Genomic DNA, 144,179 nt, shown 5'->3' on the forward strand with positions numbered 1-144,179 from the left:
CAGATCCGTTAACGAATAACAGAGGAGTAGCGATTTTAACTAGTGTACACAACAAGAAGAAGAAGAAGAAGAAGAACAAAGTGAGTGGCGTTTTGAGTCCGGTAGCCTGGCCTAATAAAAGCGTAAATATTCAATGAATCGTATTCCTTGAAAGCCGGTATAGGTGAGTGACTGCAGTCTGATTGTTGCACTTGCAATATATTAGAATGTCAGATAGATTAGGCCTACCTTTATCGTACAAAAAGTCCGCTGAAAATCTCACATACGCACATACAGTAGCACAACAGTACCTCTTGACCTATGACCCCCGCAGGTCATGCATGTGCACTTCCAGAGTGTGAAAAGGCTTATTATAATGGACCCCAACCCTGGTTGGGGCTGTAAATTAAATGAACCCACAGTCATAAATCCATCTGTCAAGGTGACAGAGAGGGAACCAAAGCTATGGTTATGGTGTTTTAACAAATGGGTCATCCTGTCAAACACATTTGAATATTCAAATGTTCAGTGAATGATGTGCTGAAGGTCGTACAGTAGGTACCGCAGAGTGCTGGGAGTCAACGCCCACACAGGGGTTACCCATTGGCAATTCACCAGTCAAGGACGATGAGCAGTAGCCGACTGATGGAAAAAACTGTGAAGTGTGCTCTGCCTAATGTGCGAAAAAGCATGTAAATGAGGGCTGTGGTGCACACGTGTGTGGAGCGTTAGCATAACGACCCACTGCGGTGCACAGATTAGTTACGCAGTCTTTCCGCCGGCGGGCGCAGGAAGAAACCACGAGTGCGCCATTGTGCTTCTTTTGTGTTGTCGGACACGTGTTGTGACACCGCAGTGTGTTGAGAGGTGAACAATACAAATAAAAATAAACCTGTGGCTGGACAGGGAGGGAAAAATAAACAAATTATTCAAAATAAAACTTTTTTAAAAAGAGGCAAAGGAAAAGGAGGTATGGAGGAGGCCTGTGGGCGGGGCCCCCTTCAGGCCCTCCCCAGTGTCCACCAGGTTCTGGCCTGAACCCCTTAGTTTGCCTGGGTCCAAGTTTAAACTTTTATTTCCCCCTCTTTCTCTTTGGTTTTTCTTTTCTTTTTTCCCCTCTTCACTCAATTTTATTATGTCAATTTTGTGTGTGTATGTATACATATATATATATATATATATATATATAACACTTTATTTAAGGATTTATAAATGTGCTCTATAACGGTTCCTCATAGTAAATGAGGAATAGTTGCAACTTTAGAATAATGTCCCAATAGCATACTGTATATACAGTTTTAGCTGATACTCAACCAGTATTTATTAAGTAGTTTACTCATAGATTATTAATTACCTATTGCTAATTTATAAGGTATAGTTATAAATCATTAACATACAGTTAACATGTAATTTATAAATTGTTAACTAATAGCTTGTAAGTTATCTATATAAGGCAGTTATACATCCTTAAAGAGATCCTCCTCTGTTTTTACAAATATGGCCTAAAACCTTTTAAATGTCCTCATTAGAAGATCTATGCCTAACAAAACACCATTATCATTTTATTAACTTTTAAAAATGGGACTACTTTAGCGTTTTACGACCTGTGCGCCACGTGATTGATGACGTGGTTAGCCCCAGTTAGCCCATTATGTTCTATCGGAGTGAAGCATACAGGATCATTTAGAAGCTTTTTCAGTCAAAACGACAACATGTGCTGCTTTGGGTTGCTCTAAAAATCAGTTAAAGTTAAAAAAAAAAATTCAATGCAAACTTCTTGTTTACTGAGATGATAAATTAAAACCTTGAATCGAAAAAAAAAATCTGTGGCCACAGGGGGCGACAGTTCCCACTCTGCTGTTTCGTAGACGTCATTAAGGAGAGAAGAAGAGCTCTGTGTACATGGAACTAAAGGTTCAACGCAGCAGTGATCCACTGCTGTATATCCTGGTTGCCCATGCATTTAACAGCATGCCTTTCAAAAGAAAAGACAAGTCCAACATGAGAGAGTGTATTTATTTATTTTTGACCAGCTGTCCACGACCCACCAGTTGAGAATCACTGGTCTAGGGTGATCTGTCAGCAGTTTTATTTCCCTCATTCTTCTTTTTTCTGTAATTGCCTCTGTATTTGTGTTGTATGTGGCAAAAAACAAAAACAAACAATAAAGAAACAAAAAAAACACACGTGTTGGTTCCTGTAAGTTTATTTTTCACTTTAGTTTGAAAAACCAAACAAACAAGAATTCAGAAACGAGCCATTTCTTCCTCTGAGTGTCGCCTCATTTCTGTCAATATTCATGAGAATATCCAAATGAGGACGCAAGTCATTCAGAGTCATGTGACCCAAGCCGAGGGGTTGATAAGGGCATGCTGGGTACGGAGGGGGTCGGCCCCCACGACACAGACGAGGTGGTGGTGGTGGTGGTGGGGGGGGATTTATTCCCACCTGCCTCCATCTGTTTTGCATAACAGACACTGACCGACAGGGCTTCTGTTTTGCTTTGCAAAGTTAAAACTCTGCAAAGCTGCACATACGCACTCGCCACGAAGCCAGACGTGTTCAAACGTTTACATGGATGAGCTAAATATAATTTAAATAGAAACCTAAAAAGGCAAAACGACAACAGACAAAACAGAATAATACAACAAAACCACTCAACAGGTAATCAGGTTTTGTGGGTTAAAAACACACTTCTGTATCAACGGATTTGATTCTTGATGCAAGACACGAAAAATTATATAAAAAATGTCCCACAGAGAATGTGTGGGTCACAAAGCATATAGTATGTGCTCCTGGGCACCACTTCCCATTAGAAATGAATGAGAAGGTAGAATTCAACCCACATCCACATCCTGTGTGAAACATATCTACTGCTTCACCCTCCAATTCATATCTTTTAAATATTTGACAATATACTGAATAAAGGTTACAAAAAGACCCCATTTACGAATGCTTCATGACTGGCTCGGTACTTCAATATTACAGCACGCACAATTATTTTTTTTTAGGTAAAAGTCACCAATGACTAGCTAATATGCAGTCAAACAGTCAATGTTTTCCCATCAATGTTATCTTCAAATCCACAGGTGAATATTTTTGCTTTTCCTTTTAAAAAATAAAACGGCAGATAATAAACCACCTGTGAAAGGTTCACAGCAAAGAATATCTTAACAAGACCAAAAAAAAAAAACCCTCAAAGAGTCACTAAAACACTTTATATCCTTCATGTTTAGTTCTCAGCTATGAAAACGGATCATTAACAAGGCCACTAGTTCATTAGCACTTCCTAAAGTCTCCTCCCCCTCACTACTGGGATTCAATAATAATCCCACAAACTCATTTAAATCCAAAAGGTTTCGCTTCTTCCTAGAAAAAAAAAAAAATCAAAGCAAACTGCCTCAAACTGTGCAAAACAAATACAACCTGTGCAATAACAAGGCCTACTGCTATGACTCTTTCATTCGTGACACCTTCAAAATAAAACATCAATGAAACATCATAAAAAACAATAATTGATTATTTCTCCTTTACAAAAATACATCAAAGTGAGTAACAAAGCATGGACGTGCGAGAGGAGACCAAAACAAAAGAAAAAGTCAGACAGCGACGTCTGCTTTAATTTCCTAATGCGCCCCCCCCCTCCCTCCCTCCTCCCCCAGTAGGAGATCCACAGCCTGTATGGGTGACACTGGGCGAGCTCTGGGATTCGGGGTGTGTTGTCTCACAGCGGCTCAGGCAGCCATCTGCCACCAACTCTAGCCAGCCTGATCTCTTCCTCATCCTCATCCTCAGCCCAGCCCGGCCCAGCAGGCCCGCTGTCTCATCTCTGAAAAAGGCTTCCTGCTGTGGGTGGGTGGCGGTGGGGGGTGTAGACAAAGGCAGGGGGAGCTGCGCAGTGAGGACCCTTTGACCTAACCCCCACCAACCCGCAGACGGCCCAGACAGACAGCATCGTGCCGACTATCTGTGCCTCCTCCTCCTCTTTTATCAGCCATACGGACCCCAGGGGCTGGCTGAGAGACGGAGGAGGGGGGGCCGGGGGGGGATGTAGGCTCGGCAAATGAACGCGATGAAGAGGCTGACACAGACCACCCTGACCCCCCCATCACCCTCCCCACACACTCCTTCTCCATTCATCTTTGGGTACAGATCAATTCCCCACGGACAGGCTGCCCCCCCCCCCCCCCATCCCCCACACCACTGCCCTTCCCCCCCTCCTTCTTCAGCCTCAACCACTGCCTGGCCAAGAACACCCCTACTGGCCAACGTCACTCCCTCCTCTCATATACTGGAACTGGAATACCAGTGAGTGGTTTTAGCCAGGGTTGGGGTCAATTACATTTTTCAGTCAGAAATATGTTTTCAATTATTCAAATTCAATTACAATTCAAATACAATCACAGTGACCAGCATTTTTTCCCAATTACAATTATTTTTTTATCGTCAGGAAGTAAAATACGCTAAAAACAAATATCTATTATCTATTTTCCTATCTATTGATTACCTTGTTAGGCTTCCTAATCAATGAAAATATAGGATTTTATATTTTTGGTGTGGGCATCGGAACGTTTTTGTGTCAGTATAGCCCTCAATTTATTTATTTTTTAAATGGTAAAATGTGGGAAAGCTTGTTATGATATAACATATTTTAATAATGGTTAACTAAATACTGTATGTGTAGAACTGTACATGGAACCGTAACATGGTTCCCCAGTTTTGCGTTAAATTATAACTGACAAGTTGCGCTTTGAGATGACTTTGTTGTAACTTGCTCTATATAAATAAAGTTGAATTGAATTGTTATAGAATTTTCATGGAATTACATTTACAAAGTCAATTATCTGAAGTCAATTACAATTTCATTACAAATACGACAGCAACATATTTTTCAAATTACATTACAATTAGAATTACGCCATAATTGTAATTAATCAACAATTACGCGACTACATTTATAATTGATCCCAACCCTGGTTTTAGCTGACAGAGCGCTGGAATCATATGTTAGGAAACATCTCTTCTGATCATGGAGCGGGTTGCAGGGGGGTTGTCTTCTCTCTTCTGTGCAGGTTACAGGGGGGTGGGGGGAGTTGTGGTGTCACCTAGGCCGTGTGGGTGAGCTTCTGGATGGTTCTGTCGTAGTACTGGGCGGTGAGAGCCTCCAGGGGGCTCCAACGATGAGCGTGCAGCTCGATGACCTCCATTAGCAGAGAGCGAGACAGCTGAGATTCAGCAGGGCACAGCATCTTGTCCCTCACGGCCGCCAACAGCTCCGTCATCATTTCAGGGAGCTGCTCCTCCAGGAGGCGCCCCGCGCTCTGCAGCTGGGGGATGAAAGGGGGCGGGGGGGTGGGGGAGAGGTAGGAGGTCAGGGAAAGTGTGTGCGTGTCCCTTACTGAGAAGACGCACTGTCTGGCACCTTGTTGGAGTGGATAAAGAGTCAGACAGGAAAGGTTCACACAGCCTGCGGCAAAAAAAGGGTGTGTGTGTGTGTGTGTGTGTGTGTGTGTGTGTGCGCGTGTGTGCGTGTGTGTGTGTGAGAGCATTTACAAGCAGCAAATTTCCATATCTTTAGAAGAGAAAACAGCATTAAAATAATTCAAGCAAGTTAATTTTGCGTTCTTTTTTAATATGTTAAGGTTTCATTTATTCAGGCAACTTTTGAATGCATGAAACCCTAACATATATATATATTTATAATTTAAAAAAAAAAAAAAATTTAAATTATAAATTATTATAAACTATAGCAAAGAAAGTGTCAAAAATGGCAAATCACTGTCTCTGGCCAAAAAACACAAAAAATGCATCCGTCTACGGCAGAGGTTCTCGAACCTTTTTGGCTCAAATACCCCCTTTTTTTTAAATTTCTGAATCCCAGTACCCCCTTGGTCTAACAACCACATTTTGCTCAGAATACTATGAAAAAACAACTATAGAGCATAATGATGGAATGAATGAGTGTTAACACACATTTTAAAGAATCTAATTTTGTAAACGAGTAGAATTAAACTATTTTTTGTCTCATAAATAGATTTATCTCTATAGTTTTTATCATTTACGGTCATCTCCCGCCTATTGGGACCAAAACTGTCGACTATTTTTGGTTCATATTCGAATTAACATTAAAATCATTATCATTTTGAACTTAAAATAAACCACATTAAATCCCATATTCTTTATGCTTTCATTTGTTAATCTTTCAGTCTCTCTCTCTCTCAAGTACCCCCTGTGGTGCCATCGCATACCCCCATTTAAGAAAGACTAGTCTACGGGACTCCACATCCCACAATACAAAGCATGTAAATGTCAACAAATTGAGTGTTTACGGTGGAGATGAAAAAAACTTTCAAGCGGCAACTTTTTTAGAGTAAATTCATTTGGATTCGTTGATCTATAAGGCTTACACTATGATTTTATTTAATAAAAAATGATATGGGGTAGTAGCTCTCAATCTTTTGAGTTCACTTTTCCATTACTGGATAATTTCTACTTGGACGTAGTTGTAAATAGGGGACCATCGGAGGCCCTGTGATGGATCGCCCCGCCAGGGTTTACCCTTCCTTGTACACAAAGTAAACTGGGATATATACTTGATATCTATGACCATGAGCAGGTAAAAAGAAAGCTTCCTATTGGCTATTGTTATGAATGTAGTAGGCACAGCCAATCAGGAATAAGTGCTTTGTTGGCTATGGACTTCCTCTAGAAACACTTTCATTAGACTGGCCTTGAAATGATAGAAGATAAAGAAAGATTAACATGTTCTTTATTCTAAATATGAAGGATTTTGAATTTTTACAACACTTCAGTAGAAAAACCTTTGCTAAATGAATGCATTAATGTTGTCGGCCCATACCTCCATTGAGCAACAGAGAACGGCGTCTTCCTTCACGTTCGTGGACTCCAGCAGCTACAGAGGACAAGAGCAGATAAGAATATAAATACAGTAGGCAAGTAAAAATCTGCAGAGCTTAACAGTCGTAGTTACCGCGAAAAAAACGACATCCAAAAGCAGAAATGTGAGCCGAGAAATTAAACTGAACCTAAAGGATAAGCACTGGTTGTTTGTTTGGACTTAGACTGCATGGCAGAGATTAGGAAAAGGCTTTATTTGTGTTTATTAGTTAACAAGAAACGGGAGACCCAAAAGAAAAAAAAGCGTCTAATCCTGATTGTAAATATTTTCAAAGACAACAGAGCGAGCTTTACGCCTGGAAGGCCTGCAAACATCCCAACATCAAGGCTTGCTTTAGGCACCGTGCGTTTAAAGAGCACGCACACAGAAACACACAGGCCTGCTGTAAACACCCATCGTAGCCAAAGACAAACAGTGGAACTGGTAAACATGCTGGCCGGCTTTTCTTCACACTGGCTTCCATGCACAGATGGGCTCACAATTGGCCCTCGTAACAAACTGGGAAGAGATGGCGGGAGGCGGGACAATAGGAAGTCTACTGTGGAGTATCTCATGTGAAATTGTGACTAGAAGTACTAGTAGTTTGGTTTGAGAGGTCCAGCAACATTCTCACAGGAAAAATTAGATATTAAATGTGTGTTATTTAATAATGTAATGAAGATAGATTCACACGGACATAGGAGGGAAAGATCTTGCGATATTAAAGCGACACAAGATGTTCTCGTCAGGGGATCCACGTCATATCGCGGGCTCTCTAGCATCTATTGTTGTTGTTCTTCTGATGGACTAGCACTACTTCTTAATGCACAATTTAGATTATTACAAAAAAAATCAGATTTTTTTGTGTAATCATTCATATTACATATTAAATGCTTCAACTGTTTTCGAGTATGAACGGAATGCGACACACATGACCCCGCAGGCACGTACGGCGTTCACAGAAATAAATATAAAAGCTTCCAGTGTGGGACTGTGTGTCGTGCTGATAAATGTTGTTTCCAATAGAAGTCAACACTTTATAACTTCATAACTGTTGTTTTTCAATGCGGCTTCTCCCGGGACTCAGAATTATGATGTTTTCGAATGGTGATGACGTAAGAGTCGGAAAGAAAGCACCTCGGCCGTCCAGACAGCAGTCACATTTCGAAAAATCGAATACATATTGGATTTAGGACCACATATGCAATTGACCTGGGTCGGATTTGAAAAAATCAGAATCATGCAGTTCAGACTACTCAATTTTAACAGATCGGATTCAAGTCGGATGTGGGCAAAAACATGGGATTTGGGTCACATTTGCCTGCAGTGTAAACGTAGCCTAATTACAGCAGTGGCATGTTGCCCACAGGTCAGAAAAAGAAGAGTGTGTGAACCATGAACAGTCTTAAGAGTAAACTGTATGGATTTTTCTATTTTTTGAAAGGATATCATGATGATGATGATGACCACATAATACCGGTAGCTGTGTGGTCAGAGTTAAAGACTGACATGAATTGTCAGTCTAGCAGCGGTATTTCAAAAAGGAAAAGTCCTATTTTGTTTCTTATAATTGGTTTAAAACTTAAAAATCTCATACCAGTATCAGAATCCTTTAATGTCATTACACAAAAAAAAAAAAAAGTACAAAGAAATTGCAATCAGTGCAATCAGAAACTAGAAATTAACAAACTGTGCAAAATAAAAATTAGTTTGTAGGACCTCAATATCTGTATATACTAGGGGTGGGACGATACAGTGAGTTTACGATACAATAGATGATGCATGACTCACGGTAGCAATACGTTACGATATTTTTTTTATTTTTTGGAAAGGAAAGAAGACAAAAAGTTGCAGTTTTCACTGTGCTTCAACTTACTCTGGGTAATACCTTTTGAACTCAATAAAAAAATCTGGTGAGTAGTAGATCCTGTGTTTTGCTTTTTTTAATCTGAGCCTGCCCCACAAAAACAGCTAACCCCCCCCCCCCCCCCAAAAAAACACTATACCACTCATACCCTCAACAATATATCTTCTGACATTTTAATTTTGCAATATCTTCTAACACAATATATCGTTCCCACCTTTCAATGTCAAATGAAAATGAATTTAATAAACATGACAAATATCAATAATCAATCGATAAAATAAAATAATAGGAATTATTTTGCCTTTTTCTCCTTTTCAAAATATTGTATTGATCTCATCGCCTATCAAATTGCATCGGTGCATCAGTGCATCAACCCACCCTAAAGCAGACTGAATGATCTCATGTGGTAGTTCCAACTTGCCACACTGTGCAATATAAACTCTACCTACACTAAAAAGATCAGGTTTCACATTTATTAAATATTCAATCAGTTAGGATTCCTGCAAAGGAGATGAGCTTTAGGTGACGAATCATCAGCTGTAAGTGGCAACACGGCATTACAGCCACTCCTCAGTGAAACACGCCAGGCTGCACTCATTAAATGTTCACCATCTTATTACACATTTGATGGTCCTTGTAATAAGGGCTGCGGCTGAAAGTGGTAAACCTCCTCTAGCCCAGACGTCTCCTTTGTTACTTTGATGGGATGTCAGGCCTCCCACAAGACTGCAGTGGAACCATGTTAATGCTGAGGAAACACCTACTGGTAGTCTACTGAGTATTTACTAATGTTAGCGAAATGAACAATAAGAATTTACTGTTTTTGAGTACCGGTAAGTGTCAGTCAGTTGTCTGTGAGCCTGTTACAATGTGCACTCTGAGACTGCTTGGTTAAAGCTACAGTGATAAAATGTCAGCACAGATAGTGAATGTCTCGCAGTGGGAACCCCAATTTAGGCCAAATTCAAACTGTCTTCATTCTATTTAAAAAAAAAAAATTAAAAAAATGATTAGATGAGGATATTGCCAAATCAACCTACAGCAGTGAAAATTTTAATTATGATCATTGCTATGGTGATAAGGAGACAATCACAATTCAAAGGTCAAATGAAGTACAACGGTGACTAGGGGTGTAACAAAATAGTCAACTCACGTTACAATACAAAATACGAGTAACAAATCTATGTTGATAAAAAACCACATTTTTTTCTTCACACAAAGAATGAAAATAAATCTACCAATTATTATCATTTCTCATACATAAAAGTTTCTAAAGCTTTTTTCTTAGGCCTTTATACTTTGGACTTTCCATTCATTAGCTGCCTCTTTCAGTACTGCACCAATGGTTTGGCCAGTGTGTGATTCAAATACTTGTATTTGGAGCACATAGCTTTTTATTTCCCAATCATCGGTCTCAACGGTGTGGACTTTAACCGTTATGTAGCTTTGAGTAGCACCAGAGAATGAACATTTAATTGTTGTCACTCCATGATCTGTCTCAATCTCTGCTTAGAAGAAGCTTCAATGCTCAGATGTGTTTAAATGGACACGTTGGCTCGAATCCAGACATGTGCGCACTGACCGCAGTGTTTTTTTCGGTGCATCACGACATATTATCAACTTATTATTTACATTGTCCTTCATCCTGTAAACATTGCAGCATCTGATTTGCTACAGGAAGCAGGAGGGTCAAATGTCATCGTGCCAAACTTTCAACACCTTTGAATTTTATATCGCCATTTTGTATTTAATTTTATGTTTTTATTTCACATTCCTAGCAGTGACTGGTGCATCTGCATCGGCATTACATGGAGTTTCTCTGCATCCCTGACAAACTATAAGGAGGTGCTTGGCCTGATGCACCCTAGGTATAAATATTAATGTGGTCCAGCACTATCTGCCTGAAAAATCAATGTCCCAAAGTGCTTTTTGATGCCAGGTGTTAATGACGTCCTCTCTCTCACTCCAAATAATGGATAGGTGCATAAATAAGCAAAGTGTTGTTGCTAAGTTGGCCTCATCAACTTGATGTTAATGTACGTTTACATCTGACAAGAGGGAAGCACAAAACAAATGGCAAAACAATGTAGTCGGGATGATACTGACACTAATACACAACCTCCAGCTGACTAACGGAGCTCGACTGCTGTACTAAACGCACAAAATATCATTCCAAAGGTGGTCCAACTGAGAGATATTGTATATAAAAGAAACGCAGTCGTAATAGTTTGAAAAGAAACAAGAATACACCTGCATCTCATTCAGTCTGGGTCGGCCCATTGCCTTTACAACGTAAGCCTAATGTATTCCACCTATTAGTGGGACTCAGCTGTTCCAAAGACATCGGGAATCCAGTATGCATTGACGGTTGTGATGACAGTGTGGCTGTTTGATGTGGGAACTCCAGAGCCGTTGATTCCTGCGGAGAAGAGCTATGTGACAACCTGGATTAGCACATAATGAGTTCTCCGGGGAGCCGCTGGAGAAGTTCCGCTCGGTGTGCTCGAAACGGTTCAATCTATTCTCATCTATCATCATCTCACCTATCTGCTGCGATAGCTTTTCTTCTCTGACTCGTCTCCGGTCTTATCGGCTCTCCTCTGTTACTGCAGGTCCATAACCTACAATCCATCACGTCCACACGTTACATCTGTCTTAAAGTAGAGGAAGTGCACCAGCAGAAAAAAAGGGCGGAACATGGGAGCTCTGATAGAAGATGAAATCAGCCACAGGTCTGATGCACTTGTCTCACTTGTCTCTGTTGTTGTTGAGTTTGTAACAGTCTTGTTGTGAAGTTTCAGTTTATTTGGTTGTTTCAGTTTATCAAAATATTAAAACATAAATCACAGTTTAAAAATATATATATGACAAAATGCTTATAAGCCCAACATAATTAACATTCAAGTGAGTTACATACAAAACATACAAGAGAAATGTAAGCATTTAATAATTACATTTGAGTTGCCTTTTTTTCCAATAATGCAAAATATATAAATACAGATAAACACATGTACCTTCTTTTATATACAACAATTACCAAATGCCAAAAAACACAAACATAAATCTACTGCTTGGATTGTGTTAATATAAATATTTTACTATGTTGTATTTTACAGCATTATGTTATGTGTATAATTGTAATTTTATTCCCTTTAGAATGACACATAACTGTCCAGGGACTACAGATGAAAAATAGCCCTTAGGATAATTATGGCATATTTTCAGAAATGTATATTAATATCCACTGTCCCTAAAATAAATAAATAAAATAAAATAAAAGGAACAAGTGTGCTAGTAAGGGAGACATCTTTGGAACTAAAGTTTTAACACTTAATGACAATTGATTTGCAACATTAAAAGCGACGCTAAACTAGGACAAAGTGTGAGGGTCCCATGGCTCCAAATGCTACACAGCAACAAGCCCATTACAGACCCTGAAGTGGGTGAGAAGTAGCCTGGGCACGCCCACTTTTAAAATACTGCTCATCATCTATGCCTGTTTATAAAGTGAAATGCAGGATTACAAAAATAAGCCAAGGATATATTAAGGGTGTAAGAAAAAATCAATTTCTCCACATATTTATCTAACGAATCCAAAAAGTTAAATAACTACATGTTTTTGATATTGGTTCTTGTATTACAGTTTCCTACCATTTACTTGTTCACACAAGTTTTGAAATTTTTTATTTTTTTTTTTAAAGGTATTTCATACCATTTTGTACTTGTAAAGTTGACATTTTTAATTATTTATGTGTATTGTATTGTTTAGAATCGGATGTATCGTATTGTGACATGCAAATTGTGAATTATATCGTATCGTCAGATTTATGGTAATGCACACCCTTAATATATATCATATATGCCACAATATGACATTATTCTCAAATAATTCCAAATAACTCTACACAATCTCTCAAATAATGCAATTTAATATATTATGAATTAAAATGCATGCCCAGGAGTGTTAAATACACAAAAAAAGCATGATCAAAAATCACAAATCTAAAAGATCAACTGATTTACATCAAAAATCTGTAAGAAAGCTGCTGGTTTGAAAGCAGATTTATCTTCAGGTTGGTCTCTTCCTGTAGTTACATTGGAGAATTACATAATACCAAATTGGTTTGAGTGTAATAGGCTCTAAAATATACGAGACAACAAAACCTGGCTTCGCTTTTAAAGACGTATAACAAGCCAATGTATAAATAGCCTCTGATATCACTTGCATTTGTGCATGCTTTCTGTCTTGACATGTGGGGAGTTTGCAAGCTTAAAAACATGCATGTGTAGTGGATCCTAGTTTCTAAATTCACAGGACGCGTAAAGGATTAATGCATATTTTTCCTTTAGATGTGCAAAACAATTTCTTATATTTAATTTTCTTATGTGCATTAAGTACTAACTTATCTAAGGAGTTATTAAATCTGGCGTCGTGTTTGCTAATAAAACAAGAGTAAAAAAAACAAACCTGTATTAGGCTGTCATGCATGAGATCACTGCTCATTAACTTGCTGTGTATACATACAGCTGTCATTCACAAATAGACTCGCACGGCTCACGTAATCCCGCTCTGCAGGGCACATGTACAGGAGACAGCTGCCGCACAATACACTGCTACACATACATGTATAGGCACATACTGTAAAGCTCAACACTACAAATACACATACACGGCGTCACACATGACGGTCGTATAGTTTTTAGCTGGAATCTGACGAGCACATGTTACAACAGGATTGTTCAAACAGATGACAGATCAAAGTTAGGAACAATAGCTCTGGGATGCAACGACCGAGGCTGGCAGTAACAGCTCAGACGCATTCCTGCAAATGTTTGGACTTCATTCACAGGTGTGCTCTGACATTCGGGTGTTACAGAGCTGCGCTCGGCAACCTTGATGCAGCAGGAGTGTGTACTGTTCCTGTGTGTGCGTATTTTTGTCTGGTTTCTCCACTCCCTGAAACATGCTGCCGAGCCCTGTAACAAGCTGAGATAATGACGGGGGCATATCCTCAGACAGGGTGTGGATGGCATTAGCTGAGGGTGATTGTTCTGACTGTTAACAAGACGCCGGGTGTGTGTTCAGTGCCAGACTGGCAGAGACAGATACATGGGTAGTAAAACTAGTCAACGCTTGCCTTCACATTTACCATTACATGGGCCACGTTTACATGGGAGATTTAATTCCTCTTTGATTCAGTATAAAAGTTAAATTCTCTATAAACTGACATTGTAAACACTTAATTCCGAATGCAAATTTAATTCCGAATTAAACATAAATCCGAATTAGGTAGCTGGTTTATCCCTATTTAAATTCAGAATTAAATATTTCCTCTATCTTGTAAACGTTTAATTCCACTTTAGGTTAATTCCGGTTGTTCTGCGCATGCTCGGCCATCGCTATGACGCACGGTGACGGCATAATCCAAGATGGCTGCCAAGATTCGAGCCGAGACTATTTATTTCATAAGAGCCTTGGAAGACATGGATAGAATGAAGAGTCAATGGACGGAAGCATAAACATGCAGACATTCACATGGATACACAAACTTATTACACACACACACACGGACATCGGCTTCATCGGACAGGTGATACTAAAAACCCGTACTGCATGCACAGGCTGTAATATCACCAAGTTTATTATTGTATTGTTGTTAGAGCAACTATCTTTACCAGGGTTTATTCCTGGTTATTGTTCTTCAGAGTTTTACTGGGTTTTATTTACTGGCGTTTAGTTCCCATCTCCTTCTGCTCTGCAGACCAAAGTGAAACCGTATGTTATTGTCGAGCTGCTGCTTCAAAACTACAATCAAAACAAAAGTGAAAACAGTTCACATGTGGTTTTCTATGTGATAGCCAAAATTAAAGGTTAGTTGTGTGTTTTTTCCGATAGACGTGAATACGTTCCGTTCTCCCCCCGTCCAATCTGAGCCTTCCCAAACCCCAAAACGAAAGCAGAATTGAATAAAGCCGAATAAACCTTTTTCCATGTAAACCTCTATTTTTTAATTTTTCTCTCACTTCTCTTTGTCTTCCTTTCCTCCACCTGCCACACCACGAGTTCTTGTGCAGGAACCCTCGACCTGACCGCAGTCTAATGCTCTTCCGCTAACCACCCTTTATCCGCCTACTTCCCCGTCTGTCGTTAACCACTTCTGTATAGTTAGCACGTCTGCTGTGGGTACCCTGTATGGTTTCCATGGCAACTGAGACAGACTGTGCAAGACAGCGAGACATGATGAGAACTGAACCCTGGGTCACACACATTTCCTGGAATAGGTGGCTTTTTTTTTTTTTTTTTTTTTTTTGTCAGCAATCAAACCTTGTGACAACAAAGTCTGAAACAGGAAACTCTTAAACATTTGAGATAGGCAAATGACGGGTTGCTTTGTTGCCTTTTGATTTAGAAATAAATAAACAGTGTGTACCTCTCTAAGGCAAGTGTAGATGGGACACACCAGCACCCTGAATGGTTCACCAGAGCTGCTCCTCATGGTACCAAACACCTCACACAGGAACGAGACGAAGCCCAACCAGCTTTCTACGTCTGCCTGCTGGAGCTCCTCACGACGGGAGAAATCTCTCTGTGGAGGATGAGAGAAAAGCATACAGATTCCTCATTAGTAGGACAAACACAATATCACAGGAATAGGCATGTGGGTGTATCAACTGTATTTTTTTCTCTCTAGTTTTTCATATGCTCTCAATGAGAAATTTTTTTTCGACTGAACACAAAAATCCTCCACGTTAAACATTGTATGCTTTGTTACGGAAGTGGATTAAGGCCAATTTTGATGAAGAAATTAATTTTGGGCAAATCCAGAATAATGTTGACATTTTAAGAATTAAGTTGAAAAATAATGTCAAGATTAAAGTCGAAAAGTTGAAATTTTGAAAATGAACACAAAATACAATATCTTGATAAAAGTCAAAGGTTTCCTAATGAAGTCAAATCTACAGAAGTTGACAAGGGCCAATCCACCACAAGACAACAAACAAACCCACTTTTTTTCTGCTTAATTCATATGTATTTGGGTATTAAGTAGTACTGATTGATCCGAGTCCAACTTTTAAAGGACGGGTAGGTAATTTTCTGTGCAGGGCTGTGAGTGGGTGTGTCTTATTAGCAGTCAGGAGTAACACCCACAATCAAGGCAGTTTTTGAATTTCCCCCCCAGTGGCAGGTCAGCAGAAAGCAGGGGTTAAGTTACACTTTGGAGGACTTTGAGGAGATATTGCCAGAAACTTAATCTGTTCAGATGAAAAAATGGATGGAGACTGTTGTGGTATATAGTGAATTAGCCTTAGTCCACTTGAGTTTGTTTGATTTTATTAGCAAACCCTCAACTTTTATCACAATACTTTTTATACTTGTGTTGTTCTTGTCCTGTCCTTGTAATTGATATATTCTACATTGTGGTGTTTTTGTGTTTGTATATGTTTCAGGCAGAGAGAACAGTCATTTTGATTCCATACATGTCTTGTACATATGGTGGAATTGACAATAAAGCTGACTGACTTTCTGACTTTGATATTGTATTTGGAGTTTTTTTTTCAAAATTTCAACTTTAATCTCATCTCTCTTTTTTTTTTTTCTTTTTTCTACACATTACGTTTCAACTTTATTCTCATCATTTCTACTTTAATCTTGACATTTTGAATTTATTCTTGATTTGCCCAAAATTATTTTCTTCATCAAAATTGTCCCTAATCCGCTTCCGTACTTTGCCATTCCATTTTATGAGCCATTTCTTTACAGTCACATATTTCCAACCCCCTGTGCCACAACATAGTTGTACTGTGTACTATGACTGATGCTCATGTGTACATGCTGTCTAGAAGGTTACAATTTCACCGGATTGGTCCGAATGTATAATTTATTTGCAGTAATGATGCTGCCATCACTAAGCGACAGTGCCTCAGCGTGTGTGGAAGAGTAGAGCGGAGTAATTAAGTACTCCTCAATGTCAGTGAGAGGCAGTAGGTATAACAAGAGGTTAACAACCTCGATAATGTGTAAATAGAAAGGCAGGTTATAACAGGGTCGGCACACCCAGGAGAAATGGAAGTGTTTTTTTTCCAACTCCAGTTGCGAAGAGGTTCTTCTCAACAACAACACAAACAATGGGTTGGACTCGAGTCTTTAACAGGGAAACATAGAGTGAGCACCGTGATGCAAACAGAATGTAGAAAAAGCACCACATAAAGGGAGAAATCTGACATTACATTTAAATACAACGTACAACGTTACAGCATCAGCGTTTAGTGTCTGCATCAAGCAGTAAAACGATGTAGCCTTTTAAACCACAACAGGTGAAAACACATTAAAGATGCTCACAACTACTTCAATTACAAAGACACAGCGGCGGAATAGAAAACGCTCCTTCAGCCGATGAAACTGCAGATACACGAGTTCAATTATTTGCCCGCCGCTACCTTTGTAGTGTTCACTGAGAAATTGTAAAGACACGTTTAATACCGATGGAAAACAAATCGTATAAAAGAAAATGTTGAACTGGAGGACGAACTGTACCCATAACTAAACAGAGATATTTATATTTGCCATGTGTGTCACAGCCTTAATAAATAAAAACACTTGAAAAGCTATTATGGGGAGATTTTCTCCTTAATAAATATTATTGCAATAAACTACATTTAAATTACACCATAAGGTAGTTAAAATGAACAATTTGAGCACATTTTTGCCTATTTTTTACCCTTTTTTCCGCAAGCACACCGGACTTGCCATATTTTAACCCATTTTCATAAATTTTTCTTGCAATATTTTTGGTCCGTTTATTGCATTTTTGCTACATTATTCTCAATTCTCCATCATCACCATTATTCTTTTTTGCACATTTTTATTTTTTTCCCCATTTTCAAATCATTTTTGGTCATTCCATGACTTTTCTGACTTAATGTCACATATGTTGACCATTATTGTCACTTTTAACCTCTTTTCATCATATTTCATTGCCAATTTAATCCCATTCACGATTTGTCATGCCCATTATTTGCCAGTTTAAACTACCGGTAATTTTTCACGCTTTTTAAACTACATCACCCTAACCCTCCTCCCCCCATTTCTGCCAATTTTAAGCTAATGTTGACACTTTGAACCCTTTTTAGTCACTCTTATTTGCAACTTTTAACCAATTTCTGTGATTTTTAAAATCCCATTTCACCACATTTTCCACCATTTTTGGACACTTTCAACCCATTTTTATTTCCGATTAAAACAAGGATTTACATCTTTAAGATGACGATAAACTATGGCCCAAATAATAATAAACTTCCTGGGTAACAGTGGATATTATTCAGATAAACATAAATGTGGTTATCACAGATTCATGGAACAATGGACCATCATTTTGCTGACTTTATGGATGGACACCAAAAATCTCTCCCCTTTATTTCCCTTATAGATGGCCCTGTCTCCACATGACTGTTCTTCAATGTTCATGTCTGTGTTCAACCACCTTCAGGAACAGTGGGGGTCCCCGGGCTTTGGCACATTCATTTTGTTGGTCGCGGGCTGAAAGGGTTTTGAACCACTGCCTTAAGGTACATAAAGCAAAATAAAAGCTTTAACATCAGACGTATTACTAAAGCAGTGAAGTGTGCTATTGTTGTCAATGTGTCTGGGTTAATGTAGGTTAATTCCCAATGTGCAACTGTAGAAACGTTATTCAGCAAGTTAAATCCAAAGATTTATACTAGCTTCTCATATATTTCCAGGGTCCCGTCTGTTGGGATGGAAGTGATCATGAAACATGAAGGTTTATGTTCTCTAAAAGCTGTAAAACCTTCTTGAACACTGGCGCACACACAGAATATGTACCGGTACTTATAATAATTTAAGTCCAAACTACCACACTATGGATGCTGCGCCTCAGGATAGATGAAATGGATTTAAAGCCCACATGATGAAACTGAAATGGTTTTCATATACTAATTCACATTGAATACACACTATAAAGATTTTTTAGCAGTGTTAAACAAAATGGGCTTCATCCTCAGGGGGGTGAACAACTCTGTTTAAGCAGCCACACACTAATTGCCCCCATGTTGAGTTCCAGGAGTCTGGACCACCGTTAACCAAAGCCACTTATGACATTTAATATGTTTTAAAGCCCAAAAAAAGCCAAATGTCAAAGACAGGGGATGTGGGGAAATAAAAGAAGACAGGAGACCACACAGCTGTGATTAAAATGGGACTGTAGACGAGAAAAATGACAAAGATCAAAGCAGGGTTTACTGGATTAAAATCTTAACATCTTAAAAACGAGGTGTTTAAATGGAAAAACACAAGAGAGGAGAAAAAGAAGTGTGGGAGTCTGATTGAAAACAGCGTTGGTAGGAAAGAGGAGCAGGAGAAAAGGATGCAGATGATGATTAAGCAGCAGGTGGGTTAACATTACACCACTGAATGTCATATGGTGTCTGAGATGTGGGCTCACTTCCTTTACAGTCTGCTGCTCAGGTGGGTTAGTCTGGCACTCAGGATGGTGCAAAGGGGAAATACAGGAGTGACTGGGAATATATAAGCAGCAGTGCAGGAAGCACTGGTCCGTGCAATAGGAACACAGAGGAGAAGATGAGGAGGAGGAGGAGGAGGCAGTGAAATATGTGATGGCTCACAGAATGTTTTCATCGCAGGTGCGAGACTGGATCTGTTAAGTAAAGGAAAGGATGGAGATGAGAGAACTGGTCTCTCTCTCTCTCTGTCCCCAGGGTGTTTGGATTAGCCACCCTGCTCACTGACATTTATATCTTCTCACACTCACCGAGGGCCCCCGACGGCCACTCCTCATAAAAACAAGCCTGAAAGAAAAATAGTTAAAACCACATAACATCCAGCATGAATAAACATTGGTTAGCTGAGAGATGTCTCGTAAATAATCACAAGCAAAATGGTTTTGTAAGATTTATCAAGAATACATGAATACCTCCGCCAATGGGGTCAGATTTTTACTGGTGTTGTATAGTCTGTGTGCAGGATTGTGTCAAAATTACTCAACCGATTACCCAAAGATAGACCTTAAGTCATAGAAGGTTCCGTTAGATTTTTGGAGGGGATCCAGATCAATATACCAATTTTGGATCCAAAAATCCCCATTTCTTATTTTTGGTAAAATTTCAAAAAATCATATCTCTGTTTGTAATTTACTGATCTTTATGAAATTTGACTAAATTTTGTCTGGATCGGATCCGGATTGCAAATTTCATTGCTATTTTTTTTTTTTTTTTTTTTTTTTTTTTAATTAAAAAGGTGATTCCCATACATTTGGCTACTGTATTGTTATTAATGGGGATGCACATTTATTCCAAGCCTGGTACCATGAATGATCATTTTTCCAGATAACTGCCAATATCTGGCAAAGAGGAGATTTAGCATTTGGTGGAGGTTTGAGCTCTCTGGTTGCTCTTGTTTCATATGCATCTGTGTAGAAATCCACACAGGTAAACTGACAGAGCACAATTCAATTTTGAAAAAGATTTTTAGAAACAAAAAATGAAAAGGTTTTCATGTCACGCATCTATAATTCAGGATCTCTCTCGATGCCTAAACCTTATGTTCATCTTTCAACAGTCAACACTCTCATTGTAACGTGGGTTTATATGTCTTATTAAAAGAAAGATAGAATATCAATAAATGTATGTTTTAACCATTAACAACAGTCTTTGAAGCCTAAAGGAAAATGACAGCATGGTAGTATCACTACTGTATCATGGAAGTTATATGTGTTTCTGAGGGCTGTCCACATGCTCACTTCATTTTCCATGTTAGTAATGGGGGTCCTGTGCTGTATGAGCAGTATAGCAGCGGTGCTGAACGCTTCCTAATTTTTGTTTAACAAGGGGTTAAATGATGAAGGACCTTTTTCTAGTAACGGAGTGGAAAGGTGAACATGGAAGTTGGTCACAGCCATCACAAACTGAGGTACAAATAAATGGTTTCGTGTCGTAATACCTAAAGTAGTTCATTACCTTTTTAAAGATTGACATCAAAGAGTTGTTCTTGGGTTTCCGTAGCTACGGTTGATGATAACACAGTGGAGAGGAAAAGGAATTGCTGACAATCATCAATTGAACCGGAACTAGAAAGCTAGGATTTTTCTGCTTTATTAAGGAATACACTTGATTTTTCAGTGGGTACATTTTTTTCTGAAAACAATATGTTAAAAAGTATCGGGCCTGGACAGTTTTTCCCTAATGTGGCCCTAATGACAATTTCACCTAAATGCAGAAAATAAGCAGTAGAATCCTACTAATTGAAATCAAAGAATGCACTTGATAAGGCAGTTTCTTAAAGGGCCCATTTTACGCTAAATCAACTTTTCTGTGCGTTAAACATGATAAAATGCTATATGGGCTTCATACACATGCCCAAAGTGTTTCTTTCATTGATTCCCTCAATCGTTAGTTAGAGGGTGATTTGCTCCTTTCTTACTGCAGGGTGAGCCCAAACACCTCGCTCTAATTTGATGACGCGTTCCTACTTTGATGACGAATTTGATGCGGCACTGAGCTGGAGAAGCTCTCTGCAGTGATTGACATGTAAACAGACACGCCCACGAAGGTGAGTATTTCAGTGTCCTTCCCACAGTGTACAGTGTACACAATGTATGTATTTTCTACAGTCTATGTATGTACCGGTGAACGCCCCGCCCCCACGCTCTGTCTGTGTTTATAGAGCAGCATGAGATCAGCTACGGAATGGGTTGTCCTCTGGCCCTACGTCACAATGCGGAGAGGAGGAAGTCAGTGACCCGTCTATAGACACGCCCACTAGCATAAGCAAGCTGTAAATCAGCCTGTTTGTGTAGAGTTGCTCAGAAAGTGACTTTTCAGAGGCTAAAACTCAAGTTTGGAAAAATAAACCTCAAATACTATGTTTTTAGAGTTCTTAGAACAAATGGAAACGGGTGAAAAATAGCATGACATGGAACCTTTAATGATATGAATGAAAACAGAGCTACAGCTATGCTGAGTTCCAGCGCTCACCTGCAGCAGGTTGAGCAGCAACGATCTGAACTTGGTCCCGTCCACCATGAACAGCGCCATCTTCTCGCAGAGCTTGGCGGCCGTCGCTGCAAAGCTCCGGTCTGAGACGGCCTTGGAGTAGATGGCGTTAACCACCTGAGTCAGCATCTCCTCGGAGCGCGCTGAGCACTGAGCCTCCTCCATGAAGGAGGCCAGCTGCTGCTCCACACCACTGCTGTTGCTCCTCATACTGTTAAGGAGTTCCACCAGGCGGTCCATGCTCGGCGACCTGAGGCCCGACTCCTCAGAGCGGCCTTCTTCCTGTAGTGGCAGATCAGATAGGATTACATTTTTTAATATAGATGAAAAACAAATTATACTACAGAGAAACATGTCAGCTAACTCAAATACTGTCATTGTTTAAAAAATGCCAAAGGTGCCAGTAGGGGTGGGCAGGGTTGGGGTTATGATCGCGTAATTGATAATTAATTACAAAATATGGTGTAATTACAATTGTAATTCAGTTAAATAATTAACATAATTGTGATTTCCATTCAAATTCTATTAAAATCTTCAATTGTAATTTAACGCATAACTGGTGAGCCATGTTACAGTTCTATATGTAGTTCTACACATACACTACCGGTCAAAAGTTTTAGAAGACCCCATGATTTCTTTTTCAACTCAAATTGCTTATTTGTTCTATGCTTTCATTTCAGAGTGCAATGACACAATAAACTGAGTCATTTTGGTCACGGTGTTCTAAAACTTTGACCGGTAGTGTATGTAGTTAACAATTATTAAAGTACAGTCTGTTTCATATCAAGCTCTCCCACATTTTACCATTTAAATCGAGAGGTATACTGACACAAAAAAGGCTCAGATACCCACACCAAAAATATGAAAAACCTATATTTTCATTGGTTAGGAAGCCTAACAAGGTAACCGATAAATAGCAAAGAAATTGGATTATAGATATGTGTTTATAGTGTATTTTGAAGCTGATTTAGGACGCGTTATCAGAAAAATGCTAACGGAAAGGAAGGTTAACTTTTATTAGGTTATTTATTTCAGGCTCAGTAACTGTAATTGAACTTTAGTAATTAAGAACCTAAATGTAATTTACTTTTGGAGTAAGAAAAATAATTGTAACTGGAAAAAATGCTGGTCACTGTAATCGTAATTGAATTGTAAATGAACATGGGTAATTGAAAACGTAATTGTAACTGAAAAATGTAATTGACCCCAACCCTGGAGCTGGGTGATGTCGATGAAAACTTGTATCTCGATATTTTTTCTCAAAATAGCGATGCAACTTCTAAAACAAGTATTTTATCCAAAATGTGCAATAGAATATAAATTTATTGTAATTTTCTATATTGCCAAAACGGAAAACTCAATATATCTTGAATCTCGATATATTGCCCAGGCCAAGGTGCCAGACATATTCAACTATTGCTCTTCAATGGATCAATTGTTTTTTGTTTTTTTTTTTAAACTCCTGAATTGAAATCTGCATTAGTGACACTCGCTTTTGTTTACATGAACGATGTACACACACTAATCAATAGCACATGACACAACAGAAGAGCAAATCAATGTTGCATGACATGAAACCAATGACTTGGACGGAAGGGGAAAAAAACATTTGAACAAATGCTGATGCATGATTCTCTTCAAAGTAGAAAGTTGAGTTTTCAAAAATCTAAAGAAATCAAAGATGCTAAAAACGTTGACTGAAAGCTGCTTCCTCGACTGGTTGCATTGATTTACTGGCACCATGAGGATATGTTTATTATTTCCTGCTTTGCAGCCAGTTGGGGATCTCTGTGCTGTCAGATCAATCTCCTCCTGGTGGTAATGAGTTAGCTATAGAAAGAAAGAAAAAAAGGCTGAGAGCAGCAACGCAGCAGGACGACTCTGTTCAGTTCAGTGCACGGTGCAAAACATCACAAACTGTTAGGCTAATGGCGCTTTAGCTTTATCGGCTCCTTGATGAGAGCGTACACTTCCCTGCCAGCCAGTCTGGGTGTGTGTCAACTCGGATGCTAAATAAATAAGTAGACAAATGAGTCAGGCAGAGCAGTGAGAGCAGAGCATGTGTCTGCAGGGATGACTGTGTGTGTGTTTGTGTACACAATGGCAGTAATTGCAGAACCAATGGAACGGCCGTTCTGTGGGAACAAATGCACATCTGTCCGAGCTGTCCTAATGCTAAGTGACAAGCGCTAAGCAGCTTTTTGGTACCTTGTTCTTTAGCCTCCTCCTCAGCCTCTCTTTTGACGACTGCAGCAGGCTGATTTTGGGCTGCTGCGACTGGCCCTCGTTTGCTTTTCCACTTAACGATGGGGAGGGAGAATCCTTAATAACAGTCTGTGATTCCCTGGGACTCTTACTGCAGTCCTGAGGCTCGTGACCAACTCGTACATTCTCAGCATCTTTGTCTTTGGTGCTTCTCAGGGGTGGTCCTTGATCACCTGCACTGTTTGTCTGTCCATGTCCCTGACCTTTCTGATTGGGATGCCAGCGGCGATTCTGGCTATAGCCGTGGTGTGTGCTTCCACCTTGTCTCTGCACATGTCCTCCTTGGTGCTGGCGGGGCTGCCGGCTGGCACTGTTGCTCCTAGCATCTCCCACTTCTGTTAAATTCTGCTGCTGTTGGCTTGGAGACTGTGGTTGGTTTTGATCCCTGTGCTGCTGCTGCTGCTGCTGCTGCTGCTGCTGCTGAGGCTGGTTCTTTCCTCCTCCTCCTCCTCCTCCTCCTCCTCCCTGAGGCCGCTGCTGTCTCCTGGAATAAAAGCAGGTTTGGGTTAGCTTCCCTGTAAAGAGCCTACAGCTGATCGCCACCCTTAACGTCCATTTCATCATTAATTTCTTCCGTTTGATAATGATCCCAGCAACTAGAGAAAAATATACATGAGAAAAAAAAAACAAGCCTGCTCACATGTGGATGCACAGCCTGTCAGATACTTTCCAGACCGTGTGCAGCACTTGCTCTGCACCTGACAAGCTGCTGACATATGGCTGAATGGATTAGTCAGCCCCGGTACCAAGAAGGCAACCCTAATATCAGCTCCAGGCGGCAAACTAACACAGCTAGCTGCAGCTAACTCACATCTTCCTAAATACACAGGACTGTATACAGATGCATGTGGTAGGAGAATTGGCAAAGTATGCATCAATAGAGAGAATTACAAACAAAAGAGTATTTCAAAATCTGTTGGAGAAAAAAGACATTTGACACAAAAATGCACAACACTGAGTAAATTCAATCCTATTCAATTAACCCTAAAAGACTATCAGTGGGTGATTTTCACCCGAGCAAACACTAGAGCTGGGTATTATGGCCAATTTCCTGAATTGATTCTATTCCGATTAATAAAGTTTTGAATCGATTAATCACAATTAGATTTTGATTTAGTATTGATTGACTTTTCAAACTTTACTTGAATATTAATAAGATGGTTCCAAACTTATGACTTAAGTTGGGGTGTCTTCTACAGTGGAGCTTCATTTGCATGTGCCATATTTGCACTGAATGCACTCTCGCATTGCACAGGCGCAGTAATCAACGTTGCTAATGCAAGACTATAGCGCGAGACTAATGGGGTTAGAGTACCAAAAAAAATGAATTTTAGCACCTATGAATCAATCAATTTTTACTCAGTTCTAGCAAACATTACATTATTTTCATGAAGTTGTGTTTGTCAGTGTCTTGGGTTTTGGGAGTAGCTTCAGAATCTTCTCTGATGTTTTAGAAGGAGTGGATGTTCCCCTACTCCAAAGTCAGCTTTTTCCAACAGGCTCACATTTGGGTGATTTTTAACCAGCAATAGTGCAAATGTCCCATTATTACTTCACTGGGTGAACTGGTACTGACTGCATCTTTAAAATAAAGTAAGTAAAAGAGGTCCTGGAATTTCCATGCTATCTTTATTTAGTCCAGTGGTGATTTCCAATGAAATTCACATGATGATAAAAATATTTTAGTCTGATGATCATTATTACCCAATCAAAAAATTTCAATTTTTGTTCCACTTCCCTGCAGCTGTTTATGTGTCTAGGAGACTATGCCTTCACTAGGGAAGCCTCAAATGCCCCAGAAATGGGTGGGGCAAAGACCAAGTATCCAGTTTCATTAGAAGACAACTATAATTTGTCATATTTTGACTATAATTTATTTCTATTGAGTAAAAAACACCTGGTGATAGTGATGGTGTTACTAATTTTAGCAACAGTGTTCTATGGTTATAACAGCTTGGTTGAAAGCACCCATACACACGGATGTGCACAGAGATGTTAAAATGAAAGTGATCCAATATGTCAATTCAGAAATAAATGCATAAGCGACAGCAATGAACCTGGCATCTTTTCACTGTTGCGTCAACGACAGGCAGCTTTATCTCCATATAAAGCCAAGAATCTCAAAACTCGTTTCAAAACTTTCTACATCTTAACAAAAATAAAAACTGAAATATTGTGTTTTAATCATAGACAGAGCTGGAAAAGCTCTTGCTAACTTTGACGGTTTGGCTTTTCATTTTATATCAACAACACATAAACTGACTGTTGTGAAAGTTAGCTCCTTTCAACTACGCCGCTACGGCCAAGGTCAAAACCTTCCCGAACTGTGCAAACTTGGTAAATACAATTACACTTTTATCAACTTTTCTCAGCTTGCGGCTCCATGATTATAATGCACTGAATGCTAGACGATCCCCAGCAGCTTCCAACCTGTACAAAACGCAGCTGCTTGCATTTTAACCAACAACTTTACATACAAACATAAGTCTGTTTTTAGTCTCTTTGCATTGGTTTAAAGTCAATTTTAGAGGTTTGGCATTTAAAGCTATTAAAGGCCTTGGTGCTCTTTATTGTGCTGAAATAAAAATATAAAAAATCCATAAACACAACAGACTTTTAAGTAGAGCTGCAACTAACAATTATTTTCATAATAATAGGTCAATAAATTAATATATATATATATTTTTAAACATGCAGTTTATCTATAAAGCACATTTAAACCCCGCTTAAGCTGATTAAACTGAAACAAGCGGCCACACACAAACACTTGTGTGCGCGCACACACAATAACACTCGTGGGGCGGATTCACTAAGAACTGAAATAAACAGTGGTAAACCAGGTGCTTCCCTAAATACTTTGGTGACGCAGTTTCCTCACCTGCTGCGAGGAATTCACCAAGACTGCAGCAATGATTAGTGCACGTGCAGAAGTGGTGGAGACTGCACTATTTAAATGAGCGTTTTGCTCATTTAGTGTGGAGACGTGAGTGTGCAGAAGCACAATGACATTTGAGGAAGTTAAATTGGAGGCAGACAAATATTTAATGATGTAAAAAACTAAATAAACACAAAAAAATCTTTTTAAACAACTTTAAAACCTAATGATATTTTTTTCCCCTAATTTAATGTGGCTGCCTTGTCAGGTCCTGTAACTTTGCTCTGATCAGTCCATAAAAAATAGGCAGATTTGGACAGAAACCGTCCTATTGATCTGTTGATGCCTTTGATCTGAGTTAATACAGCAACACAGTCTGTCAATCAGTCTGCAACATCTGAAGATGATCTACTGACCATCATCCAGCAGGTCTGAGCTCCTGAGTAGCGCTGTGTCACCACACTCTCATATGTGAACAATGTGCCATCACTGCGAAAATTACGTATCTGATCAACTGATTCTGGCGACACGAGAGTTTGACGGTCAAAACATCACTGGAGCGGTGCGTCCATAGCGACATCCATGCAGCTCCGCGCACAGCATCCTCTCCCCACCGTAGCCACACCAGACTCCACACACGCACCGCTGTGGGTGTGCAGCTTTTTCTCTCACTCACACACACACCGTATGTTTTATTTGAATTATTTTCTTATACTAGAATGATTAACTGGAGCCTTTTTTTTTTTTTACCATCTCCGCTGTGTTTTGTGTCAACGTTTACTACAGCGGATCTCTGCGCGTGCGTTTGCACCTGCTAGTCAGTTGTACTAATTTCCGGTGCTAAAACAATGACCGCAAACAATTCCAGGTTCGATTAATTGCATTGCACCCACTGCATTCATTTATTTGCATGTTCTCCTCCCATTTTTTTGTGACCCTTATGAGTTCCGCCTATTTCACACATTCATCAGAGGGAAACGCGCTAAATGAATTGAATTCAATGGTGCATTCTGACACCCTGAAGACGTGCAGTATTGATTCCCTGGAGTTTGTTCTCCTTAATAGCATGTGGAGTGATGTTTGCACACGTTTTAATACCCCTAAACCTTTAGTGAATCTGCCCGTGTGCGCACACAAACACTCTGTGCAAGCACACACAAACAGTTGTGGTGCGCGCACACACAAACACTCTGCAGGCACACACACAAACCCTCGTGCTGCACACAAACACTCGTGGTGCACACACACACATACACTTGTGGTGCGCGCTCACACAAACACACTGCACGCACACGCAAGCACTCATGACGCGCGCACACACAAAGCTCTGCAGGTGAAGCAAAGGGCTCTGCGTCACAGTCAGTAACATAAATCGCACACCGCAACAATAATAATAATAAATAAATCAAATTCATTGCGCTTTTTTATCAATTTGTTGTTGCAGCCTTACCTTTAATGTCATCAAACCAACTTTTATAGAAAGCCAAACTTAAACCGAAACCTCTCAAAACAAATCTTGAAACATGTCTATTCAGGTAGGCTTTCATTATCAAATAAAAATGTTATTATTTAATGGTTTATTGTTTTTTATTCTTTGTTTTGTTGATTTTAAAGCATTTCGGACACCTTTCTGTTGTAGCAAAGAGCTATACAACAAGTCAAATGATTAAAATCGATAAATACAGTTTTTTTACATGGTCACATAAACTGCAGGAGAATATATTTGAGTACAGAGGCATGATAAAGCTTTAACCTGTCTGCATACAGTATATGACTCACTGATGATGCCGTTAGTGTCTTCAGGTGTTTTATTAGCACAGACAGCTCTAAGACAGCTTCTTATTTGAATAGAGCAGGCACATTTATTGAATATAAAATCCTTTATGAAAGCAGAACTAGTGACACCACCAGGGTAAGGGGGAGCTGTGTGAAACAGACATTCCTAAAAGATGTTAGGATGTTTTTACATTATTATACCATAGTGGGTACTCTCCCATTCACTTTTTCCTTTTAGAAAATCCTTTGAAAGCTGGATTTTACAACCAAAATGTGGAAAATGAAAAAGACCTTGACACTTTTGAGATTGAGGAACAAAAATGTGAACCATTCTGCTGGTTTAAAAAGAGACATGGGACAGGTCTACTTTCATTCCTCTTTGTTCACTCAACCCCAAATAGATGTATTTTTTAATGTAAGTAGCCTTGGAAATGTTCTGGGTTCCCTCTGGTTAGATTTCATCACCCAGTTCACAATCCAGAACACAACATTGAGGATTTTATTTAGTGCATTAACAGGTTATTGATGTAAAACAGTGCTTTTACAACATAACGACTGCGTGGGGTAACACACACAGAAAATCTGACAAGAATTCTAGTTGTATAAAAGATTTACCTCCTCTCCTTTGAAGAGGCGGTCCAGAAATCTGGGATGCTGCGTTCGATTAGTGTGTTTCTACACCGTCAGCTGTATTTCAATGCGACTGTGCATGTGTGTGTGCGTGTGTGTAAAAACAGTAAATTTGCGTGGGTTCAAATGTATTTAAAACCTGTATTGTATGGGATCGAGCAGTTTATGCATCTCTCAGGGAGGTTAGGAGACAGTTTATCTTCTGCCTGTTCCCCACTCAAAATCTCTCTCCTAACAATTTATAAACACGTTGTCTTTGCTGCGTCTCCAGCGTCGGCTTCCTCACATAACGAATCCAAAATGTTCACTCCTATGCGCTGAAAGTCGAAGGCTGTTAGGATTATCTTCCAGAAGAATCTTTTCACTTTTAATTTTGCTGTCACAGTCATCTGGGGCGACTGTATGCATTTTGAATTAGGTCACAGTGTCAAATTTGAAAACATTGAGTCCATAGACGCTGAAGTGGCTCCACTAAAGAGGTAGCACCATGTGAATTATACATAGAATCTCCCAATAACTGTTAACATAAATATTTTAATAACCATATGTATGACACTATCCATCCTAAATGCTGCCCTATAAGATACTGTATTTAAAATACATTATTAATACTTAATAATACAACATTTCCTAGGTATATATTTTCACTGTGTAGATATATTCAATGCTTTTATTGATGTCGTTCACATAACGTTTCATGAGTCAGCTTTTGAACAGCCAAAATCGCCATCCGATTTAATTTTTTTAGTGCTGACTCGAAATGTTCCGTGCTGCTGCTTTACATTTACTAGGCAAGGCAAATGTATTTGAATAGTGCATTTCATACACAAGGCAATTCAATGTGCTTTACATGATTAAAAAGTGCAACAGAAAACATTTAACAGTTTAAAAATCAATAAGAATATTAAAATCAACAATAACGTTATTAAAAACCTCCCTCTCAATCATACGCAGTAGAGAAAAAGAGTGCCTTTAACTTGGATTTCAAAAATGTCCACATTGGATGCTGACTTCATCTCCGCTGGCAGTTTGTTCCACTTCTTTACAGCAAAACAACTAAAAGCAGCGTCACCATGTTTGCTGGACCACTTTTCTGTTTAAGCTGCATTGTTCTGAATCAGCTGTTTGATGCTCTTTTGGGGGATTCCTGTCAGAAAACCATTACAAATGGCAAAAAAAAAAAAAAAATGGTAAAATGCAGAGAGACTCAATAAGTAGTAGGGGCTAGTTGTTGCTTCTTTTAATTCATTTCAGTGAAAACAGAGATTGTCCTGAAAATCTTCTACAACTCATTGGCCCTCATTTATTAACCTTGCATGAAAACGGGTGCAAATCTGTGTGCACACTGCGTCGTACGACAGGACCAACTTGGGACTTATGAAACATTCGTATTTGACCATTCCCAGCGTACCAATGATCGGGTGTTGATAAATGTGGCGGCTGAATAAAAATAAATAAATGCAGCGGCTCAAATATTTCTTGTTCGGAGGCCCCGCCCACTGATGTCAAACACACATTTGCAGAGGAATAAATGTTTTCGCGATGAAAATCAGCATTCTCACAGCTGAGGTGAAGAAAAACAAAGATGTGCTTTTTTGATAGTGTAAAAACTAATTGTCTTTCTGAGGATAAATAATTGTAATTGGGAAAAAATGCTGGTCACCGTAATCGTAACTGAACTTTAATTGAACATGAGTAATTGATAAAATTATAAAATTTGTACATTTCCTGAAAAAAGTTGTCTGAATAAATGAAACCTCAACATATCATTTAAAAAAAAAAAAGAGACAAAATTAACTTGCAGGATTTTTTTTCTATATCTACACATTAATACATTTCAAAACCATATTCAGACCCCATGTGGTCTGATTTCTGTTCTCACTAACCTTGCTAAAACTTGACGCTTCGCCCCTGGACCAGTAGGCAGAAGTATGGTTAACTGTCTCAGACAAACTGATTAAATGCTCTACAAGCAGGAAAGGAAGATGTGCACCAGTGCAGATAAAGGAAGGATGGAGAAATGAAGGATAGATGAGAAGTGACACAAAGTTTGTAGAAAACCAGTGTGGAAATAAAGTAAAAGGGGGAAAAAACAGACAGAGGAAAATGATGAAAACCAATAAATAATAAATGTGCGCAGAGCTGACATGAGTTCAGAGAAATATGATGATTGGAAAAAAAAGTCAAGATAAGAGTGGCAGATATGATGATGGGAGGAGGCAGGATGCTGATGATCAATCGGGGGTTGGGGTTGGTGGTGCTATAAATTTGTGTGTGGATGTAGAACTCGTGGAACCAGTGGTTGACCCAGACTGGGGAATCGATTGGCCCAGGGGAGGAGAAGCCTGTAGGCCAGACGGTCAATAACAGAGCTGAAGCCCCATGCAGGACACCACGCACTGGTCTAATGGACTGTGGGAAGATTTCACTGCCTGACTGAATGTCTGCAAAACCCAGTCTTGAAGCTCCACACTTGGAACCGCAGTGAATGTGCAGGCAGACGTGCATGCATAACCAGTATTGATTCAACTCAATAACTGAGTCATTGAGGCCAGGAGTCAAACTTTGTTACACACTGTTAAATTAATACAAGAAAGAGCAAAAATATTTCCTCTTTTTTTTATTCATTTATTTTACTTTTATTAGGTTATTTATTTCAGGCTCAGTAATTGTGATTAATATTTTTTTATTATCATTTTTTGCCACATACAATACAAAGGCAGAGACAATAACAGAAAAAATGCCATAGACCATAGAGAGTATTTACAAATCATATACATTATAATACACTAAGTGTGTGTGTATGTATGGGTAAGTGTGTGTGTGTGTGCGTGGGTGCGCTTTTATTTGTACTACTTTATGTGTCTTTTATCAGATTCAACCTAAACCGCCGCATTGGTACAAACTTTATTTATCAATTTATTATTAAATTAAATTAAACCTGGGAAATTGCACAGGCTATTTTACTTTGCACCTGCAAATATACCTTTATATAATGCCACAAAGTAAGGAATATGTACAACTCTTTGTACATCCAACCTTCAAACTACATACTCATTTGGCTATAATTGATAACTCTGCTTTAGGTCCCACTATATGAATACACACTTCCGACAGGCACTGTACTAGTTATAATAATTATAATAATGAGAAATATATGTACAAAATCGATTAGCTGCCATACCAGCCTGTCATTGCCCGATCTCGTTAGATCTTGGAAGCTAAGCAGGTCTGGGCCCGGTTAGTAGTTGGATGGAAGACCACTGACAATTCCAGGTGCCACAGTGGGGGACAGTCACTGACCCCACATTTAAAAATATTTAAATAACCCCAATATACTAACAAACTAATAAATAGACTAGGAATCAGCATTCCCAGCAGTTAAATAATATCTTGATTTGTCTGTTAAAATGTGAAAAAGTTGCAAAATATTTTTTATATTAAAGCAGAGGCACCAGCAGCGCTTTCACCTTTCCTATGCAGCACACATCATGCAATAAAAAAGTCCCACACACTACCTACTGCCACCCACTGTCATGAACGAGTATCCATTTCTTATGCCTTTAAATGATAAAGCAACAACTACAATATACAGCAAATAACGGCAATAACAGATCTTTTGGAAAGATCAACTAATTACTCACAACACAGCGGCTGAAAAGCATCGTTGAGGACGACATTTCCCACCCATCTCAGAGGCGTCATTAAAATAGCTAAAATAACACAGTGAAGGTGCATTTCATTATGGCATTGGAAAAAAATGTGATACACCATTTAGTCAGGGGTTTCAATGAGTCATTTAGGGCTAATGTATCAACATATGAATGAATAAGTGAGAGTTAGATTACAGAGAAATGGCAAAGCTTTGTAAATCTGCTCCAAAACATACGGTACTTGCTTTTATTTAAAGGCAGGAGAGTTTTGATTGGAAAAAAAAGAGAAAAAGAGCAAAGTGAGAATAAGAAGATTGTGCAAACACAGGCTTTCTATTGTACAGTGAAACTGAAGTTGTGGTCAACATGTGCACGTCTTACTGCCATGGAACATTAAGCAATTCAGGGCAAAAAGTTTTTCTTGAACAGGAACAGAGACAGAGGTTGCTCTGACTTTGCCCCTTTCTTTGTTTAGAAGCAGAGAGTGGTAAGCAGCACATTCCAGTAAATCACAACTAATTTCAGCCCTGCTTGACATGGCATTCTAAACTAGAAACACATGCACGACTTCCCCATTATTGTCCTTCCCGCCATAGCCAGCCAACAGATATCTTAGCATCTCATTGAGTTTTTGTCTGGTGCAGCCCAGTGCCACCAACACCGGGTCAGACGATAAACGCTTAAAGTCAGAAATCGCCCTCTGCCCTCAGTGAATTTACTTCATTTAGTACGAGGGGTGTGTATTGTCTGGCATCTGGCGATACGATTCGTATCTCAATACATAAGTCACAATACAATACCATACGATATATCCCAATATTAAAGTATAAGGTGATTATTGCGATTTTTTTTTTTAATACATGACTTAAGAAACAACTGATCTGTAAATGTGTACACCTTCATGAGAACATTATGTATGAAATATATTTTATTTGCGTATTTTACACTCAAAACATTGGCTTTAACATGCCCTGTGCCAACAACTTGAAATTAAAAAAATAACATACAATCTGGCTGTGGCTTTTAAACCAACTTTGACTTTAGTGCAACTTAACTGAGGTATGTGCCTAGAACAGTAAATGCAGAAAGTTAGTACTTTCTTTTTAGATTTTATTGAAAAAACACAAGCTGGTCAACATGCCCAGGTTTCAGCACTTCTTTGTGCAGTTACAATGTCTCCTGCAGTGGAAAAAACTTTCCTGGTTAAATGAAGGTTAAAAAAAAAAAAAAAAAAAAAAATTCAATATGGATGAATTTTGAATCGATCCGAGAATCGCGCGACGCAATATATCGCCCAATCAATTTTTTTCAATACCCCTATTTAGTGGTATTAAAATACTACTAATGCACCACAAATAAGACTATCAGTTTAGCTAAATTATCTACAACACAGGTGTAAAACTCAAGACCGGAGGGCCAAATCCGGCCCTTTGGAGCATGTAATTCGGCCCCCAGGCGAAAGTAAAAAAAACAGAAAAACAGGAATCGTTGTGTAAATGAAACTCAACAATATTCACAGGGGCTCACAGTTTTCCCAGGTGCTTGTATCACATGATTGCAGTCATTTTTAATGTAGAACTGTTGAAAAAACTCAAAATTCTTACATTTTCCTAAAATGATTACATAATATTTACCTTAATTAAATAGAAAATGGTCACAAAATCTAGGAAATTTAAAATGAAGATCCTGTTGTGACTGATATCCATCACTTATTTCTTGAATATTGTCACTTTCTTACATATTTTGTATTTTAGGTATACGTAGAAGTCTAAACTAGGGCACAATAATGTTGAAATTACTCGTTTTCCCACATAAAATATGTGGCCTGCTTAACACTGTTATGTAATTGACCCATGAACGAAAATGAGTTTGACACTCCTGATCTACAACAAACAACTGCAGTTAATAAATTAAAGTTTTACAAGTCAAGTCCTGTTTTAATTTTGAGTAGTGCTGTCGGGGCTTATCCTGACTTATTATCATTATTATTATTATTATAAAGTTCGACCGTAATCTGCAAAGTTTACTTTATTTTACAATAATAACTAAAAAATGGTGGACATCTACACTTTTAACAAACACGTCAGCAGTGCCCTCTGAGACATTCTATAATCTATTGACAAAACTCTTGAGAAAACAGGGATTGTCTCTTGATAACTGTTCCATTTCATGCACCAAATATGGTGAAAGTTAAAAAAAAAAACCACTCTTGGTCTAATCTCATATTTTTGTTCTTCTCTTCCTGCCTGGCCTGAAGCTGCACCAATCACAAATAAATACAACAGCTCCGGACAGAAGCAATTATTCTCTGTGCTCAAAACAGGGATGAAAGTGCTTTTGTCCATTTGGTTTAGATACAATTTCCTCTCTTTTAACCACAAATACAACCCAAATATTTTCTCGTTGCACGTCTCCTAGCAACGGAAGAACAGTTTTTCCAGTGACATCAGGGCAAGGAGCAGGAAAAAACGAAAGGCAGATACTTTATGTGAAATTAGATTTCACGGTGTACACAGATAGAGTTGATGTATACTTTGAAACTGAAGCTAGTTTTTTTTTTTTCTTTTTTCCCCAAGCTTGGATTTGTGGGACGATGAGGTAATGGTGACTGAATGAAAAAGGAACTTTAAAGGGAAAAAGGCCTGCGTGTAAAGACATGCGACAGTATAACTTCACTTTATGTTGTTTAACTTTTAAAAAGCCTTCAGAGTCTACTTGCTTCTTCTTTCCTTTTTCCTTTCCCCGTCTGCAGTGGAGTGCGAGGCCAACATTCCTGTCTTAACATTTCTTTGGATTGTTACGACTTTGGGCTGAGCTCTGCACTGACATCAACACAGAAAAACATTCCCTCTCTCTGAGGTACGTGTCCGTGTGTGCGTGTATCTGTGTGTTGGCGCGAGACGTGTCATTACCGTCGATCGCTTCTCTTGCGTCGAAAGAGCTTTTTGGTCTGTGCAATCTCAGCCTCATTAGGAAGTGGTGGAAAAACCTGTTGGAGACAAATCAAAGAAGAAGAAACGGCTGCTGTCAGTCACTTCTTTCATTTGTAGAAAAAGATAAACAGTAGGTAATAAGGGTGCGCATTGCCTTGAATCAGACGATACATTACGATTCACAATTTGCATGGCACAATACAATATCAGGGTTGCTACAGCTTCAGTCAAATTAAATTCATTACTTTTTATTGCCATTTCAAATTCAATTTAAGACCAACTTCACAGCAAACACAATTGGGGGAAAAAATGTCAAATTAATTACATAGAGTTAGGGTACATTTTTTCCAGTGTCAATCGTGGACGTGCAAGTGGAGGCCCCCAAAGTAAACACACAAATAATAATCAAAATCACTCTAAAAACACACAAAATGACAAAAAATAGCCAGAAATCTGTAAAACAACAAAAATAAAAAAAGAAATATAAAAAACAAAAAAAAAAACATGTAGAAAAAGCTTCATTGGACAGGCAATTTTTGTTAATTTACATTTCCCGCCGTTGTTTAAAGCTGCTGTTTTGTAGTGGTTACGCAATGTTATGGTAAATTATACATTAAAAAAGAAAAAAAAAGAAATGTTACCATTTATTCTGAAATGTGAGACTAATTACAAGAATAAAATCATACTTATGTGTTAAAATCTAAAACTTTTGAAACATTGATTTAAGACATTTTAATGGCAATTATGGCCTTATTTTTAGATTCATGAATTTATTGCCTTTTAAGACTTTTTAAGGATCCGCAGAAACCTTGTATATATTCTGATCCAAATACTAAACAATACGATATACATTGCAATACTAATAAATACAAATTTCACCTTTACAAGTGCAAAATGGTATGAAATACAATTTACTTTAAAAAATAAAAAAACTTAAATGGTAACTAACTGTAATTCAAGTAGCAATCTCAAAATCAAATAATATGTTTATCAAACTGTCAAAATACATTTTTTAAAAATTTTAACTTTTGCTTCGACAACAGATTCTGATTCTGTTAAGTTCTTCAAGTCTTTTTAAAAAAGTAAAGAAATATATCTATAAAAGTTCCAAGTATGTGTGCAATTAACTTCCAAGCTAAAATGCATTGAGGAGTGAGGTAGTTTAACAAGGTTGTAAGTGGTTCACTGACACCTAGTGACCGTGCTATGTATATGTTAGCGCAATTAAAAGGTTTTTCGTTAAAAAACATGATGTAAAAAAATTGATTTGAACATTTTTTTGGATCGACAGACACGATTGTGAAATATCACGATATATCGCCAAATCAATTTTGTCTTTCATCCCTTGTAATAGGTATGCATCTTAACTCATTGAGTGCCACTGCCATTGCCATTTTTGGCTGGGGTTGCTAGGAGACAGTGTGACGAAGGTCTCCGGTGAATATCTAACGTGTGCAATGATGTAGTGACCAACTGGTGACATGTAGGTGGCAGCAGCGCTCCTTTGGATGAGAGATCACCCGTGATGGGCAGAGCTCGGAGGGAGAGGAAAGGAGTTTACGAGACAGAAAATGGCGCTAGGAGAGTTGATGCTGAAGTTCCCAGCAGCTAACAGCAGCACACACTCGACAAGAGCATGTGTGGAACCTAAGTGGACGATTGAGAGTGTCGCGATGGTGAAATAAAATGATCAAAAAAATGCTGCAAGTGCTGACACTCGGCATGTCCGGGATGAGGAGGAAGTTGCGTGTGGGGAGCCTGACGGGGGGAGAGACTTGGAGGAACGCCAAAATACAGTAAGAAATCTATTCAACTCTGACATAGATAGCAAAATAATTTATTTTTTATTTTATTTATTTATTCAGTTTATTTCCGACATGGTTACATTCACTTTTTTTTTTTTTCTTTTTTTCTTTTTTGTACATGCCGAAAAAGGAGACGAGAGAAGCAGTTTGCTTATCCGGGTCCCGTCCCCTGTTTTACCATCGCAAATTTACATGGGTTTACATGTCTCTCTGGTCAAAACATTCTTGATTTCTTCTGAACGTCCTTTTTTGGACAAAAAATAATAATCATTTTGCCATCAAATAGCCCGGCTTCAGTGTTGTTTTTGTAGTTTTATAGAAGGAAAAAAATGTTGAGGTGCCACTAAAGCAAAAAAAAAATTGGGTTTTTTCAGAAAAAGTCGTTTTTCTCAGCTTTTTGTCACAAACTAGCGATTTGTGTGAAACTTGCCTCTATTCAACTGAGGATTACAGAAGAACAAACAAGCTAGAAACAAAATTTCTGGAGAAATTAGAGACTTTAACTTTTCAGAATCTGGTGTCAGAATTCAGATTGTCATAGTAGAAAATATTCTGTGGGTAGAAATTTTGAAAATGGCTGGAACTGAATGAGTTAATGAACTCTGAAACGTGCCACTTTTTTCTTGTACTTTGACTCGTACGTGCATTTTAATTTTGCCTGCAATTATCAGAAGAACAACCAAAAGAAGGCTGGAAACTGTAGATAATGACAGGTGTAGACCGGATAGACATTACCGGAGGTGTGGGTAAAACTATTACCTTACTTAACCTCTGTTCTCAACATAATAAACACAGTCATTCACTCAAAAGCAATAAGTCAATTGAGGCGCCAAAGGATTACAGTCACACTGCATCATCACTAAAAGGTGTTGAGTCCTATGATGGTATTTAAATCTAAAAAAAATAAAGTACCGCACTTAATTGTGGGAATTTCCAGTTGAAGTGAAGTGCATGAGTTAGTCAACAAGTTCATCTACATAGTTATGACAACAATAAGCTAACAAAAATAGAGCAATGTTGTTCTAATTGCATCAGCTGTTTAACTTTAAAATTTATTCAGCTTGTCTCAAGTGCCATGTTAACTGTGTAGTTAAAAATAGGTTAAAATTTGGTTCAGGTGAAATACAAATAAGTTAAGAAAAAAATGGTTAAAAGTAGTTGTTTAAATAGCAGTTTAAAAATAAACTACATTGCTTAAAAACAATGTAGTTTAAAACTGTTTTAAAATACCTGGGTATAGTAAATCATTGATTCTCAACTGGTGGGTCAGGACCCGAAAGTGGGTCACAGACATGTATTGGGTGGGTCACGGAAAGCTGGTCAAAATACCACAAGAACTTTTCTTGTGAAATGCATGCTGCACAGAAAAATATATAGATTTATGTTTTTAAAAATATTATGTGTTTACAACAGCTATTTAAAAAAAAATTAATTTGGTGGGTTGAATTTTAAAAAAAAAAAAGTCGCAATTTAATGACTGTGGCAAAATGTGGGTCCCAGGGTGAGACCAGTTGAGAACCTCTGTATTAAATAAGTTTTACCAATTTAATTTTGTCAAATATTTGATTTGTTTCTCTGATAAAACTTGACAAATAAATACTATACACACATGTTAAATACTGATAAAATGTAGTTGTTAAAATGCAAGTCAAATATCAATAATTAAATATATTACAGTAAGATTGCAAGTGGAAAACCTTGTCTTGTCTCACTTTGTTGTTGTTCTTGTTGTTGTGTACACTAGTTAAAATCGCTACTCCTTTGTTATTCGTGAACGGATCAGGCTGAAATCTGGTAGGTATAATCTATGGATGTGTACGCATTGGCGCTCGGAGCCCGATTTTCGAGTTGGGGTCAAAGTGGCCCCAAAAGAAAAAAAAAACTAAAGTCGATTTCGCATTTGTTTGCGAGTCAAATATTACGAAGGTTGGTGGTACCGAATCATTAGCACATACAATATATGAACGAGGCCCATTACCCCGTATGTTTTTCAAATGACTACTCCTATATTAGTTCTTGTTAGATCGGAATGCACCCACAATTTCCGGTAATTTCAAAATTTATGGGGAACATAGTAGTGTGATATATCGTTTCAAATGTAATTCAACGTAGATTACGATTATGCCTCGCACAATTCGATTAGGAGCCAGACGAAGCCCTTTTTTTTTGGCAATTTCGATTAAAGTTGTTTTCTCATTTATTTGTGAGTCAAATACTGCAACAGTTGGTGGTACTGAATCATTGACACATATCAATATGTGAATGGGGCCCATTACTCCATATGTGCCACGGGGGCCCCATTTTTCAAAAGATGACTACTCCGTTATTGCTCGTTGAATCGGGCAGTAATTTGACATGGATATTCTAAAAGCGGATGTCAAGACCCTCTCGGAGACCTTTTTTTACTTGGTAGATCCGAGTCATTTGATTGAATTCTCGGGAATGTGGTACATGCTATTCGGCGGGCCCGGCCGTAGTTCATCCAAACTTGTTTTTGCGGTTTCTACGTGGAGTATAGAGCTCAAAAAGTAGCCACAGTGCAAGGTTTTTTTTTTCTCCCCAGGTTATGAGATACCTAATAAAAATGCAAAGAGTAGAAATTGAGAAACTCACAAAATAGAAAGTGACCTCTGCTCCACATTGAACAACAACTACCTTATAAAAGCAGCAATAGAGCAGTAGTTAATGCTCCTAAATGTGCTGCTTACATTAAGTGTTCAGCCAAGCTGCACTGTTAAGTGTGTGGGAGGGTAACACAAACACACACACACACACACAATAACAGTAGGGTTTTGGCAGCTCTTATTCAGCCATTATACCTTTATCTAGGTTTGTTTGGCCATCACTCCAAAAACAAAATACTTTCAATTTACAAAGTCATACAAAAGAGGAAATTGAACATTTCTCAGTTTTGTTGAAACGTTGATTTCCCTTTTTTATGTTGAGTTTAATGACACTAAATGTTGCCAAGCAACATGAGCAACTAGACATTAGGTGCAGAAACCATATTTATCTTATTAAACAGAGCAACATTTGAATTATGTATTAGTGTAAGCCAACATTTTTCATAAATATCTGACTAGATTTGACAACTTGCTGACAGGTGGAATCTGGTCCGGATCCGAGGAGTGTACAATTTGTTGGATGTTGCTCCTACTTATGCAGCTCACTTCCAGTGAAAATGAAAGAAGACCATGTGTAATCCATTAAACATCAGCCCTGTCAATCATACAGCACACTGCCCATTCACTCAGCATCACTATGCACTGTTACCATAGTTACCAGTGGGACTGACACCATTGTATTTGTATATAAACAGAGTTGTTAGAGGGATGAGTGCATGAAAGTGCATGACTGCGCCCAGCTGCAATGGCAGCGTAATGTGGCCGACGTAATACATGCATGAGGTGTGAATGGAACCTTCACATTACCTGTCAAGGTCGATTAACATTAATATGATCAGGATGCCTGTGCGACGGTTCAAGGCTGAGGGCTGTAGGCTGACGCAAACTTAGAAACTCTCCAGAATCCCAACCCAAACTTTCCATTGAGTAACACGGTGACCACCTCCAAGAGCATAAGGTCACTTTCTTTTTTCATTGACTGTTTCTCTTTGTCAGTAGTAGTAGTAGTAGTAGTAGTAGGAGTACTGGTATTAGTAGTTCCCATTCAACAGTTGCACTTAAATTACTTTTCTTTTACACACTCTTACACACAAAAAAGAGGTAAAATAATGTAGCTCTTTAACTTTTTGACACTTCTATGTCTGAGTTCGAAATGGCATACTCCATACTTAGGGCCCTATAAAATCCATTTCATTTTTTTCCAAATTCCATTTTATTTTTTCCCAAATTCCGTGTTTTCCACTTTAATTTTTTTAATTCCATTTATTTTAGAAATATTTATCATTTTTTAAAGAAAATGTTAGGTTTTAACTCCTGTGAGGAAACAAATTAAATACTAATAAATAAATAAAAAACTCATAATTAAACAAAAATGTATGTCAAAAATAAAGTAAGCTATAATTAAAAAGTAGATATAAGTTGCAGTGACATGGATTATTCTGACTGCTCCTATTCAATTATTTATATGTCATAAAAAGATGTATGAGAACAGCAATAATGTCACCCAATTTTTTCTCAGGGATCAATGGTTTCCTGAATCTGAGCAGGTTTAATGATTAAGTTTTGATCAACTTAGTTTAAATTAACCTAATTTAAATGATCCTACTTCTATAGCTCTGATGAAATGTTGTTAGAATGTAACATTCTAATAACGTTGCTCCAACGGACTTTTATTTTGTAAACTGGAAGTTCCCACTGAAACGGTTGTACATGAGGTAGCTTGCTGACTGTGAATGTGAACATACGAGGCACGGACAAAAGGCTGGAATAAAAAGAACAGAAGGACAACATGGACTGAGTTTTTCTTAGTTAGCCAGGCACAACAGTTCAAACACTGAGCAGGGGAAGATGAATAAAGTTGATCACATTCTCACGGAGCGCCGCTGCGCTACACGTAAAACGAACACCTAATAAGAGGACCCGGGAAACATTTTTCCATAAAAAACGTTCCTTGCCCCAAAGTGACGGTGTTTCATGCCGATTCTGTCCATTTCCGCGTTTAGCCGTTTTCATTGGTCGATTGTGTTATTTCGTCCACGATTCTGTTAACGCAGATTTTATAGGGCCCTACATAATATGCACTACAAGCGCAATGAGTATATACTGTCTACTACAGTATATAGAAAGTATAGTTAGGAGAATTAGGATGATGATCGTTCCCACTAAAGTATACTTCCAAGTTGCCCGAGATGCATTTTGAACCTACAATGACAAAAACCTGAAGCACACTGAGGCTAAAAATATATGTTGATTCTCCACCTTTGAAAGTTCTGAAAGGATTTTAAGTGAGAAAGTGACCAAGTAGAATATCAACATGTCATTTGATCCGTAAAACTCAAGGAAACACATTTCATGTCGACATTTTTGGAGATTTTCGGAGACTCGCCATTGTGCTACTGACAAAAGCTTTGGGTAACTTCAAAACAAGAGCCCTATTTACATAAGCCTTAAAAACTAATGAAAGACTATAAGATATGCTTTTGTTTTGAAAAGGGGTTATTTGACTTTTAGCTTTGCAATGCATCATAAGGTGGTTGAATTTGACTAGTGTGCCCACCGTGCATACTTCAAAAATGTCCCAATGTAGTATACATCCAGGTATTTCTCGCATACTCAATTTTTCCATACTATCTAACTTGAACGCACTACATACTAATTTGGACATCAGACTTTGTATGAGTAGTATGTTAGTATGACATTTCGAACACAGCCCAAATCTTGATATTAAAGTCAAAGTATTTTATTTTGTTGTAAAAATATAAGAGTGACTGTGCCCTCTATGAGGTGAAACCTGGCTATTGTAATTGAATTTTGCTATTGGCTGAGAATTGAGGTTTGTGACCTTTTGGTGGCCTCTTACTTGTCACAAACAGGCAATGTTGGTCCCCGCCCCTTCAATATGAACTAGCATCAGTCGACTCTCACCTAATATCTGGCGAGTAAGAAAATTGTAAATAGGGAGGTATAGTGAGTAATGAGTAGGTAGTTAACATAGCATAGATTGTTCTTTGGAGATTTGATAGTATAGACTGGGCATGTCTTAAATCCTCCAGGAGCCCCGCCCATAATCAAGGCATTATTGAAATTTCCAGCATCATCACAATTTAGCAAAAACTGCAAAGTTTAGTTACTCTTTAAATACAATTACTTCATGGTTGCTAGCTTTTACATGTCAAACACTATTCCTATGAAAAGTATTGTTGTTGCTTCTATTATTAAAAAAAATCAGTTTCAAGATATTGATGTTCTCTCACAGAGACTGGTAGGAAAAGATGGATTTGGATCCAAATGTGAAAAATAGAAGAAAAACTCTGGCATTTTCTGCTTTTCCCAGCCAAGTGTAGGGAATAAATTGCAATTATCACTGTCCAGTTACCAGTTTTCTCTTGTGGATTTGAACTTGTGTCAGCTAGTATGGCCTTAAAGGTGAAATACAAGGAGGAAAAAAAGAAAAAAGCTGCATATTTAGCTACTCTCCTTTTGCTTTAGGATATCATTAGCGGTAATTTTGCCCATAAAAAGGTAACCAGATGACATTGAGGGCACACACAGAAACACTCACGGGCACATATCAGCTAAAGTGTATTTTCACAGCTTGTTCTTAGGTTAAAAATGTTGACTTTTTTTCTTCTGGATAAAATAAATTAAAATCAAAGACAACGGCGTAGTTGTGCGTATGCATCTTCAATTGATCTGGAATTACAAGGAGGAAATATCAGATACAAGGTTGGTTGACAAAGGAGTGTCTGTTTTTTTTGCGTGAATGTGCTTTCCGCAGGTAGCAGCCACTGCAGGTTTGATCAAAGAGCGGCATGTGCAGTTTTGGTCCTGAGCCAGAGGACCTCTCGCCTCGCGGCAGGCAGTGTGAGCCATGTGGACGTGACAAAGATGGGGGGGGGAAGAGATGGTCTGAGAGCCAGCAGAAAGACAAGGAAATGTCTGTAGATATAATCATACTTGTGCTGTCATAATCAGACAAATGATTACCGTACTAGTGTAGAAAGAACTAGGTCAATAAAGTACGAGGGAATAAGTATTTTTCAGAGAGAAAAACCTTCAAAAAATTACCGTACTTACAGTATATAATACATATACATACATTCTTATGTATGTATAGCAGTGGTTGGTGTTTCCTGAAGATAACGCACGGTAGATTTAAGAACTAAATTAGGAGAACAGGAAATAAATGTTGTATACAGGAAAATTGCTCACAGTCTGTAAATGACCCATCTGTCCTTCCTGCCGACATTGAGAAGGTAAACTCAACATCATTCTTTTTCCGATTCCCATCTTTACCAGCCGCTTAAGTTTGATTAATTGTCAGCTAAAGCAGAGATTAATGACATGATCATCATAAGGACTAAGTGCGATGGCAGGGAAAAGATGACGAATGAAGGACAGATGTCTTTAAGGAGAAAGGAAAACAGTTGGGATGAGGTGATTTATCTTAATTTTAAGGGATGACGTGAAATTACAAAACAAGAATACTAAGGATTGGCAACATGGAGAGAAATCTGCATATTGTGTTTGAACTGAAGATGAGTAGAAATGGTTTTCATCTAAGATGTTATATAGTGACAATACACCAAACCGAGATCTAAATACAGCATTAGCGCCTTAAAATGTAGGGATGGGAATCAAAAACCAGTTCTTTCTGAGAACCGGTTCCCAGTAATCCAATTCCTAGGAATCGTTTGTTTGCTTGCCTGTCAATTCCGATTTATCGGTTCCTCTCACGTCGCAAATACTTAACAATAAACTCCTCCAGGTCCTGTATATTGTGTTTATGCTAGCACCAAGTGAAGCTCCTTCCACCATATAGTTGTTTGCCGTCCACTGCGGAGAAACCACCTCCTTCACCAGCAGCAGTGCTGTCCTCCGTGCTGTGTTTGTAGCATCTCTGTTGCTACACTACTCACATCTGGGTTTTGTGCACTCACGCAAAAGTTGCTTCTTGCACTGACTTTTCTTCCGCAAACAACCAATTTCAGCAAGAACACACAACTCGTCGCCAGTTTATGTCCTCATAACAAGTAATCAGACACAGGAGAAGGACTGGGACTGATCGTTGTCTTTAGTTTTCTCTTTCACACATTCACACACGGCTGAAGACGTCACATGTACCAACGGGGACGGTGTCTCTGAAGGTCCATTTATAGAAATGTAAACAGGCTAAACTAAAGTTTTTTTTTTGTTTTTTTTTTTTACAGAATAATTGTTTGTTTTGTGTGTGAATTCGTTTTCGATTAAGTTGTTCAAATTCAAAAGGAGCACAGCAAATATTCTCAAATGTTTGTAGCCAAAATGTGTCAACAAATCCATTTGTATTATTTCATTCCCTCACCCAATGAGAATCAATAAGACAATTGGTAAGGAATCAAATCGATAAGCAGCATCAATAATGGAATCGGAATTGCTAAATTCTTATTAATTCCCATCCCTATTTAAATGGCAACCATTTTAACTGGTGACCAACTTCCATTGTGATGCGAGTTTCTGCAGCAATGGCAGAGGATGTAAAAGAGGACGAGGACCATAGTGATAGATGCCTTTGGTGAAGCCATGTTGCTTTTTACTTTTGTAAAGCTGTTAAAAGTAGCATGCGAGTAGTGTGTGGAGCTCTTTATGTTCAAACCTATTATATATTTGACTTTATTTTGGAAATTTACGTGACTCCTAAAAAATGTTAATTGCCGAAAAACCAAAACAGATTTAGATTTTTCCAAACCCTTAAAAGTAGGACTTGTGGGTTAATTAGTAATTAGATACCATTGTTGTTCCATTCATAACCATGACATTGCTTGTTGGTGTGAATGTGGTACAAGTAGGAAGGAAGGAAAGAAAGGAAATGAGCACTGTGAACAGGGATGGAAATGTGAAGAATAGGAATGGGGAAAAACGATTTTAGAGCTTTCTCGGCAGTGGCATAGAATGTGAAGTGCCTCTTCTAGGGTGTAACAATTTTGATATGATGCTCGTTCAGTCAGGTCCATTGTTTCTCCGAGATTATTTATGTTACGAGGGCCGTCAGCCAAGAGCAATAAATTTAAAACTACCCCCGAGGTGGCATAACAGGACAGGTTATAGAGAGAGAGCCAAGGAATGACAACAAATGAGACTGTAAAGTAAACCTTGACAGTGGAGATATGCGCGCTGAAAAGAATTCCATTCCAATGATTTTGGTCAAAATACCATGGCCATGCAATGATTTTTTTTCTTTGACGTTTCTGGAAATTAAATAATGCCATTACTCCAAGCCTTTAAGAGCCCTTCACTTCAATAATAATATTGTTATAAAATAAACAGTACATTGTTTAAAATTTTATTTCATTTTTTAATTCCTACCTCTTCTACTATTCTATTACTGTGAAATGTTATGTAATATATACAGAGTTCCTACAGCTTTAGTCAAATTATATTCAAGACTTTTCAAGACTTTTTATTGCCATTTGAAATTAAATTTAAGAACAACTTCACAGTAAACATAATTGGGGGGGAAAAATCAAATTACAGAGGGTTAGGGTAATTTTTTCTAGTGTCTAGTGCAGACGGCCCCCAAAGTAAACACACAAAAATTCACAAAATGACAATAATACAGAAAAAAAATTGACTAAAATAATCAAAATCACTCCAAAAATACAAGATGACTATAAAAATTGCCAGAAATGTATAAAACAACAAAAATACAAAAAATAAAAATAAATTTAGAAAAGCCATTAAGAAAAATCTTTGCTGGACAGGCAATTTTTGTTAAATGTACATTGTCCCATGTTGTATGTCCATTAAAAAAATAAAAATATTACCATTTGTTTTAAAATGCGAGACTAATTACAATCATAAAAATCACACTTATGTGTTAAAATTTAAGACTAAAATTAAAATTTGAAAACTTTGATTTAAGAAACTTTAATGACAATTAAGGCCTTTTTTTAGATTCATGAATTTAATGCCTTTTAAGACCTTTTAAGGATGTGCAGGGACCCTGTATATATTCAGTTGAACCTCCAGGAGAGAGGGAAATATTTTGGTTGCATTTATGCATCTTTTATTATGGCCAAATGTAATAGGCTAGCAATAGTTAAACTAGCAACACATTAAGCAAAAAGACATATTGTAATGTATTTATAATGTGTGGACATATAATGGTTTCATTAATGCTGGGTGCAGCCAAGAGCCTCACTGTTTGGTTTTGTAATTATCAGTTCATTTGCAGATTGGTTTCTGATGAATGATGCAAAAAACTAAATTAACCATTAAAATACATCATTGGTATTCACATCTACGATATTATGGCCAATGTCGAGATGATAACTTTTATTCACAGGATAGAAATTCAAGTACATGCTTAATGTTTTGGGCTTTTCAAGCTGCAGCTGATGACTTTCAACAGCAGGAAAATCAAAAATAAAATACATCTGTAGCAGTCACAGTCGCATATAGCTGGTGATCTGTGATAAGAGGCAAAGATGTAAGGTCCTGACACCCATATCTCATTTAATAAGTGATCACAGAGCCAGGCCACAGACTGATAGACAGGTACATCAAAGAATGCAGCAATTTCGCTGCAGGAGTGAGATGGAGCCATTGTGCGATCAAAGCGTATGGGGCAGAAAAGGCGAGAGAGGGGGGAAAAAAAACCAGTAGGATCCTATAGAAATGTAACCACAGCTGCAGCAGCAGGTTTCCAGTAAACACACTGTTTTAGCATCTCTCTGAATGATTAAAAAAAGGCTTCAATGATTCATCCTGCTGTTACTTTGTACTGACAGTCACCTCCTGCCTCGTCTCTGCTTGATTGAATACAATTTTATGTGTGCATGTCAACTGAAATGCAGATTTTCTGGAACATCCTCAAACCTGTGCAGTAATTATTAATAAACAATCTTTCAGAGTAAAACTTCAACCAAGAAAAAAAAAATGCTTTTAAGTAAACAGCAGCTGGTGAAGCTTTCTGTACTTTTTATTGCCTTCTTACAAAATGCAAATGACCAATGAAATATTCCTGCAATTTCTAAGCTGCCACTGTGAGTGAACTTATACTTCAATCCCACTGTGCAAAGCAAAAACTGCTGCACTTGCAAAAAATATATAGTCAAATGCTTATATTTGGTGTTTTTGCTTCTTAGGATGCAGAGGTAGCATCCTCAATGTTCCAAACATCAGAAAAGCCTGAATTATCACATTAATGTAAAAGCTAAAGAAGGCTCACCTTTTATACAAGGAATGGTCACCTTTTTTAAACACGTTGTGAAGAAGCTTCAGCTTTGATACCAAAACCCTTGCCTACATATTAGGTCAGTGGAAATGAATGGTTTTCATTGAGAAACAATAATAAATCTGCATCTATTTAGGGATCAATATCAAATACATGCTTCTTTTATTACAGAAAACAGATGAAAACCTTTCTTTTTTGGCACAATGGATTCACTTCTCCATGCATCCTGCAAACATAAACACATCCTATCTAAATGGAAATAAGCCAAACACAAGCGGAAGTGATTGAAAACTCGTGCATAAATTAAAACCCAACATCTGTGAAAATCTTCGATTTAATGACGACATAGAAGAGAAACACAGGAATCAAATTTATAGAAAATAATAAGATTATAAGACACTGAAATGTCTGAGATATAACACACGTGTTCACACATGTATGTGCATCAGGGTGAAGCTACGCAGGTAAAAGAATGTCGGTAGAGGGCAGAGACCTAAACAGAACTTTGGTTTTGCATGATGATAAAAAAATATAAAAAATAAAATGAAAAGCTCATTTTCTCAGAGAATACCAGTTTTGACAGATTTCTTTGAAGATTTAGGTCAACAATTAATATTTGACATTTCTGGAGTTTACAAAGGCTTTCAAATATCACTTTGCATTCTGCATGTACTGGTTTTTTCTCTCTCTCAAAAAAATAATCAATATGAAGAAATGCCAGAGCACCAGAATCATCATTCAGCTCTATTTTAACCAATCAGCAGCTGATTTATTCCCAGTATTTTCAAGAAATTCAAAAGAATGTTGCTTTAAATATTGGTGAAAATACATTAGACTTTACCGTGATTTTTTTTCCCCACAAAAAAACCCCATTTGTCTTCAAAATGAGCCTATTTGCATTTTCTGCCTCATGTTATGTTAAGTAACAGTTGAACTATTTCTGAACATCTCTGTGGAATTTCCAGAGGTTTTCATGTGCTAGAGAGTAGAGTTCACTACACCAGTGTTTCTCAAATGGGGGTATGTGTCATGTAATGTTTATTTTCTTAGTTAAAAATGTCAAGACTAAATATTACCAGCAACTCACAAAATGACAACAAAGACACACTAAATGAGAGAAAAATAGATAAGATCACTACAAAATACACAAAAATAACAGAGAAAAGAAACAACTACACAATATCAAAAATACACACCAAAATAAAATAATTTGAATAAGACGACAGTCATCAACATCCCCCGCCAAAAAAAATAAAACAAAACAAGGGACGGACAGACGGAGCTCAACCCTATATCCCGCTTCCACACTTTGACAACAAAATGACAACAAAAACACACAAAATAAGAGAGAAATATACTGACTAATAAAAAAAAACAGACAAACAACAACAAAATACACAAAATGATGATAGAAATGATCTTGATAAGAACATGAACTGAAAATACTTGAGTCAGTCTTGGTCCCACATCAGGAGGGAGATGAGTATTCAGGAGGCACTAAATACTGTTTCATTCCACTTATTTACAAAATGAAATTCTTTAAAATGTGTGTCATCACTGATTCATTCCATCATTATGCTCTAGAGTTATTTTTTCACCGAGTCAAATGTAGTAGTAGGACATAACTTGCATTCAAAAGTTAAAGAAGGGGGTACTTGAGCCTTAAAAGTTTGACAACCACTGCACGGCACGTCTCTTTGACTGCATCTCAGATGTGATGCTTTGAGCTGGTGCGTTAGTGGCTAATACAGTGCAGGAACCAATCACCCGCAGGACTGACGACAATAGCAGGAAGTGACAGAAGGGAAGGAGGGGTGGGGGTGGGGGTATTGGTCACCGTGACCTCCTTGAAAATGTTCAGCTACCTACCCGTGTTTAAAGGATGGAAAGGAAGAGTGAAGAACAACAAGAGGAGAACAGCAAGTGGTAAAAGGAAATGACAAATAGGAATTAGGAAGCAAAAAGATAGTCAAAAATGGGTGTTTAATAAAGAGGAATAACGCATTGCATGTGACTCAGACTGCGGTAAGTGTGATGCAGGTCTCGCACCAACTGACAGCTGACAGGCAGACCACTTTGTAGTCCCACCCACACCCCCAGCATCCCCTCACAGCTGCTGGCCTGCTCCGTGGCACGTACACTTCCAGACAGCAGAATCCTGCTTTGTTCACAGGCTGCTGACCGGATGACTCCTCAATGACTCGCCGCTTTCTCCTTCACCGGCCCTGTGCTCGCCCTCTGCGCCCTGCTGCTTTTTCCTTTATGTCCTGTCACTCACAGACACATTCTTTCACTTTCAATTAGTTTAAGTCATTATATTCTATACAGTATGTTGGATGCCTTCTGGTATCACAGTGCACTGTGCTGGTTTGAAACTTAAAAAGAATGATGACCTTCATTTAGACCAGTAGTTTCTCTTATTTCTGAATCCTTTATAAACAACTATAGAGCATAATAATGAAATGAATGAGTGATAACTATTTTTTTTCTAGAATTACTTTTTGATCATGTTGAGAGGGAAATATATGATTGAGAAAGATATTTTTTTTAGTTATTGTTGATTTAGTTATTTTACTGCTGATTTTAATGTTTGTATTGATGTTTAAGCTGTTGAATGTTTTCTGTTAAACCTTTTGATCATGTAAAGCACATTGAATTGCTTTGTTTGTGAAATGCGCTATACAAATAAATTTGCCTTGCCAAATTTGTCATGTTTGAGCTCAGCATTTTAGTTCAACTAGATATATATTTCAAGAAGTGAAAGTTGTTTAAGTTTGTGTGTTGTTTTCATGGAAAAAAAAAAAAAAAAAAAAAAAAAGAATAATAATAAATCTATTTGAATCTTTCATGAATTTCAGGGAACCTCACATTCGGTCCCGACCCCAAGGTTGAAAAACCCTGATTTAGTGGCTCCTGAACAGATTTATTTCTATTGTTTTTATCATTTCCAATTATCTCATACCTGAAGTGGGACCAAGACTGACACTTTGTTAATTTTCCTCTCTTTCTCTCTCTCTCAAGTACCCCCTGTAGTGTCACTACCACCATTAGATAAACACTGATTTAGACTTTAACTAAAGCTGTGGATTTCTTCTCATAGCAAAAAATGCCATCATGTTACTTTACTGAGCCACAAGACACAGTTTCAGCTAATTCTTTACTAGCGCCATAGTTTCTAATCACACAGTCGCGCATAGTATTAATTTAAATTTTTATATTAGATATGTTAATTATGTATTTGGTTCCACTTAAAACAGAGGTTCCCAACCTTTTTCGGGTTGTGACCCCATTTTGATATAACGAATGTCCGGAGACCCCAGACACATTTTTCTTTCTAGAATTAGTTTTTGATCGTGTTTATTAAAGTGTGATTCAAATACAGAATAGACAGGATTAGTGCACAAAGCGGCAAGTGTATATATATATGTATGTGTGTGTATATATATTTTTATTTATTTATTTTTAAACCAATTACTAGACATTTCAGGCAACCCCAAGGTTGAAAACAATTGAATACAATTAGAACAAGTTTAATATAATGACATTTGTCCAGAAAAAGTTGGTCTTTGTTCTGTATTTTAATATATTACTGATATAATGGGTTAATAAAATGGTGACAGCATTGACATTAACCCAACAAGATATAATAAATGTGAATTTTACTTTCTGAAATGATAAAATGAGAAGAAAAAAAAATTCTGTGTGCATGTGTGTGGATGCAGTCAGCATTTGTATCTGTATACAAAGTAAAACAGGATGTGTGCAAGAAGCTGCCTTTTTGTCTAAAGGCAGCTCACCACAATAAAGTGAAAACAAAATTGTTTTTTGTGCATTTTTTTTCAGAATTTCTTAGTCCTGGGTTTGTTTTTGTCTTGTATTTTAGGATCTGTGGGATATACAGTATAAATCCACAGATGAAATGTTTGACCTCCAAATGCTTCTGTGCTTCCAAACCTAATGTTGTATTAGAGAACGCTTACATTCCAGGGAGGTTGATGGAGGTACAGCCCAAACTGAACACAAAAGACAAAAGCACTCTCTCCCTCTCTCTCTTTTTCTACACACGCACACGCCTACACACACACAGAGGAGATTTTCCACCTCCCGGGGCTATTTGTGAGTTTATCCCGGTTCTTAGAAAAGAGGAAAACATTGCTGGGTGAAAGTACAAACTAGTGATGGGGATTTGGGAAGTCATTTTTTGTATTACGGGCACAGGATTGCAAATGCATTTATGCAATTTAAAATGCGAACAGAAAAGCCATTCTTGAAAATATGGGATTTTCTTGCCCTCAAAATTGTGACGAGCGAACTTTATTTTACTGAGTCGGGACGTGAAATAGGAACAATTCAAGTACAAAACAGCAAATGAATGCAGAGGTAAAAGTAACAAATCACAAGTACTTATGTTACTGTAATTCAGTTACTTTTATGGGTACTTGGACTTTTTTTGAGTATATTTCTAAATCACTAATATTACTTAAGTACATTTTAAAACAAGTAAAGTGATCCGTTACATTTCTACACCCAACCGTTAATGACGAAAATATTATTTCTTGTTTTAAAATGGATATTAAAACTAAAAATGATGGAATGACCGGACAACATCAGATGCATCACATCAAAGCCGACCAATCAGATTTAACGTAATGCACTACGCCAAAGCAGACTCAAAACTCTCTTTGAAAAAGAATTGTACATTATGACAAACCTTTATTTTATACACATGCCTTTGTGGGAAATAAATTAAGTTCCACTTGTGAAAGGTTTCATCTCTTCCTTTTGAAGTTTATACATGAGATGTTTAAGTAACTACGGTAGTAACTTTTACTTTGAGCATTATTTAATTGAGCTACTTTTTACTTGTACTTGAGTATTTTATGAATGACTTACTTGTACATTTTCAATCAAGTAACAGTACTTCTACTTGAGTAGGATATATCAGTACTTTTTACACATCTGAATGAATGTCTAGGGGTAAAATGAGGCCTTCAATCCTGCTTGCTGACCTCAAAGCATAAGTAACCCACACACATGAAGCCGACCCCGTCTTTTGGCTTTGAGTGAATGAGAGGAAACGACGACCTTGGCTCGGGAACTAAATGCGAAGGAGGAAGCCATTTTGGTGGCTCAATGAGAGCGAATGAATGAATGATGCCAAGAGGGGAAGGAAGGAGAAAAACACTGGAGCTCCAACGCTATGAACGATGGAGGAGCGTTTGGCTCAGACCAGGAGGAAGGAAGACAGAGGAGTGACACAGGTCGACCCAATATGAACTCTGTCTCCCAAATGAATCACACGTCACAATGCTTAATACTGTGTAGCCAGTGTTGGTAACTACAGCTGCAAAAGTCATCAAGTTCATTCATATTGGATCCTTTCAAGTTTGAAGGCCTAAAACAGTGATTCCCAACCTTTTATGGCGACCCCAGAGACATTTTGTTTTACTTTTTGGAATTCATTTTTTGTGATATAGTGTTACGTGAAGCACTATAGTGACGAGATGTGCCAGCTCAGATATTTCTATCCTGTATTTTTTTTAAACTTGATTTATATTTTAGGAAGTGAAAGTATAGAATACAGTTATTTGTTGTTTACTGTGTGTGGTGTGTATCTGAAAAATAACCATAATTCCAAAAAAAAATTTTAAATATAATTTTAGAGTTTTTTTTCAGATATTTGAGATTGTGTGTGGTGTTTTAATTTGAAAAAATAACCATCATTTTAAATATCTAATTATTTAATGAACTATTCCATTTTTAAACTGTATTTTATTTATTTTTTTACTAGATTTATATTTGAGGAAGTGAAAATATAGAATACAGTTATTTGAGATAGTGTGTGGTGTTTTAATTTGAAAAATTAATTTCAAAAGTTCAATTTTTTCAGTATTTAAAAAAAAAAAATCAATTACTAGATATTTCAGGCGTCCACATATAAATTCTGAGCGACTCCATCCCAAGTTTGAAAAACTCTGCCCTAAAATAAAAGCAATATTTGCTTTGCACATGAGGATATCCCAACTGGCTCAAGGGAAGCAAAATTAAGTTAAATAAAAAGCTCACATCCATTATAATCTGATTTTAAAGTCACATCTTATGACCTCGACACTTAACGGAAAGCTGCACAGCCTCTGAAGCAACAGCTAACCTTTCTAGCAGAAATAAAAAAACTGTCAGGCTCACATTAAACCACAAGGTGGCAGTATAACCCTTTCTGTGATGCAGAGCCATAGATATAACTATTTTAAAAGGGAAGTAGCACTTCCATGCTTTGACCAGAAGATGGCGCCACAATCTTATGTACTATTTAAGGCTGTTTCACTTTTGATATGATTACACACCATGTTTGTTCCTTTGACCAACTTTGACCAGTATCATGTTTTACTGAGACTAAATTGTCTGAGTGCATGTTGTTTACATTTGCACCACCAGATGTGTCCCTCCCACATCAAAAATATTCTCATAACTTAATCTAATTTCTATGCAGCATACTTATTAGTCTGTGCAGCAAAACGCACGGACAGAGGAGTGAAACTAAAAACTAAAAAAAAGAAAAGTCTGACTTACAGAGCACAGGTGGGGAAGGAATCTTTCTATGTCATTCATGTCTATGCCGTCATCTTCCTCCAGCTTGTTTTTGTTAAACCTAAAAGATGGAAAACATATGCAGATGAGTAAATATAGAAGTGGTTGTATAAAAAACTCCTCACTTCAATATGAATAAAATCATTCCGAACCCCTCTCTGTCGATGTGTGGAAGGTGCTTTGGTGTTCCTTTGTAGTTTTTCCTGTGGAAATGACTAAAGTCCAACTTCTCTGGTTGCACATCCCAACCAGCTCCACTGAAGCAAAAAAAGAAAAACAACAATAACAGTTACAAACTATCAATGCATTCTCTACAGTGACATCATAGATATAATAAACTCACTGAACTGAAAGCTAATCCCATACATGACATAAAAAAGACACAACTGGGCTAAATAAAAAAAATATAAAAAAATGAAGTTGAGTCAAATTATTTAATCCCTAAAAGTCTAGTTGATTTCAGACCTAATAGACGGTATAACATTAAGTGTGAGGTCAGAGGAACCTACCCACGTGAGTCCATTGTGTTGGCCGCCCATATGTCGGTTCCTAGGATGTCTAATGATCCTTCCCTGTTCCCATTCTAGAAAACATGTAAAAAATGGAGGTTTAGATCAAATCCAGCAATTACTCTTTTTTCTATCTATGTAAATAAACAGTGACACACTTTGTGATTTATTATTGTGTAATCATTTTAAAATGCCGGCATTGTAAGTTTTGGGAATATTTCATAATGAAAAAAAATAAAAAATAGTGTTTGAGACTATACATTTGCCACAATCTATATTTCACATAATGCAACTGCTAAATATTTGCTATTAGGCACATTAAATAGAAAATCCAAACTCACTCTGCATGCAGAGTTATGTCATGATAGACCTGGGGCCTCAAACTAAAATGTGAGCTGAAATGTCTACAGCAATTGATGAGTGAAGCGATATGTCATGCAGGAATTGTCCAACGCACACGTATGTTACATCAGTACCTTAGCATGACTCATGAAATGGTTGTTTCGACCTCTGCTGCCCGAGCGAGAGCCAGATCCTGGTCTGGACCCTGAGCTGGGCCTGGAACCAGTGCTGCCATTACTGCTGTGCTCCCACTCATCCTGTGAAGCCAAATGAGAAGGAGATTGAACGAAGAAGATACATTTACCTGCTAAATGAGTTGTCAAATTAAGAGAAAGTTCATTTATACAGCACAATTACAATGCAAAGGGTTGACTAGTTTCGGCAAATTGTCAACACATTATGTAACTTGCTAACATGAATAACATTGGCTTAAATGAATGCAAAGTTTAATGAAACTAAGGTTGTGCATTGCCTGGCATCTAGCAATACAATTCATATCCCGATACATAGGGCACAATACGATACGATACATCCCGACATTTAAGTATAACTGGGGGTTTCCACTGGATACGTCTCCGCTGCGCCACGGCACCGATCCGGTATTGCCCAGCTGTTCGCCGTCCGGTAATCTCCACCAGTTGCGTTTTGAGTGCACTACGATACACTATGGTTGGACGACTGTGACGTCACGAGACAGAGGAGTTCTCACAATATTTATATAATTGCGCGATAATGCAGTTAAATGTATGTGTTATAAAAGCAACAATAAACAGATAAACAGGTCAGAGTTCCTAACGAAGGAGAACAAGAAGGTTGGACTCTCTAGATTTGTCATAGCCACATTTTTTATCAACAGCCAACAGAGAAGAGATAAAACTGCACCAGTAAAACATGAACTAAATCAAAGTTGATGCAGTTTCCAGTGCAGTTACAGTATGAGAGGAAACAATATAGTGAATGTGAGTTTGCTTTTACACATTATGAAGTTTTGGTCATGTAGTTACTTGAAATATAATCTGAAGTGTTTTATTTTGAAAAATAACCCGATATTTTATTGCGGAGTACGTCCTTACTTTCCTGTTGAGCTTCATTTGCTCTGTGCTGATTGATGCGTTGTGCTCCGGTGTCCGCCAGAAATAGAAGCCTTGCGTATATCTGGCGGAGGGCACCGGACTACCGCAGCTGGGAAGGAGCAGACACGCACCACAGCGGACCCGGTGGAAATTAACACATAAACTAAACTGGAAACCTATCAGCTCCGGTGACGCGGCGGAGACATAACGCAGCTGAGCCGCATCCAGTGGAAATTGGGGGTTAGGCGATTATTGCGATTTTATTTATATATAACTTAAGAAACAAATAATCTGTAAATATGTACACCTTCATGAGAACATTATGTATAAAATATATATTTTATTGGCATATTTTACAGTCAAAATATTGGCTTTAACATGCCATGTGCCAACAACTTAAAATAAAAAAATAACATACAATCTGGCTGTGGCTTTTAAACCAGCTTTGACTTTAGTGCAACTTAACTGAGGTATAAGCCTAGAACAACAAGTAAATGCAGAAAGTTAGTACTTTCTTTTTAGATTTTATTGAAAAAACACAAGCTGGTCAACATGCTCAGGTTTCAGCACTTCTTTGTGCAGTTACAATGTCTCCTGCAGTTGAAAAAACTCGTGCCTGGGATACAGAGTAATCGCTGGGCTACAGAGGAGGATAAGCTCCCTCATGTTCCCTCCACCAAGTGAGAGGATCACCATTCAGGGGCAAAGGGGACTCCATCCTAAACATCTTCACCTCATTTTCAGCATTGTTTCTTCAGCAGGCTGGGCCGTGTGCTGCCAACTAGTGAGCGGTTAAAGAAGTGGGCTTGTAACCAGACAGTTGCAGGTTCAAATCCACCATCACTGTGGGACCCTATGCAATTCCCTTAGACATAATTGCTTCCAGGACTCTCTTAAAAAAGAGATTAATCTCAATGAGACTTTCCTGGTTAAATGAAGGTAAAAAAAAAATCGATATGGATTAATTTTGAATCGATACGAGAATCGTGCGATTTATTGCCGAATCGTTTTTTTTGCTTTCCAACCCTAAATGAATTATGAAACCATCAAGTATTACAGGTCTTGAAAATTTGTATAACAGTTCAATCAAGGAGGAATAAGAATTAACTACTTAACCTTTTATCATTGCATTCAAAGAAAGACAAGTGCCTAAATTATTTTAATCAACTGTTCTTTTATATGATCATCTATTATGTACAGTAACCAATAAAGGAAGCTGCATTAAATAGCAGTAAAATTGTATTTCTTTGAAAAAGACAAACATTGGCTGATAGCAATAACTAATGCAAATTGATGAATCTCTGGCAAATAGTGTAATCAGGATCTAATATTAGTCATATTAATAACGCATCAAATTTATAGAGTTCTGTATTTGGGAACTCAAAGCCACTTTACATAAGACAAACACAAAGAAAGAAAGAACGATTAATAATGATTGCTAACTTTGCTAAATCTTTAACTCACAACATGATACAATAGAAAAGACAAAAGAAGTCTACCTGTTTTTTGTATTTTATTTTAATTTTTAATTTAGTTCATGTTTGAGTCGTTTGAACTGGAAAAACTTTGCAGGCTGAGAAAGCACAACTTCAACAAACTGCTATCAAAAATAGACAAAAATAAAATAGACAGGGAAAAAAAAAATCTCTTCAGAAACAATAAAGAACCTTGACAAATGGACAAACTTGCCAATTTCATTAGCAGGACGAATAAACATAATTAGAATGAATGTCATTCCACAGGTTTTATTTCTATTTCAGTGCTGCATACCCATCCTAATTAACAAAACATTTTTTAAAAGAACAGAACCTATAATCTCCAACTTCTTCTTTTGGAATAGAAAAAAAAAATTAGAGAATTAAGAAAGCCTTCCTACAAAGACCAAAACCACAAGGTATGGGTTTGCCTTGTTTTCGGCTTTACTACTGGTCTTGTAATATCCGTGCTATATCACTGTGGAAAGATACAGGGGCCACTGTTTGGGTAAGGATAGAAAATCAGAGCCGTCTTCCCTGCTCGTTAAAGGCAATATTATACTCGGCTGTGCCAATAACAATGAAAACTGGTAATTCAGTGGTTTCTCATTCCGTAAAAAATTTGGGCACAAATCAGAAAACACTTTGAATGCAAAGAAGCTTCCAGACTCATCCCTATTACTAATAATTACACATTCATCCCTTCTTTGTCAGGATCATTATTTCATCAAAGGCACCTTAAAAGAATACGTTCTGTAAAAGATTTGTTTGTGAATAAAACATGCCCCTCATTTAACCAACTAAAAAAATATATATAATTTACACAAACTACTTGCAGATTCAAAAGTTTAAGACCACATTCCCATTCTTTCCCAACCAGCCTCCTATCATCAGAACCTTTGAGGAAAGGCTCCATATCAAGGCTTTATATTAAACTGTCAGAGTTGGATAATATCACCACTCTCCACCACTTCAAAAGAGCCTGGGAAGAGGACTTAGGAATGGAAATTACTGAGGAGCAATGGACAAATCCCCAAGCCTACGTTCATTCCTCTTCAGTGTGCGTAAGGCACGGATTGATCCTGATCCACTGATCGCATTGTTTGGGGTGAAGCCTGCATCAAGAGAACTCACAAAATACCAACACAATGTGGTATTGTATGTGACACTACTAGCACGGAGATTGAGTCTGCAACACTGGAAGAGTAAAGCTCCTCCTACAAACCAGGCATTACTGAAAGAAGTGATGAAACTTTTACAAGTGGAGAAAATAAAAATTCTATTGAGAGGAAAGGTAAACATTTTCTATTTAATCTGGTAACCTTTTATAGACTACTTTAATAACAATAAGCCCATAATAGAAAAACATTAAACAGTTTGTTATTCACTCCCCCCCTTTTTTATTTTTATTTTCTTCTATTATTCATTCATGCCTTTTATGTGTGTATGCATATGTATGTATATGAATGTATGTACAGTATGTGTATGTTCATATGTATACATATATTTATGTTTTATTTTATTTTTTACTAGTTTTTGTATGAATGCAACGCCAACATTTGAATGCATAATCTAACAATCAAGCTGTACTTTTGTACCAGTATGTTTCTGAAAATTGAAATAAAAACAGTTGGAAAAAAAATATACTGTGTATATACATATATATCTTTTCAGGCCCCATTTTCACTTAGACGATAAGAAGAATTTAACACCATCCTGTAATAAAGACAGATATTGCACATTATTTCCATCGTGAACAAACACTTACATGTTTAGATGAGCCTCTTCCTTGTGAGGACGTCCAGCTTCCGTCTATCTTGTCACTAAAGCCATCGGTCCACTGAAGGAAACACACAACAAGAAGATGGTATCATATCATTCTGAAGAGGTAATCAGAGCAAACCTAAACAAATAAACAAAAAATAAACATCATAGCAACATTTAGAAAAGGTACATTATGTGTGTTCATTTATAGCAATCATATAAAATATGATTAATTTAGTCTGCATGGTGCCCTAACTATTCATTCATTCATTCATTCATTCATTCCTACTCTGTATACACGAGTTATCATGTACAGCAGGGGTATCAACTCATTTTAGTTCAGGGGCCAAATACGGAGCAGTTTATCTTAAATGAGCTGCATATTTTAGGCAGGAAATTTAGTAATTAAATAATTATTGTGCTCTAGTTTGCACTTCCAAATATAAATAAATTATAGAATATGTAGAGCACTGATAATTTCAAAGTGACAGATATCAGTCCCTGCAGGATCTTTACTTTTAATGTATTTGATTTTGTGACCCATTTTTATGTAATTTGAGGAAATTTTGTAGGATAATTTGAAGAAAATTGCAGGATTTTGGTAAAATGTAGAGGTTTTTTTTTTTTAACAATTTGACAATAAAAATGACTGCCATCATGTGATACAGTATAAGCATGGGGAAAATGTGAGCCCTGCTAATATTGTGGAGTTTCATTGAATTTGTGTATTAATTGGAGATATCTAGTTGAGATATCGACAACTGAATTAGTTGGTCATTCACTGATAATGATTCATGGTTTCTCTGACTTTTTCACTTTCTGCTGTGGGCCGAATTGGATGCTCTAAAGGGCCGGATTTCGCCCCCAAGCTTTGAATTTGACACATGTGATATACAGGGTATCTCCAACTCTACGTGTTTTTAGACAGTGGGATGAGGTAGGAAGTTGACTAAATACATTCAGTACAGAGAGGACATGTGGATTCCACACAGAAAGATAGCAGGTAACCATCCCAGGAGTGAAACCCAGGGCCTTCTTCCTGTAAGGCCGAGATGCTAGCCACTGCACCAACACTATTATTTCAGAAAAGCCTAATCAGACAATCTACACAGTGAGTCACTGACCTGCGGCACTTTCCCATTGTTTTCCATGTCCAGGTCACCTTCTGCCTTGTCTCCCAGAATCCCCTGCACCTGGTATTCCAGCACATAGCTGTCAATGAAGCGCTCGAGCTCCTCTATCTCCTGAGAGCGGGTGCTCCCGGCCTCAGACGATGCAGACGCTACGGAAGAGTTCTCCATGGCAACTAGTGCTGTGATGTGCAGGGAGAGAAGACGGGAAGGGAGGTAGGAGCGTGACCTGCGGAGGGAGGAGAATTCAGATACTGAGAGAAGTGGAAATAACAGCGTTACACAGATCATTCATTGAAAAAGCGATTCAAAAGGTCTTTGTTTACATTAACTTTCAGATGAATTTACTAACATGGCTGTTTGCAAATCAATGTCTAAGTACTAACTATTGTTCCAGGCAAAAAAAAAAATCACAAAAGTAGACCAGGAAGTTTTAATGTCACCACCTCTTCATGTTTGTTTTCCTGTCCCTACCTTGTACATTCTCTCTCTCTCTGTCCTCTCAGTGCTAGGGAGAGATCACCTGATCCCCGGTCAGCAGGGAAGCAGCTTCCTCCCTGTGGGTCTATGGTTACTAAGCTCCTTTACATCATGGCTTGATCACTAGCCATGCAAAGAGGATTTATGGCTGGAGCACACAGAATAGTATCTGCTGAGCCCTGGGGACGCACCAGGGAGTCCTGTGCATTTGCAGCCAACAAGGTCTAAAGCCTTTGTTTTGGTTTAAGCTACAGGTCTATCTAAAGCCATGGTCATGGAGAGGGGTGTGTCCCAAAGAAACTCTGTCCCTCTTCATACACGAGGCAGACCTTACGAAGAGCTGTAAAACTGGGATTTACAAGGAAAAACATTCTACAGCATATTTCCACTGTTGTTCTTTTGCTTTACATTTCCAGCATCTGCTCAGTACACTATGTAGGAAATTCATATGTGTGCGTACTTCGTATAGTTGCGATAATTCAAGTGGACAAGCTCCATCTTGTAGTGTCTTGTACTGATCGTCGAGATCACTACGTGTGCCCATTACAAGACAAAACATTGTCTGTAACGGTAGGGCCCTAAAAAAATCTTTATTTTTTCCCAAATTCCATGTTTTCCACTTAAATTTTTTAAATTCCGTTTTTTTCAAAATATTGATCATTTTTTGAAAGAAAATATAAGCTTTTAACTCCTGTGAGGAAACAAAATAAATACCAATAAATTAAAAAAACACATAATTAAACAAATGTATGACAAAAATAAAGTAAGATATAATTAAAAAGTAGATATAAGTTGCAGTGACATGGATTATTCTGACTGCTCCTTTTTAATTATTTATATGTCATAAAAAGATGTATGAGAACAGCAATAATGTCACCCAATTTTTTCTCAGGGATCAATGGTTTCCTGAATCTGAGCAGGTTAAATGATTAAGTTTTGATCAACTTAGTTTAAATTAACCTAATTTAAATTATCCTATCTTCTGTAGCTCTGATGAAATGTAGTTAGAATGTAACATTCTAATAATATTGCTCCAACTGACTTTTATTTTGTAAACTGGAAGTTCCCACTGAAATGATTGTACCTGAAATAGCTTGCTGACTGTGAATGTGTACCTACGAGGCACAAACAAAAGAACTAAAGGACAACACGGACTGAGTTATTCTTAGTTAGCCAGGCACAACAGTTCGAACACCGAGCAGGGGAAGAGGATTAAAGCTGATCACGTTCTCACAGAGCACCGCTGGGCTACATGAAAAACGGACGGAGCTTTACAGGCACAGCAAAGTTAAACGGGCAATGGTGGCTCTGTATTTAGGAGTAAGTGATGATTTACGTTGTTTTCAGACAGTATTTGTGGTGGTTTAGGTGGAGGTTAATGCAACCAGGACAGGAGGGGGGAGGGCGATGCACCGATTAAGCGGTCACCATAAAAAACTTTCCTTGCCCCACGATGATGGCGTTTCATGCCGATTCTGTCCATTTCTATGTTTAACAGTTTTCATTGGTCAATTCTGTGATTCCGTCCGCGATTCCGCAATTTTATAGGGCCCTATAATGGCAGCATCAGAGCACGTGGGAGGCCGCACAACGTTTAATATTAATATTAGCCTAACCATTAGGAACAAGTGTATCGTAGTGTATCATGTTTTTCCTGCAGTCTGTGCCTTCTCCTTGTCCGCCGCTCTCTTTTCTTTTCAGGTGTCTTGATGTCAGAGCTGGAGGTTCCTGCTCCTGAGGTTCGTGGCTCAACTAGTCTGGGACACTCGGATGGACTATCGTATCGTATTCTGTTCGCCCTTCTGTTCACTAACCCCAACCAGTCAAAGCGGATGGCTGCCACCTGTGAACATGGTTCCACTGGAGATTTCTGGAGAAATCTGGAGAGAGTTTTTTTCTTCCCACTGTCGCTAAATGCTTGTTCATGTGGATCTCGTTGGGTTCTTTCTTTCTTACTATGGACTAAACACAAAACACATCTACACAAACAGTGGCAATCACATCTTTAGTTGCCTTAGTTTAGCCTGTATCGAATTCACAAATCAACCCCATCATATGTATTTACTGTGGACACATACAGAAGCACCGGAAAAGTAGACATGGGAAGGCATCCATATTACTAATGAAGCTACTACTTCTGGATTATGGATATACAAATACACGTCATCAATGCCGAACAAACATTATTTTCATCCACACAGTCAAGTGTCACACATGAAAACCAACTAATGTCTTTCACAAGAATTTTTTTATTCTACAAATAAAATAGCTAAAGTTGGGTGCAGAAAATTAGCATAACCCCTCAATAAATTATCATTATTACACATGAAGCTGTGCGAACAATATAATCATACTAAAGTTACATCCTATCATGCAACCTTATTTACATTATTCTTGAGACCATGAATTTAAAAGTATAGCAGCACATTGACAACAACCAAATTGTAATTTGTGTATTTTTAAAAATAAGTCAGTAAAAAAACAGTAAAGACGTCACCTTTTATCCTGAAGTGACCGTCTATTACGGTATTATTGATTCAATTACTTTGTAATCAAATAATCAATTATTTATTGGAGGAAAAAGGACTCCGTTGTTTAGCTGGGTATCTATGCTAGTTGCCAGTAACAATAGTTATCGGCACTCTGATGTCTGTACAGGGTAAGGATATAAGAGGTCAGTGGGTTCTATATTGTCACATGATTAAATCAATAGGTCAGAAATCACAAGGTAATGGGTGTTTAGTTTCAATGAGCTGACGTAATCTAATACCAATAGCACATAGTTTCCTTCTTGAGGCACAGCCGCAATGAGCAAAATCAATGAGGCTGGTGTCAGCTGAGCTTGAACCCATGATCTCCATTCTGTGAGACTATCACACCTCTGAAAACGGTACTAAGGAATCCACACAAAACTGAGCTCGAGAATAAAAGATTCCCTTTGATAACCCTAGACTTAAAGGGAACATATGCTAAATAGACTTTTTTAGCCCTTGAATGCATTTTGTTGTATATTTAGAGTGTTTAGAAGTACAGAAAAGTTCAAATTAGTCTGTTCAGGTGCTCCGTTGATATCTTTATATTCTGTTTTGGTCATATTTTTCAATCTGTTTCGATTTTTCGATTCTCTATTACGTTTTTTGAACAATAACGTCACAGTATTTGCAGCGGAACTGCCAAATTAGGACATCGACTCCAGGCCCAACACTTCGAGCAATCCGTCATTTTTATTTCTCGCTTTTATTTTGTAGTCCAAGCTCAATGCCGAAGTTACGAGAGGAGAAATCAAAATGTTGGGTTGTTGGATGTAGTAACCCACACGCTTCAGTACACCGTCTCCCAGCATCAGAACCTTTTCGAAGTGCCTGGTTGAGTTTTATTTTTCACGGAAATGTACCCACATCTGTGGGTAAGGTCATTTTTGTGTGCGCGAAGCACTTCAAGGATGACTGCTTCGCCAGTATAAAGAAGGATTTGCCGAAGGACTTTGTCTGATTGAGGGTTCAATTCCTTCTATCTTTGGAGACGACGAACAGAGCACTTCAATAAGCTGTAAATAACGCTAAAAAGTGTGATGATAAGACGTCCCTGTCATTGTTTTGTTAGCATTAGCAGTTGCACCGTCTTCATATGTTAGCGCTGTGTGCTCGTTTTAGAAACTTGATGATATGGCCTACGTGGTTTAATTTAAGTCTAAAGTTTTCATTAGTCAATTCATTTTGCCGTTTTTGTCTCCGAAAAGACTGGATTAAAATGCATTTTGTGACGTTAGCGTGGCGCTAGCATTAGCTCGGTGCTTGTGTTAGCTCACTTGTTAGGGTTCTGCAGGTTCATCATCTTCATTTTCATCTCGCTCCGCCGGGTCCGACTCTGGCTCGAACATGTAAGGCTGGATGGACAAGTCTTCCTTGTTGACATTTTGTAAATAACGTGTGAATAAACATTTTTTGCGCCGCTATACAATCGTATCTCTTCTATCAAACTACAAAAATGGCCAAACAGGGTGGAGTTGAACCGAGTGTCACCGCTGCAACCTGGAGAGGGGGTGGGGTATTAAGTGTCTCATTTGCATTTAAAGAGACCGCACCAAAACGAGTTACTCTCAGAAGCACATCAGAAAAGGGGTAGAAAAGGGGCCTGTGGAGCTATAATAATGAGGAATTCAGACCCAAGCATTGCAGTTCCGCTTTATATAGACCACAACTGTATGATTTATATGTAAAAAGGAAGGATTTAAAAGCATGATATGTCTCCTTTAAGGAAAAACTAAAGAGAAACCATGCTGCATCGTAATAAAAGGCCAAAAATTAGATACTGTATGCTATGAATTTTAAATAAGTGATGACTGTTGTCTCTATAATTATCTCATCAGTGATGTAAAAGCTGCGGTATGTAGAACCTGTGCGATACAAACAATAATAATAATAATAATAAATCAGTTTTATATAGCGCTTTATCATAGACACTCAAAGTCGCTTTACAGAATTAAGGCATTATTCTTTCACTCTACACTTAGTGGTGGTAAGCTACAATTGTAGCCACAGCTGCCCTGGGGCAGACTGAAGGAAGCGAGGCTGCCATAGTGTGCCATCGGCCCCTCCGACCACCACCAACACTCACTCACACACTACATTCATACTAGGCAATGTAGGTGAAGTGCCTTGCCCAAGGACACAATGACAGATACCACTGGGGTGACTGTCTCCCATCCAACTACTAACCAGGCCCAGACGTGCTTAGCTTCCGAGATCTAACGGGATCGGGCAATGACAGGCTGGTATGGCCACAAACAACAACCACGCTCCCCTCTCCCTGTTTTGAAACCGAACATCCCTTACCGGTATCCTCGTAAATGCGCACAACTGTGGAGCGACTTTTTTCTCTACAGAGACTAGTGACAAATGTAGGAACTTTATATTGTGTGATTGGAGAGTTTTCTGGTGTTTTAGATAAAGACTAACAGGAATGCTCGTATCACTCTGTAGTTACTGCAGTGATCCCTGCTGCAGGTCAGACTCACATCACTCCGCATCCAGGCTACAAAACGAATTGCGTCTGTTGTCTCCAACTTGGATATGCTTTTCTGATACTATTTAACCTGTCTGTTCTCGCTCTCCCTCTGAAACTAGTATGTGCGCAGTCACGAAGGTTATGGAGTCTGTTCCTCCCGAGTATGTTTAGGACTTTCAACTGTTGCTTAACCACATCGGTCTTTCTTTTCCTTCTTGCTTTGCCATGTAACCGTTGTGCCTAATGCCACAATGGTAACTTCTCCTTCTGGAATGTCCACCATTGTATTTTACTACAGAGGACGGGAACATACGTCAACTTTAGTCGGTCAGCCAATAGTGACACCGCAAAACAGCTCTTGGAGCACTAGGTTTGTAAAAAGATCTCCGGTTTGCTGAAAAGTCGCGTCTCGCTCAAGGATTTCTAAACCTCATATTTATACAAAGTTAAGAGAAGCTGTAAAAGTTCAGTTTCCTCTCAGAACACTTTATACAATCTGCTCAAAGATGGGTTTTTGACCAAATGAAGCCAAAACTTGCATACTATAGCTTTGACAGAGCTGAACTTTTCGCACTGAATCTAGATGAAGCCCAGTTAAATGTGTTGCCCTTGACATGTTAATGTAGCATTACAGCCTGGGGGCAAATCAGTGTCAATAGGTATTGATCACATCCTTCCAATAGATTGCTTCTAGTTTTATAGAATTAACTACATAGCTTTGCCGTCTGTGGGTTAAGATCAAACCCACAGACATTCAATACTGGATTCTTCCTGACCTGCATTCTGTGAAATCTCCACTCACTGTGCTGTAAGAAGAGTGAGTCTTTCTGCTTTGAAACCATTATATTCGAGCAAGTTTGATTTCCTCCAGAGTGGGACACATTCTCACAGATAAGAAACAACAAACTGATCCACCACCACCTCTGTAAGATGAGGGAGGAGGAAGAAGCGGCTGGGAGGGGATTACTGGATTTTAACTGACCTAGACAAAGAGACCTAGACCTTAACAGGCAAAGTCCATGGTCACAAGAACAAATATTATAACAGGTTATAATTCTCACACCATGCCTATAGGGACATCCCGTGTGAAGTCACGCCATTTGGAGCAGCCATTTTGACGATCTACAAGTAGTCACTATCATGCCAGATTGATGTTGTGCTGTTAAATGCCATCAGATTCGTGATCCTACTAAAGGAATATCTTTATACCGTATCGCAAAAGAAACAAAACGAAGAAGCAAGTGGCTGGTGTTTGGTTCCAACTCAACACACGCGGCTTTGCAGTGTTCATTTTGGATCCGGTAAGTGGTCCCCTCAATGGCCAATGAATAATTTCTCTGTGAGTTTGGGACTTAATGTTATAAATTCACTGTTACCATAGAAATCTGCAATGTTTCTGTGCCGTATCAAACATTCAACATAACGTTAGCTTGTCGTTGGCCAGACACATCATGCTACCAATTTTCCGATTTTTTTTAATGTATTTTTTTGATTTAAAGATAAAATCAATTGTTAATCAAACGTTTGGCTGTCGCCCTTTATGATAAAAAAAAAAGACTGCGCTTTATGTCACGGTTGTAATGGTGTATGGTTGACTACTATTTCTTTAGCAGTGAAAAAAACCTACCAACATTAGCTAGAAACAGAAAAAAAGAGTAGAGAAGAGAGCCGTGGAACAGCTCAGTTAGCTACAGAGTCACGACTGGTAAGTCAGTGTCTGTTTTGGTAATTGCATTTTCCGTTCAGAAAATGAAACTGAAAAACAAAATACGAGTGATTATTTGATTTCCGTTTTCATCAGAGTCAAAAATGGATAAACAAACAATTAAAAATCGGTTGATTTTCAATTTTTGATTCTAAAACCATATCAAAGTAAATACATGCAGCTGAACAACGAAAAACAGCGAGACTATGGCTGTGTCTTGTTTGTTTTTGCCCTGCAGATATTCACAATCCTATAGTTCTAATACATGGTTTTTAAGTATTAGTAGTTAACTCTCATACTTTGCAATCATCCCAGGCTGCACAGTGTACACACACATTTAGGTTTCCTCCCATGTGTCAAAGATAAACATAACCTCTGTGAAGTGTCCACAATGCAAACATCTCTGATGAGCTTTCATTGGAGTTTTCCAGACCCTACTAATAAATCATCTGACAGCATTAGTGACAGTGAGAGTCAAGTTAGCAGTTTTTGAAAAATTTAATTTGACAGTTTGATAAGTACTTGTTTGTGATATCGGTACTTGAATTACAGTTATTTACCAAACTTGTTCTCGCAAGTTAAAAAAAAAATTAAATAAATTGTATTTCATACCATACTGTATCGCAATATATATTGTATTGTTTAGTATCGAGATATATATTGTATCATTACACACAAGAAGAAAAAGCTGGAAAATTTGATTTTATTTAATTTACTTCTTTTCAATTTTATACAACCTCAAGCCAGATTATTGTGGATTCTTTGAAACTGCAATTATGACCATAATATTATTAATACATATTATTATTTTATTTAAATCTCAACACTTTACATAGGGATAAAAGCACAATAAAGTAAGTTAAATCACTCGTAGCATTATGTTCAATAGTGGTGTGTCAAAAATATCGATACTACGATATATCACAAGATTTTGTCTTGCTGTAAGTTATCGATACACAGGTGCCAAATTTCGATTTTTTAAAATTAATTTATTATATTGCAACATAGAAAACATGACGAAAACAATATGTATGAATATATATACAGTATATATATATATATATATAAACACATGATACACAGAGATAATGTAGTATATACACAGTACAATGAGACAATAGGTGAGGAGTGGATATTTATGGATATTTACAAATTTACACAGTGTGTGTGTGGTGTGTGTGTGTGTGTGTTAAGTATACACTTTGTTACATGGCTGTCATTCATGTGGATTTGATTGACAATGTTTTGTAATTCCTGTGAAATGGTACACAGATACTGCATGTGTAGCATGGATGAAATTTCTAGCAATATATTGATTATCGCAGAATCACTGTATCGTGGGCAAAATAACATGATATAGAAATGATGATTGGTCAATTCTACATGCTGACATGAATAATGATAATGTGGCGGTCAGAACAGTCACTTTTTTTGGCCCACTGTGATAGGAGTCACATTTGATGTGATCTTTATCAGGTAGTAAAAAAAAAGTTTGGACATATCCAGAGGCGTATCCTGGACTCAGATATACAACATTATGTTCCTTCTCAACAAACAACATTGTTAGTCCACCACTATAGGTCATACATATTGTTTGCAAGGTATCTGCCCTAATGTTCAACTAATGATAATAACTTACTGTACCTGTTGTTGCCTTTTGTTTTTTTAATAATATAATTTTCTTGCTTTGCAGTTTTATTTAAATTTGGTAACTTAGCCAGAAAAGACACAAATAATACTTTATTTGCGCTGACTCTGACATAGCTTCTAATGTGGTTACACAACAACCAAGAAGTAAGAAGCATAATCCTCACAACCCAAACAAAGTAGAGCATGAGACCCAGACTTCCCAGTAGGAGTTTAAGACGGTGCCCTCACCACATGCAGAGAGTGCTGGTAATACTTTTAATCTGCTCTTCTACTCAGTAGAGGTAAACAAAACTCACGTTTCAGTTCAAATGTGTGGTGGAGTTTACTCTTTTTGAAAGGAAGAAAAACTACACAATACATATGACTTAAAGTACTTACTTGTGGACAGATTTTTTTTAATCAAGAAACTGTGCTAAAACATATCTAAATTATTATATAAATTAAGTTATTATTTAAAGCCTTATCATTCAAAGAAGTGCCTTGTTCATTATATTTGCATTTAACGCATAGTCAAAGCATTTAATGTAACTGGATCCATTTAAATATTTATTTGTGTATCACATTTGTTTATTTTGGGTGTGTTTTATTTGGAAACTTAGACATTTTGCTCACAGTGTGCAAAAGAAACATTGATGCATGGAATATATTTATTAATTTTGGCAACAACACTATCAGAGGCTCTGAGTAAGCAAGGTACAAACCAATCAGATAAAGAGAGAGGATCATAGGACTATTTTGGAAAATAATCTAATTGCAATTTTTTTCCTCAATATCGCGATAGCAATTTCATTTGCGATTATTTTTTCAAGGTCCTCTTCTCATGTATTTTTCAACAAATATAATCAACGTAATGTGTTCGAATAAACAATATGATATGTATTATACATAAAATGTTCTTTCTTACAGGCTTGGCATATGTTAAGATAAAGGAAAATGAAGCATGAATTAATATTTAAGACAGTTTATTTATCTACTTAAATTACAGTTGTAAAGTTAAATACTTTGAGTTGCAGTCTTGTAAGCATTCACCACAACAGCGTAACAAAATTCTACAAAACAGAATTAAAAACTAAAGTGCAGGAAAAGAAAGGAGAACAAATGTGTTTAAAGAAATACCGTAAATCAAAATCCCAATAAACACAAATAAAACAAGTGTTTTTTCTTATTAAACCTCAAGAATATATTATATTCACTCAATAACAGCAGCATACATCACATCACTCTATCGCCTACTTTGCTTTGAGCTGCTCCGCTCGCAAGTCACATGGTCAGAATCAGATTTTTTAAATAAATCGCACCATTTGCGCTTAGGAAATCTAATTTTATCATATTGTGATATTCTCGTAAATGCATTTAATTGTTCAGCCATAGTGGATCATCAACACTTTTACAACTTTGGATTAAAGAAACTGTTCAAAGACCTTTTAGCAGTTTTTAGCGAGATTTCCTACAAATGTGTAAAATCTGTGTTAAAAGGTCAAACAATAGCATCATTGTCTCTCTTTGTGTCCCCATTTTTAAAAACCAAAGCATGTGTACCGGCTCACATGGCTCACAGAGAGGGTGACACATCAAAGGCCTCTAAGCTGAGCAGAAAGGAGAATGGACAAAAGTAAAGCTAGGGTCATTGTCACAACAAATAGCTCTGATGACAAAAGCTTTAGGTGCAGAAAGACCTAAACTGTAAAGGTTTTTTTTTAAACATAAATCCATATACTTTTCTGTGTCAAAAGAAAAGTGTCTTTCAAAATAAAAGACAAGTCCATTATGAGAGACATTAAGTATTTATTTATTTTCAACCAGCTGTTTCCGACCCACCCTGTACAGGTCCGCGACCCACTTTTGGGTCCCGACCCACCAGTTGGGAATCACTGCAATAGAGGATACACATGGTGGAGAACATCCACACAACAACACAGCTAACAACATAACATTAGCAACAGTTTCTACTGAAAGGAAGCTAATGCTACTAACACCTTAATATGAGGTGCAGATATTACACATAGTGCGTGTGTATTTCCTGACACTGAGGGCGGAGTTTGCCACCACAATCATTGATCACATCAGTGCAGCTCTTACTAGTGCTGGGAATGCAGGTCACAGCAATGATGATAAAGCACTCAACTCAACTTTATTTCTATAGCGCAACTTACTAAATACAACCATATAGGTTTGAGTTAAGAATGCAGCAGTGTCACCTGGCAACCACTTTAACATGAAAGAAGACACAAATACTATGGTTGACTTTAAATTATTAAAGATTCCTCCTTAAAAATAATCGACTTGAGGCTGGGTTCAAATGTTCCATAATTGAAGCTGAATTGTGGAAAAAATGTGGCTGACATAATCAATCACAAAACTTTGGCTGTGTTTGAAATGTCATACTCCATAGTATACGCTACAAATTCAATGAGTTTACTGTACACTATTAGTATGATTTAGAGCTGGGCAAAAAAAATGATTGATCGAATTTGTAGATAAAAACGATTTTTATTTTGCAAATTAGAGTTTCACCACAGCTATTTCGCACTTTTTCGCGTTCCGTCCTTGTGGGTTACCGTAGTGCGATGTGAGCCAGCCCCCTCTTTGTTTACATGTGTTTACCTTTTGAGTAGGCTATATGTGTGCCACGGGCATGTTTAATTATTTATTCACACTATGCTGAGATGCTAAGGGAAGAGATTTTTTTGTAATTGTAATATATGTTGGAAAAAATGTCACCATCTCATTTCTTAATCAGAAAATTGAAGCTACTGTGAAGTTGCTGTTGCACTTTTGCTTAAACCTGGGTTAAAGCTTGAAATTGTTGAATGACAGAGCCTCATTTACTTTTTATTTTGGGATTGTTCTATGCATTTTAACTCTTGAGGACAATCACAAAAATAAAGTTGCACTTTTGACAATATATCTGATGTCTGCAGTCATTTTGGAAAAAAAAAAAAAAATCGAAAATCACATTTTTCTTTAAAAAAAAAATCGGAGATTTTTTTTTTAGGGTACATCGCCCAGCCCTACATTATACCTCTTCAAATAAATGTATTACCTTTAGTTTTTGACACAATATTTTGCCGAGGATAATCCCAATTATTAAGGTGAACTCTAGAAGAAGAACAGGACACCAGCTGAGCCGGAGTTACCACTTGGAGGATGACTGCATTAGCATAACTCTACAGTGTTTTGTTTGTTTACCACAGAAATGTGGGCATGGTTAACCATTTCTTTTCTGACTGTGACGAGCATCCATTTATGTGTGAGAAATTTTGCAAATTTGACATCCAGGTGAGAGTTACTTATGTCTTGTTTTAGCTTTGGGACTTGTGGCCACATGTTAACATTCCATTACTTCAGTAAAGTCACTGGGATGCAATCAGTGTGTGAGCATCAAGCATCTCAGGAATGTCCTGAAACCAACTGGAGGTACATATTACCCAGTCTGAGTCATGTGTACTTAACAACTGGGCCTAGTTAAAACGATCTACAGAACTCTGACCATCCTGCTCCTGAACTCAGTTCCCAGAGGCCAGTGATGATAATGTATTTGATCCCACATTGAAACTGTAAATGTAATCTCATCATCTGGAATTGTGTCAAGTGGTTAATAAATAAGTTAATACTGTTAAATTTTGGATTTCCTGCACCCACATTGAGATTTAAATATTGTGTTTGAGCTGGAAAACATTGTTGTTTGCAGATCTGAGGCTGAAAATGATTTGCCATTATTCAAATTGTTGTACAAATAAAGATTTGGGAGTGTTTGATTTAGAGTTTTTTTTTTCCTATTCCTTGTAAAAAAAAAAGTCATACATTTGCTAATAATTTGATGATTAAAACAAACCCTGTGATATTTCTTCTTTTCCTAAAATACAGGAAAAAGTAGAAAATAAAATACTATTATTTTGTGGCTTAAGGAGTATTTTTAAGTACACAAACATTCACTTTCTGATTTTTGTTTGTTTGCATAATTTCCCTATTTACCTTCAGATTCAATTTATAATATAAATGAATTTTAAAGCACTTTATAACCTTTCCTTTCTTACTTTGTGAAAACTGTTTATTTGTGACGGTGGCAGATGCCATCATAGTAGGGTGACCCTCCTAATATTCTCCCTATTTCACTATTAATTTTAATCATTCCTAATGTAGTCCATAGAGCAGTAGTTCCCAAGTTTTTCACACTCCCGTACCCCTTCAAACATTTACCCTAAAGTCATGTACCTCCTTCTCCAGCACATTAAAGGAAAACATCATAACGTCATGTCATAAACAATGTAGCCCCACAGTAAAATGTGTCTCTGATTTTAATCTAACATGTTGAGGAATAATATATGATAAAATAATAATAATCTGTAAGCACAATAAAACATCTTATTCATAATTAGCGTATTTATTTTAATAATTAGCCTACTGGCATTTTCAGTGAGAAACAACAAAGAAAGATACCAGTAATACAACATATACAACGTATCACCCTGAAACTGTGAAATAAAACTCGCTACAACTTTAAAGAGAAGCGTAAGGTTGCGAAGATGCACAGAACTCTGCAGTGTTGGGCTGAATCTGAGAGTCTGAGTCCTAAATCCTTTTCCACACAAAGTCTTTTTCTGTGTTTTGTTTTCATGTTTGTCAAAGCTGAAAATGTGGTGGCAGAAGGTATCAAGCACGTCTCTTTTTGATGAGATTGTTTTATCACCACATATATAGGCCGATGTATCATTTGTGGCAGCGTATGGAGGCTCCTGAGTTCTTCTGACTGTTGGTCTGTTTATATTCTATTCACCAATGTTGTCCCACTGTTTTTAATTTTCATCAACATACCCCCTATGACTATTTGCATACCCCTGGGGAAGGGCAGGGCGACATGGACCAAAACTCAATATCTCAATATTTTTTCTCAAAATGACAATATACGATATAAATCTTAATCATTTTTATTTCAAATGAAGTTTGACCACAAAGACAATTCAGGGTTAAATTTACTGATGCAAAATGCCACGCAGGCACATCTATTAACAAACAGCAGCACAATATATGCCACTTCTGGCTTTTTCCCCTATAAGGGACAGCACGTGTGAGTGAGGGGTTAAGACTGCGTTAGGATGCACTCACTAATCCATCTAACTGTGCTTTTCATGCTCTTCTGAGAAGCAGTGAACGCAGCAACTCCTAAAACAAATATTCTAAAGTCAGTGTCTATCTGCACGTAGACGTATCAATATACTGACATTCTACCCGTACATAGTGCCCCTCATTGGCCAGTTTAGGTAACGTGACTAAGACGCTAAGTACTTGTACTTCTGTTTGCTATTAATACGTAGATCCTTTAAGTGTGTTACGAACATGCTACGTATTTATGAATTGTTGTAATCATACGTAGCGCCCCTTATTGGCCAGTACTTCTGTTTGCTATCAATATGTAGATTCCTAAACTATGTTACGGACTAACTGACCCTAACCCTAAACTATGTTACGGACTAACTCACCCAAACCCTAAACTATGTTACGGACTAACTCACCCAAACCCTAAACTATGTTACGGACTAACTCACCCAAACCCTAAACTATGTTACGGACTAACTCACCCTAACAATAAGCTATGTTACGGACTAACTAACCCTAACAATAAGCTATGTTACAGACTAACTAACCCTAACCTTAGCCATAAATTACGTTACGGACTAACTCACCCTAACCCACGTTATGGACTAACTCACCAAACCCTAAACTATGTTACGGACTAACTCACCCAAACCCACGTTATGGACTAACTCACCCAAACCCTAAACTATGTTACGGACTAACTCACCCTAACCCACGTTATGGACTAACTCACCCAAACCCTAAACTATGTTACGGACTAACTCACCCTAACAATAAGCTATGTTACAGACTAACTAACCCTAACCTTAGCCATAAACTACGTTACGGACTAACTCACCCTAACCCACGTTATGGACTAACTCACCAAACCCTAAACTATGTTACGGACTAACTCACCCAAACCCTAAACTATGTTACGGACTAACTCACCCAAACCCTAAACTATGTTACGGACTAACTCACCCTAACAATAAGCTATGTTACAGACTAACTAACCCTAACCTTAGCCATAAATTACGTTACGGACTAACTCACCCTAACCCACGTTATGGACTAACTCACCCAAACCCTAAACTACGTTATGGACTAACTCACCCTAACCCTAGCCATAAACAACGTTATGGACAAAGTCACCCTAACCCACATTATGGACTAACTCACCCAAACCCTAAACTACGTTATGGACTAACTCACCCAAACCCTAGCCATAAACAACGTTATGGACTAACTCACTCTAACCCACATTATGGACAAACTCACCCAAACCCTAAACTACGTTATGGACTAACTCACCCTAACCCTAAACATCTCAAGTGGATTTGAATTTCTTACCATCGCAAATTCGTACGTGTATCGCTTGTTCAACCATTTTTCACGGTAACGTCATCGGCCATGTACAAATAGCACCGGGGGATATCCATACGTCTAAGTACCGCTAGCCACTTTGTATTTTAAAACAAAACGAGCTATATATATATATATATATATATATATATATATATATATATATATATATATATATATATATATATATATATATATAGGTGTAGCTGAAGTTGTAATTTTCTATATCACCAAAATAGAAAACTCGATACATCTTGAAACTTTATAGATTGCCCAGCTCTACCCTGGAGGTACCCGTACCCCACTTTGGGAACCTAGATATAGAGCTGTTAGTTTTCCTATGAGTAAGAATAGACATCACATCAGTGCATGTGTGTGTCCTGACACTCTTTTGTTATGATAGTCAACAGCTGATCCAGGCTTCTGTCTGATCAACACTGTAAACTCACACACTGATCATTCCTTATGAATGAGTGAAAGGATCAATAGGAAGGATTTCATCATGTTTCAGGCTGATGTTGTGATTGTTTCCTGTGGCTGAAGGCCCGCCCCATGCTCTGTGATAAGGAACAACTGCATGGCAATGTGGACATTTATGACAGGACGTTGAATACTATTCATGAAAGTGAAGCATGGTGTTTATGTGACAGTAACAAAGCGGTGTCTGGAGTGAAGCGGACGGACACACCCGTCTGTGAGCCCGGTGTGTCCGCATGTCACCGGTAACAATGGTGACGCAAGCTTTGCGGCTAACCAGCCGGCTAACGTTGCTTATTAAGCTAGTGGAGTAAACTGTGAGCCACAAACTGCATATTTAAACCACTTAACATCAACCCTGATGCAACCACTGTTAGTACAAAACCATTAGTGACACACACTCAATTATGATGCTGCAAATCCCGGTCACGTTTACAGAACTGTTATTTGACAAGACTCCTTCAACCGTAAAACAACGCATTTTAAAGGCTCAAAATGTGATAAACCCTTACCTGAAGTAATCGTGTGATTCCTGGGGAACCCGGGATCAATCCCGGAGATCAAATCCGCCGTATCATTGCGGTGTTTGTCCCAAAGAAAGAGGGAAGAGGGGATTAGCTGGAAGTCCGACGTCCCACTCCGTGGAAAAAGGGAATGTAGGAATGTGACGTACAGTCCGCTCTGCTGGCAGCGCGCTGCATCCTGGGAAACTGAGTTCAGTTGTTATTGTGACCGAACACTTGTTATTACACAGTCTCCACACATAAACAAGGCTATTATAGTAATACAATCTATTTTCAGCATTCAAACGTACTATTCTATGATAAATGAGTTTATTAAAAATACTTATTTAATAAAAGCTATACAACCTCAGCTAAATATTTACTTAGTCTGAAACCTATTATATGGACCCTACTTTGCCAGTAAAACAGCAACCACTCTATAAAAAAAAAAGGAACCCTTAACAATTTTTAGTTTTCCAACCTTGAGGTCGTGACCCCATTTGGGGACGCCTGGAATTTAATTGGGGTAGCCTGAATTGTCTAGTAATTGATTAAAAATAAAATATTACTGATTGAAATATTTTTGTTATTATTAAATACCTATTATTATTAAATATTTTTTTAATTTAAAACAACACACAATCTTAAACAACTGTGTCTATACTTTCTCAACCGAAAATGCCGTATAAAAACATCTGAGATGGCGTAATATGACACTAATTACGTATTTGTAACGCTGTAACAAAAAGTGATCGGAAACTAATTTTAGAAAAAGAAGAAAAAAATGTCTTTGGGATTGACAGAAAATTGTGATATCGAAAAGTTGTCACGATCCAAAAAAAGGTTGGGAACCACTGCCATAAACCATTTTATATTTGTGGGTGTCAAAGGTTAATTTTCTGACTAAGCGTGCTTTAAGAAAATGACTGTATTGTGAGAAGTTTGCTGTTAAAATAAACACATTTTTTATATTATACCTATAATAATACAATAATTGACTTGTGCTCACTTGGTGTTACAGTAGCCTAGAATTGTACTTAAAAAAAGAATAATCAAATTATAGATCATGTTCATAATCCATACGACGGTATAACATGGTCATTTTATAATAAGTTATTTTTAATCATATGTTGTCCTTCACAAACCAAGCAAGAAGAAGAAAAAAGTAATAATTATGACAATAACTATGACCCCAGCAAGTTCATTTTGTCCTCTTTTTGTGAATAATATGTTAATGTGGCATTTATTCAGACCTTTTTCAGGAAATTTACTTTGAAGATCAAGTATCAGGAGATCAAAGTCAATTTCAAAGATTTATTTTTATTTTTTTTTTAAGTAATGAATGAATGAAACCTAAACATTATTAACTATGACCCCTTGTGGAAAATATGAAAAGTGCAAAAAGGAGTAGGACGAGCAGCTGTTCTGTGATGGAATAATTCATAGGTTTGCTTTATTTAGATAATAAAAAAAAAAATCTTGATTTAATGAATCAATCCATGTGTATTGACACATTTAACTTATTTTCACCAATAATGTCAAAAACTTGGAAAGAAAATGTAGAAACACAACATTCCATAATCATTTCATAAGACTGTATGACCCAAAAGCCTAATCTTTCCTTTTGGGGACCAACCTGTTACAGTGTTCACTTTTGAGTGCTCTGTGCAGTGTTATAGTTTTATTCAGGCATCTTTTTAGTGTTGCTGGGAATTGTGCAGCAGATGTTTAGTGCACAGCTGGACGAGCAGAGGTTGAAGCTTCTTTTGGACTTGGTGCAGAGATGATACCAAAGGCTCCAATTAGCAGCAAAGAGGGAGCCTGATGATATTTCCGTGTGCTTGTGGCCTCGCTGGGCAGCTTGGTCTGTGTGTGTTATTATAAAAGGCAAAGAAAGCATAAACATGGAATTACACAGCACAGGCCTCATGGCTCTGAAGGCCACGGACTCTTCCCTCCTGTGGCTTTCTGAGATATAAACGACAAAGGTCAGCAAAGTGTTCTCACTGTTTAGATTTACATTCAACAAAGGCTTGTGCTTTATTGGTGCTTGTTAGTATGTGAAGGTCAACAGGGCAGAAGGCCTGATACAGTTCTACTCTGTTGGGTTTGGTTCAATGGCTGCAACTGGGAGTAGTGGGAGATGGATCGCTGTTAACCATGAGATAAACTAAGTGGGTGCAAGTGATTTTTCTGTGTCAAACATGAACACACATACACAAACACATTAACACTCTAATAAGCAGTGGAAAATTTTGATTTACTTTTAGACAGGGCCGGCCTTCCCGCCAGGCAAACCAGGCAGCCGCCTAGGGCGCCATCAGCTGGAGGGGCACCACATTGTAACCCCTCCCCTCCCAAAAAAATAATAATAATTTAGAAAGATATAATAAATGTGAAACTCACCATTTACAATCACTGTACATCTTCTCTCTTGATTAAATACTAATATTTAAAATCTTTCTTTATCCATATGTATATTTATTTTTATCTATTGTTCTATTCTATATAATTCTATTGTGTTGTTTGCACATTGTGTTCTTTGGTTTTAATGTTTTTGTTGCTGACTAGAAAAACCAAACAGGAATTTAGAATTTTCCTTAGCACTAAAACTTTTATATTCTATTTTAACTTTTGATCGCACTGTTTTGCATTGCTTTGAATTGTGCACCATTGTTGTTTGCACTATACCTGTAGGTGTTGTATTGTATTATTCTAACTTTTAAAATAGGTTGTATTCTTTTTTTTTTTTTTTTCAATGGTTATTGTTGGAGTTGTTTTTTTTACCGTCAACATTTAAAATTAGACCCTACTTGTACAGTGCCCATCGGACGTATGTATTCATATAGTGGGACCTCAAGGAGAATTGTCAATTATGGACAAATGAGTATGTGTTTGAAGGTTGGATGTACAAAGAGGTGTACATACTCTGTAGTGTTATAAAGGGGTTTTATTTGCAGGTGCAAAGTAAAATAGCGTGTGCAATTTCCCTGGTGTAATTCTATGGGACATGTGCATGATAAATTGATAAATAAAGTTTGCACCAATGTTCACTGGACTTAACCAAATGGATAATAAATGTCATTCGGCAAGGAAAAACTCAAAAACCCCAGTGGGAAAATTAATTACGCAGAAACATGTCTTGTACATCCAAGGTGCGCAATTGGTTATAAACACGTGGTGAAAATATCAGCTTTTATAATGGCGTTTTTTGTGAAGGAATGTGCATGTTTTGCAGTTTGCTTTCAGCACAGCTGCTGCCATTGCCCGCCAATAAGTTCCAGGAACTATTTGAGTCTATTTCAAACTTCCGTTGTTGCAACTCTCTCTCTAAACGGCTCTGTGTGTGTGCGGCATGTATATTCAAGGTGCGCAACTCGATTTAGCCCCAGTGTAGTTATTGAAATTCGATTCTTATAGGACCATCCAACATAGTCCAGCTTTAGCCCTTATTTAGTCGTTGAAATTGGGTTTTTTTGGGACTGTCAAAATTGGTCCAAATTTAGCCCCATTAAAGTTGTTCAAATTTGGTAAACATAGTCCAATTTTAGTCCTTATTTTGTTTTTTCACCGTGAACATTGGTTTAAAGTCAGACCCAAAATAGTCATTGAAATTTACTTGTCCTTGGATCAATATAGTCGTTGAAATTGCGTTATTGGACCGTCAAACTTGGCCCAAAATTTGTCTTCCAAAAAAGAAACTTAGTTGTGGTTGGATTTCGTCGCGTGTAAAAGTTATGGTTTCGTTTTTATTGGTGGATGAAAATAACAATATATTTAGATTTAGTTTTTTGTTCACGAGTATTAAAAATAAAAAATAAAAGGTCATAGTCTAGATATTGTTGCGTAAAAAATATAGACAAAAAACTATAACAAAAACTTTTAGTCAACACTTTCAGTGTCAATAAGTAAACACTGAATTGGCTGAGGTTCAAATGTATTTATTTATTTTTAAACGTGACAGCATTCTAGCCAGCAGGGGGCGACAGCAGACAGATGTATTTTTTTTTAGATAAAGATGAAACTGATGAGCAGAGCTGGAGAAATAAGCAGGAAGTCAAAGTCACTGCTGCAAATTCTTCAATACAAATGAACAATTCAGATGCAAAGGTTTGACCATACGCGTAAAAATCCACCTCACATCCCTAATTATTGTGTATTTTTGACAATCATTGGAAAATGTTTACTTGAGCCTGATATTTTAGTGTCATTACCACTTTACCTGTGATTAGGGTTCACACAAAAACAAGGCTGTGTAATCATGTTATTTTAAGAAATGTTTCTGATTACCAAAAAATATGCTGTCCACAGTAGAGCACAAAATATAAGGTTTATGAATACACACATTTTATTTTTACCTACTGGGGATATTTCAATTTCTACCATAAAGTACATGTATATCTGAATATTAATTAATATAAAACGTACAAAAACAGAGAAAAATCCAATAAAAGTGAAGTGATAAACAAATGACTAATCTCAGCCACGCAATGTGAAGGAGCGTTGTATTATTTGGAGTACACATGGCATTTGTACAGCGTGCTAAAGAAACACATTCTCACACAAAAATAAAAAAAAATATAAAGAATTCACATTTGAAAATTCATTTAAATACAGTATGCACATTCAAGGAATATGCAATCTATTTTCTATTGTTATACAAAACTACTTAAGTTTACATTTTATTTTTTTTTTAACAACTGATATTTTAGATATAACCAAAAAAACAAATTAGTAAGCAAAAAAAAAAAAAAAAAAAAAACCAGTTTTTTTTTCAGGCTATGAGCGTTCTTTGCACTCTGGGCCCACATGGGTTTTAAGTGATCATAATGTCATTTTGAGTATCATTTTCTTAAGTTAAACAAACGTACGTTAAGTGAATTTATCTCAAATATAGTAGTACTCACTTACTTTGGCCCAGTATATTGAGTTCATGTGACTATCTTTATTGTGTTGTGGTGAATCGTATTGAAATGGATTACACTAAGACACAATAAGTTTAATTATTACAAAGGCCCACTTGTTTTGGCAGAAAATATTATGTTAATTTAATCAAAGTATTTGAGTTTTAACAACTTAATTTAAATGTAACTATAATGAGATTCATTAAGTCTTCACAATGTTAAAAAGTACAGTTTCCTTGATTGTAATAATTTCACAGCACTTCACACAATTAGGTTAATTTACTTACTTTTCCCAAGGTAATCGGTTTCTAATTTTTTCTAAGTAAACTAAACTTGTTTGAATTTACAGTGTGTGGTTTAATTTGAATAAGAATCATTTAAAAAGAATTAAAAATCTATTCTTAATCAGTGTTTTTTGTTGTTTTTGTTTTTTTAATCAATTGCCAGACATTTCAGGCGACCTCACATTAGGGTCACGACCCAGAGGTGGATTTAAAACATTCATTAAGGGCCAGGCTGCAGGAACCTATTGTTATTCTGCTTGTTCTTCTTGTTCTATACTTCCCATGCACAATCACTACATTTTGCACAAATGTGCCATGCAAGATTTCCTCAGCTGCAAAACCAGACAAATATTCCCAAAGTTCAAAATTTTGAAAACTCACAAAAATCAACCGTATGTGCCACACCTTTGCAAGTTTCACCAAAATGTAGCCACAACACTGAAAAAATGTTTGGTCCATTGAACTTCTTGAAAACAATTAAGTACATTACTCTTTTTTTAAAAAATAAAAACTGTAAAAAGTAATTTAAAAAAAACTTATTAGACATATCTTCTCCTCAATTTTTGCACAAACAACACCAAACCTGCTATAGCTCATCTTTACACTGTCCTACACCAAGAATCCACAGATTTTGGATTTATCAGAAATTGAGCCTACAGTGCATCAAAATGTGTGATCAGAAACAGTAATGAAACATATATTTAGAGACATTAAAGACAATATTTTTTAATCATTGTAGATGGAAAATATCAGAATTTTATCTGAAAAACTGAATTTTGCATGTGAGCAGAGTTAACTTACTGCGACCTCTAGTGGAATCTAGATGGATTACAGTGTGACTGATCATACAGAGGAGGGATGGATGTTTTTTAATGAAACTATTGAAACGATTCAGTCCAGAGTGTGTCAACTTAAAGTCAAAGTTGGAAAGGGAAATTGGTTCAAGACAACAGTATGAAAGTTTGCAGCGGGAGCATGACATCATGCTTTCTGAGAGGTAGAAGTTGACTTCCAAATTCAAGAATGAGATGATGATGAAGAAGCTGAAAAATGAGAACCAGAGTCTCAGCGAAGAATGGATGCGACAAAAAAACTACATCTTAACACAGACTACAACTGAGAAGCAACAAAAATAAGTGATCATGAACAATTTCAAGATCTAGAGTTAGAACTTGAAGAGGAAAAGGAAGCAGAGGAAGCCTCCATAAAGCAAATGGCAGAATCCCTTAATTCAACAAAATAATTCACTTTTTTCCCAAATGGAGAAAATGGAAGATCAGATACATGATCTAAAAAAAAGAAATTGTATGATCTTCAGAGTGAAATGGATGAACCAACCATTAACTTTTCTCATATAAATATGTATGTATCAGAAAAAATGCAAAGACTCTAAACAGCAAAATAAAGATTTGGAGTTGGAACTCAAAGGAGAAAAACTGCATTAAAACAATATGCAATGTCGTGCAAAATGTGCTGGGTGTTCTTTAATTCGGGCAGTGAATATAAGAGGATCTCAATGATTTAATTCAACAAAAAAATGCACTTGTTGCTGGAATAAAAACTAAGATTTGTGGAAAAGATTTTGAGATTTAAAGTCTTGACAAGCAATTGAGTGGTCTAGAGAAAAAAATCCAATACCTTTGCACCTGAGAATGACATAAAGAACGCCAAAAATTAGTTGATGGAAGGAGAAAAAACACAATGTTAAAAACATATTGATCTTCTCCAACCAATATGATGTAAACAACTGTCCTGCCAAAAATTCTGTCTAATTCTCTCTAAATTCCTCTCTCACTTTGCCAGCTCTTATTGTCTAATGTCAGGGGCTGTAGAAGAAGCATATGTATATCTTAGTTTCAGCACTTTAGTATTATGTAAATTAACTTAGTAATTTGAGCACTTTGACAAAGTGTGCATTATTATCTCTGTGGGGTCAGTTAACTGCATGTCAGGGTCTGCGCTCCCATCTAATGGAGGCACATTAAATGGAATTGGTAAGAGGGGAAATGGTTTGTGTTATGCTTTGATTGCTAGTGAAGTAGCACCAAAGCGCTAATTTTGAAGCATTTTAATATTAGAATATTAGGAGGAAAACTGTTTTTTTTTCTTTTTCTTTTTCTTAAGTTTATGAGAATTTTTTTCTTTTTATTTAATTCATTAATTTAAAAATGACGACTGCATAGAGCAGGAACGATCTCTCCTCTCAGTCGCCTTCTTTCTTACGTTTTCCCTCAATCACGTCCACAGCTTTCGGGAGTAAAGCTGACAGTTAATATCTGGCTGTCACATGCAGGAGAATTTAAATGTTGAATTATTGAATTTATGCATTGTATATCACTAATACTATTATATAGTCACTTTCGGACTCGCACTGTTTCAGTGTAAAATTATACAATAGCAAAATGAAATGGAATTCAAAAATGCAAAGGAATTTCCTGCTCTCTATCTACAAATCTAAAATGACATTTTCACTAAATAGAATTAAAGAATAAGATGTTGCACAGGTTTTATCATTTCACTGCTGATAGTGTGAATTTCACTTGTAAAAGATAAGGTGTATTATTCCAGTGTTTAAAATGTGCTGTTTCTGAATCTGGCAAACCACACTGGGTGTATCCTACATCAGTGATTCCCAACCAAGGGTACGCGTACCCCTAGGGGTACGGGTGCACATTGCAGGGGGTGATTGGAAACATTTCATTTCATTTTTATTTATTTATTTATTTAGTCAAGGGACAATGCATAAAAACAAGAAAATGTAAAGAAACATGTACCTGCAAATATGCAGGATTGTAGCCAAAGCTCACATTTATTGATTCCTTTTAAAAAAAAATATTTGGAAAACAATTCCTTTTCAGGCTGTTTTTGAACTATTTTACCACAAACTAACAATATTAATAATAACAATACTGTATTTTCTTTTAATTTATCGATACAGGATTAATTTATGCTCTAGAGGCCATTTAAGCACACTTCTGACAATAAATAATCAGCTATACTTGACAGATAAGACGATATGTACTTACTAATGAAGTATTCAGATATAAGTTACAGTTCAGTTGTTTTCATAACTCAGTATTATGAGTTTGTGGATTAAGCATCTTAGAGAACCATGTACGAGTCACAGGAAAGAGTTAAGGAGATCCCCTGATATACAAATTAAACAACATATAGGCAATTATGGAGGGGGTACTAATGATATATAAGATTTGGAAAAATTGCAAAGGGGTACACGAGACAAAAAAAGGTTGGGAACCACTGTCCTACACACACACACACATATATATACATACATATTTTGTTACATGGTGTTTAAATTTAACAAAATCATTTTAAAAACAATTTTAATCTGTGAACATCAGCTGAGAGTTGAGGCCTTGCTTTGAAACTGGAAGCTTTTGGAAATGCGTGGAAGTGTGTGTGTGTGTGTGTGTGTGTGTGTGTGTGTGTGTGTGTGTGTGTGTGCAGCGACGGAGGGGCGGCTTCTCTTTCATTCTCTACCTCACACTCCCCAACTGAAGAACTGTGGCAGACCACAGACTGCCCGAGGAGCATTTTGACAGCTAGGCCTTGTGTGTGCGTGCGTGTGTGTGTGTGTTAGTGTGTGTGTGTGTAAATATGTGTATGAGTGTGTGCGTGCATGGTGAGCACCCGTTGAGTAGGTGGGTCTGCTGGAAGGCAGTGGGAGAGGTGGGAAAGGGGCAGATGGAACACAGAAGGAAGTTCACCAGCAACACGTTGAGTGTCAGAAAGTAGAGAGGGAGGAGATCTGAGGGAGGTGAAGGACCGCCATAGGTAGAGGAGGAGGAGGCCAAACTGAAACAATGATGGGATGGATGAGTAGAGAAAGTGCAAGGATGGATGGATGGATGGATGGAGGAGAGCAGGAGAGGTGAGAGATGTGTCACGTAGCAGAGGGAGAGGTGAGAGAGAAGCGACAGGCAGCGGGGGATGGAGGGAAGGTGACAGGTAGGGATGGAAGGAGTTTGGGGGTGATAATGATAGAAAAGATGGAAGGGAGGAGGGGGGGGGGAGGTAATTTGACCTTCAAAACTAGTTTCATTGTTGCTTCTATGAGAAAAACAAAACAGGTACTACTTGTAGTCTGCTGCAAAATAATGACAAAAAAGTGGAAATTCTTTTCTGAGGAAAATGCAGCATGAAAACCAGGGTTGGAGTCAATTACATTTTTCCTTTACAATTACAATTCAATTAATTCAATTCAATTCAATTAATTCAATTCAATTCAATTAATTCAATTCAATTCAATTAATTCAATTCAATGCAACTTTATTTATAAAGCGCTAATTATGACAGACATCTCAAAGCGCTATCAAAATATAAAATTCGTAATAAAAAAAAAAGGAAAAAACCCAACAAATCCACATGAACAAGCATAAGCCACAGTGGGAAGAAAAAACTCCTTTCTAATGATTTTTATTTTAACAGGAATAAACCTCCAGCAGAACCAGGTTCAGAGGTGGCAGCCATCTGCTGTGACTGGTTGGGGTTAGTGGACAGAAGGACCAACAGAACAGGATAGAGAGATAGAACATCAGAGTGTCTCAGACTAGTTAAGCTGTGAACCATAGATCAGGAACTGCCATCATCAGCTTCACGACACCTGAAACAGAAAAGAGAGAGAGAGACGAGGAGAAGGCACAGACTGCAAAAAAAACATGATACAGTATTAGCAGGTCTGCCTGCATGGACACACCTGGTGATAAACTATGTGTGGAATGAGAATGAGTATGGGGTGGACATCAGTGTAAATGGTATGTAAGCAGTATGAGCAGTGTAATGGGTATACAACGAAGTGGGGGGGGGTTGGCTGCAACCCGACACAACCTTGTCTGACTGGACTTCACCCATTGGAACCCATTAGAGTTATGTGTAGATGGTGGATTGTGTTTGAATATAGTGTTGGTGTTCTGCTCTATAATCTTAGTTTTTAGGTTTAGAGTTTTGTTCCTAGTGGTTAGGTTAACGCTATTATCCGATATACTGTACGCTTTAGCAAATAAGTAGGTTTTGAGTTTATTTTTAAAGGTGGAGAGAGTAGCAGCCTCTCGTACTAAGACTAGGACTGATTCCAAAGGCGAGGAGCCTGGTAGCTAAACGCTCTGCCTCCTGTTCTACTTCTAGAGCGGAGAGTTCTGCCTGGACGATAGGGCACTAATAGGTCTCTAAGATATACAGGGGCTTGATCATTTAGAGTTTTGTATGGTAACAGGAGGATTTTAAACTCTATTCTAGGTTTTGGACCAAATAAAACCACTTCGGTTTTATCCTGGTTAAGGAGGAGAAAGTTACAGCTCATCCAGGATGTGACGTCTTTAAGACAAGCCTGGAGTTTTAATAACTGATAAGTTTCATCTGATTTCATTGACAAATAGAGCTGCGTGTCATCCACATAGCAATGGAATTTATAACATGTTCTCTGATAATGTTACCTAGTGGACGTATGATTAATGTAAAGAGTATTGGTCCTAAAACTCAACCTTGTGGAACTCCATGATTAACTCTGGCGTGCGCTGAGGAGAAATTATTAACATGAACAAAGTGGGTTCTGTCTGATAAAAAGGATTTAAACCAACCCAGCACTATTTCCTTAATCCCAAAAACACTTTTGAGTCCCTGCAGGAGTAGATGATGATCCACTGTATCGAAGGCTGCACTGAGATTTAAGAACACCAGAACTGAGACCAACCCTCTGTCTGACGCTAAGGGGAGGTCATTGGTTACTTTAACTAATTACATTTACCAACATTTTGTCCAATTACAAATAAATTACAATTGTTTTCTATCCTCAGAAAGTCAATTATGATTACGTTCTCAATTACTGACGTTCTTTTACAATTAATCACAATTACTGAGCCTGAAATAAAAACCTAATAAAAGTTACTATTACAACAGCAACAGATTCTTTAAATTACAATTACAATAAAAATTACGCCATAATTGTAATTCATTAATTAACTCCAACCCTGATGAACACTGACTTGTATATTTGAAAATAAGACACAGGCGTACATGCACCAACACTCACACTCTTAAACAAATTGAGTTCTACTGTATCTGCTCACGTATTTTGGCGTTTGAGTTTCTGCAGATAATGCTGATGTCTTGTTTATGCTGGAAGGTTGTTGGTGGTTACTGTAACGTCACCTCTGTGTCAAAGTGCTGCTATTTTATTCTCTTCCTCAGGGCTGTGTTGGTGCTGTGCTGTGTGGACAACATGAGTGAGAGCTCCAGTCATTGAATCCATTTAAAGACAAAATAAAAAATCAGAATCGCAGCTTTACATTTTAAACTTGCTCTGGAGAACAATAGGAGGGATTTGATTATATTTAGCCAAAGCGTGTGTTTCTCTTCTTTCCATTCTGTGCACTCTCGTCTCGTGCTGATGTGTCGTCCTCATGTGCTCTGATTAAACAAGCTCAACAACAGCCTTTCGTTTTACACTAACCTACTTTCTCGTGCACATTTCATTGCAGGATGTGGCTACATTGTTATTAACACTCTCATCATGGAGTGTTTGTGTGTGTGTTTGGTGTAAAGACTCCAGTGAGAAGTGTAAAGTCAGAAATCTCAGCTCATCTACTGACCTTGGCTGAACTGTTCCATGTGCAGCGGAAGCAGCAGATCAGAGTTTAGAGGCATAATAGGCAATATTGTGATTATTTAGTCATAAAATAAGAGCCCTTAGAGAAATGTCTCTGTTTTTATTAATGCCATTTCATTTCTATATGATCTCATTCCATTTTTCTGATAGACAAAAGTCTGATACTTTTTACAATTGGAATTGATTTTAAAAATGAAATTCAGCAGTGTCTACAATGGCAAGAGAAGTATAAAATATCAATAATTACATTAATCATTAATTACATTAATCATTAATTACATTAATCATTAATTACTTATTTTCAATGCATAAATTATTTATACATATAAATTATTAATTAATGATAAGGAATTATCATTATTTACTCTTAATCAGGGTTTCTCAACCTTGGGTTTCGGACTCAGGTCGTGAGATACTGGGAGGGGGTTGCTTCAATAAACTAAGAATGTTTTCTGAACAATTTGAGCCCATTTTTTGCTTATTTTTACACTTTTTATGCAACTACACCAAACTTGCCATATTTTAACATATTTTATTCACTTTTACTTGCCATATTTTTGCTCCTTTTAATACGTTTTTGTTACATGTACTATGGCGCACATAATAATAATGAACTTCCTGGATAACAGTGGATATTATTCAGATAAATAAATACATTTGGTTTTCACAAATTCATATAATAATGGACCATCATTTTACTGACTTTATGGATGGGCCCCAAAAAGATCTCCCCTTTATTACCCCTTATAGATGGCCCTGTCTCCACATGTTCACACGTTCTTGAATGTTCATGTCTGTGTTCAACCACCTTCAGCTACAGTGGGTGTCCCCGGTCTCTGGCACCTTTATTTTGAGGGTCACAGGCTGAAAAGGTTGAGAACCACTGTTCTAAACCACTGCAGCAAGCATGTCAGTCAAAAAACAATAAGCAAATGGAAAAAAAAAAATCTACGTAAAAACCTCTTAACACACCGGTTTACACAGACTGATAACAAAGTTGTCGTTTTCTTGTTCTGCCTCTGCTTTTACTAATTCCTCTTGTTGTGCCCACTTTGCGTATAATCTGATCATAAAAACCATACCTAAACACCATTTAGCTGTGGCATAAAAAGCAAATATCGTCGCTGATTACAGTTGTGTTTGCATGGCGACCTCGTAAATTTTTTCAAATGCGTTTGTGGGGAGTGATTTTAATAGCAGCTAAGTGTGCGGCTGCAGGCAAAGGCCCATGTTTTTTTTTTGTTTTTGACCAAAAATCTGCTGATACATCATTGACTTCTTTTGCATATTCCACTGATGCTAAGAAACACCCTTACACACAATATGATGCAGTGGGAAACAGTGTGCAGAAATAAAGGACATCATACGCACAAATCAAGATGTGTGTATACTTACACTACATGACACACACACACACACACACACACACACACACACGTGTTCTGTTGACCCAATCTATTTTTTCTGAGTCCATCCCTTCTTGATGACTGGTTAGGGTGAGCTGGCAAAGCGGTTCACTCCGAGTCATTCTACAGTTGATTTACTGTGCCACCACCACCACTCTACTACTGTGTAATTAGACACACACACACACACCTAATTACAAACACAGCACACTTTACTGTACACTCTGCTGTGAAACAAGCGACTATTAAAAGAAATAGACAGAAATAATGTGACTGCTGCCCTCACAGAACCCTCAGAGGTTTTTCTGTTTCATCCAAACTTTTCACTCCATCCTTCGTTAAAATAAATCTCCCTTGTAAGCACAACAGAACATGTATAGCCTACTGAAAAAGGCAGAAATCCCATTACATCTGTAAAATGTGCAAACTTTAACTTACACATACATAAACATAATGTATGCTCTAATCCAAATAGCCCGTATAAACTTGATATTTAGGTCAAATTATTTTGCATTTCATAGCTATTCTCAACTATCAACTATTTTTGAAATATAAATTAAAATACAAACGGAATTTTTAAAAGTATTTACTCAATATTTTTTAACAGGCGATGTTCGATGACGTTTAACTCTGCATAACCTCCAGTATGCAGTCAGAAAAACAAGGACAGACTTCGGAACACTTTAAGAAAAACAAATGTTAAACTTAAGAATTAGCAGAAACAAAAAAAATCAAGATTTTTTTTTTAGATAACTTAGTTTTTAAACTAAATGTAAACATATTTAGATGGATTAACACCTCCAAAGCAGTTAAAAGTTACTTTTTTCACTGAAGTAGAAATAGTACAAATCTCTACTGTAACATCAATGCTTATAGGCCTGAATTGTATCATATATGGTTTGGATTTGTTTGACCTATCAAGAGACTACAGATATAAATGAGTTTTTTTGGGCTATAATCTGCCATATTTACATGTAAAGCTTAATAAATAAATGTATAAACAAATAAATAAACAAATTTGGGTAAATGAAAGTGTTGCTTTTTGTTGTTCTCGTCCTTATAGTGAAAGTTAATCAAGTTTTTTCCCTTTTCAAGTCAGAATTGTGTCACTTTGCTGATGATGTGCAGAGGTGTGTTGATAGAATCAGGAAGATTACCTTCTGCAGTCAATTATTATATTATCAATAAATATAGTGGAAGGTATATGAATGATATGATTACACAAAATCATCAATAAAATCTTCCATCACTAATAGCATCTACTGATCAAAGGCAACCACAGGCAAAACTTTAAACCAGGGGTCACCGACACGGTGCCCGTGGGCCCCAGGTAGCCCGCTAGGACCATGTCAGGTGCCCTCAGGCCTGTTCTAACATCAGCACTAGTCACCAGTTAACTCCATTTAAAAAAACAGTGTATGATTTACCAGGATTCAGACTCATTAAGATAAATTCAGATGACAGATGTAGTCAGAGTCTTATAGTAGAGTTAAATACTACTGGACTTGATACGTTTTGCTATCTTTAAATGTTTATTTTCACTGAAACATTGAGACAAATGTGTTCAAGCATCGCAGATATAAAAAAATAAATAGAATTTTTAAAAAGTAAATACAGTTTTATAAAATATTACGTAATTGTTAAATTGTAAGAACAAGCTTTCATTAGTATGAAGTGGCTGTTAAAATGGGAACATGATGATTCCCAATTAAATGTTTCGGAAATGGTCATTTGAAAATGAAACAATGGCATAAATTAAAGAGAAATATAGTGTTGCATGTTGAAACTTAAGTATTTCCTAACTTTTTAAGCAGATGCAAAGTCTTCCTTCATTATCTTTCCCTTGAATTAAAGTGAAACTGGGAAATTGTATTATTATTACTGTGTGTATCCAACTGGTGGTAGCCCTTTGTGGATGATTCAGTAACTTTGAAGTATCTCACGGTTTCAGAAAGGTTGGTGACCCCTGTTTTAAACATAAAATTGATTAAAAAAAACTCAAATTTACAATCCAAAAACTCTCTGCTGTTTCTCTTCCTACTGTAGTCTATCACCCCCTCCTGTTCTTAGCTCTGAGTCCACCCGCCTGCCCAAGTCCGACTTGTCACTCTCAAACCTGCAATTGTACTCCGAGCCAAATATAGGGGTGGGAATGTTAGGGTGGGCTCACTGTGTGTCACACAACAAAGCTTCACACAAGGGTGTAGCCCTGTGACTTACATCCTCCCACCTAACCGCCCGGCATGGCCAAGATGTTTGCATGGAAACGTGTGTATGCCCCTAAAGTTTAGTGTGTGTGTGTGTGTGTGTGTGTGTCATGAGGTCCAGACTCTCCCCACCCTCCTCTCCACTGCCGAGGCAAAGAGAAAACTTCCTCTTTCCACTTTGCTGCCATTTTTTTTTGGTGAAGTTTCTCAGACTGTCACTGTAACATTCTCTTTTCGTTCCATCATATTCATTCTACTGTAATATGAGCCAATTACAAATATATTGATTCAAATTCTCCACACGTTTACATTTATAGACATTCTACCACCATTAAGGAGCATCTTCTTTTTCCTTATCGTCTGATTGGTTACACGGATACAAACTGCTTGATAAAAATGTAGGCTTCCCTTTTATTACATGCATGGCTAAAAAAAAAAAGAAAAAAAAAAAGCAACCAAGATGGCAAAGAAGATGATTATGGTTCATACGCTATAACATCCTAAATATACAACCACAGAAACCAGTGCTGAGTCACAGCAGAAAGCATGTGATTGAAAAGGAACACACAGCAGGAGTGCAGCTGTTTAAAAAGAAGTCGTAGAAGAAGAAATTTTAACAATGTAACAACTAATTGCACTATAAATCATTTATATTTGACAGTAAAACATGTATCAATGACAGACACTCGGGGTGTGCATTGCCATGAATCTGACGATACACTTTTTTACGATTTGTATGTATATTGTCATGTATTGCAATATCAATAATGACAAATTTCACCTTTAGAAGTACAAAATGGGGGGACATCGAGACATCAGCTTTAATAGGCTTTATTTTCTAGGTAACCAGGACATGTTTCTCCTTTAGCACTAACTATTGACTGTTTTTGATACATTTTGTTGCAGAAATGTGCAAAAACACCCATTTTATTAATACACCAAATTGAAAAGTTCTTACAAACTCACACGTTGTTTATGTTTCCTTCATTAGGCGAGTATTTAAGACACGTATTGATACTACACAAAGCCACAGTTCACTAGAGTTCTTCATGCTTCTCACACCCTCACATGTTTCTTTATCTACACATTAATTACTCTACACACAGTCACAACATGTACACATCTCCTTTTTTATTTTACAGCACACAACAACACAACCGACAGGTCCTGGTTGGAGTCCACACTCCCTGCTCTACACAATGAGACACCACAATCATTTGTCTGACGTGCAGAAGACACATGGCACACCCCACGCTCAGGTGCCCCTCCGCCCCAGTGATCATACTCTTCAAATATGCAGTGTGTGTGTGTGTGTGTGTGTGAGTGTGTATGAGAGAGAGAAAGAGGCCACACCTGTGACTCACCTGTGTATTTCCACACCCCTGAGTTCATCCTCACACACACACACACACACACACACACACACACACACACACTGATGAGGATGGGGAGGAGGGTTCGGCTCAGGCTGAGGTGCAAGACGACGCCTGCCTGCTTTTAATTTTCACCTCCTCCACAATGACCCTCTACCAACGATGGCACGAGCGTTCTCCTCCCCTCTGTTCCTCTCTTTAGTTCACTCACATGTTAAGAATGCTTTCCTTTATTCTGGCGTTTAATAGTTACGTTAAACCCAGGATAACGAAGCAAACCTGCACGTTAAACACAGCAGAGCTGAGAAAAGGACAAACATATTTCACTCATTTTCATCACATCTTTCTGCTGCAGTAAATATTCACAGCCATCATTTGTCATCATGCACACTGCACAGTGCCAAATATCATGCATCAATATTCATTTTAATATAATGTTGCATTCTTTTTATTTTGAAGGGCATTAATTTATTTATTCTGATATTTTAGAGAGTGATGTATTGTATAGATTTATTATTATGGCAATAATTATTGTGGGGGGTGGAGGGGGCTAATTTTAAATAAGCTTAAACTCAACTACATGTTTTTTTTTTAGAACATTAATTATTTTTAATACATATAATATACATATGTTTTTTTGTTAAAAGTCGTCTGTCAGTTGTTTTAAATTTAGAGCAAAAACAAAACCCACACTACTATAACAGCCAGAAAAGAAAAGAGTTAAAAACTCAAAGTCTGATATTCTCCCTTTAATAAAGTATGTTTCACCCTTCCTTAATGCAATAAAATAATATGCATTTATTTCATTGCATTGATAAAAACATAAATAATTGTAGTGAAAAGATTGCACTGCATGCAGTTTTGACCTTCGACAGCATGTGGAGATATGGTAGGTGGGGGAAAAAAACCTCCAAGTTGGGAAACTTCTTAAAAGCATCACTTATAAATTCTATGTTTACATAAAAACACAGTTAAGTCAATAAATGTATTGCTTTGCATTCCTAAAATGTATTTGACTCTAATAAATGGCAGCTAATTCAGCACCGCTACACTTTTACAAGGCTATTTGGTTTATCATTAAAAGTGTTTTTACTTTTGCTCTACTAGGACTTTGTAGTTCATCTGAAGTTTAAATGAATTATTTTTATGAACAAAGTTACTTTTTAAAGTTAAGTTAAGCTCATCATTGCTATTAACAACTGCAGACATGCGAGTGCACCATTTCTTATGTGTTTTCAGTGTTTTAAAACGCTCATGAAAACCTCCGCTTTCTCTGAGTGTGTGTGTGTGGTGTGTGTGTGTGTGTCTGTGTGTGTGTGTGTGCGTGTGTGTGTGTGTGTGTCTCATCAGCTGATGAGGTGTTTACTGGGTTCTGTCTTTAGCCTGGAGGGAGCCCGAGCACACTCTTGTCCCAGCCACCACAGACGAGAGTAATTGGCCTTTTCTCACTTTTCTCAGTGCATAAGCTTCATTACCTGCACACTTATTTGCAATGCAGAATGCGCTGTGCCTCGGACTTAATGCAGTGAATGCATAAACAGTTTGGGTTCCATTGATTTGGGGGTGGTTTAGGGGTGTGGGGCTCAGAGTGAAGGATTTACAGGGTCCCACTAACTGCACCAAAATATCTCTGCTGCATAGACCATCAGGCCTGTGGAGTTTTTTAATGGTTAAGTTTTAAATTGGTAGGTGTGTCTTGGCGGCTGTTTGCTGTATTTAACCACAAAAATGCCTGGTGATTTGGAAGAGGCGATTTTTTTTTTTTTTTTGCTTATTGCAAAAACACGTCAATATGTTGGAGTAAATTATAAAATATGAAAAATGAAAAAGCTTAAAAATGTGTTATTGTTGTTAGAAATGCAACTTGATTGTTGCTAATAAAGGTGTTATATATAAAGGTATAAAGGTGGTGTACAGAGTAATTTAATATGTAATCATTTCACTTTGGGACTGATAACTACAATGTTGAACAAAATCTAAATAAATAAATAAAAATAAAAAATGTAAACACTAATCTAAAATTATTAACCTGTTTTGTTGTTTGGATGCTCTTTATTTTTATAATTGGTTAAAACATCGGTGGCTCATTAATGTGTTGCAGCATTAGGTTCGAAATTTCACTATGCCCCAGGAAAACCCTACGATGTAGCTTACCACCACCACCAGTATGGTCGGTGTGAATGAATAACGGTTTCTGTGATGCACTTTGAGTCTCCTTGAAAAAAGCGCTATATAAGTCCAATCATTATTATAATCAATTATATCAAATTTAACTACTTCCGGTATTTTTCCTGTTGGTGCTATAAAACCAATAATCATATGCAAGATTTAATTTTGAACAAATAGAAATTATTATTTTTACATTCATTACCTGACATTTAAAATCATATAAAACTTGAATTATTTAGCTGAAACCAAACAAACGTGTCAAAGTGTCAGTTTGACTAAAGTTTGACTAAAATGTAAGGTGCTCCACCCGAGTTGTGGTTTCGACCAAGATAATCTTCCTTTATCCGTTCTCTATTTATCAATTGAATAGAGACATGTTTCTCCATAAATATAAAGATTCTCAAAATAATCTTCTGCTTTTATTTCGAAGGGGATTCATGTAATGCCCTCATTCAGCCTTCTTAACACAGAATTGTTTTAAAAATAAGGATAAACAAGGGTGATCAAATTTAATAAAATTCACTCCATTTTAGTGTTTTTTTTTTTTTGTAAGTGTCACACAGACACGTACACTCACACACACTCTTGCAAGTAAACATTGATGAATCACATTTTTTATTTAATCTAAGCTATTTTTCTTAGTATACTGCACCACTCAGATGCTGACTATACAAGGTAGTACACTTCAAACTTTTATTTTTTTGTACTTTATATTTCTATTCTTATGTTGCATCTCTTCAAATCCTAATTTTGTAGCTATAGAATCTACCCTTTTCTTAAAGGAAAGTTTACAGTGTTTTGGCACAAAGAAATACATTCATTAAAGCTGGATGGATTATCCCCAAAAACGAAACAGAATAAAAACAGTGATTACAGACACTGTGCTGTAAACACAATCCATAAATCCCTGTGTTTCTCCTGGATAATTCAGTGTCATGTCTCCCGTGTTCTCTGAAAAGCGTGTGTGCTGTGCTGCTCATTGCTCAACAAACTTGTCCTCCTCTCAAACAATGGCAGGCACTGTGCTGAGGGCACGTCTGACAGCTAATGGTCAGAGCAGGTGAGCTATTTTAATCCCCACAGGAATAACTGGCAGCTGGAATTATTAATGGGCAGCATCTCCTGGGGTCTCGGGGGTGAGGTCGGGGGTCTCTGAGCAAAGCCACTGATGCTGAGGGAAAGGGAAACGTGTTGGACGTGTAGCTTCAGGCGACAAAACATGAGGACAAGAAACACAGGTGAGTGTGTTTGACAGAACCTGCATGAACACACACACACACACACACACACACACACACACAGTTACATCTGCTGCCTGCAGGACACACTGAGGGAACATCTGTACGCCACCATGGCGATAACCATGAGCAGATTTAGATTTCCTAGCACCGTAGGAACATGGATGGATATATGAAACTGATATATCCTTCTCAATATAGAAGTACTGTAACTAGATTGAAACTGTACTCAAGTACAAGTACACATTAGTGATACATTTAAAAAACGTATGTAAAAGCAAAAAGTATCTCAATTAAATAGCACTCAAAATAAAAGTTACTAGTTTATTTTTGGTAATAAATCTTGCCACAATTCCCTTCCCTACATTTTATAATCTTAAAAAGGAAGAGACCAAAGCTTATTTTGTAAAAAATCAAGTCAATAATTGAGTCAATGAACTGAGGGTAACAACAAAATAGGCAGAAACCACAACAGAAGAAAGTGGCTGGGAGTTGATCAGAAATGGAACGACGAAGAACATATAGATTATGTTCAATGTGCCATTAAACGGTAAACAAAAAAATTCAATAAAAAAATACTTAGGAACAATTGGGTGTACAAATGTAACGAATTACTTTACTTCTTTTAAAACACACTTAAGTACAAGTAAAATCACTGATTTAGAATTATACACAAAAATGTACAAGTACCCCTAAAAGTAACTCAGTTACAGTAATCTGAGTACTTGTGATTCACTACTTTCACCTCGATAGATAGATAGAGTAGATAAAGTAGATAGATAGATAGATAGATAAAGTAGATAGATAGATAGATAGATAAAGTAGATAGATAGATAGATAGATAGATAAAGTAGATAGATAGATAGATAGATAGATAAAGTAGATAGATAGATAGATAGATAGATAAAGTAGATAGATAGATAGATAGATAGATAAAGTAGATAGATAGATAGATAGAGTAGATAGAGTAGATAAAGTATAGATAGATAGATAGATAGATAGATAGATAGATAGATAAAGTAGATAGATAGATAGATAGATAGAAAGATAGATAAAGTAGATAGATAGATTAGACTAGTAAGAAATCCATAGATGGATGGAAGCACACGTTTACACATTTTCATTTTCATCCTCAAAGGCCTCAGTGTGAGGAGTTTGCATGTTCTCCTGAAGTGGACATAGGTACTCTGATTAGGTTCTTAAAAGGTTATTGATGGCTGGGTTAGTGTGACTAAAATGGAGAAAGTAATGATAGTAAAAACCATAGAACATTCTGTAAATTACTAACTAATTTATTTCTAGGTATCACAGCCCCTCCAAATACAACAATTCAATTAAACGCCACAATATTTGCAGAGCTCAGTTTTCAACTTCTTAAATCACATAATGACAGCCATTTTTTTTTCATCTCAAATTGTTGAAAGAACTCTTAAATTTTTCCAAAAATTAAAAACATTTTCCACAAAATTTCCACAAATTCCCCAAATCAGGGAAATAAAAATAAAAATCCTGCAGGAACTGATAGACTCACATACTTTATCATTGATACGTGAAAGTGAAAACCACAGCACACTAATGTTGAATTTGCTCTTTCTCACTCAAAAAAAAAAAAAAAAAATATATATATATATATATATATATATATATATATATATATATGTATTAATAATAATAATAATAATCGGTGGCCTACTTCCTCTCAAACTGGTCTGTATTTGGCCCCTGAACTATAATGAGTTTGCCATCCCTGTGTTGGAGTGTATCCCGAGCTGGATATTTTATATCAACTTTTAACAAACAAAACTTTAGCTCAGATGAACAATCACTACTCCAATAACACTAAGAAGGATCTATGGTAATATAATATGTAATGTCAATCTGCAGAGTTGTGTTTACAAGTCTACACCCACACTGGAATTACAGCGTGTGACAAAGAGCAGCCCTGAGCTGCCTACAGAGGCCACGGCCCATTCCCATGATGCTCCTTCCTTCCTTCGCACTTAATCTTTTCCGCTTCTGCCGTCTTCGTTCCTCTCACTACAGACCCAAACAACCAAAGTGCCACTGTTTATTTTACACCAGTCTTCTAACATCACCTCAGGGGGTTTATTTTAGTGGATTTACAATCAGAAAGCAGCTCATTGTGGATTAAAAAAAATAAAAAAATACATGTTTTAAGAAATTCCTGCACCTTTATGACATTTTTTTGTCCTCCAAGGCCAAATTCTTTCTATTTGTTGTTGCTTCAAACCACTTTTAAAACAACCCTAATGTAAACTAAGTACACTATCATGAGAACAGTATTTTTTCAATGCTTTTGGTCTGCTGCCATTACTATTAGCCATGAAAATACAGCCGTACCTCAGTTTATTTCAGTTTGAGGTAAGGATCAACCTCAGTGGAGAAAAATAAATCTACTTTATGAGGAAACTAAGTGATGGTTGAGGTCGGCCTATGTTTAGGACCACAGAAGCATGTATACGTTTTAGGAGATCTTTGTGGTTTTGATTAAAAATTGCTACTTAAATGAGGTTAAAGGACTATTTGTTGATTGACTAGGAAATGAAATAATGCACTCAGTGGTCTCGTGTATGAAGATGTTTTACTGACCCTTCAATCCACCCAAATCCTCTCGTTTCATGGGTTTTGTGGTTCTATTGATATGTACACCTGCACTTTGATTTGCCTTCACGTGTGTTTGATTTTGTATTTGTTGTTTTTAATTCCATTGAGGTAATTTTGTCTTGTTTTTTGAAATAATACGTTGAGGTTTCATTTATTAACAGAATCTTTTTCAGGAAATTTACTTTGAAATTTAGTTTGATCTTGTGACATGTTTCGACTGCCAACCGTCTTCCTCAGAGGCGTCTGCTGATCGCTTTGATGTGTCCTTATGAACATTTCTGGGCATAGCCAAATACCTGAAATTTCCTTAAATTCCTGAAAAATGTGTCTGAATAAATGAAACTGGAACATACTGTATGTGTTGTTTCTGTTCACTCCAGTTTAGTCTTATTGAACCATTTTAACTTTATTGTTAAAATAAAGTGTAATTTAATTTAACTGTTGGAATCAATTTCATTCATTTGATATTTTACACAAGTTTATATGCACTATTAAACTTTTATGTATTGCTTTACAGTTTAACTTCATTTTTAATGAAAATAATCTGTTTATCACTGAATCACATCTATTCTTATTCTGCTTTTTTATTATGTTTTTTTCTCAGCACTTTAGTCTGTGATAAAAACCAACAATTTGAGTCATTAGAATAATTTTTAGTCAACTAGAAATAATTTAGCTTGCATTATTTACCTGGATAATGCTCATCTGCTTGTGATTGGCTCATTTAACATCAAGTCCCGCCTATTCAAACAAACATGCACCCACCTCAAAATTAGAAACAGATCAGAAAAATCTATTTTGGATTATTTTAAGTTCATATTTTCATCTTTCTTAATAAATATAAATGTTTAGTCCTCATGTCATTGTCTTAATTTAATTCTATCCAGTTTTAGTCGAGTGAAAAAACAGTAACTAAGGAAATATGTGACAAAAATTATAGGTTGACAAAAAAAAAAACAGTGATTTTACAGATTCTTAGAGCAAATGAGTAATTTAGAGAACAACCTCAATCAACATGAATTACACAGAATGTAACTGTAATGTTAAAATATTATAATCAAGGAAATAGGGAATTTTGAATAACGTTTTGCTAATAAATAAGTCTAAACTTATACTTTCCCCACTCCTTCCTGAGGCTGAACGATTAATTGCATTTGCGATATTATCAAGATATCATAAAACACGATTTTCTAATCGCAAAGGCTGCAATATTTAATTCATTTTTTCTTGTACTGTCCTGTTAAGTTCAGAAAGTGTTTAAGAAGTGCAGTCCATATGTTTACATGTTTCATAAAGTTAGTTCGATATATTGAAGAGGTAAAGCTGCAGATTTGTTTGCTTTATTGTTGTAATCTGTGCTTTAAAATTTATTATTTATATTTATTTTAAGTTTAAATAAATCTGAAATGGTTTATTATGAAACAGATTGATTCATTGCTTGTGTTTATTGAAAAATACATGACAAGAGGCCTTTGAAAAAATAATCGCATATTAAATTGCAATCGCAATATTGAGGAAGAAAATTTGATTTTTTCCAAAATCGTTCAGCCCTACTCCTTCCACTGTTCCACCCTTACTCCCTCTCCCATGTTCCTTTCCCCCTTACCAAGGCCTAACACTGCCCTCTCTTTTTATATTTTCCCTCTAATAAAGTTTTTCTCATCCTTCTTTAGGGAGGGCTTGTGATGGTCACAACTATATGTATTTATTTCACTGCAATAATAAAACATACATTGCTGTCATAAAAAGAAGTAAATAAGTCTAAAACTCAAATATGATGTACGATATGTGTTTTTGGGCTGGGTGATTTTGCCCAAAAAAAAAAATCTCAGATTTTTAAAGAAAAAATTGAGTTTCGGTTTCATTTTTGATTATTTATTTTTTTCACTGCACTTAAAAATGACTGCAGACGTCAAATATACTGTCGATAGTGCAACTTTATTGCTGTGATTGTCCTCAAGAGTTAAAATGCATAGAACAATCCCAAAATAAAAAGTAAATGAGGCTCTGTCATTCAAATATTTCAAGCTTTAACCCAGGTTTAAGCAAAAGTGCAACAGCAACTTCACAGTAGCTTCAATTTTCTGATTAAGAAATCAGATAACTCCATATTCTATAACATATAACATTACAATTAAAAAAATAATAATAAACCCTTCCCTTAGCACCTCAGCATAGTGCAAATAAAAAATTAAACATACCTGTGGCACACATATAGCCTACTCAAAGGGTAAACACATGTAAACAAAGAGGGGGCTGGATCACATCGCGCTAAGGTAACCCACAAGGATGGAATGCAAAAAAAAGTCTGAAATAACTGTGGTGGGAAAAAAAATATAAATAAATATATATAAATATATAAAAAAAATTTTTTTTAACTCAAATTTGAAAAATAAAAATCGCTTTCATCTACAAATTTGATTAACCGATTATTTTTTTGCCTTGCCCTAATACGTCCTATTTGTAAAATATTAAAAACACATCGAGATGTGAAATCATTGTATCTACAGATCACCTGCTCCGTGTCTGTGATGGAATATAATCTGTTCATCTGGACGGTTTTCATAAAGCTTTGGCAAGTGTTTAATGTTGTATAGATTCCGTTCAGGCTCTGTTACTCTCATTAAACACTGAGCCACCCCACTGAGTGTGAGTTAGCGGGTCAGAAGTGAATAACCAGTACCATCTGTCCATCTGCCAGCAGCTACCTGTCTGTCAGCCCATGGTAACTGTGATCTTATGGTGGTTTGACAAGAGATACTGTATGATGTAATCACACCTTATATCTTTTATGTCGGTAATGTGCATTTAGAGGAAATATGCTGGGGCTTTTCTTTTGATGGTGACTCAAACATTATTATGGCCGTAGCCGAAGGCACACCTATGCATTTACCATGCTGTCTAATCAGCATCTAGATATGCCACACCTGTGAGGTGGAAGAAACGCTCATTGACACAGATTTAAACATACAGTATTTGTGAACAATATTTGAGAGAAAAATCATAACTTTTAGATCTTTACATCAAAAGTCTTGCCTTTATATTTATTTTTAACGTACTGTAATTGGTGTATCCTATTATATACTTGATTCTAATTCTGGAATATTTACTTGACTTTGAATATATTAACTTATTACTATTTGTTATAAACCCCGTGACCCTGACAAGGAGCAAGCGGGTCAGAAAATTAATGAATACATTTACATAGTTTACAATGTGATATAAATTGTAGTAATTAAAATATTAAATTCAAATATTATTGTAATTAGAAGAAAAAATATTCTTCTTGAATTAAAAATCTTTATTTTTCTTTTTATATTTTCAAGTTGGCAAACTCATATTTGTAGAATTTTTTTTTTTTTTTTAAAAAAAAGGAAAATTAATACATTTATAGTTTAAGGATACATAATAAAATGTTAATGTTGACGGTTTAATTTTTGAAAAACAACCTCAACTTGAAAATGACAAAATAATATAAGTCAATGCCAGCCTTTGTATGAACATAAATACCTAGCATGATGTAGCATGTTTTTCTTTTCATTTTATATATATATATATATATATATATATATATATATATATATATATATATATATATATAGATACATACATTTTTTAAATGGGACAATTCATATTGATATAATTAACAGTTAAATATGAGAGATTATAGCCATACGGCTAATTTCCATCACCAGGGTAGCAGGTAGTAGGTTTTTTTAAACCTAAAGATTTACATTCACCTGCTTGCTTTAATTTGGAGAGTCTTATTGATGTGTTATTTATCTATTTCAGATGTTGTGTGGGATACACACAGACACAGTGCTAAATGTTTAAATTCAAATCGTGAAGCCTGTTTAGGAAGAATTCATAAAAGTCATAATACAAATTGAATATATAATTTATATGGTTCATATCCGCTCTCTCGCTAAACTATCGTGTGAAACTGAGAACAAGCCCAGAAGGTGAGTAAACTTTTGAGTGCTCAAGAAACACAACAACCATCTGTGATGCAGTTTCCTCTCCACCTCCCCCAGTTCACAGACGTCTTGCAACACAACTGTAAAAACAGTTGGTTTTTCCTTCTGCACATGTGAAAATGAGGACGATTGATTGAGCTGGAGCCGAATGCACGGAGACGCTGGCGGTTCGTGGCTCGGCCCAGAGCGACTTGCTGATAGGTCACAGGTCACATGCCCACTCACTCTTGGTTTCCCATAGTGCACTGCAGACATAGCGAAGCGCGAACCAGTGGTAGGCGGCACTTTTTAAGGTGAGGTTTGAGGTTAAGACTTCTCTTCATTATCTGCAACTTCTCCGTTTCTGGTATAGACGCACAAATAATGTTATATAAGCCTATTTTCTAAAACAGGTACATGTACGGTGAGTACCCATTAACTCTTGTTAACTCTTGATCAACTACTTGTAGCTACAGCTCTTCAAATTTCACAATGTAAAAGCCATGGCTGAAAAAAAGAGTCAAAACAGATTTTCCTTGGTTTTACTTGAATTTCTTGCGGGGAAAAGAGAATTGTTGGAATCTGATAAAATGCCTAAAGAGGGACTCTCTGCTCTGGACTTGATACACATTAGAATTATGTTAAAGAAATGTTCACGTAACATGGATATGGAATGTGTAATCTGGCAAACACATGGAAAATATGAACTTACAAAGCTTAACTTGTTTCGTAATGTGTTTATTTCTTACAGTAATCAGTGGCTCAGAGGCTATACTGAGGTTAATGACCAGATACATTTTTTAAAGATTTTCTGTTTTATTCTTTAAAGGGATCTTCCACTGTTTTTACAAATGTGGCCTAAAACCTTTGAAATGGACTTATTAGAAGATCGATGCGTAGCAAAAGTCAAATGGGGGCTTGTCACGTCATCAATCACGTGATTTCAAGAAGGCAGAACACAGGCTCTAAAACAGCCTGTGTAGTCCTTGTTATAAAAGTTATTAAAACGTATATATAACATAAATATGCACAACTATAACATCACACTGCACTCACACCTTAAAGTCGACTTCCCCGCACTTCGTCCACCGTCCCACCCTAACTCCCTCTTCCCTGTTCCCTTCCCCCTCACCTAGGTGCAACACTGCCCTCTCTTTTTATATTCTCCCTCTAATAAAGTTTTTCTTCCCTTTCCTCAGGGAGGGCTGGTGATGGTCACAATTATGCAATAAAATAAATTAATGTATTTAATTTCAATAATAAAACATGCAATGCTGTCGCAAAAAGATTCTACTACATTTATAGTGTTGACCTATATAAAAAAAAACAAATTAAAATGCATATGGTACAAAATAATGCATTTTGTTAGGCGTAAATCTTCTAAGTACATTTCAAATGTTTCAGGCCAGATTTGTAAAAACAGTAGAGGATCCCTTAAATAAAAACTATTAAAAACAGAGTTTTCGTCAAAGTTTTGAACTGCAATAAAGTTTAAAACGTAATAAAAGTTTGAATTCTCCTGCTAAATGTATTTTAGATTCGATGAACTCCTGTACACTTTTTAATTGGACATTTTTCCGAGCGCATTGCCTATTTCAAATTATTGGTCCTGTAGACCTTAGACTCTGCCACGTCTGCGTTGATGTTTGTGATTCTGAATGTTGAAGGAGAGTGATCCCTATTTCTAAATGATGAAAATTGCTTTAACGGCACACGGCAAAACTGGCAACCCACCACTACGGCCACCAATTGTGCGTGTCATTATCCCCAAAAAAGAGCCAATTTTGTCAATTTTGTTTGGCAGCTTCAGGAGGGCAGACACTTCTTTCTGGACAGTTATTATACAGAAGGCGAGGGGCTCCGACAGCTCTGACAGCGAGTGTTTTTTTTTTTTTGTCAATGAAAAATTGATCGTGATCACTAATGCCTGATAAACAGAGGACAAACAGTTTGTTTAGCGCATGAGCTGTTGATGTGTGAGTCAGATCTCTGTTCGTGTTGGTGACTTCTTGGTTTTTTTTTTTTTCGCCGCTGACTCATTGATTTGTACAAATGGCTGATGGATTATTTTTACAGTAATTGAATAAAGTGAAGGAGGCAACAGTGAGCGAGGAATAATATGATTTAACTGGAGAATATTTTGAGTAAGCGGCAGCGTTGCTTCCCAGGGTCAGACCTTCCCTGTTTGACCAAATGTTTCAACAACTTTTTAAAGTCACACTTAATGCACCTGTAATGGTATATTACACATGGATTAGCATTCAGAGTTTCTCACTATACACCAGTATTTCTCAAATGGGGGTATGCGATTGCACTACAGGGGGTACGTGAAAGAGAGAGGGAGGAAAATTAACAAATAAAAGCATAAAAAAATATATGGGATTGAAATATAGGATAAAAGATATTCACAAGGAGCAATACCCCCCTTATCATATTTATTTATTTATTTATTGTTGGGGTTTTTTGTCATCCAACATAAAATTGCAAATAAAGAGTATAAAAAATGGGTTTTATTATGTTTATTTTAGTTAAAAATCATAATCACACTAAATATTACTAGCAACTCACAAAACGACAACAAAAACACACAAAATAAGCTAAAAATACACCGAATAATCAAAAGAACAGACAAACAACAACAAAATGCATACAATGATACCAAAAACACACGCACTAAGAGAGAAAAAATACTTACTATTACCAGCAACACACAAAATGACAACAAAGACGCACTAAATGACAGGAAAAACACACAAGATCACTACTAAACACACAGAAATAACAGCAAAACATAAAAAACAACCAAAGAACACCAAAAACACACACACACACTGAGATAGAATCATTTAAATATCGCCAACAACACACAAAAACAAGAACAAAACACAACACATTTGAGAAAAACAATAATGAATAATAAAAAAACAGACAAACAACAACAAAATGACACCAAAAAATTCAAAATGATGATAGAAATTATTTTAATTACAACATGAACTGAAAATACAAGTGTCAGTCTTGGTTCCATACCAGGAGGAGATAAATGACAGTAAATTATATAAACTATGGATAGAAATCTATTCAGGAGCCACTAAATACTGTTTTGTTCCACTTATATTTACAAAATTAGATTATTTAAAACATGTGTTATCACTCTTTGTTTCCATCATTACACACTACAGATGTTTTTTCACAGAATTCTGCGCAAAATGTTTTAGTTGGACATAAGGGGGGTACCTGCATTTAAACGCAAGACAAAGAGAGTACTTGAGTCATAAAAGTTTGAGAACCACTGCTAAACATACACTATAACAGTTGAAGTTCAAAGGTAAAAAACAAATACAGAGCGTAAATAAACAGGCAGAGAGCAGGAGCGAGAACGACCAGGCGAAAAAAATAGAGGAGTAAATAAAGAGGAGAGAGATGGATGGGTGGATGAGGAGTGATGCGAGAGGCTCGGAGAGAAAAGAGAGGGATGAGGATGAAGTGTGAGTTTGGCTCAGTGAGAGCAGCTGTATAGAGGACACTGTGGGTGGAAGTGGTAGAGTCGTGGGTGAGCTCAGAGTTTAACTGCCAACCCTCCCCAGTCTCACAAACTGTCCAACACACACACACACACACACACACACACACACACACACACACACACACACACACACACACACACACACACACACACACACACACACACACACACACACACACACACACACACACACACACACACACACACACACACACACACGATTAGCTCGACAACCTGGAGAACTTTTCCCGTAATGAGAGTGTCAGCCTGCTAGTATCGGCTCATACCTGTGCGGAGACAAGTCGCTCATAATAGCAGTTAAGTCAATTTCAGTGCATAATGTAGGAATCGAGGAAGAGTTTGTGGACAGAGGATGAAGTAAGATTTGTGCCGATTCGCTCAGTCAGTTGGAGCTTCTTTGCAAAACTTATAAATGATAAATAATGGGAGCCGTGGATCCTGAAATAGAGTATACACCCCCCTCTCTATCCCTCCCTCTCTCCCCCTTTACCTCCCTTGTCCCTGTGGTCTGCTCTTGTGAAGCTCCCGTCCAGCCGTGACTTTTCCAAGCCATCCCCTCCCTGCTGCCTCCTCCGTTATGGTTAGCATGCCGGCTAAATCGGTAGCCATGCGTCTGTAATTAAGCTTCGCCTTTTGCTGGAGTGAGTGCTACACACTGGCAGCTGGCAGGCCAGAGCATTGTGGTACAAACACACACACACACACACTTTATCTTTGGGATAGAAAAAAAGGGAAAGAAAGGGAATTCCCAGACAGCTTCGTCTAATGAGCACAGTGCGGGATTGTTTTTTTTAAAGAACAAAGAAAACCCTTTAAAAGTCAACACTTTTTGCCTTTTGCATCAACTTTAAGCTTTAGCCTCCCTAAATGATTCCAATTATTCCCTTTTTCTCCTCTCTCGCCTCTTACCTGCTCAACCACCCATTTCCAGTGCTGTAGAGTGCAGAGTGGGCTGGTTGACCTGGCAACATTAAAATCCACAGTAGTTATGAGAGCTTTACCCATGGCTATTTATAAGTTATCAGCATAAAAAGGAAAGATGTGATGTTACCTCAGCTATTTTTTATTTCCACCCAGGAGGGGGCTTCAACTCATAAGCCTGCACGCATCCATGTATACATGCTGATAGTCAGGAACTCCAAACACCTGATGGTGCACATCGAGTCTGAAATCTGGATTCAGACAATGAACAAACGTAGGAATGAATTTTTAATCAGAATAACATTGTTCCCACCAATGGGGTCAGTTTAAACTGCTACATCAACATTTCCAGAATATTTAGCACGCATCTGTTTAAAATATAACAAAAGCAGTTATAGTTAATGTGAAGCAATGGTCTGGGGCCGGGAAATTCTGAGCAACAACAATTCACTGTTTCACAGTTTAGCTCACTGAGCTAAATGGTCATTTGGAATGTTACCTGTAGCTTCACTAATCGACTAAGTCGGTCACCTGTTGGCAAGACAGCAGCTGTTAGCGTTTAATGGCAGAGTTTAAGTAGCTGTTAAAAATGTAGTTATTAAGAGAAAAAACAAAAATATTAAAATTGCATCTGGACAGTTGGTAACATTGTTTTAAACAATGACTTATTGGCTCCGTGCGTAGAAAAAGTGATGTTTGAAAAAAAAATCTTTGTATCTACTCCTATTGTTAGCATTAGAGACAAATTTAAAATGCTGTAAAGGGGGGAAAACTGGTTTTGTTATAGAATTCTGTATTTTCACAAAGTCAACTATGACTTTTTGTCACTTTGTTTTGTGAAAATTGAAAACTATTTTTGAAAAAAGGATATTTTTACAATAACATTTACACTAACACAAATTGATGCATTGTTGGCTCAATTTTTGATGAATCAAAACTCTATGTGGATCATTTGTGTAGGACAACTAGAAGATGTGCTGTCGCAAGTTTGGTGTAAATTGAGTAAAAATTGTAAAAAAAAAAAAAAAAAGATTTTAGGTTTTGCAATTTGCTTTGAAATGTTTAAAAACATAATTCTGGCCAAAACAAGCAGCCCAGGCAGAAAGTGGATTAGATCATGGCCAATTTACACAAACCCTCTCACAGGATAGAATCTATGTGTTTTGCATTGTCCAACATCTTATTTATTCTCATTTGTGATCAAATCCTTAAGAATGTATGTGTGTATTTCAATAGGACAAAAACTTTAATAAAACATGTCCTATCCTTTCAGGAGTTTATGCTTTTTCTCTTTCGTTAGCTTAGCTTGACATAAGTAACTTCTTATTCCTGTGACTGCCTGTTTGCGTCTAATACAGGCCTTTAATTCTCAGTCTAGATGAAAGAGAAAGAAACATGTCTTTTCTGTCAGCGTGTGGTATCATTCTGCATCCTCACCAAGCCACACCAGCAGTGTGGCTATTTTAACCACTCTGAACTGCAAAGCCCACAATCCTCTGCTGGCCAGCACCCTCATCTCTCTGCTGCCCATAATCATTACGATAGTACAGGACAGGGGCATTATTATCTCTTTCTGAATTTACATTTCTGAAGCATGTGAGCCTCTCAATCTGAAAAACATTGACAAAAACAGTTATCACATATGCATGAATCACCGCTTTTTTATTCTCATGCAAACAAATACAAACCATTTATTTGACAACACTATATTACAGTATCTTCTCAAGCACTTTAACACTAAGACAGTACCATTTTATAAAAAGAAAGTAGGTATTAGCTAATATTCATGGGTTGGATTTTATAAAAAAGTAATAAAACATCCACCAATGTGATGTTTTTATAATAAATATGAGAAGAGGATGTTTCGGGGCTGCACTCCTCACTGTGTCAGCAAATGTTGCTTCTTTTTCACATCTGCTGAACATCTATGCATCATCCCAGCTAAGGAAAACCTCAACAGTGAATGGTCTCAACCAGGGATGGGCAACTCTATCACAGCGGGGGCCACAAACATCTGATTGTATCTGGTCCACATGATCAATATTCATGTTAGCATTTAAAATAATGACCAATAAAAGCATTAATACAGTGGGGGACAGGGTTTTGTCTTTTTTGTCTTTGTCGGGGATTTTGATGTCTTTTTTTCAGTCAGTTTTCAGTCAGTTTGTGCGTTTTTTTTAATCATAATGTGTGTTTTTGTTATTTTTTGTGTTCTTGCTGTACTTTGGTGTATTTTTTCTGTCATTTACGGCATTTTTCTTGTCAATTTGTGCATTTTTGGGGGTCACTTTCTGTATGTTTGTCGCTGTTTTCTGTTTTTTGCTGTCATTTTGTGAACAGTTTGTGTGTCTTTGGAGCTATTCTGTAATATGTTGCTGATTTTTGTAGTCATTTTGTGTTTTATGAGTCATTTAATGTATTTTATGTACTTTGTGCATTATGTTGGGCTTCATATTCCTTCCAACTTCTTGAATTACAATTTTGGGGGATTTGGTTTGAGGGCTGGAAAAAAATTGACTGAGGGCCACCAGTTGCCCATGTCTGTGTTAAACTCAAGGCCCTGGGGCCAAATCTGGCCCTTTAGAACAGTGTTTCCCAACCAGGGGTACGTGAGCACATTGCAGGGGGCATGTGGAAAAAAATAAGAATTTTTTTTCAAGATAATAAAAATATTCTCCGTCAATAACATGGTACGTGTGCGTAATTACTTGTTTTTAAAGTTTAAATGCCTGTTGAAAGGGGACATATTCAAAGAAGCTCCTTTTGTGGTAAATGTCATAAAACATATATAACACAGGCAGGTTAAATATTTGTTTTGTATTTATTTATTTATATTACTTGTTATTTAAATGTATTCTTTTTTTCTTATTTTTTAATAACAATATATTCATAATATATTAATATTAATAATACAGTATTAATAATACAAATGTTTACCATAATATTATTTCTTATAATTATAATTTTCATTGTCTTGAAGGCAACATCATTTTATGTTTAATTTGAGTTAAATAAGATTATAATGTACTGTAATTGTTCAATTTAAGAAGATGAAATAAAATGACTTGTGTTGAATATTCAGTTGTGGTATGTTCTACTTTTGGAGAATCATGAACACGTATGAGTGAGGGGGTACTCATGGTATGACAAAAAGGCTCACAGGGTACACATGACAACAAAGGTTGGGAACCACTGCTTTGGAGCATTGGCCCACAGGAGAAAGTAAAAATGTCAGAGAAAACATTATTCTTTGTGTAAATTCCAAAATAACTCATTTGTAAATATCTCAGTGCTTTCACATTCACAAAGTATATGAAAATCCACAATTTTTGCAGGGCTTACAGTTTTCCCATGCTTATATAACTTTTAATCGCAATTTTTTGCAAGAAAAAAATATTCTACAAATTTCCCAATTTAAATAACAATTGTTTACAAAATCTGGGAAATTAAAAGTGAAGATTCTGCAGGGAATAGGTGACTATCACTTAATGCTTTGATATTAATGGGGCCTTCTATACTTCACATGTCATTTATGTGAAGAAGTGCAAAATAGGGCAGATTAATGTTGAAATTGCTTGTGTTCCCACCAATAATCTGTGGCACTTTTGACCTCAAACTGGTTCGTATTTGGCCCTTGAGCGAAAATGAATTTGACGGCTTTCGTCTAGACCCCCTGGCAACTGATGACACCATGTTTTTTAAAATGTTGGTGTCGTTTGGTTGTTTCTTATATCATTTTGTGTTTCTCTGTTATTTTTGTGCATTTTTATAGTGATCATGTGTATTTGTCTCTCATTCAGTGTGTCTTTGTTGTTGTTTTGTGAGTTGCTGGTCATTTCTAGTATAATTATCATTTTCAACCAAAAATAAACATCCTAAAACCTCCATTTTTTTAATGCTATCATTTGTAATGTTCTACACTCTCTCTCAAGTACCCCCTGTAGTACTGTTGCGTACCCTTAGGGGTACACGTACCCACATTTGAGAAATGCTGCCCTAGACCATGGGTGTCAAGTGGGCCAGACCAGAAAAATTCATGTTTTTGTGAAAGAAAAGGCAAACAAATTCAAACTAAATCCTGAATGTTAAGCAAATGGTGAAAATTCCTTTAGTTTGCAACTAATTTTCTCAAAATTTGCAATGTAATTTGCCAGAATTCTGTGGAATAATTTGCGAGAATTTTCCACGTTTTTAAAAATAATTGCTTTTTAATATCACTCTAAATAATGTAGCACTGCAACCCCCATCATATTTTATCTACAATTTAAATGATACAAAAAGTTAGATTTTTGCTGTAATTTTTACTGAAAGTAAAAAATGTATGAAAGTAAAGTGTGCATTTCATTCGGATTTATTTGGAAGTAGTACTTTACAATTATTAAAGTAGAGTTTAATTGAATTTGTCACAAATTTAATGAAATTCTACAACATTTGCAAGGTCCAAGGGTTTGGAGGAAGACGGGTGAGGAATAGAACAGAACATTGCACCCCAAATCATAACTGACTGTGGATATTTCACACCGGACCTCAAGCAGCTTGGGTTCTGTTCCTCACTCGTCTTCCTCCAAACCCTTAGACCTTGATTCCTGAATGAAAGGCACACTTTACTTTCATCAGAAAAGAAGACCTTGGGCCACTGGCCAACAGTCCAGTCCTTCTTCTCCTCTTTTTTTCTGCAAAAACTGAAAAGTAAATGTGATTTCTTCACAGTATTCTATTTTTTTGAATTCCTGTTTTTGTGGGTTTTATGAGCTGAAAGCCCAACTTATGTAAAAATAAACAAATAAATACTTGAAATTGTTTAAATTGTGGCCCCTGAATCTATAATCTATCAAAGTTTAACTTTTTGAATGGAATTATGGAAATTTAACAACTTTTCCATGATATTCTATTTTTTTGGAAAGGGTCTGTATGTGCCCTAGACCACATACTGTTAAATCCAAATTTAACTTCAACTCACTAAATAAGATGCAACAATTAGAAAGCTAGAGGAAACAAAGTCACCAGCTAATGTTTAATAAAGAAATAAAGACTTTGCCAACGGATTGAGTCATGAAAACCAAAGTGAATCAGTCGTGATCAGAATATCCTCCAGTCATTTGATTAGTGAGACAGTCACACTGCAAGTGCCTGGCCAATGCCATTGTTGCCCAACCAAAGCTCTCCACCTCCTCTCTCGGTGGGTCAGCTGAGCCCAGGGTGTGTGGGATGTATGTTGAGGGAGAGGGAATGTGTGTGAAAACTGTGTAGGAGAGGCTAAGAAAAACATTGCGGCCTGCCAGCTCTGTTGTAGGGAGTGGAGGATGAGGATGAGGAGGAGATGGGGAGGAGGAGTGCAGTGTATGGGCAGGGGTATGACTTAGGGGAAGGTAGGAGGCTGTGTGTGTGTGTGTGTGTGTGCGCGGAACGGGTGGGGGCAGCTGCTGAGGTAATATATATATGTGTGTGTGTGTGTGTGTGTGTGTGTGTGTGTGTGAGCGTTGGTTAGATCATGCTCCTCTGCTGTGGGTGGGGCCGTGTGGTTGGCACGGCTTGGACGGGTGGAGGAGTGGAGGGTTGGTTCCCACCGAGCAGCTGCAGCGTCACACCCCCTAACCTGGACAGGCTGGTTCACATGAACTCATCTCCCACTCCACTCATCCATTGTTCTCTTCTTGTCAAACTTCCTCATGGTTTTAGCGTTTATACGTCAACCCAAACGTACAGTAACACAATTCAGGGTTGGGGTCAATTATTATTGTAATCTCGTAATTGATAATTAAAATTATGGGATAAATATAATTGTAGTTTTGAAAAATCTGTTACTGTAGTAATCATAATTAAATTGTAATTGAGTTTAGATAATTGACTTCATAATTGTAATTGCCATGAAAATTCTATAATTTAACGTAAAACTAGGGAACCACGTTACAGTTCTATGTACAGTTCTACACATATTTAGTTAGCAATTATTCAAATATCTTTCATATAAAGCTTTCCCACAATATACCATTTCTGAAAAAAAAAAATCAGGGGTACACTGACACAAAAAAGGCTCAGATGCCCAAACCAAAAATATTAAAACCTATATGTTCATTGTCTAACAAGGTAATCAAGAGATAGGAAATACATTTGATGATAAATATTTATTATTAGTGTATTTTACAGCTAACAGAAAGCTAACACAAGAGGAAGGTTAACTTTTATTAGGTTATTTGGTTATTTATTTCAGGCTCAGTAATTGTGATTGATTGTAAAGTAACTTTAATTTTAAAAAATCATTGTAATTTACTTGTAATTGGAAAAAATGCTGGTCACTGTAGTCGTAATTGAATTGTAATTGAAAACACAACTGTATCTGAAAAATGTAATTGACGCCAACCCTGACACAAATATAACCACAATTAAGACATTAGATTGTGCTGAAAGTCGTTCAGGACATTGTGGGAATGTTTGTAAATTCTATTATTCTATTATTATGAAATTTTAAAAACATTTATTGAAACCCATGTAAACCCACCCCTTTTTTCAGTAGATTAGATTAGATTACCGTATATTAGATGAAACAGAACTGTATTGATCTCTTGGAAAGGCTCCCTCGGAGAAATTACATTTCCAGAAATAATATATATATATATATATATACAGACTATAGAGAATATACGCCCACAATCTAAGTGGGAGTTTACTTAAAGTGAACAAAAAACAATAACAAAAGAAAACAAATGCAAAGCCCTAAGAGAATGGAAAACTGAGAAAAGGATTTAGATAAATTAACTACTACATATGCAAGAGAGGGAAGCAAAATTTGCTTTCTTTATTTCTATCGTAGCTCTTACTACTGAATTACTAATGAGCAACTTATCTAAAATACTAATTGCCTTTTTATTTAAACACTGACTCAAACTTTAAACAAAATAAATGAAAACATATTTGCAATATGTAATCATTTGAATTGCCGTGTGTGTGAAATGTGCTATTTAAATACATTTGCCTGTGGTTTTAAACATGTAATATACCAACTTTGTCATTTTAAATCCTGGTAAAAGTGTTCAATAGCATTTTTAATGAAACCAGAGATCACACAACAGTATTTATGATAGCTGTGTTTCACAATTAAAGTATCTCTACAGTAAGTTGGAATTAATTTTCCCTTTGAACAAAAGGGAAATGTACAGTGCTCCCATTGAAAATATCCGAAAAATGTGGTTTTATGTACAACAGAAGTATTGCCAGACTACTTTAAATAGTTGAAAGCTTTTTGAAGTATTCTGGGTATTTTTTATTTTCAACGTGCACGCACCACTCTGTTATAACCCAATTAGACAACGTTAAGTGTGGAAAGTAATTCTTCAAAAGTGAAAGTTCACCTTGAGGTAAATATGGTCTGTCAAACCTCTTCTTTGGTGTCCATTAAAGATAATAAACACCATCGAGTCGTGAACTGATCTGAACAGAGAAAAACAGGCTCACATGGTAGATGGAGGAGGTACAGTATATGTTTGTACCTCAGGCATTAGGTCAGATTTCTTTGAACCTCTGGAAGCAGAGACAGAGACCTGATGTTGTTGAAGCCACCTACATACACCTACACTGCTCTATCCCGTGTTAGCTTCATATTTTGCTTTGTAGTTTTTACAGTATTGGTATTATATTCTGCGTCGTATTTATCAGTATTTTATGTGTAACAAAGAAAACACTGTTCTCTTCTGTCACACGTCTAATTATCATCATTACTTTACCATACGTATGACCACAACAACAATGACAACAACGCATCACTACCACGACACACCAAACGCCACCAAACAGATTTCACCATTCAGAACATGGCCTGTCAGCAGAAACAGGTCCATGTGACAGATTTGGTGGATGGGTGGTGACACCCACTCCACAGGTGGCAGAATGACGAAAGCAACAGCAGCCTGTGGGTGTCACTTGTTGTTTGGTGCACTGGAGGATTTATTGTTGTTGCTGTTATCAAAGGATATAGAACCAAACCCTGAACCCTAACCGTACCTGAATTAATAAACCAGCATAAGATGCACAGAAAGAGTGGACGTACTGGTTTTAATCAAATGTTCAAACAGCATCATAGAGTACTGTAGTTTCTCAGAAGCCACAAAAATTAACCAAAAATGTATGCTAATTACTGTTATCTTCCCCAACTCCAATTTCTTTTAGGATATCATCTTTATAATAGCCCTGATGATTTTAAATGTTCTTATTGATTTTAAACAATTTAATGTTTTATCATGTAAAGCACATTGAGTTGCCTTGTGTATGAAATGCACTATACAAATAAATTTCCCTTGCCTTGCCTTTTGGTTGAAATATGAACATTTTTCCATGAATTACAACTTCTTTTAAAGTGTTTCAATGAATTTGTTTTAAAGCAGGAGTTCTCAACTTGTGGGTAAGCGCCCAAATGTGTTGTGTACCTGCGTCCAGTGGGACAAAGTGGACATTTATCTGTGCAAAAAAAAAAAACAACCTATGTGACTGTATTATAGGAGCTTTCTGATCACACAATTTCCCTTTATTTAATTTGTGGATTGTAATGGTCTGCGATGGACTGGCACCCTGTCCAGGGTGTACCCCCACCACCTAACGCCCAATGAGAACTGGAGATAAGCACCAGCAGACCCCCGCAACCCTGAAAAAGGGGCGAGCGGGTCAGAAAATGCATGGATTGTAATGGTTGCATTTGAGGCCAGAATCCCTGGTTTAAATATTTTTGTAGTGACACTTTTTAGTATTTCCTCAGGTTTTAGTAAAAAAAAAAAACACATATAAAGTTTGCCTTTTTCCTCAACAATTTGTTCAGGCACTTTATTGCACCATAAAATCCAAACCCTTTACTTTCTCTAACACGCATGTGTCAAATCTTGCACTTTAAAGCTCCTAATTTGGCCAGGAAGAGAAAATAACAAAAAGATGACTCATCATGTAAGTCACCAAATAATTCAGTTGTAGATATGTCAGTACATCCAAATACACAAATTGAAGAAAACGGCACATTTTTTCTTCAGGGCTCACAGTTTTTCCTTGCCTATATCACATTATGGAAGTAATTTTCAATCTGAAATTGTTCCAAGTATTCTCAATTTTACCAAATCCTGCAATCTTCCTCAAATTATCCCCTAAATTTAATACAAATTGATCACAAATGAAGAAAATTTTATTGAAGACTGCTGGGACTGAAATCTGTCAGTTATTGCTTGGATATTGTCAGTGTCGTACATACTTTAAAGACTACTATACGTGAAAGTGCAAACGAGAGCACATGAATATTCCTCATTTTACCGCCTATAATCTGTTGCCCATTTGAGATTAATTTGGTCCGTATTTTGACACCTCTGCTCTAATTGATGACATTTTACCTACACACAAAAATCTACTACAAGATGCTATAAAACAAAACAAGCAGAAAGGAGAAAGGGAGAGAAATGTCTATGGTTATAACGTTCCACTCCATTGACTATTGCAGACTAACAGTTCAAAGGCTAATCTGTATTTGTAATCTGTTTGTACACTGTCAAGCATTAAATGCTCAAATGTTCTTCATCCTCTGATGCCAGATCGCAACTTGTTGGCTCATCGATTTACACTTGCAGTAACAAAATGTGTGATTTTACACCTGGTTCTTCCTGTGGGAAGTTGTAATCCTCTTGCCATGTTTGTGTGAATTTCCTCAAACATGACCATGGCACATATTTCATTTTTGCCTGTCGAAAAAAAGCAGTAAACTGTACATTCTTACCAAATGATTAAAGTCTGATTTTGTACTGTAACAGTATGTGAATAACCAGCTGAGTTGTAGTCTTCAAGTCATTAAATATTGTGGAGAAACAGAAAGCTACAGCGAACTATAAAATGTAAATGGGAGTGAACGATTAGAGCCCAAATACAGCGTGTATAACAAGATAAAACAAGGACACAGTCATCAACACCCCCCGCCAAAAAAAAAAAGGAGCAAGGACAATAACTCCGGGAAAAATGATTGCGCGTTTCTCATTTTGAAACTTCATTAAGGTATTGATACCCTGACACCACACACTGGATTTGGTTATCGTATCTTTAACAGTTTCTGAGAAAAGCTGTCCCCTTTAACTTGGACAGACGCACAAACGGAGCTCAAACCTATATCCCCCTTCGGCACTTTGTGGCGGGGGATAAAAATACCACTATACAAAAAGTCCGCGAGCTTCATGCTAACGTCTATGGGAAAATCCATGTATATGCTCATGCTAATATTACCGCAACACACCATTTATGCTTAACTTTCACAAACACAGTCTTAGGAGTGTTATCAAACAGTACACTTAAACATACTCACAAGCATATGTTTTTTTCAAGCCGAAAATACAAGAACTTAGTAGAGACCAGTAGGTCATGGGCTTTCAAGATGGCGACTTCCGACTACTACGGCAACAGTGGTAGGTCAAAACACACAAACTCACCCAGAGTAAAGAAAACTGAATAATCTGGAAAAAATAATTGCGCACTCCATCAAGGTATTGATAGCCTGAAGCCACACACCGAATTTGTTACTATTATATCTTAAATGGTTTCTGAGAAAAGCTGTCTCCTTTAACTCAGATGGACGGACGCACAGATGGACGAAGCCCAAACCTATATCCCCTTCCACTTTGTGGCGGGGGATAATAAACCAAAATGACTAGTAATAAAAAGAAGCTCAAAATGGTAAACTCGGGCTACAAGTGAAAGAGTCTTCATGCACCTTTAGGATTAACAGTTTTAAGTGTTTAAGTGCGAAAAACACTAATTGTGTTTTGCCCATATGCAACCTGCATACCATTAGTTGAAGGCAGTTAAAACCGAAGCCTATAGTAAAATGGTAAATGGACTTGATTTATATAGTGCTTTATCACCACACTGAAGCAGTCTCAAAGCGCTTTACATATCAGCTCATTCACCCAATCACTCTCACATTCACACACCAGTGGGACAGGACTGCCATGCAAGGTGCTAGTCAACCACTGGGAGCAACTTAGGGTTCAGTGTCTTGCCCAAGGACACTTCGACACATAGTCAGGTACTGGGATCGAACCCCCAACCTCTCGATCAGAAGACCACCCTCTACCACCTGAGCCATGGTCGCCCATATGTTCAGCCCGAGTATGTTTGGCCCTGAAAGGGATCCTCTACTGTTTTTACAAGTTTGGCCTAAATGTTTTAATGTACTTATAAGATGTTTCTAAAAAAAAAAAACAAAATGCATTATTATGCACCATATTTATTTTATTGCCTTTTAAATATGGGACTATTTTACAGTTTTAGAGCCTGTTACGCCATCTTGAAATCACGTGATTGATGTCACATGGCCTCACTGCCCGTAAACATCCCATTGTTTTCTGTTGGAGTGAAGCGCTAAGCCAGGTTTTTAGATCATTTAAGCAGCTTTTTCGGTCAAAATGACAACTTGTGCTGATTTTCTCTAAATAATCAGGAAAAGTAAAAGATGCTGATGTAAACCTCTTGTTTACCAAAAGAGGATTAAAAACATTTGTGACTGCAGAGGGCGATAGTTCCAGTTTCATTCCTACCTCAGACCTGCTAACGCTAATCAATAAACTTTAGGCTGTTTGAGTTCAAACAGGTGATTTGTTTGTTTTTGATAAATGACTCCAAATCCCACTAACTTGGTTATTTGACGAACATTTACAAACATCCCATGGCCTGTTTTTCTTGTTCTTTCCCTTTTCAGTAATTACCATTGCTGATCCCACCCTACTGTTACATGCCCCTATTTAAACATTACACAGCATTATTGGTTTCCAAACAAAACAATTGTTATTGCATATACACATTGATATTATCACCAATTGATATCATGCTCATATCTGTTTTTTTTAAGGAAATACTAAGTAACTTCTTGGCTTTCGGTTGCCATTAGCAATCAGACCCCTCCCCTCTCTCTATAACTAAATAATTCTCTGTATAGTGAATATGTCTCATCACCCGCATGTTTTCACCTTCACCCTAAATAGAAATTTAAGATCAGACACCGTAGCCTTGCAAAGAGGTTTTTCTGTTTGTCTGCTGTCTTCCTTCCTGCTTCACAGCCTTTACATCTGTTTTAATCTTTGCTTTAAGCTTTTAAGAATTGTAACTGACTATAGAAATTAAGGTTTTGGTCCCACTGGTAGTGCACAGACATTGATTCAATCAGACCGGGCTCTCCCTTTTCACAAATACAACCCTTCCACCCAGTCCAAGCTCACGAGCAGGTTTTGAGGCTTGGGTGTATGTCAGTGTGCGTCACTCCCCTCCCCTGAGCACAGGTGGACTTGGAGGGAACGCTGCCAAATACCTTTGGTTTAGAGGGAGGGAGGGTTGTTGGCTTTGGCTGGTGGGTGTAGCAGTTTTTGTAAATTGTTGTGTTTCTTAGATAACTGTTCTATGAAACGGTCCCTTTTCACTCCCCCCCCCCCCAAAATCACTGACACACCTTCTGAGTAAATTTGATTCTGTCTCGCCCGCTCTCACTTTCACAACTCTGTCACTGCTGAGACCGGGTTCAGTTTCCTGACAGGGTGTGAAAGAGCGAGGAGCTACCATCCAACCTTCTCTTATTTAAAGGTCAGTGACATCTCGCTGTCTTTTTTATTTATATTTCCTTTTACTGGTACTTTTTTATTCTGTGTTTCTTCTTTTCTATAAAAAGTTACAAAGAACGGCTCAGGTGCCCACAGTCAAACTGAAGAATAACAGACTTTTAAGGGAATGGGGTTTCTTTGTGTTCTGACATAAATTTTGAAATTGCCTAATACTGCAGATGTTTCATTCTAGACAGATTAAGGTACAGCTATGAGAGCGGAAGTGTGAGTCTGTGTTCTCTGAGCCAAATTCCTGTCATTGCAAGGTTGCAAAGTTAATTATAAAACAAAACAAAGTTAGCCGTAAGTAGGCGGATATATTGACAAACATGGGTTGCGTTCAATATTTTTAGCCGCATTTAAAGGACACATGAGCTTCATCCTGTATCTTTACCAGCTTTTATTATTACTGAAGGTCTTTCGAGTGCACAGAGGGTGAGAGGGGGATAAAATCTGAACGACACTAACCACACGTTTTCCCACCACACACCACGAATGCAGACCTCTGTCTGCCTGGACTCCCCGTGTAAAACCTGGTCCTTGCACGTCTTTTGTTCCACAGCTTTTCCTACTCTGACTCTGGTCTGTTTAGCAAACATTACCTGAAGCAGATTTCATTCATGTTTGCACAACCTTACCTATAGTATTGCCTACACTACAGTTTAAGATAAGCCCTTTTTAAGTGATTGAAGGAGTGTGTGAAATTATGCAATATCTTCACTATATTGCTGACAGCGTTAGTGTGTCAACACGCTTTGTCCCATCTGATACTGTGCGAGAATGCCCACAAAACAAAAATTTGGTTTTAACCTCACAATAATTCCAGCAAGTTGCTTTTTTCTGAAATGATATGTTAAGGTTTCATTCATTCAGACAACTTTTTTCAGAAAATGTACTTTGAAATGGACTGCCAACTGTCAGTCTTCCTCACTAACATGTCAGGAGATTAAAGTAATTTTAAAAGTACATTTCCTGAAAAAAAATTGTCTGAATACATGAAGCCTTAACATATGGCTTTAACCTCACTCGCTGCAGATGCCAGGACGAGAGTTTTGTGGAAACAACTTTCTGTTTTCTAAACCTGCACAGAGAATCAACCACTCCAGCAAAAATGTGATAAAAACAGTATCAGCTTAATCTGACACACAAAAAACACAAATATGTACAGTATGTTAACACAGCTACAATGTGTGTGCGTGTGTGTGCGTGTCCTCCTCCATAGCGTGGAGGTCCAGGTTTTGTTGTGTGAAGTTGGGTTGGGTGAGTAAGCCGCCCTTCACAGATGAATAGGGGATGGGACGAGGCTTGAGGAGGCTGCTGTAGGTGGGAGGGCTAAGCCCTGCCAAAAAGGATCCTTCTGTGGGATTTGTGTACTTTTCACGTTCCTCACAAAACACAGCTCTAGACTGTCACGACAAGGCAACAACGGAGGATGGGAAGATGGTGGGAATAGGGAGTGGGTAAAAAGGCTTCTTCGTCAAACTACAAAGTTTTTGTTTTGTGATAACACAAAAAATGAGTTTTGCTGCAACAAGATTGTGTATATGCCAATTGCCAGGGCATCACATTCCACAGCCTCCTACGAGGAGGAGACTCCCACTGATAGTCGAACCTTGGATTAAAGAGGAATAATTCTGGTTCCAACGTATCAGCATTTCACCCTGGCACAGAATATTAAGGGGCGGAGGAGTTTACAGAACAGGTTTACATGTGTTTTGTTAACTTTGCGTTTATGATTTCTCCTCGGAGGTGCTTTAAGTGTATGGAGCAGGGTCCTTTGTGTGCAATACAGTCTATATGTCAACAGTGTTTAAAGCGGGCCAAGGGTTCCGTATTTGGTTTTGTCCATTTTGTGCATTTTTCTTGGACACTGTGTGGAGGAATAGAGGAGCGTCAGAGGGCGTTGTGTGGGAAGGCCAGTGGCAGATGATAATGTCTAAGGAGATTCATCACACATGTGAGCGTTTAGCTCACACCACACTAGAACAGTCGAGTAAAGCCGCTGGGACACTAATCTGTAGGGTTGTGACAATAGACACGGTTCACGATATTTTGAAAAAAAAAAAAAAAAGTAAGAATTGCAGTTGAGAAAAAAAAAAATCATCCTTTTTATCTGACTTTAGCTTAGTCATCATCATGACATTCTTAAAAAAATATTCCTATCTGTGCATGAACTTTACATAAGTTTTTTTTTTTTTTTTTAATAATATCAAACTATAACCGTCTTCACAGCCCAGATTTAAGATATGGACATGTTCTTTCTAAATAATATTAGCATGTTTACATTGAGACATTGGACATTGTACTGACTATATCTCCTGAAGTGGAAAGACACACTTGCTTGGGACAGATGTAGCAAGGATGGAAAGGTATGGATGGATGGATCAAGGGATTGATGGATGGATGTTACAATAGATTAATATGGATCTGTGCATTGTAGGGGTATAGCTAAGCTTTGAGGGGCGGATTCACTAAGATCTGAAATAAAGGGTGGTAATTCAGTTGCTTCCCTAAATCCTTTAGTGACACAGTTTCCTCACCTGCTGTGCGGAATTCACTTAAGATTGCACCAATTATTAGTGCACGAGCAGAACTGGTGCTGACCGCCCCTATATTTAAATGAGCATTTTGCTCATGTCAGTGCATACAAATACTGAAATTTGAGGAAGTTAAATTTGAGGCAGATGGATTTCTCTGTCTGCTGAATAGGCAAATTAGGACAGAAACCGTCCTATTGATCTACCATTGATCTGAGTTAATACAACCACACAGTCTGTCAATCAGTCTGCATTTTTTGAAGATGATCTACTGGCCATCATCCAGCGCAGGTCTGAGCAGTGCTGTGTCACGCACACTCTCATATGTCACCATTGTGCCATCAGTGATCATGCGTAAATTATGCATCTGATCTGCTGTTTCTGGCCTGACATCAACACGACAAGACTTTGACGGTCAAAACATGGAGAGAAAGATGCTCAGTGGAGCAGTGAGGCCGAAGGGATATTAATCCATGGTCATATGGATATGACACTGACACACACATACACAGCCTTTTTTCCATCTCCGCTGTGTTTTCTGTCAACTGCGTGTGTCTGCACCTTCTTGTCAGTTGTACTATTTTTCCGTACTAAAACAATCACCGCAAACAGTTCCAGATTTCATGAATCGCATTGCATCTCCTGCATTAATTTATTTGCATTTCCTCCTCCCATATTTTTGCTCCCCCTGGGAAATCTACCTACTATGCATATTCATCAGAGGAAAATGCACTAAATGGAATTAGGCCGCATTCTGACACTATGAAGACGTGCGGTCCTGATTTCCTGGGCTTTATACTCATTAGTGCGTGGAGTGACGTTTGCACACGTTTTAATACCACTAAACCTTTTGTGAATCTGCCCCAGAGTGTATTAAATCATACAATACATTGTCTTAAGTCATTAAAAAACGTAATGGAAATATATTTTGGATTTAGAAATGTCAATAGCAAAGTTAATGATGCACTGTGTTTCACATAGTTGGTGTTTCCTCGAATTACCTAAATAGTACCAAGCCATTGTAAACGACTCTTAGCATTTTATACCTCCAAGTTTCTTCTTAGTAAATATGGTGAAAGCGATAATGTTGAAAATTTGAAAATGACTGTATTGAGCACAGCGTTATAAAAGTATTTTAGGAAATGTATAGAAATAATTGCCACGCTGCATTAGAGGGGTAGTTGCAAAAGGAAAAAAAATTATAAGGGGATAAAAAGAGCAGTATTTCATAATGTCTAAAAGAAAGATCTGGGTTGAATAAGTGGGTCCACCCACCTGTGTGTGAGAGGCAGTGAGAGAAAAAGCAGGGCTGGATGGCAGTTTTAGAGACATGAGTGTGTGGGTTAGGCTAGCTGGCCTGCTTATGCTATCTAATCACTGAGAGAGAGAAAGAAGAGCAGCATGCCTTGATCCACCCACCCACCCCAGACAAACCACAGTTAGCCTGTTAAGTACAATATGTGGTCGCCTGCAGCTCTGAGTTGTACACGAGGAGGAAAAAGACAAGATGTGACAGAGTCTACAGGTAACACACATTCAGCACAATTATGTCTCAGTCTTTGCCAAGGAAAGAGAGAGATGTGTCAATCTAGGAGCTACAATAGATCACAATTGCACATGAGTGTGAGCTTCCAACTTCGTGTGTGTCACTGGTGAACACATTGGATGTAATTCAGAAGGGTTTAGGTTAAGAAAATCAGGTTTTCGTTAAGTTTTGGTAAAGTTCCCTTAACTTGAGCACTGAAAAAAAAACGGGTTGATAAAGAGTCACAAGTTTTTTTGTGAAGCAGCAGAAGTCACTTGATTTTTTATTTTTTTTTGTTGTAATTTAAATGCGTTTTGTCATGTTTATCAAAAACTATGGTTCCCTGTGCCTAAAGTTTTAGTTAGTTAAATTCAACCTACCCATAGTTGACCCATGCAGCACAGCGGCATCTTTGCAAATGTGGATGAGGTCTACCACCTCACGGGTGGATGTGTATGCTTGTGTGTGTGTGTGTGTGTGTGTGTGTGTGTGTGTGTGTGTGTGTGTGTGTGTGTGTGTGTGTGTGTGTGTGTGTGTGTGTGTCATGACAGGCATCTGTCTCCCCTGCCCTGCAGCCTGACTGGTTTTAATTAGGAAGTGCCAGAGCGCCCAAGGGCACACACACACACACACACACACACACAGACACACGTGCACACACAGACACACGCGCACGCACACAGACACACGCACACAAACACACATGTGCACACACACACACAGTACCTGAGGGCAGACAGAGGCTGTCCCACCAGGGTTGGCCTCCCTCTTGTTATCACCATCGGGATTTGTCCTCACACACCTGACGACCCTCGTGCCATGAGCACAACACACGTGCACCTATGAGCCAATGAAACAACACAACACTAAATTGCATTGAGACGGTTAATATGACTGCTGATGATTAATTTGGCTTTGTAGGATGTCAAAGAATTGTGATTTTTCACACCCAAACCCTTTACAATTCATGTGTTACACATTTTGACTTTAAACTAGCATCAATTCTTCTTGGTGGACTTGCACGGTCAGGGGTTTTATAGTCATTAAAGTCAGGCATATGATCAACCAACTATAATATAATAAATAGAACATAGTAATCATCAGACAACAATCAGTAGGATTCTCAGACAGTTTGATAATACTGAGGGTCAGTGTAAAGCATTAGCAACTGGCGGCCGGGGAGGCACATACGGTCAAAAATTAAAGGCACAAATTGACTCCAAATACACACAAAATGACAGAAAAATCTGAAAAAATACACAAAATGACTCCAAAGAACATACAAAATAACAGAGAAATGCACAAAATTACTCAAAAAGCACACACAAGATGACTATACAATATACACAATGAATATAAATGTACAAAAATAACAATAAAAAAAATACAAAACAACAAAAATATGCAAAAAGGGCTCAGAACACACAAAACAACAAAAATGCAACATTACTCCAAAAACACAAAATATGTTAAAAAGTGTGTTTTTGTTGTTGCAACAACAACAAAAACACACAAACCATCATCTATCCTTTCCTGTATTAATGCTCAGATTGGTCATTATTCAAAATGCTGACATGACTGTTGATAATCTGACCCTTGCATCAGACACGATCACATTTCTGTGATAATAACTGCCCATCTCTGGTCTAGAGATCCATGATCCATGATGCCCTATTTAGCACTGGGTCAAGTGTGGGAGTTTATAAATAAAAAAACTACATATAATTTCTTTTAAATTCCCAATGCTTCCAAATGGTCCTCAGACTGGTAATGGCCCACGGCCCAGTGGTTGGTAACCTCTAACTTACAGGGTGGGATTTATTTGGTAGCAAATGAACTGTTCCAACTACAGGGTCACAATCCTTAGCAATAGTTCACTGTTGGTTGTGATTTATTGCACATGAATGTAGTCCCATCAAACACATGGCCATGTAGCTCAAACTGCACAAGATGTTTTGAGTTTATATAAACCTGTAGAATTACACGATGACAAAAGTTTCACTGCAAATATGTGGAAGCCAAAGATACAATGCTAATCACAATGTTCTAAAGTTATGGCGGATGGGATGCACTGCACACATACAAATGCCTCAACATTTACCTGGACTTTTTGGTCATTTTGAAACGTTACTTAACTGAAAAAAAAAAAAAAAAAAAAACTTATTGTGTGAGTCATAACTTTAATAAACAGGTGTGTGAAATATTTGCTATGTTTAGCATCCACTTTAGGATGAACTACTTTAGTGCTGCTTAGCCATTCAAACTCAATTACTTCACATATACAACAATATCATCAGAGTCCTCAGACTTCTTTTTCTCTGAATTACTCGTAGACACAGACACACTTGTGCGTACACACACACACACACACGCGCACACACACACACACACACACACACACACACACACACACACACACACACACACACACACACACACACACACACACGCACTCTAAATTATACTCCTTTATAGTCTTCTGTAAAGCATATCTGAGTGTCTGTCAGGGCTCTCAGCTCTAAATATGCAGCTTGTGTACTTTACCTCCCTTCAGGCGAACCTTCCAATGCTGATTAGATGATTAGAGTAGTTGTAAAGCAGTCGGAGTGAGAGAAAGGTACGACAGAGTCATCCAGGTCTGTAGACTGGAGATGCCCTCACCTAATCACCTGAACACTGCGCTCTAAGGTGAGCTCTGACAGACAGTGACAAAGGTCTATCTGTGTGTTATTTATTGTGAATGAAAGAGACAGAGCTTATGGATAAACCTCATGTTGTCTTAAAGAATCTATGACTTCCTGCTTGGCCTTGGACTTGTGTGGGCTGAGGGCGTAGATCTAGAAGGCTGCTTCATGCCTTATCTTAGGATGGTGGGGGTGGCGGTGATTGTCTCTTTTCCTTCTTCTCAGAGGTTTACTACTTAAGTAGTTTTTTCTGGTATCTGTACTTTACTTGAGTATTTATTTATTTTTGGTGACTTTTTACTTTTACTTCTTACTTTTTTAAACAAATATCTGTACTTTCTACTCCTTACATTTTAAAAATGAGCTCGCTACTTTTAAGACCTTCGAAGATGACGTCACTACGTAAAAAGACGCAAACATGTTCAACTTAAAGCTGCTCTAGGTTTAATTGAGCTTTTGCATTGAGTATTCGCACTTTTTTTTGGCAGTGGCAATCCGCACGGTTGCCGTATCAATATACCAACATTCTATCCGTTCGCAGCGCCCCTCATTGGCCAGTTTAGGTCACGTGACAAAGACTAAACCTAACCGTAAACCTTTACCGAACCCTAAAAACTGTTGCGATATTGGGTTATAACCTAACTCTAACGCTAAGACGCTACGTACGTGTACTTCGGTAAACGTACCAATCACACTGGGGGTTGTCTGTACGGCAACCGTATGAATAGACACTTTCTTTTTTTACATTTTATTTACAAATGTTATTTATTATGAGAGATAAATTCTCCAGGTGATCAAAGGCAACAGTTTTAACTTGTTTCCATGTACCAGTATTCTACAAGTTCTAAAAAATATATATATATATATATATATATATATATATATATATATGGAATTTGCTGGTTTAAAAACCCGTCTTGTTATTGAAGGGACATTTGTTTTACTTTTAACTTTTTTACTTAAGCACATTTAGTAACATGTACTTTTTTTTAACTTTTACTCAAGTAAGTAAGCAACTTCTATACTTTTACCAGAGTTGTTTTTTATTCAAGTATCTATACTTCTACTTGAGTACTGAAGACAAAAACCTGCTTGTGAAGCCTGTACATGGTCAAAAAGGAGTAGGACACTGGTTCTTCTTACCCCTAGGGGTACAGGAGCACATTGCAATATTTGGGAATGTTCACAGTTATTTTTTAGTATTTTTTTTTTTTTTTTTTTTTTACAAATTCAGCACAAACTATAAGTACTGCTGCTCAATAAAATACTGTATTTTCTTAGAATTTACTGAAACAGAATTATTTTAGGACGAAATATAAACTTATATGATCCTACCCCCTGAAATATCTAGTACTATACAATTACATATAATCTTATAATATACACCCATTTACACTATGAATATACATATACAGTATATACACAAAATGCATTGATATATACTGTATCTATAGAATTATACAATTAATGTAATCCACTATTCATTCATCTGTCTACACCTTATATACACCTATTTACAATTTTTTTCCCTTTAACACTTATGCTCCGAGAAGAAACACTTTATCTATTTATGTTTTAACTGCTTTAAATTCAGACTTTTTTTTTTATTTCCACACACAAACTGTTCCACAACCTGGTACTGCTGACTGACACACAAAGCCATTTTTTTTTGTTGTCCGTGCGTGTATCATGACCTAAAGTTAATTTTGTCTTGTAAGTTATAAGTCTCAACTTTTCTAATACATAGTTTGTGGATATTTTTAGGGAGAAGTTGTTGTGCTTTAAATGCTATTTGACTTGTTTGAAAAGCTACAATTTCTGGTAATGTAAGTAATTTTGTTTTATTAAATAATGGCTCGGTGTGGTCCAAATGTCCTATATTATGAACATAATGTATATTGCTTGTTTTTTAAGTGAAACTAATGGTTGTAATTGACTAATAAAATGGACAATCACGGCAACATGTTAAGTGTGTACAATCAGCTGCTTATTATTAAAGGCAAAAATAGATTATCTTTAAGAAAATCTGACATCTCAGCTCTCAAAGCTGTTACCAAATCATCGTTCATCATGATCTGGGTTTGAACTTCACCCACTCTTGTTGATTTGTTATAAATGAGCGTAGCCATATAAATGCCTTGTTGGAGAGACTGTGAGAAAGTGTGGGTTGGCACTTTAAAGAATTTCAGATTAAAAAACAAAAACACACCCAGAATGACGCACGGAGGCGTTCACTGCTTTGGCATTACAATCAATGGGTTGAGCATAATTTAACAACACTAAAAAGTACCAGACATATAATGTTTAGCTTGATGTCAGTGTGTTCAGATTAGAAACATGTTGTGATCTATGTTTGAAAAAAGACATCGTATTAATGAGGCATGCTACTTCCTGATATGGGTGCAACATCCTGTGTGATAATTACTTAAAGGGCCCATGTTAAGCTAAACAAACTTCTCTGTGCTTTAAAGATCATAAAGTGCTATTAGGGCTTCATACACATGCCCAAAGTGTTTTCCTCAATCGTTAGAGGGTGATTTGCTCCTTTCTTACTGCAGGGTGAGCCCAAACACCTCGCTCCAATTTGATGACGCGTTCCCACTTTGATGACGAATTTGACGCGGCACTGAGCTGGAGAAGCCACGCCTCCAGGAAGCTCTCTGCCATGATTTACATGTAAACAGACACGCCCACAAAGGTGAATCGTCTGAGCGTCCTTTGCGCAGTGCTATGTATGTATTTTCTACAGTCTATGTATGTACCGGCAAACGCCCCGCCCCCACGCTCTGTCTCGTGTTTATAAAGCAGCATGAGCCCGGCTACGGAGTGGGTGGAAGGAGGGTGGGCCGTCCTCTTGCCCTACGTCACCATGCGGGGAGGAGGTGGTCAGTGTCCTGTCTATAGACACGCCCACTCATGAATATGCATAAATAGGCTGCAAATAAGCTGAGTCAGTTAGAGTTGTTCAGAAAATTACTTTTCAGGGGCTAAAACTCTGGAAAACAGGCGAGTTTGAGAAAACAAACCTCATACTATGTTTTTGGGGTGAAAAATAGCATGATATGGGACCTTAAATATACAAAAAAAAACTTAGGCTTAGTCAAGTTGAAAAGATGGTGAATCTCACTCTTTTTTGCATTACACACAGTTATAAACACCAACTTCTACATTTATTCTTTCACATCGAGTCTTGCAATAAACAGAAAAGTTTGGCTCCCGTTTACTGTTCGAAACATCTTAAAAAATCTGAGTATTAAAAAAAAAAAAAAGGTTATTGATTAGCCTCATGTTAACTGTTACTTTTGCTAGCATAGTGGAAAAAGTGCCTATAAACATACCTATGCTGGTGTCCTTATTGGAGGTGAAACCTGCCTGTGATGGTGCTGCTGATGTAATAAAAGCCCAGAGTAAAAGCTAAAAAAAAATTATGTTTTTTCTTTTAAACACTGTATGCACACATATAGCATATTATTTCTATGCTAAGCATAAGACACTGCACCAGTCGATCACAGTATAGGCAGCTAGGGGTTTTTTTTGCCAATACTGCAGTGTTTTAGTCCAGCCATTTTGGAGCCATGACATCAATACTTAGAAAACCTGAAGCATACTAATTGATTTACCTCATGCCACTCACTGACATGAGGCATAATAATTTATATGTCCACAGATGGAAAAGCACTGACGCTGATCAATGGCAAAGCATTTGCTGTAATAATTCCAATACCATTTTTTGAACCCACTAAATAAAGTTGGCCAGTTTATTATATTTGGAGGCCAACTAAAAGATTTATAACGTTTATGGAAAACCTTTGAAATGCTCCAAAACATTTAGAACTTTGCCCATTGGGTTTGTTCAATCAGGTGTTACCTCTATCAATTGAGCTGATATACTGTTAGTTATTACTTCCAACCCTGTCATACGTTTTTCACAACAATGACATTGGGTAACAGAGAGCCATCCATTCCAACAAAAAAAGAGGCGTGGTCTATAGCAGTGATTCTCAACTGGTGGGTCGGGACCCAAAAGTGGGTCGCGGCCCTGTACTGGGTGGGTCACGGACGGCTGGTCAAAAATAAACACATATCTAAAGTCTCTCTGGTTGGGTTGGACTTGTCTTTTATTTTGAAATAAACTTTTCTTTTGACAGGCCTGTTGTGAAATGCTTGTTGCACAGTCAAATATATAGATTTATGTTTAAAAAAAAAAAGATTATATGGATTAATAAAATTTAATTTGGTTGGTTGAATTCTTAAAAAAAAAAAAAAAAAAAAAGTGGGTCGCGATTTAATGACGGTGGCAAAATTGGGTCACAGGGTGAGACCAGTTGAGAACCACCGGTCTATAGAACTAAGAAAATAAATGAAAATCACCATTAGAGGGTGGCAATAGCTACTGAAGTGGATTTTCCAATATTGAAAGAACTTTGACTGGAGTAAATTTTGGTTCTCTGGAGTTAAAAATGTACCTTACCTTCTTTACTCTGGCTGTGATGTGGATCAATAGTGGTTTGTGTGAAGCACTTTTGTGCCATGTAAGAAAGAAAAACCGAAGCTGTTTTCAAAGTTTTTCTATAACTTACACAATGATGGTTAGATGATTACTTTCTGTAATTCCAATTTGGTGTTTCACTAAATTATCATGTCAACATTGTGAAGCATCAAAGAAAAGATGTTGGTTATAGCCGATAAATTACTCAAACAGCTCCCAGCATAATAGCAACACCCAATGTGAAAGTTAAGTCATCTGCAATCAAGTATCTTTCTAGAGTGACCGGTAAAGGGTTAAAAAGTGTGTAGACCAGCTGTCACGTGTGAATTGATGCGCTGTATTATTGAACCATGGTGTTGGTACAATACTTTTTAAGATTCCCTCCTTTCTACAAGACCATAAAGTACATATTTAGTGTTTTTCTCATTGAAAAAAATCAGGGGTTTATGAGAAAAAGGGCATAAAAATATGAAATAAATAAAAATGTAATGAAAAATTTTATATTTATGGTTAGGTCTAGAGTTCTGACGTGAAAAAAGTGGGAAAAAATATTTATATATGACATTTCTATTACACTTTGATGAAGAGTACCATTGTGGTACCTAAGCGAGAAGAGTGTCCTTTTCTTCAATAAATGCTCATAGCCTCAAAGTCTAAAAATCAATGTTCCGATCAATTATTGACCTACTCAAGGCTGTAATAACTTTGTATGAAATGTTACACTTTGCACCTTGTTTTTGAAAAAAAAAAAGCATGTTTTGTGTTTTTCTCATGAAAAAATACAATGAAAACTTCATGTCTATGTTTAGGTCTGGATTGCTGAAAAGATCTGATGTGAGAAAATGTGGGGGGTGGGGATGGGGTGGGGGGGTTATCTCCAACATTTTTATGACAGTTTTATGAAGGGTGCCGTTATGGTACCTAAGCTCAAAGACTGTCAATCTTTCATAAAGGTGCCCCGAGGGTTAAGTTAAGACTTCCCTTTTATTTGCTGGAAATCTGCTCAGAATTTTTATGGCACCATACAGATTTCCGAGCTAAGTACGCCTTTAAAGTTCTCACCATAATCGACATTTATGTAATGATCTCTTCACACCTCTCCCTCTCTTCCAGGGTGCCAGTCTGGTGTCTTGGCTCGTGCATCGTGCTGAGTGCAGCAGGTGGCAGTAAACAGGTATGCTAAGACGCCAGTCAGTCAGACAAACAGACAAAACAGATGACTCTTACTCAGACCCTTCAGTCGTGGGCCGTGGCAACATGTGATGCACAAGCTTTAGGCAAGGCTTGACACACTTAACACTAAGGAGAAAAGGAGGGTGGTATGAAATTAAAGATAGACTATATGGCAAAAACATTTTTGGCAAATAATATTTGTTTTTGTAGGGAAACTTCTCTATGTTCATGTGAAATTCTCAGGCAAAAAATGGTTCAGAAAATTAACGACATTGCACATTCTTGTCTATTACATACCGTGTGTCAACAATGTTAGATTTTCTGGCTTCGATCACTTCATTCCTCTGACACTTTCTAGCCTGAAGTTTTACCCAGAAGGCTAAGCAGTGAGCTCAGGTACCACCTGCAACGTGCTCAGCACAGATAGTAGACCTATGATGGCAAAAGTTGTTTTTCTGGCCGTCTGTCTGGCCTGTTAGCAGTTAGTGGCTAACCCCGTTTATATATACTAGATGCCAATGTGAGCTGGCCTACTGGCTCAGCCTTTACAAAACAGCCCAAACCGCCATGGGCATGGGCTGTGGTTCGCTCCGCTCCATGTTTTCCCCGAGGGGAAGTGGGCATAGCAGTCTGATGCACACTCTGATGTTTGTGTAGGTTAACTCAACGCACTTTGACTGGCTTCACAGTATGATTGTTGGGTATAATATGTGGCCGGATGGAAACATCTCAGTAGATTAGAAGGTTGAGACATCACTAAGAAAACAATTCCTCAAACTTCTGCCTTTTTGAATGAAAACTACTGGAATGTGATTAGCGCACTAAGGTTTGCTGTTCACACCACAATCCCCGAGAAGTTAAGTATTTCAAGCTCAGCGAAGCATAAAAAACATTTTACATGAAGAAGCAAAATGCTTCAGAGAAAAGCAAAAACACTAGGGAGTTACGGGAAATGTGGTTTACTGACGTCAAATTGTCCTCAATGCAAGATTACAACTGCAACAACATATCCAAGCACCAGTAGAATACAATGAACCTGTCTTATAAAGGTCTTATCCCAGCCCTTGTCCCTTATTTATGGATTTAAAGCCTGCAGAATTTTAGTCAACAATGATGGAAAGAGACAAAATTAGGACTATATATGTATATAGCTTGCTAGCTTATAACTTTAACGTTAGGTAGATCATAGGAAACTGAATTAATATTACTTTTCTTTTTTGTTATTATTTCAACATTTTATACTGCAATACATATTTTTTTTACACTTCCAGTTTAACCAGTGTGATTCTACATCTTTCAGCAAAATGTTTTTTTCTCTTCACCCCAGTATGAGGTGGTGACACGCTTGCCAACGGTTACCCTGCATTTCTGCTCTCTGACTCAAAACAGGAATCTGAACGTTGGGCTTTTGCTGATCCAAACCTCTCTTTGAAAGTCAACAGCTCTACAGTAATCGGAAATAAGCACTTTTGTGTACCTCAACAGAGATGGCAGGTTTTCTTCGAATTGAATGGAAATTGTTGAATTTTTATTCAAATTCTTATAAGTTAATCGCTTTCAGTGTCAGAGAAAGATACTTGAGAGTTTGAATTACCAGTGTTAAGTGTGTGTTTCCTATGATTCTTCATGAATCTGTAAAGAATACAGTTTTGTCATTTGTTAGTTCACTTTTGCTATAAAAGAAAAAGAAAAAAGGACTGCGCTAAAACAGGTGCAGAACTGAAACCAGCAGGCTTTAAGTGCCACTTGTGTTTCTCCTTCTGTACATCGTGGCATGCAACCAACCCAGAGGAGGTGCACCAATCACTTTCCCAACTTTTTCTCTCTTTTTTGACTTTCCCTTTTTACCCTCCCCTCAGTCTCCCCAAACAACCCCTTAGAGCTTTTTGCCCCGGTCCCTTTATACCAAAATCCACTCCAACACAACTAAAAATTCATTTTGTCTGACCCAAATCAGAGGGTGTCTGCGCCATGGGCTTATTACATACTGCGCTTAAACTTGTGTTGTGGAGGAAGATGGGGTATTATTATCTTCCAGCTACCCACCCTGCTATAAAAACTAGTGGTGCGACATCTCCACAGCGCAGTGCTGTTGCCCTCCCTCCCTTCCTCTCACTCTCTCACTCGTCCTGTACGAGCCACTCACAACCGTAAGCCTGAGTCTGAACTCCTCACTAGACGATCAACACAGAGAGACTGAAGAATCACACTCTGCTCTTTGCATCTCCTTTCTTGGATAACTCTCTCTGGGGGTTCTCTTTTATATTTTTGTGAATGGGCATCTTTGCCCATTGTTAGGAGCTCTCTGAATGGACTGACTGACTGTCAGGTAGGCAAAGACACGGACATCGGTGTAACAGTTGAACACCGGAATGCTCAGAGGTCAAGTGAGGAGCACCGGAGCCTCTCAGTAGTCGGGGAATACAAAGACTAGCGAGAAGAGTCGTGAGGCTGAAGGTACGTAGGCAATGTGCACCTGAGGAATGCTGGCGGACGTATCAAGACGTGCATTTCATTTCTGTGGATGCCAGACATGTGGAGTGTGCACATGGGTGTGTTTTCATATTCAGAGTACAGTGTGTTCAAAATAATTGGGCAAGTGTGTGAACAAGTGTGTGTGGCTGTGGCAGTAAGAGCATCACTCAACACTTTATCGGCACCGTCGTCCTAATCTTTAAATCTCACAGCCCGTCAAGGTGCAAGACGCGCAGACTGCTGTCTTTATTTTATCTGATGTGTTAATGCTGTAAGTTTCTGAAAATAGGAGAAGCAATTCAGTATAACAGAACATTATGGAACTGTCAAATGTAATTACACTTTCTCAGTGTCATATCTCAAACTGTTTCCTCATATCATTCACCTTAACATCTTCAACACAAGCTTGAAAGGTAGATATATTAAAGAATGTAGGGGGAAAAAATCCAAACATGTTTTGGATTTGAGGCTAAGCTTTAAATTATTGTTTACCAGCAGTAAGCTTACAGTACTCTTAGCTCATGTTATTACAAAACGTGATTTGCACTATTATTATTGAAACTGTTTATCAGTAGTTTGGTTTTTAACCTTTCTCGGTAAAGTAAGATTTTTTTTGTGAGGGGGAAAAAACAACACAAAAGCCTGGAATTAATTCGTACAAACTATGCTAAAGATAAACTATAGTATATTGTCAGTAACTTTTGTTCATTCTCCAATTTTACGGTGAATGGAAATTTTCTGACATCAACCTATCAAATAAAAAAAAAAAAACATAAAATGGCAAAAAACATAAAATCACAATTTGTTTTGAGCCTGTGAATGTTGAACAGAGGCTTTAAACACAGGGAATTTAAGTAAAACATTGAAGTAATTAAGTCAGAACTATAGTGCATTTATATTTCTTTTACAAGAATAAACATGAGGAAACGTATAGAATAAATTATAAGCCTGTAATAATTTTGTTTGTGTTGCGTTATGATAACCTCAGTGGTTACTTTATGACCTTTAATGCACTCTGAACTTAACGAATATAGGAAAGGCGGCATTGACAGTTGACTGTGACGTAGTTAAAGCAGAAATCTTTTGTTTCACAGAGAAATATTTCAATGCAACGGCCTCTAATGACTGAAAAGTTACTCCGTAGTTAATCATAAACTCTTTGTTTACTTTATAGGTGAAAGAGATAATGGTGTGTGTGTGTGTGTGTGCGTGCGTGTGTGTGTGTGTGTGTGTGTAGGGGGTCGCTAAAGACTTGAGAGATGTCATGTTACTATAACAGACATGTTCAATGTGGCTGTTTGACCTTGGAGGAAAGCAAACCATAATAGTAAGATATATTCTCCTGATTTATTCATAAAAATTACAGTTGTAATCAGTTAAAGAAAAAACTTTATGTTATTGTGCATTTATTGAAAGGCCTATCAAATCATTTTCTTTTTCTTTCACTTCAGATCTCTTTTACTTGAGTTTAGTTTTAGAGTACAATTATTATTATTTCTAAATCTGGCTTAATTAAACACTTTTTTGCTAACAATATTTGCTCTTTAAAAGTGTTTCTCCATTAATTTGCTCGGCAGCCTCAATTTTCTTTCTGACATTAACCAGTATTGTTTAAAAATACATGACCCATTCTGTATAACTAGTATTATATACCAGTTACAGAGTACCTCCCTTATCAGCTGTAATTGACAGAAATTTAAAAAAAAAAAAAAAAAGAAAATATCCACCGCTTGCGGCCTAAAGGCTCCCAGAAACTTAAAAAAAGAAGGAAAAAAAAACAAAAAACACAAGGACTTTGTCTCCTACAGAAACTAGTACACTGCTGTTTTCACTGGTGCTAATGGACTAGTTTGCACAGTAGCTCCAATGAGTGCCTCTGCCTAATAAGGGGGTGAATTTGGCGGTCAATGGTCTAAATTATTGGCTGTGCAATTGTCCGTCTGTGACAGTTGTTTAGATGGTATTTACGATGGGCAGCAGGTGACTGCTGGGTGCTGGTGATTAAGCATGTGGGTCAGGTGGATGCACTGGTCTGACAGGGATAAACTAGGCTTTGGGTGTCGCAGCATCCAGTCCAAATGAGTGGCCTGCTCATGACAAGGGGCTGAGATGGACATAACCTACTGATTTGTGGCCGGAGCAGTCAGTAATAGGAATGTTAGCCACTCCACTCTGGCTATAATGACGATGATACAGCTGCAACAAGGATAGAGTGAGGAAGAGGAGAATGATTGGGAGGAGGTGATGGTCGTGATGGTCAGAATTTTAGCGGATAAAGTTCTTATGAGAACAACAAGGCTGAATGGAGATGACACATAATTTGGGGTGGGAGTGCTAAGTTGAAAGTGTTGGTGACTAAGTGAAGCATGAGGAGAGATGTGGCCAGTACAGGAAGAATAAAAAAGAGAGCGTGAAAGAAGCAGCGAGGCTTTTATTAGACGACGGCTGATTAAATGAGTTATGATGAATGGTTTTCATACATTCAACTGATATCCCTGCTAAGACCATCGTGACGGAAACTCGTGCCCTCCTGACTATCTGGACAACGGACAAATTGCGATTTATTATTACCGAAACAGTGACAAAAGTCCAGAGGTGTAAAGAGTGCCAATATATCCTAATCAAGTAGAGGTACTGTTACTTGATTGAAATTGTACTCAAGTACAAGTAAGTCATACATAAAATACTCAAGTACAAGTAAAAAGTAGCTCAATTAAATAGTAGTCAAAGTAAAGGTTACTTGTTACTTTCACCCTCCATGTTTATTTTTAATAAATCTTGCCACGGTTCCCTTGCATACAGTAAACATTTTATGTATAAACTTTAAAAAAAAGAGACTAAAAAATAAAATGTTTATCAAAATGTACACTTTTTAAAAAAATAAAATAACACCAATGAATTCAAATAAAAGATAAAAGAAATCTCAGGCTCTAAGTATAGCTACAATTATGAACTCTAAAAGTGAGAAAACAACCAGTATTCAGTGCTGTTTTGGCACGGTGCATCACGTTTAATCTGGTTGGTCGGCTATGATAGTTGTCTGGTCAGTTCTTTTTTTTGTAGTTTCACAATATCTGTTGATCATTTTAAAACAAAAAATAATGATTTACTCAGTAGAGGAATGTAGTGAAGCGCTTTACTTCTTTTAAAACGTACTTAAGTACAAGTAAAATTACTGATTTGGAAATGTACTCAAAAAAGTAAAAACACCCATAAAAGCAACTCAGTTACAATAATGTGACTACTTGTAATCAGTTACTTCCACCTCTGCAAAAGTGGTTTTAAGTAGTAATTAAATGCTCCGACTAATAATTGTTCATGAGCCACAAAAGTGACAAATAGTCCAAAGTGGCCTTTTCTTACGGCGTGTCCACCCTTGTTGCTCAGCCGGGTGGGTGGGGTGCCTGAAGAGTTAAGACTGTTGGGCTGATGAAATGTCGCTCCAGGACCTTGTGGTGGGAATGCTGTGCCCTCCTTCCCTCCCTGTCTATGTGGCACATCCTTCTTAGATCCTCTCCACATTGTAATTAGGGGCTGGCCGCGAAGAGCCAGTGTTAGCTAGTGGCAGGCAAACAGTGGGAACGAGAGGGGAGTGGTGCTCAGCGGGACAGCGGGCGAGCAAACAGCAACAGCAGCACGTGTCCCATAGTTCCAGGAGTGGGTGGGATGGGTTGAAAGCAAACTAAGTACAGTGCGTTCGCAGAGCCCTCCCAGTCCTTTTCTCTTTTTCTCGCTCTCCCTCAGATCCTCTCAGTGTTGTTCCAAGCTTTGCACTATTGTTTGCCTTGGCAGGCTGTTACAGGGAGGGGCCCCTCCGCTGCTGTTTGTGCAACCTGTTGGGGAACTTTCAGGGCCATCTGATCCCTGCTTCACTCTCTCACCCAAGATTCTCCCACCTTTTAACCATCCTGGTGCTTTAACAAATAACAGAACAAAATACACAGAAGGTCACTGTTTTTCCCCTCACGATATTTGACATCATTTTATGATGTAGTTTTAATATCATGGACACAGCAGACCACTCATATTTTTTCATTTTTTTAACGGCTATTCAATTAGTTTAACTGGTCACTTACGTCTCTTTCACTCTTTTGTTCACACATTTCTTAACAGAGGAGGTCCTCAGCCTATATTCTATACCACTTACTCTCCTATAGACATTTTAATTATGTCCGCACATGTATCGATGGTGTGAACATAGCAACAGTTACCTAGCAACAACATCGACGGAAATAAACTACATCTGAGATTGGTCTCCAAGTTTTGTACCTGCAGGTGAATTAACTGAGTTTCTGCAATACTTTTTCCCCTCCTCACGCACAGCAAGAACGAGAAACCCTGTGCACGTGTGCCTGTGTGTGTGTGTGTGTGCGTGGCTCATTTAGAGTCAGCCAACAATGCCGCTGTGGTGTGCAGGGCTGCTTCAAAGTATTTCTCTGCACATGCCTCCAGTGACCACCAAGTGTGGATGTCTAAATTTAAGCTCTATTCATAGATGAATGACTGAGCACGGCTGCCAGGAGGACGATTTTACCCTTTGAGTGTAAACAACAGTGCAGTGATTCAACAGGTATGAGCACAGGGAACTACAGGACAAAATATATGTATATATATATATTAATGTGCGCATGTGTGTGTGCGATGAGACCCTATCTCCTCTATCAGGCTGTGGGTTACTGTGCTATATTGTAATAAGTTAGGGTAGGGTGCAAGTAAGCATTTTGACAGGATACAGTATCTAGAGAACAATCTGACCTGTTTTTGTCGTCCTCCACATTTCTCACCACATCCCAATCACACGCATTATTGACGAAGGTATCAGTTCGCAACGTGGTCACGTCGGGCAGGAACAAACAAGGGGAATAAATATAATTAACATTACCTCAAAAGCACCTATCAAGTGTCAAAACATTTTTGATGTTTTATCAAGTTTTTGGATAGTGCCAAACTTTCGTTCCTGCTGCACATTTCACCATGAGATTGTGATAACACGTTCAAGAATAAATACATAATGTTTGCTCCAAATGAGGCATGCTGTATTTACCACGTGTTGCCTTTCCTGCACAGATGGCCCACAAACAGGCAGGCCTACATTATAATCAGTGACTGTCACTCATTGTGTTAACAATATCAACTTTGCTTTAGATCCTATTTTTTTTAGGCAGTAAAGCCTCCATCTATTGAATGTACTGTACGTCACTCTTCATCAGTAGCTCTTCAGTTTGATCCTTAAACTGCAGACCTTTTGTGGCTCTGTAAATCCATTTTCAAACCTGTTTGAATGTTGTCTTTAACACAAAAGAAGGGAAAATTCCCGTAGCTTTGTTCATGCATGTAAAAACGAACGTAAAGACGAGTGGGTGTTGTTTGCGCCTGTCAAAGAAAAATAAAACCAACCCACCACTCTGAGGAGTATTAACATACTTTCATCACCATGACATAAAGTTATTGTTCATTGCCATGAAACACATCTATAATTAAAATAACTACTGGTTTGGTTTCTAACACACATTTAAAGACAATTCAAACTTTAAAAAAAATAAATAAATGAAATCTACCACAGTTTTACAATGTTTTTAATTTCTTTTTTAACGAGTTTACTCATTCTTTCAAAGTTTTTGGAAAAATATAAATAAAAACATTTACTTTTATTTAATTGTGTGGTATAGTTTTTCCACAGTTCTCTAGTATTATTTTTGAAAATTTAAAATTACAATGATTGGAAAAAGTTTTGTTGAAAAATCATTTTGTTAAGGAGGAAAAAGCCAAGACTTTTTAGAAACCACATTAGTCTTGAATAATTAAGTACTATTCAGTTTATGCACTTAATTGCAGGTTAAAGCAGGTTATTACAGGGCTAATACACAGAGACAGGCCATCATAAACACACATGAACCAAGCTGAGAAAAGCCATCAGTGTTGGGGTGGTTACTCAAACAAGTAATGAATTACAAGTTACTCGTTACTTCTTGCAATTGTAGTGAGATTACTTATTACGGGTAACAGTGGAAAGTGCATTCCTACAATAAAGTAATGTAGTTACCAATATTTAAAGTGTAGTGCATTACTTTACTTCGTTACCCAAAAAAGTAATATCGTTACTGTAACGTGTTATAACACATTACCCCTAACACAGAAAGCCATGCACACTCAGGTAAACCAACTGAGATCTGTGGGGCTGCGACTATAACCATCACAAATAGTGGCAGTGATCAATTATAAAAAACAGTTATGGTTTAGTGTGTTTCTCAAGCATCTCATGGGCAAGTTTTATCTAAATGTTACTGAGCAGCTCATTTATGTCTACAGGCCACAAAGAGAAGAGAGGAGGATGGTTCACCACAGAGAGGAGGACCTGATCGGGATCCCCTTCCCAAATCACAGCAGTGACGTCCTTTGCAGCCTGAATGAGCAGCGACGGGACGGGTTGCTGTGCGACGTCGTCCTCATCGTACGGGACCAAGAGTACCGCACCCATCGTTCAGTTCTGGCTGCCTGCAGTCAGTACTTTAAGAAGCTGTTCACTGTGGCCACCAGTGGCGGTGGAGATTCTCATCACACAGCTGCTGTTTACGAAATAGACTTTGTAGCTCCGGAGTCTTTGACAGCAATCCTGGAGTTTGCCTACACTTCCACTCTGACAGTGACGACGTCCAACGTCAAAGAGATCCTGAATGCAGCTCGGATGCTGGAGATCCCCTGCATCATCAAGGTCTGCATAGAGATCATGGACAGCGACGGCAAAGGAGAAGGAGGGAGAGAGGAAGAAGGAGAAGAGGATGAAGAGGAGGAGGACGAGGACGACGATGAGGAAGAAGAAGAGGATGAGGAGGAGTTGGGGTCACGGAAAGATGAGCTCGAGGAAGAGGAGGACAACATCAGTGAGAGGTCACTACAGTCATCGGAGAGCAGGGGAGAGCAGACACCACCGGTGACTGAGGATTCATCGCCTCCAAGCACCTCCGCCTACCGTCAACACTTCCAGCTGCACAGAGAGTCCCAACGTCCACACACCATCCGAGGAAAACAGGTATTTGATCCTTTTTTCCCATTCTGGTAATGAATCCCTCGTCTTTTATTTTATGTTAGAAAAAATGACTTATGAAAGGCTGATGTGTGTGCTTGTATTCCAGGAGAGTATGGAAAACAGAGCCTTGAAGGATTTCTCCATTGAATCTCTCCTCCAGGAAGGGCTGTACCCCCGCATGTCGACACTGGACAGGAGGGCCAACTTCTCACCTCTGCTCACAAGCTTCTACCCCTCCATGTGGGCCTCTGAGTTCCCAACATTTCCACAGCAGCTCCTGGACTCTGGCCATCATCAGCTTCCTAAAACGGGAACGTCTGCACAAACCCGACTCCCTCACACCTTACCCACGTCTGCAACACTCGAGGCCTCCAGACCCCTTGATCTAGCTGTGAAGCGGGAAATCATAAAGGAAGAGGTGAAAGAGGAAATCCCACCCAGTCTCCTCCAAAGTGACTTCCTGAAAGAGTTTGTCAGCTCTGGCCTGGGCGGCACAACAAACACCAGGCCGACGCCATCAGAAGGTCATTCACTGGGGCCGATTAAGGATGAGGCAGACTTCCGGTCATACCTGAGCTTCCTAAGCTCTGCGTCGCACCTGGGGGCGCTGTTTCCTACCTGGCAATTGGAGGAAGAGAGGAAGATAAAGCCTAAAGCTTCACAGCAGTGTCCAATCTGCAATAAAGTCATCCAGGGAGCAGGGAAACTGCCGCGGCACA

At 37.5% G+C, this 144,179-nt stretch overlaps 2 protein-coding genes across 5 annotated transcripts in view; one reads left to right on the top strand and one right to left on the bottom strand.

Moving 5' to 3' along the window:
• Positions 1-4,836: 4,836 nt before the first annotated feature.
• ctif (CBP80/20-dependent translation initiation factor) lies at positions 4,837-77,853 on the bottom strand. Its single transcript, XM_028463372.1, has 13 exons — positions 77,703-77,853; positions 61,425-61,659; positions 60,305-60,376; positions 56,123-56,245; positions 55,647-55,720; positions 55,290-55,394; positions 55,120-55,198; positions 35,885-35,961; positions 23,982-24,522; positions 21,756-22,055; positions 15,176-15,331; positions 6,839-6,892; positions 4,837-5,306 (listed from the first exon to the last, which is right to left on the bottom strand). The coding sequence occupies exons 2-13, from the start codon at positions 61,599-61,601 to the stop codon at positions 5,085-5,087; spliced, it is 1,980 nt and encodes a 659-aa protein (XP_028319173.1). The 5' UTR covers positions 61,602-61,659; positions 77,703-77,853; the 3' UTR covers positions 4,837-5,084.
• A 43,441-nt stretch (positions 77,854-121,294) lies between these two features.
• zbtb7c (zinc finger and BTB domain containing 7C) overlaps positions 121,295-144,179 on the top strand; it is a 24,850-nt gene continuing 1,965 nt past the window's right edge. Inside the window, exons 1-4 of one of the 4 annotated variants that reach the window (XM_028462073.1) lie at positions 121,295-121,533; positions 133,899-133,959; positions 142,743-143,463; positions 143,567-144,179. The exon at positions 143,567-144,179 is cut by the window's right edge and continues 61 nt beyond it. In XM_028462073.1, the coding sequence (XP_028317874.1) occupies positions 142,765-143,463; positions 143,567-144,179 (1,312 nt within the window). In that variant the 5' untranslated portion in view covers positions 121,295-121,533; positions 133,899-133,959; positions 142,743-142,764. Of the gene's footprint in view, positions 121,534-133,898; positions 133,960-136,062; positions 136,416-140,798; positions 141,004-142,742; positions 143,464-143,566 lie in introns of those variants that run through there. The other 3 variants (XM_028462075.1, XM_028462074.1, XM_028462076.1) reach the window with 3 other exon arrangements.

Source organism: Gouania willdenowi, chromosome 12 (assembly GCF_900634775.1).
Source record: "Gouania willdenowi chromosome 12, fGouWil2.1, whole genome shotgun sequence".
Lineage (NCBI taxonomy): Eukaryota > Metazoa > Chordata > Actinopteri > Blenniiformes > Gobiesocidae > Gouania > Gouania willdenowi.

Excerpts from the sequence above, each read along its gene's own strand:
- ctif (XM_028463372.1), bottom strand. The coding sequence starts at position 61,601 with ATGGAGAACTCTTCCGTAGCGTCTGCATCGTCTGAGGCCGGGAGCACC. Across the intron at positions 56,246-60,304 it reads GAAGAGGCTCATCTAAACAT|GATGAGTGGGAGCACAGCAG; the intron begins GTAAGTGTTTGT and ends TTGGCTTCACAG. Across the intron at positions 55,199-55,289 it reads CCACACATCGACAGAGAGGG|GTTTAACAAAAACAAGCTGG; the intron begins GTTCGGAATGAT and ends TCCATCTTTTAG.